This window comes from Strongylocentrotus purpuratus, unplaced genomic scaffold, assembly GCF_000002235.5.
Source record: "Strongylocentrotus purpuratus isolate Spur 01 unplaced genomic scaffold, Spur_5.0 spur5_scaffold_15, whole genome shotgun sequence".
Taxonomy (NCBI): Eukaryota; Metazoa; Echinodermata; class Echinoidea; order Camarodonta; family Strongylocentrotidae; genus Strongylocentrotus; species Strongylocentrotus purpuratus.
Window position 1 is genome coordinate 9,842,407 of NW_022145600.1, and position 144,179 is coordinate 9,986,585.

At 37.1% G+C, this 144,179-nt stretch overlaps 4 protein-coding genes across 5 annotated transcripts in view; 3 read left to right on the forward strand and 1 right to left on the reverse strand.

Moving 5' to 3' along the window:
• Window positions 1-3,616: 3,616 nt before the first annotated feature.
• On the reverse strand, window positions 3,617-6,183 carry LOC105440196 (BLOC-1-related complex subunit 7-like). The gene is made up of 5 exons (XM_011670069.2): window positions 5,972-6,183; window positions 5,191-5,253; window positions 4,805-4,848; window positions 4,371-4,391; window positions 3,617-3,939 (listed from the first exon to the last, which is right to left on the reverse strand). Exons 1-5 carry the CDS (start codon window positions 6,083-6,085, stop codon window positions 3,888-3,890), a joined length of 294 nt encoding a protein of 97 aa, XP_011668371.1. The 5' UTR covers window positions 6,086-6,183; the 3' UTR covers window positions 3,617-3,887.
• Window positions 6,184-7,393: 1,210 nt separating this feature from the next.
• On the forward strand, window positions 7,394-34,005 carry LOC578531 (coiled-coil domain-containing protein 149). 2 transcript variants are annotated; one of them, XM_011670074.2, is made up of 12 exons: window positions 7,394-7,515; window positions 12,358-12,522; window positions 13,224-13,277; window positions 15,090-15,194; window positions 15,635-15,751; window positions 16,451-16,623; window positions 22,546-22,618; window positions 23,495-23,573; window positions 23,685-23,711; window positions 24,673-24,817; window positions 29,382-29,476; window positions 32,888-34,005. In XM_011670074.2, exons 1-12 carry the CDS (start codon window positions 7,417-7,419, stop codon window positions 33,946-33,948), a joined length of 2,193 nt encoding a protein of 730 aa, XP_011668376.2. In that variant the 5' UTR covers window positions 7,394-7,416; the 3' UTR covers window positions 33,949-34,005. The 2 variants fall into 2 exon arrangements, with proteins under 2 accessions (XP_011668376.2, XP_011668377.2); XM_011670075.2 differs by lacking the exon at window positions 23,685-23,711.
• A 21,665-nt stretch (window positions 34,006-55,670) lies between these two features.
• On the forward strand, window positions 55,671-76,323 carry LOC115924013 (protein FAM53A-like). Its single transcript, XM_030985528.1, has 3 exons — window positions 55,671-55,917; window positions 62,909-62,981; window positions 74,567-76,323. Exons 1-3 carry the CDS (start codon window positions 55,843-55,845, stop codon window positions 75,493-75,495), a joined length of 1,077 nt encoding a protein of 358 aa, XP_030841388.1. The 5' UTR covers window positions 55,671-55,842; the 3' UTR covers window positions 75,496-76,323.
• Window positions 76,324-125,042: 48,719 nt separating this feature from the next.
• Window positions 125,043-144,179, forward strand: part of LOC100887882 — a 30,182-nt gene continuing 11,045 nt past the window's right edge. The window contains exon 1 of the mRNA XM_030985529.1: window positions 125,043-125,095. The gene's annotated coding sequence lies outside the window, so the exon portion shown is untranslated. The remainder of the gene's footprint in view (window positions 125,096-144,179) is intronic.

Here is a 144,179-nt window from a genome sequence, read left to right on the forward strand (position 1 = left end):
AGATGAAGACATTTGATTTGTAGAACAAAAAATAAAATTTAGTAAGTCAAATTCTCATTAGATTTTTTTTACCAGTGCGAAATTATCCTCATTTGTCCTCAGAATAAAAGAAATTAAATCTACATGAAGCAACAGCAGTGTAAAACAAAACGTATCTGATTAAACCATATTTATTTGTCAAAGTCTAATAGAAGTTCAGATTTCAGTGACTATGTGGTAGGGAACTATATACAGTAATGAATAACAGAGATATTGTTTTGTTTAGTTTTCAAATGATATTTGGTTCAAAATTTTGGGTTATAACTTTGGTTTACATGTAGTAAATTAGTGCGTTTGGTGTTTTTTAAACGTTTTGTGCGTTCTTTATGTTTATTTTGTATTTCTCATTCGTTTTCTTGATTTTTTTTTTACATCGCAAGTTGATATGCGTAGTATATGAATGCAGTACAATGTACAACAATCTGTCCTTTTGATTTGAGCAAAGATAGATGTATCAAATTTATTATGTTTTTGTTTTCTCTCTTTTGTTCAATATGCCTTGTAATACTTGCCTTAATAATCCTAGTGTGCATACTAAGTTAATTCTAACCTTTGATTTAAATTCATACATTGGGAAGTATAAAGTTTCAAGAGTTGAACATATGAAAAAAAAATTATTTTTCTTCTCTTTTACTATTAAGCATCAAAAGGCTAACTTACACGATACATGTTTACCTTAAATGTCGCCCATAAGATTTTGAACTCCTAATAAATGGTGGCATAGTGAAATGACGGTAAGGAACTGGTAATTACCGCTGATACTTTGATAAAGATTAAAATTGAGCAAACTATCTTTCAAATAAATCATAAAACACTTTTTTAGTTGCCGATAATGATATCACCAACAATTGTGCCTTTTGTTTTTGTGAGTTCATTTCGCTAAACTCTCTAAGTATTAAGCATCTATGAAGACTATATTTACATATATTGTATGTGAAAGGAACTTAAGGAAGTATACCCACATTATGCGTAATTCATATTAACGAGTGCATACATCGTACCCCAGTATTTAAAAAATGAAAAGAACTCGCAAGACTACATTTATTTCAATGTTTTATTGTAGCAACCTTTTGGTAAAAACTAACAGTTGACAAATAAATGTTTCGCTGTTTCACCTCTGTAGTAAACATTGACATAGAGTAAAGTACCCGGTTTTCGGCCACTTAAGACAAAATCCTATTTATTGGACTCTTTACTTCCTATTTATTATCATTTCTTGTTCAAATCATGAAGCAAATATTATTATTATTTAAACAAAAAAAGAATCCCAAAAAAAAATCACGAATTGCCATGACAATATTCATTTCAATTTTCACTGTTTTGGAGCCGGTTATCGGCCGAGCGTTTCAGTTTACGGCCGCATGTACAAAGTCAATAGGAAGCGCTCGCGCGCGCCGTGCGTTTCTGCGCTGATGTATAGCACAAGCGGGCGGAGCAGGTATCCCACGCCGGAGCTCCCGGGTGCTCGCCTGACCGAATACAGGCACAGCGGTGATCGGAAGTTGGAATCTGAATTAGACAGACATATCGTGTGTGCGTCGCGGTGTGCGGCTGCATTGATTTAATACATGCGATGAGATACTTTTGAGCTTGCGACCAGCACAAAATCGGGCTCTATATCTGAAAAATACTTGAAATAAAGCTCATTTTATGGTACCCATATTTCTTACATACACGCGTAAGAAACTCGATTTTTCAGATTTGGGTAGCGGGACCGCCGATTACATCGCTAAAATGTGATATTTTAGGATATATTTTTCATTGCAAATGTGGTTCTTCAGTGACACTGGCATGGTATGGTATGTGTGGGATATGTGTTATGCTATTATGCGATGTATTTTAAAGTGATTTTACCATGTATCCAACCAATTGGCCGAAAACCGGAGCTGACCGATTACCGGGTACTTTACTCTATATTGCACTTTTATCTAACGTAAATCTGAAATTAACATTCATATACACACTGTACATGTTCATTTTCATCAAGTTCATCCTTTTTATAAACAATTATTTGTACAAGTCTCAAGTATATTCTGTTTGAATGTAATAAATGCTAGCAGTCATTTTTTTATGCATATACAACTAAAATATATTTAAAATAAATAATACTTCATGTACTACAGATAAAATCAGTAATTATTTCAGGAATGGTTAGCAAAAATTCATGTTTTGTTGTTGTAACATGAAAAGTAATGAGGGAATTACTGGTAAGAACGTCAAATAAGCTTACATTTACATGTAACTGCGTTTGTATTTCATATTCTTTGTGTAACAAAAGTTGATTGAAACTCTCTATGATTTGTTCTTTTGTTCGATCAAAAAGGATAAATAATTAAAATAGATGTGGTTTATCTGTGTTTTTAAATACTTATGCACCCTGGAAATTTAATAAACAAATAACATTGTCACTTAGTTTATTTTCATGTAGACAGAGGTTGATTTCACAAGGTTTTTTATGAAAGCAGTACATGTAACATTACGCAAAATATATAAAATAAATGAAGGAATGTTCATTTTGTATATCCTTTATCTATGGTATGGAGACTTGATAAGAAATAAATGTATTTTGATCACTTAATTTAATTTGCACTGTGGTGTTATTTGTCTTTATAGGAGGGGAATGGTATGCTCAAATTGATTTTTTTTTTTAACGTTGCCAAAAACAACCTATCCAGAAAATAGTATGCATATAATTTAAATGTTATAACATGTGATCTACTTGGTAAAAGTGGATTCTACAACCCGTAGGAATGAAACACCTCATGGTTCATTTTTCATGGAAATACACAAGTTATTTACCAGGAACACCGGTAGAATATGTTGAACTTTTCTTTCACTCCACATACTGATATTTAGGAGACACAATCTGGGCCCAGTCTAATAAACAGTTGCAATTAATTGCAACTATATACATAAGAGATGGGAGACTGTAAACTTTCAATTGATTGGAGGATCCGATCGCAACTCTTTTTAACACTGTGCCCAGATCTAACCTAGGTTTTTTTAATAATCAACATCTAAGTACTGACAATCATTTGCATATGACATCTGTGAAGGAACAGATTTAAACAAAAAATTCTGGTGAATGGTCCATCATAAAGAAATTGGATGACATGCGAACCTCCATTTCTTAACAGCGCTAGCTCTCTGCGTTTGGTTCACTGCTTCGACTACTCCAAACACGACACAGATGAATGATCCTCTGTTATAATCCATTCATAATGTAAGTCTTTATAGTTTAAAACTGCGTACAAGCCACAAGCTTTGGACTCTTTTACACTAAACACGCAGCAATGTGTGTGGTGGTGGTGGTTATTTTACCAAACTACTAAGAAAGCATAAATGCTTGTTAGTAAGCAACCAGAGGACCAACTGCGTTAGGTCCTATCCGAGGGACTTGGTGATGAGGATTAATGCCTTACCAAAGGGCACTACAGATAGACTTGGTTTAGAACCCGGGTCACTGGAATATGAGACCACTGCTCTACCAACTGAGCTATCGCACCTCCCTGTGAAAGTCTTCAGATTTTGAATCGGTTCATATGTTGCAAGCTCACTTTTTTTGCCACATAATTCAAAATATCAAAGCTTGAACTGAAGTCCTCCTCTTGGGTGAAATAAAACTGAATGCTGGTATATTCAAAGACACCGTAACCAAAAGTTCTGCATCATGTCTAACTAAAATGTTGGCGATCGCAATTAAGTGCATGCAGAAACCTCCATGGCAGTTGACCCATGTATATTCAGAAATTTCATATGTAACTATCTCCACTATCGTATCATTTGTACTACAGAGGAGGTTTGTCCGAGATGGCCGGGGGGTCGAGTGCTTCCTGATTGGATGGTTGTCATCTCTGGAGCGTGCTCAGTTGATCTTGAAGGGTGTCCATTACTTCAACACTGTGAAAATGTAAAAGTAATTGTGTTTCTCATTTATAGAAAGATTGCCTGTTTATTTATTTGTAGACAGTTACAACACAAAAATCACACACAGTAATAAATAATGCACATGATTTATTTGCTCTACGTTACAATATCTTTTGCTTCATTTGGTGTGCTCCATACTCGAGAGATAGACAGATTGCTTCAGATTGCCAACAGCTTGCAAAAAATCTAAATTGAGCAATTGGTATGATTTTTATTTTTTAATGATTAAATATCAACAGCACCTGTTAGTGAATGCATGGTTTGAAATTATCAATTATAACTGAGAATGTTTTTATAAATGTTGCATATGAATCTTTATATAACTATATAACACCTAACAATTATGATCAAACATTTTCCAACTCCTATGATTTATGAAATGGGATCAAGAATTTTTCACTTACTTCCTTTCAATTGCCTCTGCCCTGGAAAGAGAAATAAAGAACAGTATAGTATTACATATTACAGGAATATGAAACCAAATTGTTAAGCCTTTTTTTGCTGTAAAGTTAACAGAATGATTTTTCTCTCCCACATAGATTTCCATGATTACCAGCAATCTCTCTGGGAGAGTTATAGAGTAATTTGTCTACAGTTTCCTTCTTCCACCACAAACATGAGAAATTTGCCCACAAATGTTCACATTGTTTCACTATGTTTCACTCTCAAAGTAAAATGCGAAATCGAACCTCGAGTCATGGTACTTCCCTGAAATTTGCCTCATATTCTTACTCTTCCCTGAATTTGAAGAAATAAAATAAAATAAAATAGCAATCTACATTCTGTAAAATCACATTTACTTTTCTTATTATAACTCTATATGAGAGTCAATACTCACTGAAACCTGAGATGAGATGCTAATATGTCCATTTTCTTGAGTGTCTGTAAAGTTGAATGAAATATAAGGAAAAATAGTTCTATAAAATATGCAATATTACAAGTCATGGACAGATTTCTTGCTTTTGGAAGGCACCCATGGACCTGTTTTGACAACCATTGGGCATGGGTGCATTTATATTAATAAGTCACTATAGAGTAATTAAACTGTAACAACTAATATCAATATCATGCAATTTTAAATATTTTAATAAAATCAATATAGGTCTAGATCTCAATCTAAACCTCTCAATAGACTTGCCCGATATTTCTTAATTTTCTTTTAATCACCAACATAAAATTAAAAATAAACAATGAAAAATGCAAGGCTGATTGATTGTCACAAACCTGCAATGAGCTCTCCACAGTTCCTTCTTGAGAAGCAAAATTCTTTGCTGCATGAAGCAACATCTATGAGTTTGAAAAAAGAGGTAGAAAGAAAAGATACATTATTTTCATTTTCAAAAAAGGACGAAAAACAAACAAACATGGCCAGCAAAAAATTCACCATGTAATGATGTTTCCATGTTTATGTAGATTGTAGGTCTATGTCTTTATAATTATGTATTTTTATGTTATGTAGGACCCCCAAGTATAACAGTATTTTAACTAGACTACTGATGGGGCTACCCTGTTGAAATAAAACAAAATAATTTTATTTAAAAAAAGCAAGAACATTGAACTTCGAAGAATAAATCAAAATAACAAATACTTAGTACTTGGTACATGGTTGGGTAATCCCTTTGGCAGCTCACTCAGGTAGGTGAGGCGAGTAACTAGTACAAGGAGTGTCATGAATTGCTGGAATGGTGTGTGGACAAAGCACACAAATCAATGACAAACAATCGCAAATTTAGATCCAATGATCACCATTAAATTAGTTTTACATTTAATAAAAACAAAGTTATAGTATACTTGCTCTTGGCAATGGATTATTGCTTTCTAAATGATGTGCCCCAAGTAGTAAGACTGTGTAACGCTGAGTCTAAGAGTATTGTAACATGAACTGATGAAATTGTGGGAATGCCCGACATCACCACAGCTCCGACAGCACCTGGATGCGCATTTACATGAAACACATACACCTTTATCACAGCTATTCGTATACATGACTGATCATTGTACTCACTTCATTGGACTTCGAGCTTCTCAACACTTGTCGAGTAAGAGATCCTAAATCCGTCACATTTTCTTGAATTTTCAAGGGTAGCCTAGGATCCATATTATGTGGCTGCATTGCCATAGTATTTTTAATTTAATGATAATGTGGTCAAAGTATTAAAAATTCTGATTTTTAGCCTTGACGACACGGCAAAGGATCGAGGGGAGTCAAGCGTGACGCACAAGTAAAGCTGAAATTCTCTATCTCTATTTTGGACATATTTAGTATTCGGTGGTGCAGCGGTATCTTTGAGAAGTAAAACAAAAAGAAAGAAGGAAAGGGGAAAGAGAGAAACATATATTTATAAACAAATAAATATAGAGAGAAATAAAGAAAGAAAGGAAAGAAAAAGACAGAAAGGCTTATCCAAGTTTTTTTTAAATAGAAGAGAGAAGAAGAAAAGGAAAGGGAGAAGGATGGAGAAAAAGTAGCTGAAAATCATTTCCCTTACCACATGAAAGTTCCCTCTTCACGCTGAAAAGAGTCAACAATGAGAGTTGTGACTTGTGTATCCTATCTTTCGATGAGATTACCTTTCTAAACAAAATTGGTCTCAGTGTTGTGTTAAGAGCAGGCACGTAGCCAGAGTTTGATGTTTGGGGGGTCAAAAAAAGGGGTCTAAAAAAATTCAACCGATCTTGGAATTTTGGAGGGCATATGCCCCCCGTGGCTACGTGCCTGGTTAAGAGCCGTGAATATTTAGTGTAAAGTAGAAAATTAAAGAAGATTTCATTTTAAGCTAACATTTATCCTCATTTTTACTATTTCATGCTAGACCTAGAAAAATATTGTTCTTTTGCCGCAAAATTGAATGAACAATGTTTTAACGTTGCCCTCCCCCGCTTATTAAGACATACAGGCTGTGCCGCTCTAATGGGTAACTTTTTCACAACAAATCCTAAAAATGGGTCCCATTCTAATTTTTAAACCAAATATACCTAAACATGGGTAAGTTTTTTTCAAAATTTCCAAAATTTTGGGGCATGCAAACACCTGCGAAAGTTGAAAAAAAAATTGGCTTTTCTATAAAAAAAATCCCCCTAAAGACCCTTTAAAATGGGTAGGGGTTTCGAGGCTTAAGCGGCACACCCCCCCCCCCCCCCGTCCAAACCATCTGAGATCGTCCCCCCCCCCCCTCCCCCCGGCGTTTGAGAAAAGAGGGTTGCTAGCAAGCTCAGATTTATGCTAAAAAGTCTAATATGCAAAGTTCCAAACCTCTACAAGCCACATGATGTTTTCTAGCTTCTAACAAAAAATAAAGGCAAATATTTACTTCCAAATATTCCTCGGGCATCAGTGGGAAATTGATGTTGTTGCAATTTGTCTTAGCTTTCTCAAGGGCACCGTCAGTCGATTGTGACTGAATTAGAAATAGCTCGCAATGTTCACTGATTGAGTGAAAAATCACCAAAATGGCAGGATTTCGTGAATCACAAAGTGGAAGACGGCGTAAAAATGGTCAAGAACCATTCACAAGAAGTCGTGAAGAGTGGCAACAGTTATGTGGAGAGGTAAGTTCAAGGACTTATTTGTAAAAATTCTCTTAACTATTATTATTAATGTTGTTGACAACTGAAAACAGCTGTGCGAGTTCATTTCAGTCCCACATATCATGGAATTTGTTGTGTTCAACAACCGCAGGATTGACACGAGTACGACTACAAGTCAATCAACCAATTTCCCCCAAAGTCCTAATTTATCAAACTTTAAGTTGTTGTGACTCACTTGGGTTGTGTTTTAGAAATACGTGATATTAAATATCTAAATGTAGAGTCATGTATTCGATATTAGTTTATTTAAATACGGAGTCGGTAAGCCTTTACTTTAGACCTCTTTAGTTTTAGTTACTGTTGGCCGATGTTAAAAAATCATGCAAATTCATAATTTGGAAGTCTTCCAAAATCAGTAAACTTCATACTTATTCAGCTTTTTGGTAAGCACCTAGCCTTGGGTTAAGTGATAATGTAAAATATGATATTTTATTTCAGTTAGCCTTAATTGGCATCCATACCCAGCAGGGGCGCTGGTGCAAGAATAAGGATCGTTTTCGTAAACGCGGACAGGGGGCCGTTTCTCGAAACCGTCATAACTACAAGATCAATGACATCTCGCCACTGTCGCGCAACTTGTCAGCTAAGTGTTTCATGAAGCCGTCTTTGCCAAGATGAGCGACAACTTCCGCGACAAGCGAGTTGTCACTGCTCCGAACCTGTCATATCTTTTTAATTGCTGTAAACAACGAAAAAAATAAACGGTGGCGACGGGCGATTCGCCCCCTAAACCTCTGAAATCGCCACAGTAAAAATCAAGACGAGGGCGAAAAAAAAATCAATATATCTTGAAAAATCGCCCCCGCCATAAATTGATATTCCCTATGAATTAATAAACCAATTTATTGATGTGTCTGAGTGAAATCTCCGTTCCAACTACCAACTCCAAAACTAGAAACTTCCATCAACATTTTAAAAGTTTTGTGAGTTGCAGCGGATCGGCGGTCGTACCTACTGTAGCTAGATCTACAGCGGTATCCGCCTGCCTGCGCCTAAGCTCCCGGCGGCCGGACAGGCCACCGGCCCCGATGTAGTTTCGTGCACAGCATGAATGCATACGCAGTTCGCACACGTTCACAATACACAGAAACGTACTAGCTCAGCTCCAGCGCGCGCCCGCACGCTCCTTGTATGAAGCAAATAAGTATTTGCGAGTGACGAGAGCTCAACTGCTAGCGACCAAATTGGTACGTAATATGTTTATTTAGTCTTTTTTCTGGCCCTAATTTTTATTATGGACAATGCAATCCCATTAAAAAAAATGTTATTCCGTCTAAAATTGTGTTATTTATAAGTTAAAACCACTAAATGCGAGTATATTTTTTACTGTTGTCCCACATACTGATATATTTGTAATAACGAAACGTGCAAAATCAATGCCGGATTTTTTCCTGTAAAATCGGTATAAAGCAAGTTTCGTACACAGAAATTGAATTTTGTTATAAAAAAACCGTAAATAAATATATAAAGGATGTTCCTACTCCTCAGAATCTTTCTTACAACTGTTTAATTAAATTAAATTATTTATATACGATCGATGCCAGGCCAATTGTCATGAGTGATGATGACATCAATTTCTGTCTACGAAATGAAACTAGCTTTGGCTTGGCCTTTAGAATTAGAGTCTATAAAAAAAAAAATAAGGCCATGATTTTGCATGTTTCGGCATAACAAATAGACCCTACATCGGTATGTGGGACAACAGTAAAAATATTTACTCACATTTAATGGTTATAAATGGTCTAAATAACACAATTTTAAAGGGAGTTGGTCTACTTTTTTTTTTAATGGGATTGCATTGTCCATGATAACAATTAAATTTGGGACAGAAAAAAAGACTAAATAACATATTACCTACCAATTTGGTTGCTAGTAGTATGATGGCTAAGGAAAAACACAACTTATTGTTACAGCTTACAATATGGCTTTAAAGAAGTAGCCCCTTGGTTTTTTTTAGGCAATGGGGAAAAGTAGCCCCCATAAAAAAATTAATTCCTAGCCCGCGTGTCAGTGATAATATTTTCTTAGGATATGAAAAACGAACAGTTAAACAAAACACTCCTTTTGACAAGTTTTAGTTACATGTATATATGTAAATCATAAAGCCACACGTTTAACACAAAGTGAATAAATCATGGGTATCTGAATGTCTGCAATACTCTACATGACATATGTACGCTACAATTGTATCTATATTTGCCTTTGCTTGGAATTTAATTAGGTAAAACCGCGTTTAAAAAAAATACAACCTTTAAAAAAAAAAAGCCCCCCTGAGCTCCAAAATAGCCACCGCAAAATAATTAAGGGGGGCTATTTTTTTAAGGGAAAATCTGAAAAGAGCCCTCATAAAAAAAAAAGTAATTTTTTGGTTGGCTGTAAAGCGCCATCACAAGTCAGTTTGTTGCCATTCCATGGGCCGCGAAATGGACGATTTGTTTCACTATCATTTTGAGAAAAATATAGACGAGTTCGGTACGTAATTCTCTGGGATGCGAAATGCAAATGTACAAAAGTGAGAATACAAATTATACAGAAACTTTAAAAAGCTTAATATAAACATTAAATCACAAATCATTAAACTATAACATATAAATAAGAGAGGTAAGAATGTTACACATCGTTTTCCATAGTCGATCCATAGTCTTTTCTTAGGATACCGTCATACCTTTGGGGCCTATGTGCATTATTTTTCCCTCTCTATTTACTTCTTCCAAATTATATTTTCAATATAAAATCAATTATGTAACGAGTATTTATGAGACTCTAGAATAAAAACTGGCTGAAAAAGGACATTTTGCCTAAAATTCCTCGTCACAATAAACAAAAAAGTATGTATTGATAAACTATCACATTACGGTATCCTTCAACTAACTTTTGATTCGACTGTCGAAAAAAAACACTCACCGGTTTTTCTTTAATTTAAGATTCTTTACAGAAATATGCAAATCGTTTGATGATGTAAATATGATAATGACACTATTTATTATTTATTTTAGGAGAATTTATATGTATATATTTCTTTTTGAACAATTTTAGCCCCAAAACTTGTTTTGGGTTATTCTTGATAAATCAAATGGATCGTGACAAAGACTATGTTCTTGAGCTGCTAGTATCGCGATATATCGATATCATGTCTGTCATGGCTTTGTGAAACGGTTTATCCGCTTCATGACATCTCCGTCGGTCGCCGACAAAGATATGACTGTCATGGAGTTGGTTTCGAGAAACGGCCCCCAGATGTGTCCGCAAAAATTAGGATCGTCCGCTTTTTCGCTCAGGATTCTGATTTCCGATCCGCGCATTGACGATGCGAAAAACGGATTCAGTGATGATTTTCTTGATGCATTTCACATTGACTTTGTACAGAGACTTTCACGTTATGAGCAATAAAACCTCGGGAAGACGGACAACCCATAAAAGTAGACATTGAACTGGGGGTATTTTATTATGTTTTTTGCAATGCCAGCAGGCGGATCAAGAACCTAAAACTCAATGAGTGCCGAAGGACAAAAGTTTTTAGGAAGCATTTTGTCAGCGTTTACGAGGATATTCTCGTTTATGCGGACGATCCTCATCCTCAGACACTTTGTTCTGACACCCCTGCGTAAAGAGGCAGGTAAACAAAACCTAAAATTGTCCAAATTCTTCCAGCACGCGACGAACATTGCACAGTTCAGTGGCTTTGGATTTAGCTATAGCACTTTTCTTTCTTCTCATAAAAAGCAATTTGAAATAGGTCATGAAATAAATATAGAATATGAAAAATTTAGCTACATTAGCTACATTTTAAGTTCTGTTCAGCTTACAAATCGACTCATCTAATGTAAAAGGTTGTAATAAAACCTCATACACCCTAACAAGTATGACCACGATGACAACTTTATATTTGCTGCCCTCTACTACTGTACTTCAGCATACAATAATAATTTTTTTAAAAGCAGTTTTGGTACTTCAGCAACAAGGCAGCGCATATCCAGAGTCTAGGTCTGTAACTGATCATCGGATCAGGGGCCGATCTTGAGTCGATCAGGTGAGATCGGATAATAATTTCCGATCACCGATCAATAAAAATGATCGGGAAAAGATTTTTTTTTTTTTTTTTAATGCCGAAAAGATTTGGGCTGTCAAATGCCTTTAAAATTTGCATAGCTGGGAATATTTTGTCATTTGGAGTTGATGCAGACCATGTTTGTTGATATTTAGTGCCTTTTCATGACTTTGAAATGAAGAATATTGGTCCAAGAAAAGAGGCAAAAGAGGCTGCCATCTTGGATTATAATGCACTTGATCATTTTCGGCATTAAAAAAAAAAAAGTCTGCTGACTTTTTGGGCCAATCATTTTTGCCAATACCGATCACAGGTGCGAGGGTGTATCGCTCCGATCTTCCGTTCCGATCAAAGCCCCAGCTTACAGGATTACCAGACTCATTATATTGTACCAGAACAAAATCACCCAAGGCAAAACTTTAAATTTTAAATGTCAAGTTTAACCATTTAATGAGTTAGCTGGTCATCAAAGAATAGGGGCTTCCCCAGACAAGGTGCTGGTAAGTCCTATCATACTTTTCATCCTTTAGATGTATCTGCTCAGTGATAGAGCAGTTGTCTCATACCCTGAAGGTCCTGGATTCAAAACCAAGTTGATGCAAATATACTAACAAATCAACCAACCCAACATTTCATGTTGTACTTCTTCAGGTTATTATTGTGTAGCTGTAGTCTATGTGTACTCATCCTATTTTTTACCCTTAATGACCTACGAATCCCTGCTTCTGCCTTTCCTACATGTATGTCCTGTTTAGTTCAACATTTGCAAGAGAAAGCACCAAGCCAAATCAGATGCTCTGCTGGTTCTTGCGAAGGAACTTGATAACGTAAGACAGGAGAAAGATGCTTACAAACTCATGGCTGAGCAACTCAGAGAAAAGTTCCATGAACAGAGGAAGAAATACGAGGAGAGAGAAAGGGTAAGGAGAAACACCAGATGTACATAAATTATTGATTTTAGAAGTTAAAAAAAGTTGTTACCCTGTATTTAAGATATTTCAGGTATTGAACACAAGAGTTTGATGCAAACCAAATTATTCAATCAGTTGTGAAATACTTTGCAATTATTAAATAACTTTCTTTACATAAAAATGGTAAAATGGCAAATTATCAAACAAAAAAGTGATAAGAATTCTTATTGTTGCTTTCAGTAAATTTTGATAAATTTCAAATAGCGCCTATGACCGTATAATGGTAGCTTTGACCCTGAAAATTGACTTTTGAGAAAAATTGAAAATAAAAATTTACCGGTGCTCTCAGTAAATTTTGATAAATTTCAAATAGCGCCTACGACCGTATAATGGTAGCTTTGACCCTGAAAATTTCAGAATATTTAGTTGTGATATATGATTACCAAACGGGAATAGCTTATCAGTCGATATTAGTCAAGAAACATTGTTTTATAGCTTAAGTAATATCTTAACCTTGAGAGGGAGCTATACAACATAAAGAGTTTATTATTTATAATCTCATAACTTCAGACTCGATTTCAACCGCGACAACGATCACTGAATATTGTAGGATCGCATATGTTTCCAATATGTTCATTTGAACCAAATTCATGACACCATACCAAAACTTTGTATTACCTTTAATGTTGCCAATTTGCTAATTCCTTTAGGCTCTTGGATTATCTCTACACGATGGTGACCCATTAGCAGAGAGAAGGAATCATGTGAGTGTTGATAAATGAAATTGATTAATTTTCTCTCCCAGTGATCTGTGGGAAAAATCTGAACACAAGCATATAGGATGTTTTCCCCTTAGTATACAGGAAGGTTCGACCCATTCAGGTCCTCCTTGCTTTGGTACAATTAATATTAATACACTTTATAGATTGATTCCTCTTTTATTAGAAATGCCTTGTTTCATTGATGCATTGGACATAAAATACCTTCCATTAATATAAAATTCCAGATTAAGGCAACCGTTTCTGTTTGGGGAAGAAAAGTGTAGGTCTTCTCAGCTCAAACATATTGTGCAACGCTAAAGTTGTAGGGTGGGATTTCCAATGGCAACAGGATCTCAGTGTTGAGATACTGGACATTAAATCATCAAGTTCCAATGGAAAAAAATCAACACACAGCTACAGCATATATACATTATGTAGATAGGAGAATTCAGATAATTTGAAACATGGGAAGGTATGTGCCGATAGATGAGTTCTTAAATAAATACATACAAACTTGAAATCAAATGCTTGAGGCACACTGTAATAATAACAATAATATTTGGTTCTTGTATAGGGCATATCACATTTAAACATCTTGATGCGCTTCCAAAAGAAGAAAAATCACATAAAAGAATGAGATACCGGTACACAAAAGTACAACGTGAGTAGGAAAAAACATAAAAAAGGAAGAAAACAAGTAATTACATTGAAATTTAACTACACTCACTTTTACATGTACTGGTATTTAAGTATTGCTCAACATAACCTTCATGTACACTGTACATGTACATAGAATATATTACATTTACTCTGTAAGTGCTTTATTTGTTTAGCTAGGCTTGACATTTGATATTGCTTGCTCACAGCTGTGTGTCATGTCAATAGCCTGTGCCTTAGGTACTTATGATTCATTGAATACAGGTGCATCTTCATGTGAAAGCCACATCGAGGGGTCAGTGACACAAAGATGTAACTCCATATTTTGCCAAAATGAGTATTTGACATCAAAATGTTCAGAAAAATGGGCTTTCCAGGAAACACAAACACGTAAACTCAAGTCAATGGCTAGTAAAACATAGACTGAACTCAAGGCTCAAGTGCTCAGTGACACATAAACCACTTTTTCTCAAAATGGCCTAAATGGAGTTACGTCTTTGTGTCACTGACCACCCGACATGTAATGACTTAAACATGCTTGTGTATAGCCATTGATAGGTTGTGTTTCATGCCCTATATGCTATACAGTACTTATACACTGTTACTTTTTGTATACAAAATGTTGAATGAAGACCATTACACTGCAGTATTGGTGATTAAATAGAGAATTAATATGAAACAATGAAATTTAAAAAAATGTTTGTGTAATTTTTACACTCAAAACAGGTAGCAATGATGAATAAAGAACGAAAAGACAAGACAATAATGAAAACTATAAATTACAAAAAAAGGAAAACACACACTTATCACATATATGTAATATAATGAAGAAACTCAGTCGATTTTTTATACAAATACTATTCAGACATACATGTAGGATTAAAAGAAAACACATGTCAACATGTTGTTTTAGTGGTAGTTGCTCTGGCTTCAGTCTACATGATCTACAGTGGTATCTTTTTGATAGACATATATATTTTTCATATCTTTATTTATTCAAATTTAAATTTTGAATGTCAAGAAGAGGTAAGTGTAAATATAATTTGTTTTTTACATTTCATTTGTGTATGAAGCATATTTCTTTACATTTTATTTGATTTCTAGGGTTTTTGCTGCTTCTGACTGTACACTAAGTTAACAATTTCCCTTTTTATACAGACCCTTGTGCAGATTCTATGTGAATCCAGAGCAAAGAATCGGAAAGCTGAGCTAGAGCTGGTAGATCTACACCAGAAGTTATCTGAAGCAGAAGGAGATATCAAGGTAATATCCGGGGATGCCAGTTTTCAGGCAATAGTCTGAATTCAGGCCCTGGCGAGTTATTTTCAGAGCATAGTTTAGGCTTTTTTTGTGTACTAAATAGCTCATTCTAGGTGATTTTCAGGCCCTCTGATCAATTCTAACTGGCATCCCTGAACATCATACATGTACAGCTTTCATTGCGTTATAATTCTTGTGCAAATTTGTTTACAAACCTCTTACACGTAGAGCTCGACAGAGTTTTGCGATCACGTAAAGAATATAAAAATTACATACCCTAGATTTGTTTTAAGAATTTGAAACAAATGTGAGAATATTGAGTGAAAATTGAATTTGTTTTTTTATGTATATTCATCTGCACTTGTACTAGAAAACAGTGAGTGAGAAATAAAATGAGAGAATTCACTTATCATCTTTATTTATTTATTTATATTTTTTTGTAGCTTCTGAGAGAGAGCATAGCTAGACAGCGGATCGGTGATGAAGGGATCGGAACTAGGCATTTTCCAGCTCATGAGAGAGAGGAGTTAATCAGACAGTTAGAGAAATCCAGAGAGCAGGTTTGTTAGCCATTATTATGAGACGGGTCAGCAATACTTTCTTACAATATAATCTAGATCTAGAGTATAGATAGATATTAGATCTAGATCTAAGTTAGATCTAACTATATCTAGGTATAGAATATTCTAGATCTAGATCTAGATATTGAAAATTATGCACAAATTAAATTTGGCCGAATTGCGCGAAAGTGATATTGGCAGGTATCGAGCGTGTGTTATCAATTTTTGATGGGAGATGTTAAGCACGAGGGGAATAACTAATCCACACCCACGTAATGTCAATTGACCAATCGGATTGCCTAGATTCTAGAACCTGTCTTATAATAATTACTATAGATACAGGTTTGTTAGTCCATTCTATCTGATAGAGCAGTATCAGTAGTCTTTTCTTTCAGTCCTTGTAGTTGTCCTGAAACAACCTTCTTTTAGAACCCCCCCCCCCTAAAAAAAAAAAACTTTTACAAAGTTAGTGGTCCAGATATTTGATTGTTTCACTCTGCAAAATAAGTTAATCATAACATGTATTATTCATGAAAGTTTATTTCCGTAAAAAATCTGGCCCCTATGAACAAAATTTTGGGATGTACATTATGAAATCAATGCTTTTCTACTATTGCAGTTTTTGTACAAATTCTGTTTGTGTATTTCTGACAGCCTCAAGAAATTAACAGATCTATTTTTCATTTCTTCCCACCATAGATTGAAAGCTTAGAGAGAGACATGGTGGCTAAGATCGATGATCAGCAAGAATTTGTGACGGAGAGAGACTACTACCGAACCAAGACTGAGAGGCTTAATCAGGAACTCAACTACGTCTTGGGAGGAGATGACAGAAGGATCATCGATGTCGACGCCCTCGTCATGGAAAACAAGTAAGTTACATTTAGTTGGAAGTTAGTACTAAATTCTCTCCTTCCAAAACCTTTAAAGGGACTCAAAAGGGACTGAAACAAAATCCTGGATTTAGGTCATGTTGCAATCATAATTATAAACCTCTAGGTCAGTAAGGAACCCCATGACTTTTACAAGCCGATCGCCTGTCTGATTATCAACATATTTATGATCGGAAATCAAAATCAAATTTTGCGTTTTCCTAACGGTTTACATAACACTGCAGTCTATTGGGAAAAACCGAGTACCGGTATGGTAAAACCGGTCACTCAAAGATGTTTACTTTTTTGAGGCACTTCTTGATCATTTAAGGACTGCAATATTACACCATGTCACAGACACTGATAACATGTAGGGCCATGCATCTCAGATTTGTAAAACTGGATCATTGTTAAAAAATGCCTTTAAAGTGAACCACCAATCATTAAAAAAAATTGTTTTGTATGTTAGTAGTTTTATGTGATTATACTATACTATTTTCGAAATATGAGTTCCAAATGTTATGTCTGTAACATTTTCGGGTTGTCTGTCCGTCCGTCCGTATGTCCCCTTCTCGTGATTGCGTTATCTCAAGAACCAATTGATGGATTCTTGCCAAACTTGGTTCATGTAGCATCTTGCAAAGCCAATGAACCGAGTAGATTTAGGGGTCACAAGATCAAAGGTCGCAGGGCTCATTTTGTATGCAAAAATAGCTTGTGACCACATTATCATTAGAACTGATTGACTGATGAGCATCAAACTCAAGACGTATCTTGCTTTGTCAAAGGTCAAAGGTCCTTTTTGGTTTGTAAAATCACTCTATGGCGGAGGCATCAGTTTCGACTACGCGCAGTCGAAGATCCATCTAGTTTAATATGTGGTCAATTATATCATTCAGTATCACACTGGTCACTGCAAAAAAATGTAGTTATATTTGACATAGGATAGTGAAAGAACCCCCTCTACTGACTTCCTGAACGTGTAAATGATTTTGTCAGTAATTGCTCTCGGACAACAAGTTATGTGTACACTTTAACTCTCAAGGAGTTATGACCTAGAAGGTGAATTGCCGGTTGGTCTACAACCAGTTCGTCTACTACCCAATTAGTCTATTCCCACTTGGTCTACACCCAGCCCGTGTAATATCCACATGGTCTCATAATTATTTATCATTTGGTCTAATGACTATTTAGGTTAATAGCCATTTAGTCAACAGCAATAAACTTATCTACATGTAGAATAGCAAACCCGGTACATGTCCTAAAGTTCATGCAATATAATTATGGTGATGATAATGTTCCATGTGCAGAGACATGTCTACTGTCTATCCCCACATGGTCTACACCCAGCCCGTCTAATATCCACATGCTCTAATAATCATTTGGCCTAATGACCATTTAGGCTAATAGCCGTGTAGTCTAACTTCATTTTGGTCTAATCTCCAATAAGTAGACAGCAATATACCGACCTAGAATAGCATACATGACTTGAAGTTCATGCAATATAATACTACGCAGACGACTACAATACTGATGACATTTTTATAATTGAATTGTAGAGATTGTCATTCTTTTGATGCTAACGATAACGCTAAGGTTAATTATAGTAATGACATTGTTTCATGTGCAGACAGTTTATTGAGCTTGTGGGAAGATGTTTGTCCATGAATTTGAGACTTTGTTGATCTTGTAAGCTGACACGTGTACCAGCATGCGCTGGCTAAAATAAGCAAAGAATTCATGCATTTTTATATTAAACGCAGCTGCACCAAAAGTTGTTGTGGAGTATCAAATAAAGGGACCTGGTCAAACTTTGTTCTATATTGTGTGCATGAGATAGAACTCATGCAACTAGATGTAGGGACTTGCTCAAGCTAGTTTATAAATGTGTTTTGGATGTAATTTAATGACCCATATTTAGGGACCTACTCAAACTAGTTCGTATGTCTGAAATGCAATTCAATCATACCTGTATCTATTATCTAGGGACCTACTTAAGATCAAATGTGTGCATATATTGCATAGAATTCTAGTCCAAATCTAGGGATCTACTTCAACTCTTTTGGTACGATTAAACAAAGAAGTGCATCAAAATCTAGGGACCCCCTCAAACTTGTATCTATTAAAGCGTAAAGAGACATTAATGTCATATGCGCTATATAAGAATTGAACATAATTATAATAGATTTCACCTTAAAAGATGATAGTTCATCTGACCTCACTTAGCTGTAATACGATCATTCATAACAAGAAATTTTATTTTATTACCTGTATGTGCTATAAATTTAATGTTGTGTATGCCCTTGATGACAGAGCAGTAATGTTTAAAGGTACGATTTAATCATCTGGTCAGGAAATTTGATTCTCTTATATAATCCCTTGTCACATTATCATAACAAATGGTTACGTCATAGAGATGGAAATAAAATTAATACATCAAATGAAATATGATCTGTTGTAGCTACGACATGCTTTGATCATTAAAAAAGCTGTAGCTCTTTATGTCTTTTATCAAAACATATAAATTACTGTCGACTATAGAGAATTTTAAGAATTAGGATTCCACGCGGGCAACTTCACTGGCCTAGAGCTTCACTTTGATGGTTCAGCGACACAAAGACGTAACTCCATATTTTGCCAAAATGAGTATTTGATATCAAAATGTTCAGAAAAATGTGGGCTTTCCAGGAAACACAAAGACTTAACTCCACCCAATACCCCATTAAAGTCAATGGCTAGTGAAACATAGTCTTAACTCCTAAAGGCTCAAGTGCTTTGTGACACATAATCCACTTTTTTTCTCAAAATGGAGTTACGTCTTTGTGTCACTGACTTGATGAAATGTGGCATCTTTACAATTTCCTGTTACGTAATCCTGTCATGTAATCCACACATCAATTCTGTAAGTGGATTTCTAAAGTGGATTTCTTAAAAGTCCTTCTAATCATATCTGTAACAAAAATAAATAGGGGAAGGAGAAACAAACTGAATACATAGGATTTGGGATTCCTTAAAGGAAACCAAAACCTTCATACTAAGTTACTTTTATTGTAAAGTTTAAGATATTTGAAAATATCAGTGACAATTTGAACAAAATCGGTCAAGGAATAAGGAAGTAAGAGCTTTTTGAAATGACTAGTCACTAGAGGGCGGTATTCAATTTGATGACATCATCTGTGGACAACTCTCCATGCCTTTTGTACATCAAATTTCATGTTTTTCCTTCTTTCTTGTGATTGAGATAATGTACTCCCCCCGAAAGCAAGATATAGAATGCAAAATGATATTCTACTTTACATGTTATGAAGTCGGATCAAGAACACAAATAAATACGTAGAAAACAAAAAAATTGTGAAATTTTATGTACAAAAGGCATGGAGAGTTGTTCACAGATGATGTCATCAAATTGAATACCGCCCTCTAGTGACTAGTCATTTCAAAAAGCTCTTACTTCCTTATTCCTTGCCCGATTTTGTTCAAATTTTCACTGATTTTATTCAAATCTTTTAAACTTTACAATAAAAGTAACTTAGTATGAAGGTTTTGGTTTCCTTTAATGAATAAGTTCAATGATGAGGGCAAGGCAAACAAATATATAAAGAAATAGTCACAGTACAAGTTTTTTTTCCTAAGAAATTAAACAAGTTTTTCATCAATTGTCAATGGTATCATATTCAAAACTAATACATGTATGTATGAATAAACTGAATTAAATTGAATTGAATGCAATATTTCATATTCAATATTCAAAATGTACTTAATTATTTCCAAATTACTGGTCCAGTTTTCCTTACAAGGTAAAGTCAGAACGACATGATTATCCCTCAATCAGTAAAATTATGTCAACAAGCAAACAAGACCTGGAAGGATATAATTAAATTTGATGATTAAAGGGTGATAATTTTAGGTATGGAAGAAAGGGTTGCAACAATGCTGGTAGATCATGGATAGCTGTTGTCGCCTGCCTTGCTTAGGTCCAGCTATTGAGGGAGCACCGTTAATCCGTTATGGGCTAGGGGAAGGGGGCATTTTAACTCCGTGAAAGAAATTTGAGAAAAAAGGTCCATCAAGCGGAAGAATGGTGTCTTTATTTTTTTAAACAACGTTATCTTCCCCATCTTCCTTTCTTCTGTATCTTTCTCTAGAGCGTATTTTTCTGTTTGTATTACCCAGTAGTTTGTTTTGTTTTGTTTTTTTGTTTTTTTTGGGGGGGGCACATTCCTCTCTCTCTCTATCTCTCTCTTCAGTTTCAAAATTATCTTGTTTTATCTGTCTAGACTCTGAAGTACTTTGCAATTCAAACACCACTTATGACATAACTAAATAATGCCTCATGAACTAAGCTTGTCAAGTTCTGGTTTGAATACTGTAGTTTTAGTTGTGAGAACAATGTTTTCTTGGTACTTTCAGATGTGATTAATTTTGTGTGTGCAGGATATCCTCTTGGACTATGAACCAATTTTCACACCAAAGATATTTTTCAATTTTGTTAAAAATGGAGCTTATAAATATACAAATAATTCATGTTTGCAAGTCCATCAGTGAATATGCATTGCACGCAAGTCAAAATCTGATAATGAACAAGATTTGTCAAGTTCATTGTCTGTCTCAATGTGACTCCGCCAAGTGCAGTGCATGTCACTAATGCACAAGCTCCAGAAGGGGTCTGCAATTATGAATATAATGTTGAGAAATAAGCAACAACTCTGATCGAAACGGCAACAGTCGCTCAGTCATTAAATTTACTGTATGCTTTATTAAACGACATCACAATAAGCGTGCAGTCAAACAGTATAATGTGCGTCTCAACGTGCTATTGCATGAAACAATGCACCTTGATTTTGTACGCCTAGAGATCTATACGCATACTTGCATCTCAGCCGTGCATTATCACCTTTAGCCATGCATTATCACTTTTAGCAGTGCGTTATCACTTTTAGCCGTGAGTTATCACTTTTAGCCATGCATTATCACTTTAGCAGTTTGTTATCACTTTTAGCAGTGCTTTATCACTTTAAGCTGTGGGTTATCACTTTTAGCCGTGCGTTATCACTTTTGGCTGTGTGTTATCACATCTAGCAGTGCATTATCACTTCTAGTTGTGCGCTATTACTTTTAGGCTCGGTTGGACACAATGATGCATGGTGGTCTCATCTCATTTGACCAATTAGATTGCCTAATTTCTTGAACGCATTTTATAAAACCTAATGCTATTATTCTGTAGATATATATCTTCATATATGTGGATGAATTAAATTAAAGCAAGACTTCCATTATGATCTAAAGTTCAATATTGTCATTATAGATTGATTGCAATAGGTTATGGTAATATATTTGTTGCTACCTGATCCATTTAGGTTCTTGTTTTCATGGTCAATTGTTCATCATAGTATAATTTTACTTTCAAACTCTTCATTAGTCTCATTTTTGACAGTTCATGGACTGTTTATGGGAGTAAATATTGATTACTACCAGTATAATGATGGCTTATCTGGGTAATCGAGGTTGTTTTAGAAGCACATGTGTGCCCATATGTTTTTTTTTTTTTTTTTATATGTCAGAATATGAATCTGTTAGGCAAGATGCTGTACATGTTGGTACTGGTTTAGATGTGCAAAAATTTCATGTCACAAAATGATGTAATCTCAACTGACACAACATTAAATTGTTGCCACTTCTCAAATTTCCTTGCCAACAAAATGAACATCTACATCACCATGCAAGCCAACACTTACAAGCAGCATCTAAAACGAACTTTATTTGCAAATAGTTATGTGTCATGAGAGTGAATTATGTAAGTGCAGTTAGAATATGCACAGATTTGAAATCCGCTCTGTTCTGCACTTTTTTGACCTTGTTTTTGTGTAGTTTGTTCTGATATTCTTTAAAAGGTTTTGTCTTGTTCACTATTACTTTTGATAGATATTTGAAGGAGCGGATGAATCAGAGTCTTGAAGAGAAAGCCACGCTGCAACAAACAATCAACAAATACAAGGTAGGAGGAGTTAATCACATGACAGTAGAACAGAGCACACCATCCAAAATGAGTCTATCAGCGTGTCCACACACAACAACAAATATCCTGAAACTCTATAAAGAAACGTATAAAGAATCCTCACTTTTGACTTTCTATTTAAGTGTATTGTTTTTTTTTTATATACCGGTAAGGCCTTTATTCCTGATGTACAGCTTTTCTTCAAATTCTCCTTTTTCCTTCTCTACTTTTCCCCTTCTTCTTCTTTTTTCTTTTTCCTTTTCTTCTTTTCCTCTTCTTATTGATTTTGATTTTCTTTTTTTCTTCTCCTTCTTCTTCTTTGTCTTTCTTGTCTTCTTGTTCTTTTTCTTTCTTCTTTTTCTTCCTCTTCTTCTTCTTCTCCTTTTCTTCCTCTTCTTCCTCTTCTTCTTCTTCTTCTCCTTTTCTTCCTCTTCTTCTTCTTTTCCTTTTCTTCCTCTTCTTCCTCTTCTTCTTCTTCTCCTTTTCTTCCTCTTCTTCCTCTTCTTCTTCTTCTCCTTTTCTTCCTCTTCTTCTTCTTTTCCTTTTCTTCCTCTTCTTCCTCTTCTTCTTCTTTTCCTTTTCTTCCTCTTCTCCTCCTCCTCCTCCTTCTTCTTCTTCTTCTTCTTCTTCTCCTTTTCTTCCTCTTCTTCTTCTTTTCCTTTTCTTCCTCTTCTTCCTCTTCTTCTTCTTTTCCTTTTCTTCCTCTTCTTCCTCTTCTTCTTCTTCTCCTTTTCTTCCTCTTCTTCTTCTTTCCTTTTTTTCCTCTTCTTCTTCCCCCTCTTCTTCTTAATCATATCAGTATATTCCATAATTGTTGTTAGTATACAACTAATCATGCATTTGTTAATGATTTTGAATGTATTTGATTCTTTACAGACTGCACTCGAGAGAAGGAGAGGAAAGGGGATAGGCAGACCAGGCAGTGGAACAGGCTCTGTTCTATCAACAAAAGATGGTATGTTCATATCATAGCAAAATGACAGTGCACCATTGTACTTCTTGCTTTAGCTTTCATTAAAAGAAGAGTGATTTTTGTATTTTTCTGTTCTATTTTATGTTAATTCAGCAATGCACTGTAATCCCTGTGACAGAGGTGAGTTGATTTCTTCCATTCTGTTTAATATATGCATATTTATGTACATATGACGTTAATTGGTGTTCATGAATATTGTGTAATATATTGTTACTCCAAACCATGTAGGGGAACAGGGCCTAGTATCAATTTTTTTTAGAGGTGGTGTGGTTTTAACTTGTAACATCCCAGACTATGGATCAAATGGTTCATGGTTCAAGCCCCAGCTGCGGGTGGCGCTTACAACGTCTGTGATTTGGAAACAAATTAATAATGTTCAGGTACATTTGCCACTCTCAACCCAGGGCTAATAAATGGCTATCTGGCAGGAATTTATTTGTTTAAAGCTTTGATGTCAGTATCCTATACTAACTGAATTCCTAACTTCAACCCTGGACCAAACACGGGACCATACCTACCCTAACCCTAACCCTAACCCTAAATCTAAACCATCATGAAACCCAGTTGCAACCTTAATCCTTTATCCATTATCTTTGATGAAATAAAGGCTAGAGCAATTGTCGCTGGACCAAATGCAAGGGCACCACTGTGTTTCTGTTTCGGTTGCGTCAGTCTACTCAGGATTTACTATACTTCACCAACGTTTGGTGTGAACAGCATCTCTAAAGTGGATACTGGCTCAAAATAAAGAATGACAATTGTAACAAAAACTTGTTATATAATGTCTGTTCAGAGCCAGAAGGGCATTAACTCTGTTTTGAACTATATGACCCCTTTCTGGTTCCAACCAGACAAATAGAAATTTCCTTGGTATGAACAGCATCTCTGAGTTGAATATGTGCTCAAAATAAATCATGACAAACGTAGCAAAAACTTGAATTATATGTTTTCTCTTCGGAGCCAGAAGGGCATTAACTCTGTGTTCGAAGTATATGACTTAACGCCTTCTGGCTCCAAACAGATAAACTATAATCTCAGTTTACTCTTTAAAAAAAATCCTTTTGTCCTCTCTTTATTTCAGTGGAAAATCTTCTTGCTCAGGGAAAGTCCGGTGGCATCTCGGCATCACCGTCATCCGTGGGCGATCTCCAGGCTCTAGCCACGTCTCTCCTGGAAACCGTTCACGATAAGAACATGGCTTTGTCTCATCAAAAGAATACCAACAAGTAAGTAGATCTGTGATAATATATGGATGATGGGTGGTGGGGGAGGGGTCAAAATGTACCTTGACTGTCATCTGCAGGTTGGATAATAGGATGGTTGGGAAGAGGAAGGGGAGGGGTCGAAATATAGCATCACCGTTATTTGTAGGTGATCTCCAGGCTCGCCCTACCTCTACCTTGGAAACCTGATAACAACATGGCCTTGTCCCAACGAAAGAATACCAACAAGTAAGTAAATCAGTGATTTAGATGTTGGCAGGGGGTAGAAACATGTAGGATCTATTTGGATGACAGCTCAAGTTCACTAGATCTTTCTATTTGATTATCTATCCAATATAAAGTTTGACCGTTACCGCAGGCTTAAACGAATGAGATCGGAAAGGATATTGCTTTAGGCTGTAGAGGTTATACTTCTCCACACAGAGAAGAAATTACCAGGGCAAGGGGATACCTCGCTGAAGAGTAAACAGATGCAGAAGAGGGAGGCGGGAGAGGGGGTGATGTTGATTTTAAAAAAGCATTATGCTATTTTTATCCCTAGTTGCTAATCTATAATTTGAAGGTCAAGATGTATATTCCCACTAATAACCCATTGATATCACACAGGTTTTTAGATAAGAAAAAGCACAATCAACTGACTCAGGCTTTCAGGATTGACTTGTTTGGTATTTGTTTTTAAGTGTTTGTCAGTCATTTGCAAACAGAAGAAGGGTTAGTGAATGAAATATGGTTAGTCCGGTACTTGGCTGCATGTGGTGCGATGGGCTGCCTAAACTTATGTGTGTACTTACGTGAACGAGTCTGTGTGTGTGTGTATTGGCGGGAGAAAGTTTGATGCCCATTCATTAATTCCTCTGTGTGCTATTCGCGAAAGCAACGACTCGTGAAAATATCTGTACGCGGAAATATCAGCTTATACAGTACTTGAAACTATAGTTAAATGGGAAAGAGAAAATAATACGGTGTGAGATAGATTAAATTAGACGTGAAAAAATCACCATTAGGATGAACGAGAGTTTAGTGTTCATATCATGTACTTGGATGCATGATACGTAAGAAAATCTCTATAAATGTGAACATAGTATTGGTATTATGTATAAAGTTAAAGATAAGTTTGAGTTCTGCTAATGATGGTAAATAAATTCTCATAGAATCCAACAAAACGTTAATACCTGTTACACTGAATGTTCAAGATTACAAATAAATGGTATGTGCCAAACGATTTTGGTAGAAAAGGAATAAGGGGCTGAGTAATGAGCTTAGAAAGATGAGGAAAATTGAAGGAAGTAGGCCCAATACCATGTGCTTATAAACACAGGTCACTAGTATGTGCAAATGAGAGTTGCGGTTTTTATTGAAGATGATTTTCAGCAAGTTTTTGTGAGGTTGTTTTTATTTTACTGGTTCAAACTTCAAACAATTCATCTACTGCAGGATAAACACTCCAGAATTAATTATAACATTGTTCTCTCAACGACGTACAATTCCCATACCAGAGCTCAAGATTAGCTTTAATTTAAGCAAACATGTATACGTGTGTTGGGGCATGTTTCTATGAATCAAACCTTGAAACTTTATCCCACATCTGGCGTCTATCTGTCTCATATGGCCTGTCTTCATCAGCTCGAGTTTGCCAAATAATCTGCTATTTTCAGACTCAGGATATTATCCCGAAGCTTGAAATTGCGTCTCTACTCTCCACCATACCCATACGCTCATTACAAACTACATGTAGCTCGAACGGGCGCAAAGTAGCCTGCTATTTCCCAAATAGCAGGATATTTTGGAAACAACACCAAGATTTCTTGGGATATTTTTTCGACCAAATATCCCGCTAATTGCAACTGCGGGCTGATAAAGACACAAATTAGCTGGATAATTTGCGATCGGGATAGTTAAAATAGCGGGTTATTTGGCAAACTCAAGCTGATGAAAACAGGCCTATATTCATTGGAGGACATCACTCAGTCAATAGAAGGAATACATTCCTCACGTATTGTATACTATCCGTAGGTTTCTTTTTCAAAGGTTTGGAGAAATCAACATCTTGTGTAAATAAATACCGGTATTTGTTGAACACCCGGTCTGCTTTGTTTATGTTTTTGAGACACTTGATTAGAATTTAGACCTTGCGTGCCAGTCTGGCGTAATTCCCACCGGAAAACTGTTATCGGTTATACCACTATGTCAATTGACAGAGAATATTCCTCTCCTATTACCGGTAGACAATATGAAGAGGTTGATTATAGAAGGGTACTTGTATAGTTATGTGAATTCTTGTATTTTATTCTTTTATTTGAAAGCGAATGCGGTCGTTTCGTTTCTTTTTCTTTTTTAAGTGTAGTCATTGTATTTTTGTAATTGCCCAACATATCTTGTGAAATACACATGGGTTACATGGCCCATTAATACACCTACATGTACCCTACATGTATGGTAATATTGTTATGATAATGATAATGATAATATGTCTTGTATAGCCCATGTCACACTACATCTCTGTGGGCTTATTAGCAAGTTCCTCTTGTAATACTGGTACATCAAAGTGCCTAGAGTATTCCCTCTTTGCCTTTCTGCAGATCATTGAGTGAGTCTTGCCTCAATAGGTATAAACACATCATAGTCAAGTGCTTCAACTTAATATTAATGATATGTCAAACTTATAAGCGCATGTCTCTATGCACTGTAATATAGAGAGGGAAAGAAAAGAATATAAAGAGTGAGATACGCTCAGTATTAAGTCATTTAAAAGGGAAGGTCATGGGTTCAAACACTGGATTGCCTCTGAGATACATGTACAAGGCATTTGATATTCATGATTTCTGTCCAGTCTCTACCCAGGTTTATAAATGGTCTACAAGTAGCATGCGTTAGTCATTGACATGTCAAATGGCACATGCTTCCCTGTGAAAGGCAACTGGCTGGAATACTTGCTCATAAATATCCCACAAGACAGTCAGAAGAATTTCATTTACCTTTTTTGAGAACATTTTTCGCACAAAAAACATTCATCTTTGAAGGCCCTAAATTTTGGAATACTTTGCGTGTTGATTTGAAAAACTCCCCTTCTCTCTCAGTCTTTAAAAGAAATCTAAAGAAATCTTTACTGGCCCCGTACAAAACCTAGCTCCTTGTTATATTGCCTGTGTATATTATATGCAGGAATTTTCATGATTATTACTATTGTCATTATTTTAATTATGATCATTATTGTTGAGATTGTATTATGTTCTCCAGAGAACTCGTCACCACTCGTTTACCAAGTACTTCCTCTCATTGAACTGTTCTTCTTTTTTTGAAAATTTGATCTTGCGCGCAACCTTCATTCTGTTTGTTATCACCTTTCATCTATTTCTGTAGTCCACATGCAAACCTTTTCTCTTTACTGTATCCCTTCTCCTCTCACACTCTCCTTGTTTTCTTTGTACATTGTTCGTGTTATGTGTATTGTTTTGTTTCTCCTTTTGTGTCCTCTCTGTTGGCAATTATCCTTATTTTACTCATGTAACTTACTATTATTGAATACTACCACCCGAGGGGTCCACGATTTACAAGCATCGCTTCACAGTGGACCTCTCCGTTTCCAGCTTAACATTAATAAATTATTTTAAGCAGCAATATTTCTTGATATTCAAATATGTAATTCTGTTAAATTCATATTTTGTATTGCATGGTTACTACTTTGATTGTTTATTGTAATGATATTTCTATGAATACTGTATTCTTTTGCTGGAAATGAGAAAAAATAAAATTAAATTGAATTGAAAGAGTAGAGAGTATTCAAAGCTTTTGTGAAGAATATCAATGAAATCCAATGATTATGGTAGAATTTATGTCATGTACATGTACAGTTAATAACTAAATTATTCATACCCCTTGTAAATTTGATGATTTGTTTGTGTTTTGTGTAATTCAAGAATGAAAGGTAGACTGGTTGAAATAGGGCATTGGTTGAATACTTTTTATTAAAATGTAATATGTTTCATTCTCAAAAACATAAATCGGGACAAATCAATAATTCAAAGACTTCAAAAATTAAAGAATTTGGTAAGGGTATGAATAATTGAGTTGTTAACAGTACCAGTATGTGAGGCACTGCAATAGTATAGAGATATCGACTGCTTTGAGAGCCAGACCTCGAATATTAAAGCAGTCGATATGTCTTTTATATGCCGAATTGAAACAAAAATCTACCAAGAATTCTTACATTATCCTTTTATTGAGTAAAGATTGGTTCAAACATCACAGAAAATCTTTGCTGGAAAAATGACTGAAAGTTTCAATCATTTGGGAATCGCAGACAAAAAGCACTGTATGGTGTCCACGCTCGCACAAAGACAATTTTAACACGTAAACCAATGGGGATCGCAGCATGAGGCATTTTTTAAAAGACTATTGACCGGTAGGCGGGTATGAGGGCACTTTTTAAAAGACTATTGACTGGTAGGGGGGCATGGCTAAAATCACGACTTCAATTTCGACCAATCAGATGGCTAGATTTTTAAAGTGAGGTATATAATAGCACTAATAATAATAAACACTCCAAATGTTGTATTGATATTTGCAGGATCCTTGGTAAGAGGGTTGCTGAGCTGGAGAAGAAGCTGAAGACCCTGGAGGTAGCCGGTCTCTGGACGCTACCGGTAGGAGCAGGATCGGGAGGTGAGTTGCTCGTGATTTTATTAATGTTCTAATGAATTAATGAGTGTAATGATAGTGATACAATGTATCATCATCCTCATCCTCATCATGTAAACTCCATTTTCGTCATTTCCACTACCATCATCACTTCCTTCACCACCATCATCTGTATTATTATCTGCATTATCTTCGTAATCATTATCATACATCATCTTCATCCTCATCACCACCACCGTCATCATCATCATCATTACCAATATCATTATTATGTTCATCATCATCATCTTTATTACATACAAAAGTTTCAGTAAGCACAAAATGCACCTTTCATCTACCGGTATTCATACTATATGATGAAAGGGCTCTCTAATGTAGACACTGTATCTTATAATAATCCACTTCCCATTAACCAATACTGCCATGTACAATTTACAGAACACCATTAGCGTACCGGTATGTATCATTGCCTTAGATTCTTGCATGAATGTGTGCATTATAATAGTGTACTTGAGATCATGATTTGTTTTGAATTTTTTAAATTTGTCTGAACAATAGCCAGGTTCACACGAGTCTGTAAACTTTAAGTTTTGCTTGTGGCTTAAAACTTCAAGGCCATCTTGAAGTTAAGGACCATGCAGATGCGCTCATGGTTTTGAGACTCTGAGTAAATTGAAATTTTTAAACCGTGAGAAATTGTATGGTTATCAAAAAAGCTATGGGAAATTGGTGTCTTCATTCAAAGTTATGTGCCTTGCAGATGCAATTAACTTGGTATGTAGTTCAAAATGTTGAAAACTTGTTTCCGACCCATATGAACTTGTATCATTGTTAAAGGAAATACAAAGTTTTGGGAAATTTTGAAAATTGGGTGGATAGCGAATCTCTACAATTTTGATATATTTGGATGCCCCTGTGGATGTATTATAAGCACTAAAAAAATTAGCCCCTAAAACACTTCTGTTTTCGAGAAAAATTTAATATAAAAATTTGCTCCCGGTAAATTTTGATAAATTTCAAATAGCGCCTATGGCCGTACAATGGTATCTGCGACCATGAAAATCTCAGAATATGTAGTTGGGATATATCATTTCCAAACGGGAATAGCTAAAAAGTCGATTTTAGTCAAGAAACATTGTTTCATAGCTAAATTAATATCTTGACCTTGAGAGGGAGCTATACAAATTAAAGAGTTTATTATTTATAATTTCATAACTGTAGACTCGATTTCAACCGCGACAACGATCAATGTATATTGTAGGAACGCATATGCTTCCAATATGTTAATTTGAACTAAATTCATGACCCCATACCAAAACTTTGTAATACCTTTAAGGCCAAATAAATTTAAAAAACATGTTTAGCGTCCTGAAAAAGGATGGAGGAGGCCCTTGGATGGCGGCGACGCTAAACAAGAAACATGCATCTTTTTATTTTGCCTACTTGGTCGTGGTTTTGAAACTTCAAAGTTTTGCAAACTTAAATTTAAAAACTACAGCGGTTGTCTTGTATGAACATAGCTAATGTTATTGCAGAGAGTGCCTTATATCTGAACAAAGGGCATGTTTTTGAATACATTTCTACTCTTCAAACTCCAATTAACAACTGATAAGTGCTGCAAATTGAGATGGATTATGAGGCTGATAAGCCATGCATGTAAATACATATTGACCTGTGGCTACTTCAGAGTTGAACAACCTTGTTTTCATTCGTTGCAGAAATTATTAATCATACTTTGGCTAGGTTGTCTAATGTATCTGAAAGCTCAACAGAAACCAATGTTCCTCTTGAACAAAAGTCAGAATCAGAAGATACATTTGATTTATTAAACTGAAGTACTGTTTAACATCAATAGTTCAAAGTCTTCTAATACAAATAGTTATTGAATGTTATAAGGAATTGTGACAATAGTTTAATGGATATGGAAAAATAAAAAAGTAGATAAAAATGGATTCTATTTGCAAGGCCATTTTCATTAATTTTCAAGTAAAGGTACCAGTATGTAATATATTCTATCAGTGCTCCAGGAAAGATGAACACAAAAATGTTATTTTCACATACATGTAAATGAACAGTATGTACTGGTGACAATAGTTTAATGGATATGGAAAAATAAAAAAGGTAGATAAAAATGGATTCTATTTGCAAGGCCATTTTCATTAATTTTCAAATAAAGGTACCGGTATGTACTATATTCTATCAGTGCTCCAGGAAAGATGAACACAAAATTTTTATTTTCACATACATGTAAATGAACAGTATGTACTGGTATATGTATATATATATATATATAAGTAGAATATTCATGTACAGTCAAACCTGCTTTAGTGACCACCTGTCTACAAAGACCACATTTTTGTTTCCCTTGAAAATGGTTTCTCATTGAAACATGTACTAAAGGAACCTGTACATAAAGACCACTTTTCTTGTCTCCCTTGGGTGTTCTTTATTGACAGGTTTCACTGTACATGTACCCGCATTCATTTAATAGATGCTACCTTGAAATCTCTCATATGTTTATGTTTATATTGTTGATGAGGGTTTCCCCCCTAATGCTGTCTGGAAGATAATGTTACATCATAAACAACAAATGACTGATATAAAATTATAATAGCAGCTATATGTCCTTCAGTTATCTGGGGCTGTAGAAAAACAATACAGGTAGATTAATGTGCTGTGTTTTAGTAGCTGCTTGATAGGGATAGTACTTGTGATATCATGTGAGGCATTACAGTAAAACAGACATGTTGATTTAAAAAGGCAGCGGGCACCCTTCAGCAGACTCTGTCAGTTTAGCTGAAAATGTAGCTGTATTGAGAGTTGTATAAATGTAGAAGAAGAAACATCGAGATTTATTTCATATTCTCTTACAAACAAAATATTTTGTATGATGGGGGGGGGGGGGGGGGTGTGTTTCTGGACACTTTACAATAAATAAGCCATCACTTTTGCCTTAGTATTGAATGAAAAGTAAGCATCAAATAGCACGATTCATTGTAAATATTTGTCTTCTTTAATATTGTCTATCATAAATCTTAACAGATTTATAAAATACTGCATGTAAACTTCCTTGAATCACCGATTTAAATCAACTGTTCAGACACACAACGTCTTGGTACCGGTATACGTTTGAGCAGCTGTGTAAGTACAACAAAGCTTATAAAGACTCATGTAAAGCCAAAGACTTTTGCATTCATGAAGCATTCATCAACTTTATGATTGGTTCAGATTAATGACAGTCGCCCTCATCTGCATTTATGCAATATATTTAACTTATAACTGACACAACTTTGAATTATTGGAATTTACTCAAATTTCTTTATGCAAAACAAATGTTTAAAAACCAAACTGACTTCTTCCACGAAAAATAAATTGTGTTGATCATATGATGGGTAATCATAATGTGTATTTGAAATCTTTGATTTACATTGACAGCTCGAAATGCAGTATATCTGGCCAAAGAGAAGCAGAATATGGCATCCGGTCTGAAGACACTTCTTCCACACCAAGTTTCAAGCAGTAGCGATGACAACAGCCCAAGAAGTCTTGATGGTGCTTCCAGTCAAGGCTCCTCTGCCCAATCAACCCCACACAGCACGCCCTCTCATGACGTTAGTCGTAAAGAGCTTACAAGAAAAGACACGGAAGACAGCTTGATCTGCCTGGAGGAGCATGATGGGAAGGCCGAGGCAGCGGAGCCAAGGTCAAGATCGCAAAGCTCTCCGTCCAAGGGTGAGGTCACTGGGAAGGACAGAGATGGGAGTTTGATTGCGTTGGAAGGTCAGGACGAGACATTGGTGAAGGTCAGATCGATTTCACAGGACTCTGTATCCCACCGCTGCCACCAGAAGAAGTTGGTCAGGACAGACACGCAGGACAGCTTCATCTCCTTGGAAGACCACAATGCCAGCCAGTGTGTGGAAGGAGAGAACACCTTCAGTGACAATGTGCCGCTTCCTCAAGGAATGGAAGGAACGCCTGGGGAAGATGACGATTGGTCAGAGATATCTGGCGAGATCAATGACGGGGACACTTCAGGTGGAGGAGACGCCCATGGTAATGTGAACACTGCAGCTGAGAGGGAGCTGCTCAAGAACGTCTTTGAAATTGAGCAAGGACAAGCGGATGGAAAAGATGGCAAGCTGGACAGTGCAGTGTGTGATGACAATAATCAGGAAGATGAGGAAGACCTGGAGGGTTCGGCTGATCCTGATGCAGCGTTGGAACTTGAGGATGGTGAGGCAGATTCGCAGGAGGAAGGAGACAAGCTCATGTCCTCTTGGCTGGAACAGGAGGGTGATCCTTCTACCAATGCTACCATCGGTACCACCTCGCTTGAGAACCTCTTTGACAGTGTGGCTGATAAGCTCTCACTGAAGAACAAGGAGAAGAGACAACCGGAAGGAAAGGAATCCACCCAGCAATCATCACCCCTGCTCAAAAGAGACAAACAAGCCAGTCTAGTGGTTGTAGACAATACTCCTCAATGTGTTTAAATTTGTATTTAATTCATGCTTCCATTTTGTCTGCACTCATTTGTGCACAGTGTTTGAATTGTTGGTGTAGACTTGTAATAGTCTGTATTCAGGAGGAGATGATTTTATTATGCTTACAGAAGATGTATAATTACTCAAAGAAGGCCAATCACCATTTTTTTCTCTTTATGTTTTGTGTTCCAGAACTTCTATGTTGGTATTCTGTATGCACGATACCAGTTTAGAATAGGACCGATATTTCTGGAAATAAATATTAAAAATTAAAAATACTGAAGTTGGACTGAATATAGAAGTGAAAAGGGTTTTTGGAGTAGACACGTCAGTAAAATTTGGCACTATTAGAAGTTATATACAAGTTAACTTCTGTATGGACTATGATATAAAATATTTGTTTGCCTTCATGCAGTGCTTTGTGAATTCATAGAATCCTCTTTATTGTTTGGTGGGTTGCATATAATGCTATACAAAGTGGTTTGTCTTTTAAATTAGAAAATTTTCAAGTTAAAAACAAACGCTAATCTTCATACAACCACAATGCATGAAAACACAAATTTGTTTTCCAGCTGATTTATACAGAAGCTTATAATTATCCAAGCTTTATAAGATAAAGATATTCATAATGTAAAAAATATCTACATATTTAATATTAAAAGAACAAACATTTTTTTTCAGTCTAATATTGTCCATTTCATGAGCAAATTTAACCATGTGCAATGTGTGCACCTTGCTTAGACAATGTATTGAAAGCACTGTATTGGAAGTACCACCGAGCGTGATTTTCTAGCATTTGTATTCCCATTTCAGTTCTGAAACTGCCCCTCTTAATTCCTACAATTTGTGTCAGCATTTTCACTGTTTTTTGTGCAATAGAATTTATTTAGTGTTTAACTGAAATGATTAATTCTGCATTCCATTAAAGATGAAGTTGAGTTCTGGTCATGCGATTGCATTGTGAAAGAAAAGGTGTGGAATCGACCAGAAAAGGTTGATCATCTAGCATATAAGAATTTGTGTGTATTGCAAGGTTCTGGAATCATCAAAATGATCAGAAATTTGGCCAAGTCTTGGTAAAGTTACAAACACTGTACACAGAAAGATGTATATGGGACTACACGAACACATGAACACGTAAAAATCCTACTCTGGATTTTACGATGTTACATGACATATTTACAATATGAAGGCATTTCAAGAGCCATGCTTTTCAGGGAACATGTTTAATCTGATGTTCTTCCACACTTGCATAATAAGAATGATAATACTCACAAATTATTTTTCACCTCTTCCCAGAACTCAACCTTCTCTTTAACTCCAGTACTTTATCTTACTAAGTTCATTTAGCATATTTTCAATGATATTCTTTGGTTCAGATTATCACCCTGTGCGGGAACATTTGAATACCCTTATTCACTAGGCAGTGCTAAAGCATGCCTAATATAACTACAGTTTGTTGTATATTCATAACGTTCATTATTCCATACAATGTTTCATTTATTCTCAAGGATTGTTTATGACGAGCCTTGAAACATACATACTAAAGCTGTCATCGTAAAGTATTCAACAAAGGCCCTAACTCAACCATTTTACCAATCAGTTTTGTGTTACAAAAAAAGACGTCATATTTACAAGGAGTGTAAATAATGCAGTTGTATCTGGGCAGGTCAAAGGTATTTTGTCCAATACGTTACTAAACACATCAAAGTTTTCAGTATTCCCAATGATTCTGTGAGGTGGTTAGACCTATTAAAGCTTTGAGCAGATCAAATAACAAGAAAAGAGTAATTATTCTATTTTCCCCATTCTTGGTAACGGATTGGACAGCAATTGACAAAATACTTTGGGCTCTATCTATGGAAAATTATAAATATATAGAAGAATTACATATTGTTCATTCGGTACTACATGGTGTATATTGGCATTATTCTACAGTACTGAAATATATTGGTGATGGTATCAAAGAGGTTAACCTATTAATGGTAAAACCAAACAAATTATTCTTATTATTGTAATCCAAATGTATTATGTAAATGATGACACTTGATTGTAATTATCTAATTTTCTTTATTGAACTTGACGAGGCAGACTTTATTTTCATTTTTTATTATTTGTAGGTGTAGATATTTTTTGTTTGGTGCCAGAGGGGTATCCACCTATTATTTTTTTGTACAGCGTTAGTGCCCTTCTGGTTCCAAACTATTTAAATAGTAGTCTGAGAATAATACACCTCTCATGAAAAGCAATCAGAAGATGCCATTTGTGTTTTACTACCATATTTCATTTATTTGTGCAATATCTTCTCAAAATTTATATACCATGACTGCCTGTATTATATGTGTAAATTGCACCTTCTAGTTTGTTTTTGTTTTGTTTTGTTTTTCATTTGAGGAATACAGTGCATTGGCTGTCTAGATAATGGTTTTTTTTCATTTTTTGAAACTGCTCAGAGTTATATATTATTTATAAGATAATATTATTTATTTCATGTTCTTGCATTTTGCTGCTTTGCACAAAATATAGGACTCATTTCTGTAATGGGATATTTGGTTTGATATATATATTAAAGAATTTTATGAATTCTCTTTATTTTTAGTATAGTGAAATATTCATTTTATTGCAAAGAGACAATGTATATTAGTTTAATTGTAAATAATGTTGATTTCATCTTCAGTAAGCAATAATGATTTTAATGAATACAGCTTCTGATCAATCTTTTCTATTAAAAAAAACTATGTTTTATGAAATGATGTAGAATACTCATTCTCGCTTTAGCATACAGTATAAATTACGTTTCATTTGTTTTTCTAACGGACATGGTAATATTTCTCTTTGCAGTTTAAACAATTTTGTTTAATGAAACATTGTAGAGCTTGGAGGTTATAAACATGTTTCTGGTTTATGTCCTAAAAAATGTCTTTATATATAGAACAAACTATTGAATGACCCTTTTGTAATATCCAGTAATATCACTGACATTTGTTGTAAAAGCAGAACTATCAACAGAATTCTTGTGCATATAGCAGGTCACACACTTTAATATTTGCCATTCGTCCATTTTTTGTGATTTTGGAAACGTTTGTTGTAAAAGGCATCATTTAACAATGTTAAATCTGAGATGCATGGCCCTACATGTTATCAGTGTCTGTGATATGTTGTAATATTGAAGCCCTAAAAAAAGTGCCTCAAAAAAGTAAACAAATCTTTGATTGACCGGTTTTACCATACTCGTTTTCCCCCACAGACTGTAGTGTTGAAAACAAATTTTGAAATTTTGAATTCCAATCATAAATAGCTTGATAATAAGACAGGCGATCGGCTTGTAAAAGTCATGGGGTTCCTGACTGACCTAAAGGTTTATAATTATCATTGTAGCATGAGCTAAATCCAGGATTTTGTTTTTGAATCTGAGACAAAGTTACTCGATACCTTTAAAATGTGTTGGAACACAAGCTTACTCAGCCCCTCTCAATAATTCACTTAAAAAGATATATGGACAGCTCTATCTACTCAGGTATTTTTATGTGTATAACCCCCCCCCCCCCCCCCCCCCCACGGAGCAAAATGTCAAATTTTCAAATTTCGAGACCAAAAAAGAAAAAAAGTGCCCTCTTACCACCCCCCCCCCCCGCCCACTTATTCAGCGGCTGGCTGAGTCATTGCGATTTTTTTGGTGACCAAAAAAAAAGGTGTCCTCTTACCCCCCCCCCCCCCCCCCCCTTATTAAGCGGCTGGCTGAGTCGATGCGAAATTTTCGGCCCGATTTAAAAATGTTAAAACCCCCCCCCCCTTAAAAAATCCTGCGTACGTGCCTGTATCTACTATATTCAATATTGCAGTACTGACTACTGATACATGTTTACAAAGTTTGTCATGATGTAACTCGTGTATGATGTAACTAATTTTTCAGATTCCATTGAAATAGAGTAGGTATTCAAGATTTGTAGGCGAGTCAGAAAATAAAAGGGTTGACGTATTCCGTCAGGAGCAGTTGCCCTCTTCCGTTCTGCTTTGCATTAATCAGAGAAGTACAATTTCAGCCGGTATACCTAATTGATAAATGACTCTGAGAAGGATATGGGATACGTTAGTTATGCAGACTTCAGCTCTCCACAGAGAAAGATCCATCTTTCTCAGCCATATGGAGAGACGTACCAGCAAGCAAAAAGATAAAATATTCAGTTTACCTCGAGTGGGTATTTCCTCGATTATATCCATTTGGAAGTCTAATTAGAGCAAGAGTTAACTATATTTTCTTTAAAACGTTAAAACCTATGTATGTCTTTGCTCAGTAATTCCAGGTTATTGTATTTTAACTGCCAATATGATGAACAAATTAGTTTATCAATCCAATCTAATTTACATAGTATTTTATTCAATAGTACCATTTCCATGCAGTTAGAAAGCACTTAAATTGTTTTTCTCTGTTTTCCATAATTCATGCCCATGCCTTGTAGCAAAATATTGGGATTATAATTTCACTGTGTATTCAATAATTACGGCCGATTGTGAATGTTCAAAAAATGGAATAGGTTCTTTCTGAAAACTGCATATGATATATCAAGTCATCATTCACGTTTGAAAATATGTCATTCTAACTTTTTTGTTTCTTGTAAGTTTATTGAATTTGTATCTTTTCCTGATAGGCAAAGGCATAATCTTGTCAAGAAAATGACATTTTAGATGAAAATTATGACAACCATCACCTATGATTTGCATCAATTAATTTGTCATGCCATAATTTATGCCATAGAATGTACAAAAAAAGGAAAACATTTTGCCTTTTGTTGCTCTATCTGGTTGTGAGATATTGCTTTGATTTATCACATGTACATATATAATTCTTTTCAAACTGACATGACATTTATGAGTATGCGAAATCGTCAGGAGGAGATCAAACTTGTGGCAAATAAAATGATTTGGTGCCTGATTATAGCATGTTGGAGATCATAATTTAAGAAGTAGTTAATTTTAAAAATTCTGTAGCTGATTTGTGGAAAATGTCCTCACCAAACTGCATAACATTTTACTTTAAGTGCTCTTCCATAAGTCAGTTACCATCATTTAAGATTACGTTCCTTGTATGTATTACAATTTTCAAAATGTCATGGGGTTACTCTAATTACTTAGATCTTTGATATAATTCTATCTAAATTGTTTCCATATTACTAATTCCATTTTTTTTTTCTGGTACCAATCAGATTATTATCACTGAAGTGTTTGTTTCAAGTGTTTCACCTTGATTGTGTTGTTTATCTTACACATGACTCTTTATTTTCGTGTGCAATAGTTTTAGTTTTGTGTCTGTCTTTCAAAATCTAATTTCTCCTCACTTCAATTCATCCGTATCTGTGCAAACGCTCTCAATATACTAGCTACCCCATACAAGTAATATGTATATCGGAAATTTATACTCACTCTTGTAATAAAGTGATACAATATTTGCTGATAAAAGTAACACTTGGTAATCTTGGTGTTGTTTAATTGTCTATTTGCCACATAACTCTCTTCAAAATTATTTCACCCAATTGTTATATCTTAGATTCCATCTTCATGGCTTCTTTATTTATTTTTTTTTATTTTTATTGTCTTTCATCCTGTTGTTTCCATTTGTTGCTTTTTCTTGTTTATTTCAATATGTCATGATTTTTGTAAGGGGCACTTTTTATGTTTTCATCCATTTTCAAGTTAAACTGTACTTCTTTAATCGATCATTGAGCCATAAATTACTTGTACAGAAGATTTACCTTGAAATGAATGTGCTACCATACAACTGAGCCAAGTGCTGGTAAGAGGGACAATGTTGGAAATGAACTTTGATTGAGAGAGAAAGAGAGAGAGAGAGAGAGAGAGAGAGAGAGGGAGAGGGAGAGTGATAGAGAGGGGGGAAGATATGCAGTTCCTGACTTATTTCACAGTTTTCAACACCCCCCCCCCCCCCCTTCCCTGCTTGGGGCTTCCAAAGGCGCCCTTTTAAAAATATCATTTTGCCTCTAACATAATAGCCTATGGGACCTCTGTCCACCAAGACCCTTAAGAGGGTGTGTAACCTGTATCTTTTTAGAAATGAATAATTCATATTTTCTACTTATAAAAGACGTGTTATTTGCCAGACTTTCATGCAAAATTAGTTTTATAAAATAATTATTTCAAAGAGTCCATTTGGAAAGAAGCAGAAAAGCTGGAATTTTTTTGCTTCTCCGTTTTTTTTCCCTTTTTCTGCCTATAATATGTTGGGTGGATTTGCGTCATGTCACAGAGGAGGGATACAGGGGGTGGGAGGCACACAACGAACACCCCAACACAATCCTAATGAGCAGAGCTTCACCATAATTATCTTTGCTGTTAAGGTTGTTGTCGTTGTCGGTGATGTTATTGCTGTTGTCGTTGGTGGTGGTGGTCAGGCCTGGTGGTGGTTGATGATGATGTTGCTGTTATGTCCTCCCGTATGTCCTATATGCACCCCCTCCCCCAACTGATCCACGAATGATATAAATCTGCCACTTTGTCATTTGAATTGTTAATGATACACTGAAACTCAAGATCGGTCATTGACAACATCCTGAAAATAATTACCACCCTCAAAAGTTTGCATTTGTTTTTGTTTAAGATTATCATTGCTTTGAAAGTATCTAATGTGAAAAATCAGACACCGGTCTGTTTTGTCAAGTGTATCTGAAGTAAAAAGATCAATATATCTTAATTAACATTGTAATGATAAGCAATAAAAATGATCTCATTTTGTCGAGTGTTCTTTCTTTTTAGAATAATCCAGGAATAATTAATCATCTGTCAGTCCGTTACATTTTTTTAAAACAGGAAATGAGAAATAGGCCTCTTAGAAGTTAGAACACATGTCTCTATTTTTGCTTTATATAAAGCCTGAAATAGCGTGCCAGATGATAAACATAACGAAGAGAAAATGCTAGATTGTGATTCAATATCATGTTGTTATTGTCTGCTATTCATGACAGTGAACTGACAGATGTTGTTTGCCATCGCACGCTTGTTTCCTTGTTATTTCAATGACTCATTGCGCAATAAGCCTTTTCTAGTTCTTTTCTCTACGATAGAGATATATCTTGCCCTCGCCAAGATAAATCAATCCCTGGATGCACATTGAAGTGGTATTGTTTTACATGCTTAAGCTAAAATATAATAGGCCTATGCATAGTTTATACAACTCAGGCAATATGGGAGATATTCTTGCGATTTCTTTTCTACATGGCCGCCGGTAGAGCAGTTTCATAACTGAAGTGGCTACCCCGGGTAGCGACTTTGCGTTTTACACCCTGGCCTGGACCTTTTCCCAATAAATTTCAAGGAACCGACTGGGAAAAGTCTATCCATGACAAGATATTGCGCGCGCACGTAGCTCTTCTGCAATGCTCAACGTAGGCCTACGTCCTATATGTCCAGTGTCGCGGTACGCGGTACATGTATACTTTTGTATCGAGACGTACGAGTGAGAGAAAAACAACGAATAACAACAGAAGGAAATAGAGAAAAACAATAAATAATTAAAGAACAGAGAGGAAACAAAGAATGTCATAAGCAGAGAGAGGAAACAAAAACTAACTTGAAAGAAAGAGAGAAATTAGAGAAGGAATTAATCAAAGTAAGGAAAGAGAGAAACCAAATAATATTATGGTTTTTGTGGTTTAATTCCGCCTTCTTCAGGGTTTCAATTTTTGACGTGTAGCCTACTTTCAAACCATTTGCTGATTCGGACCCCCCCCCCCCTAACACACGTGTACACATATCGACACATACACAGACTACACTCGACATAATATAATACATAAACTGTGATTTAAATATTGCACTCGTACCATTTTCTATTATTGTGGGATCACGTCTTTCATTTTTTAAATTCATGTCATTTGTTTCTAAGACCTAATTTCTCTAATTCTCTTGACCCCTCTCCCTTCATATTTGTTTTCTAAGACCTCCCCCCCCCCCCCTCATCTCTCTTCATATTTCTTTTCTAAGACCCATTTCTCCCCCGCCCGATCGAGGAGCGTAGACTAGACTCATTCAAGCAGTTTCATTGCTATTTACCGGGAAAATGTCCAGGCCAGGGTGTAAAACGCAAAGTCGCCCCCGGGTATATAAAACGTTATTTTATTATTATTATTTCTCCCACCCATTTTGTCCTCGCCATCAGGTTTGCATGTACAGGAGTTTCATAATTTATGAGAAAAGAAATTGCCGAGAGATGTGTTTGAGATATGATATCCAGTGAAATAATATTAAAGTATGATTATTTGGGGGTGTTTGGAGTGGGATGGTCGTGGCAGCTACGAGTTGTGCACAAAATCAACTGTAGAGGGCCAATGTCACATTTTGTTCGGTGGGATGCCCCTATACATTTGTTGTAACGTGAAGTATGTTTAAATCGAGAAAAGGGTTGGTGAAACTAATGAAACAAAGCAAAAAAAGACAAAAATGAAACAAGAAAATTGAACTTTACTATACTATAAAGACTATATTTATTATAAATGAATGATAATTATTTTGTATTTCATTATCCACAATACTTTTTTTTTTCTCTCATTTTATTATACTTTGCGTGCCGCATCTGCCAAAGATTTAAAAATTATTTGCCTAAAATTTCGGACTTCGGGAATTAAAGAAAAAGGATTTGCTGTCTCCCAGTAGTTTCTCATTTTGAAAATAAACGAACTTTATTTATTATTATTAATTATTCGGCAATTTTTTTCTTCAAGTCATACATGCAATGTGACAACGTAATTATAACAAATTAAAAGAATACAATGAATACTTTAATTCGCAAGGGTGTTCCCCCTAGCTGACTGGAAGAGAAAAGGCAATTCAAAATTACTATGCCCATATGTTGCAGTAGGTCTTCCCTCCCGAAACTTCGTCGAAAAATAACCTTTTAACTAAAAAGGATGGTGATAATTTCATATTCATATTCAAATTTATTGTCCAATGATTGGAAATTTGTTTCATTTGCATGTCAGTACAAGATTACACATTATTAACATCAATAAGATACATATGGGTACAGAGTAGAACTGATAATGATAAACATTCAAGCATGATAAAGAAACGCCCCGTTTGGGAAGATTTGTACGGAAGCGTTAAAGTGCCATTCTACTTGACGACATGACGAGATATTTCATCTTGTCAAGTCGACTTAATATCCATATCATGTCGACATGTAAAGATATTTAACCTACCATGTCGACTTATCAACTTTTATTAGTCGACATGGCGAAATAAATTATCTTGCCAAGTCGACTTCACAAAAAATTCATGTGGTCATGGCGACATATATTATCTTACCAAGTCGACTACCCAAAAAGTAATGTCGACATGGCGACATAAATTATCTTGCCAAGTCGACTTCACAACAAATTTCATCTCGTAATAGCGACATAAATTATCTCACCAAGTCGACTTCCCAAAAAGTATATGTCGTCATGGCGAGATATGTAGTGTGACGACTATTTCATGCAGCGCGCGTATATGGCAAGCCCTTTGTGTAAAAACCAGATGAACTCTGTTTTTCTCAGATAAACTCAGTTTTTCTCAGATAAACTCAATTTATCAGAAAAACTGTGTTTATCAATGATAAACTCAGTTAATCAACAGATAAACAGAGTTTATCAGTTGATAAACTGAGTTTATCAGAAAAACTCAGTTTATCAACTGAGAAACATTGTATTAAGCGCATTATAAATGTAATGTATTATTATTATTATTATTATTTTCTGATAAACTGTGTTTAACTGTTGATAAACTGAGTTTATCTGAGAAAAACAGAGTTTATCTGAGAAAAACAGAGTTTATCTGGTTTTTACACAAAGGGCTTGCCATATACGCGCGCTGCATGAAATAGTCGTCACACTATTATCTCGCAATGACGACATATACTTTTTGGGAAGTCGACTTGTACCCCATTCACAGTGGCCTCAAACACCGCGACAGCAGCGGGACTGTCCCGCTGCTGTCGCGGTGTTGTCTTCAGTGTGAAGGCTCGGACCCGTTATAAACTATCGCGGGATAACATCGCCTCGCGATAACGCCGCGACAAACTATCGCTAGGTTCGCCTAGCTACAGCAGCGGGACAGTCCCGCTGCTGTCGCGGTGTTTACTCAGTGTGAAGGCTCGCCGCTATAACACCGCGACAAACACGTGTGATTTGTTTACTTACCTATCACTGACCTCTGTTCTCCAGCAATGGGGAACATAAAGTGAAATAGAAATAAAGTAACCAGTGGATTCAAATTGATTTTATTATTATGTAGATATTATAATTATCCAAATAAAAATATTTCACACTTCAAAAAATTAAAACATTCTGACTGGAAGCAATAAAAATGCTAGTTTTTTAAAAAGTAATATGATCGAGGATACAAAAAGCAACTTGACATGTTTACGAAAACCCCGCGCTGAAGTATTTCCGGTCATATCGGGGTCACTCGCGGGTCATGAGCCATGCATACACGTGTTTGTTACGGAGGTAATAAAAATCACCCGCTGCAGCGTGAATGGGTACATGATATTTATCCCGCTGCTGCAGCGGGATAACTTTTCTACTGTGAATGCATTTGTAGCGGTGTTATGGCGGTGTCGCCGCTCCGCTACAACGCCGCTACAAATTTCAAAACCACTGTGAATGGGGTATTGGTGAGATAATTTATGTCGCTATTACGAGATGAACTTTTTTGTGAAGTCGACTTGGCAAGATAATACATGTTGCCATGACGACATGAACTTTTTGTGAAGTCGACTTTGCAAGATAATTTATTTCGCCATGTCGACATTACTCTTTGGGTAGTCGACTTGGTAAGATAATATATGTCGCCATGACGACATGTATTTTTTTAGAAGTCGACTTGGTAAGATAACTTATGTCGCCATGACGACATGAACTTTTTGTGAAGTCGACTTGGCAAGATAATTTATTTCGCCATGTCGACTAATAAAAGTTGATAAGTCGACATGGTAGGTTAAATATCTTTACATGTCGACATGATATGGATATTAAGTCGACTTGACAAGATGAAATATCTCGTCAAGTAGAATGGCACTTTAACGCTTCCGTAGATTTGTTTGATGATCACCTGCAAAAAATAGCCCTGCCCCCAGATCTCTTTACACTAAAGACGGCGGTCTAGCAACTCTTTCATAAAAATGGGTATAACTTTTGTATAGGCTCCAGAGGTTAGCGGTGACGGGACCGGCGGAGTGAGGCTCTTGGCCCCGGTCATTCATTTTTTTTCTTCTCAATTCAAATCAAAGTAACATTTATTTTCCGAATTAACAAAAGTTATACCTTTATACATACATAATGACATAATCAATTTAGCATAGCAACAGTTTAAATATAGGGAATACGGTGTACTTCCTAAAAGCATAATATACTTGTGTTGGATACGCCTTATAACGATATAAAATATAAATATTTAAGAACAAAATGAAGAATAGAAGAATAAAGGAAAATAATAGAAAGTTGAAAGGAAGTAAGAGTTACGAGGTTGAAAACGTATTGCAAAAAATTCCACGATAGCTAGTGTGTAATTCTTATAATAAGTTACTTTTATCAAAAATAAAGAAAATGTTTTGTGATAAAAGTGCCCTTTCAAGTGAATCAAATACATCTCATGCGACCATCCTAGCGTAAAACAGCCTCTTCTCCATCCGATATGCCCATATTTTATACACTTTCCTTTAATTAATAGACAGGTTTAAGTTGCAATGTTCAGTTGTAGATAATGATTGTAAGACTTTGAAATGAATTAAGCGCCCCAAAAATATTATTTTCATTTTTTATGAAACTTGTCCCCCGCCCCTAAAAAAAGAGGATGCGCATGCCCTTCGCCAGGCGCAGATCCAGGGGGGCTGAGCGGGCCTTGGCCCCCCTGCCCCCCCCCAAAAAATAATTGTGACCAGAAATTTACCCTTTTTATTGTTGCTCAAGGGGGGGGGGGGGGTTATAGGCCGGCGCGATTTCCAAATTTCCGAGGGCAAAACACCCGGAAGCACAGGGGCCCTTTTAGGTATTTAATTACGGGTAGGTGAGCATTATTTTTTTGCCTGAATGTAAATTTGGGAAATTCTAATTTTCCAACAAACGCATAAAAAAAAAAATTGTTCAAAAGAATCCCGGAAAATCATGTCATTTCACGTTTGAATTTTATTTGGGGAGCAACTGCCCCCCCCCCCCCATCAGTTCCCCAGTGTTCAGGGGCTCATGTCATCCCAACCCTATAATAAAAAACACACACGCTTTCCCATTCTCTCACAATATTTCCACGATATGCGCGTATCGGTAGCCTAGAAGAGCTTAAGTAATACTGAAGCGCCTTAAATACCTTGAGTTGTGGATATGTATTGGTGAATTTTATTAACATTATGTGATGGCATGTCCATCCTATCAATCTTTAAAAAAATGAATAGTCCATTATTTTACATCATGCATCTGCCTCTAATGGTGATACACCCCTCTCGATGTCCCTCTCGAGGGTGGATCAGTAAATACTAATTTTGTTTAACGAAAGTATCTTGAATATGAGTTTAATTCAATTCAATACTTTATTATCCACATATCATACATGGAACTTCGTTTTAATTACATGCGTGGTACCAAATAAATAAAGATTATGGGTATATTGATGACACGATGTAATCTTAATGTTATGTTAAGTATAGAACAGGGGGGAATAAAAAACACAAATAATTTAATATGATAATAATACAAAGCAATGCTAACTGATACAAAACAGGAAAAAACTAATGAAAAGAAATGCAATATGAGGAACATGAGTTGAAAAAAATACTGTCAATCATTCAATGAGAAATATGTCAAGCGGGGGGGGGGGGGGCACCCTCAGATTAAAAAAAGGGCAAGTGTCATGCCTGTTCTCCCTTGTTTTTATCGGCAGTGTGGGTACTTAATATAACCCTATTAAAACCATAACTATACGAATGGCTCCTGGAAGGAAGGCCTTCATGTCGGCCCTTGTAATGCATGTACATTTTTTGAAGATAAACGACTACAAACAAAATAATAAATAGTGATAAATACATTTTGAAACGTACAATGAAATCGAAATTCAAGCAACATTCTAAATACAATCCATGGGGGTATTTACTGTTGCCCATAACGTTGAAATATATTTTCTTACCTCTTTTTTTCATGAAATGATTGTGACAATATGATTTATTCTTAATAGATGAAGTTTATATCCCGGTTTTTATCTTCTCAGAACTTTATTGATCAGTCAAAAAGAGTCATATAGAGATTAATCAATAAAGTTCTGAGAGACGAAAAAAACTCTATCTATCTAGAATAAATCATCACAATCGTTTCATGAAGAGAGGTAATCACAAATTACTTTATGGGCAACAATGTAAATTATAAGATTTCATTTCATTTCATTTATTTTCATATTTCTCATGTTACACATACATTTCAAATAAAGTACAAATTGTTTTTTTCTTCAATAATACATAATAAATAACAAAGATAAGTGGTCAATATGGAGTACTGATTTAACTAAGAGAAATATGATGGGACCTACATGAAAGCAAGCTTGTAAAGCTGTAGGCCCCAGTGAGATAGTTTGTGGTAATAAATGGAGGACGGATATAAAAGTGACCAGTCTAAAAAATGAATCCCCCCCCCCCAAAAAAAAAAGGAAATAAAAAAGATTGACTCATTGTCTGAGAAAATAGTGCGCGAGCACTTATAATGACTTTGGAATTGTTCCTCCAAGTGAGCATATATATATTTATATATATATATATATATATAAGATCAGAAAAATAAGGAAAACGTGAATTTTTCTTCAAAATAAATGAAATGACAAATGTGTATACATTTTGAACCGAAATGCTTCTTTAGTTCATCGCATTACACACAGCCGCGACCGCATCGTTATGAATGAAATTCTTTCGGCCAAATTCTCCGCTGTGATTGGTTTAACCTTTCTGACGTTTTATTGATTAGATTCGGAGCGGTGCGTCCATTACGAAAGGGGGGTTTTGAAAATGCCTCTCATCTTGTGGAACTTTATAACGTTTCAAATGCTGTATAAGATATATCGAAGATTATTATTCCAACTTCATTGATATGTTTGTCTACACGCATATGTTATTTTATATTATTAACTTTGGGATAACAGATCGGCAAATCAGTATAGAATTGGAATTGCCCACGGTTGAATGCGACTAGAAGGTAACACAAATTTCGTGCTGTCGTGTGTGCACCTGTAATGTATGAGAAATTCCCGATATCTTTCCATAGGATGTTGGAGGGCGACATAGTCTCATGAATAGTTTATGCAGCCGATATGTATTAAAAATGTTGGCACAACGAGGAATATTGGCAGAAACCATTTAAGTTTATTGTTTAATGGGGAAGTAATTTATTAGCTGATGATAAAGCGCTTAGTCCACCATCACAATAGTGATTGGGGAGGAGGGGGGGGGGGAGGGTCTGAATTTGTATATAACATGGGGGGGGGGGGGGGCTCTATTTCTATTCCAAAAAAATCTAATGGTGGAGCAAACAAGTTGATGTTTTCGTTGTTAATGCTTACACTCCATTGTGCATTGCATTGATGAAATAACTCCTGTTGATGATTAAATTGAATGTTATCATGAAGTGTATGAGTAGACCCATTTTTTGTATCACCTTGCTGCCCAAAGATGTGCTGATGGTTGCACGAATGAGAGGTTCAAATAATTAATTTGGGGGCAGCACCCCATGCCTGTCATGTCATATATCTATGGGGGTCGTCCCCTGTTTTTTCGCAGGGGAAAATATGACATGTTTCTCAACTGTAGCCTAATCAACAAACTTTTTTGTTTTAGGCAAGTCAATATAAAAATTCAATCTTTAAGTCTAAAGTCTCAGGGCCAGTGGCGTAGCTAGGATGATTATTGCAGTGGGGAGGGCCTCCCACCTAAACTTTTTTTAATGCAAACAGTGGGGGCGTCACAAATCAGTGGGGGTACCCCATGCCACCCCATGGCTACGCCACCGACCATTGCCCTAGAAATAGGTACGGGTCTTATGAGGCTCTTGCTTTTATCGCCCGAAATTACTAAAAAATGTCTTTGAAGTAGAATATGTCATAAATTTTATGCGACAAGGCTATGAATTATACTATTTGACCTTATCCACCCTACTAAACGTAATATGGTTGCTGCTGCATAAACCAGTTTGCCATACTACGTACGCACAGCGCTGATCGATAAGCAGCTGGTAGATCGCCAACCTGCATGGCCTATGCATTGCTACGTTTACCGTGCAACTGCAGTGCAAGCCGCTCCAGCTCAACGTACAATCTGAATACGCTATAAATATTTACCCTGGGTGATGAACACTGGTACGGTTGCTCTGGAAAATGTAACCGTGAGGAACAAATTGTGTTCCGAGCGTTGGTGAGTTGAATTTTTTAATTATTCAAGGATGTGTGAATAGGTATATTATTTAACTCTCAGGTGATGAATTTTCATGGAATGTTTTGTTGTAGCTTTAGAGAAATTTGGCAATGAAACCCAAGCAAAAAGCGAGCCGGGTTGACGTTCGTTACCAGCGCCAGCAGTTTTATGACATTGTGTTGGTCGATATTGATCGGCTGTTACTGCACTGTTTGTTGGTATGGTCGGGTCGACAGCTTTAGCTCTGCTTCTGGCTTTTTCAAGATGATTTAAAAGTTGTTAAAAATGATGTAGTCCGTGACAGAGAAGCAGGAAATTATTTTGCTTCCTAATTCCTATCCTAGATCTAGACTACCTAAAAACTTAGAATGTGATTGATTAAAATTGAATGATATTGATGATGAATGACTAAATCTAAACAAATTTGAGAGTTTGAACAATTTAAAGTTTTTATTCGAAACGACTTGGCTTTTAAATCTGATGAACCTGGTATGGGGCATACTAATTCCTGATTTAATAGCTAGACTCATGCATGAGGGCTCTGTTGGATTTTGGTTGTATCCATGGCTCCCCATGGACCAGCCAACCTTTAATTTTTATGTTCCCATTTTTTTTCTCCATCTTTTTTCTTCATTTTCATTTTCACTTTCATTTCCATTTTTTAATTTTTTAATTTTTTATTTTTATTTTATTTATTAATTTTTTTTTTTTTGGGGGGGGGGGGGGGGGTGGGGGGGTTGGGGCATACAATCATTTTGATTAGTAAACCTATCATTTTAAGCAAACATAAATTAATTAGGTTTAATTTTGACCCCAATTTAACATTTGTATTTTTCTTTGTAAGGTCAATGTCCCAGGCCTGGCCCTTGGTATTTGTTAATGAATATGCAAATGCAGCTGTGGATGTAGGTCAGTGTTTTAATGTCACCTCACAAGTTGTGTGTAAAATCTCCATAGGCCTATTACTGTATTCAGGGCCTATTGACTGTATGTGTATAGTACCTGCACATATTTAGGCTAAAAATAGTGTACCGGAGCCAGGGGAATTCTTAATATTTCTTATTCAGGATTTCTCTGCTGCATTCAATGGTACAAAAAAAGTAAAATTACAGTGTATTTATGTTTCTGTATTTGTTTTTTGTTTTTTTTGTATTAAAAAAGAAAAAAAAAAGGCATAGATCTACATGTAGGTCTAGATACAAGACCATACATGTACGTGGCATGCATATAATCTACCTTACATCATACATGTATATTCTAGCCCTCACTGATGGGGTCTGAGCAACTAACAGTTCACTCATTGCAAATTATATATTAAAAGTGTAAAATGTAGTTTTCTGTAATCCCTTTATGAAGTTTATGTGGACATCTTATTGCACATTTCTGCAGGAAAAAAAACAAGGCTCTTTGGTGAAAATCATTTAACCTTGCCTATGTTCATACATGTACAGTACATGTGTATTTGACTAAGATTCATGCACATTGTAGGCGCCCATTGTAGTACGTGCACACAACACAGGTTGTAAGGATAGAGCCTTTATGGCATTGCAACATCTGCACATTCCAATCTGTTCAGAACTGGGTTTTTCCCATGACGACCACATTCATGAGGTCATGTACAATATTCCTAAATGCAGTACAGAAATCAGTAGCAGCTGTATTTTATTAGCTTCTTGAATCCTACATTTTTATTTTAGATCCGTAATTAAGTGCATTATTCCCTAGTACATAGTAATAGTATTCATTATCCAACACAGATCATGTTTAAAAGACCTACAAAATACAAATGTACATGCGTAGTTGCATACAATGAATATATAGGCCTACAAATGTGCACACCTATATGTAGCCATGTAGACATTTCATTACATGTACAAATAACAGTCACGTTGGGTACCATGTCCTGAACCATAAGACCACATGTGTTTATAAGTGTGTACATGTACATGTATGTAACTCTATGACTGTACATATATACATGTACATCTTGCTCATTTAGTGTATGGACTTTACACTGACTGCACACTGTACAGCAGTAGAGTGTAGCCTAATCTGTGCTACGGGCATGTAAATTCAATGGAACCCAAAGAGGAGCATTCTAGCATTTAAATATCCTTTTAATCACTCATACAATGCTGTAGGAATATACCTTCATAACACACAGAAAGTCATATTAGATATACATGTACTGTACACTGTATAGAGGCTGATGTTGAACTCTTATGCTGTACGTGATAGTAGAAAAGGCAAGTGACATAGCCTATCCTGTATTTAATTATGATGCTAGTGTAGTCTACAGTTGAAATCCTGAAATGTATCTACATGTACACTGTAGAGACATGTAGATCATTTAAAAAAAAAAAAAAATTCACTTGCAACTATCAATCATCTTGAAATGTAATATCTGATTTCGGGGGAAGAAAATTGATTACTGTCTAAGGTACCCCTAAAAGATGTTGGGAAAAAAACGCATTAATTTCCAATTATGGTAAAAGCTATGCCACCATGAAAGATGAAAAATATGCAAATAGACTACACATTCGTGGAACCGTCATCAAATTTATTGTGAAATGTGATCTGTAGCATTTTGAACAGCATGCCCAAGTGTGCTTGCATTGTACCCGTTAAGAACATACAGCCACAGTATGGAATGCAAATGAGGGCATCTACATAATTGCGGGATTTTTTTTGCACTCTGATTGCTGGAGGCAAGTTGGTTTGTCACACCCGCATGTGTGTGGCGATGCAGGATGCGTACTGTGTGCATTATGAGCAAACCAACCAACCAACCGACCAACCTGCCGGCAGCCGTGCTTCAGGCTGAAATGCTTGATAATGGCCTAGCTGACATGCTGGGAGTGCACTGGCATGACCATTGCCAAAGTACCCCTGTGACTGTGCTATTGGATGTCAGCTATTTGTATGCATGGGCCTATGGGATTGGGAATAGGGGAGCAAATCAGCGAGAGTGAGAGAGAGAAAGGAAATCTGGAAGATGTATAGAGAATATTTGAATGAGAGAGAGAGTGAGAGAGAGAGAGAGAGAGGGAGAGGGGGAGGGGGGGGGGGGGGGGGGGGGGGAGGGAGGAAGAAAGAAACGTGGGGGGGGGGGGGAGTTGAGATTGGATAGATTAATTAAAGGAGAAGTGAAATACAGGAGAGAACATGGAAAGAGCGAGGAAATTCAAATGAAGGAGAGTAATAGGAGTGAGACAGAAGAAGAAAGGAAAGGCTTGAGGGAGGGAGAGAGAGAGAGAGAGAGAGAGAGTGAGAGGAGAACAGAGAGGGATAGGAGGGAGTATTGGTTTACCTGCTGTGGGGAATGAAACTGATCCATGCGGTGGGTTGCCGTATTTTTATTTTTCAGCTCCTTTTGCCTCTTTGCTTTGACAGTATTGCTAAATTTGCAGGGTTAAACGAGAACATGGCTGAGGTTGCATACATTTAATTTGGAAAATTGTCTTTGGATGACTATCCAGTTTCAGAGCTAAAATCAATAAACCTTGAACACAATAGCCATGAGCCCCAGAGCAAACTATCACTTGAAAATGAAAGAAGAGCAGATGTGTGAAATAAATTTACAATCGAAGCCAAGGGTTTTAACAGCAGTCAAACAATGGAATTTATTAATTTAAAAACAGTTGAACATACATTGGTATTGCACACACTGGCCTACGTGTAAAGGTTCCCTGAACTCATGTATACATGTACAGTACATGCAATGTTGTAGACATACAAGAAGGCGGCTAGGAGTATCTGGTAGAGCTGTATAATTTTAAGCTGCTATCAACATTTTGGTGTTGTAGATTTGTGCAAAATCTATCCTAATGCGGTTTTAAACATATATTAAGGCAAAAACATTTAAATCATTATCATCATTATTATTATATTATTATTTTTATTTTTATTATTATAATAATTATTGTCATTATCATCATCATCATTATCATAATTATTAGAATTGTTAGTAATATTATTATTATTATGATTATTAAGCCTGATTATCATAATTACATTATTCCTTTTTTTTGTATGGGGGGGGGGGGGGGGGGGGGGGGGGAGAGGGTTATCTTGATATATGTCAAACATACAGCCTGTTAGATTGCTTATTCATCCCATCCATGTTATGGCTATTACTTGTATGCATTCTAATCTTCATTTGCAGTGTGTAATAGGAATATAGTCCTGCCTATTGCAAGTGCATTCAGTCTAGTCTCTAGAAGGTTACTAGGTAATGCATTTGAGATCAATACATCACTGCAGCCACGGAGAGAGAGTATAGCTATGTGGAACAAAGGCTCCAGCATTTGACACAACTTATGCATTGAGTCAGGAGCATGCTGGGGAGGAACTGTGTTTTTCTGTTTTTTTCTTCCCCTTCTTGAGTATGGTCAGTTTGCTCCAGCAGTTAGCTGTTGCTTTGTGTTCATGCTTGAATGGGAGAAATATAAAAGCTGGGCATTAGCTAGCAAGGCATGCTGAAACTACCATGCCAAAGTGGGTCACTTGTTGTAATGAATACAGTATGAGTGCTGGGAAGGAAATGAGGTAAAGGAGAAAGCATGAAGCTAGCTCAGCAGAAATGAAAAAATAAAAATTAAAGAGAGAGAGAGAGAAGACATGAAAAAAAGAAAAAAAATCTGCAAAATTAAGATCTATTTTGCAAGAACTTTCTCCAAGTGAAGTTTTAAAGACAGCAGCAAACATGCATACAGTAGTTCTGCAGTTTAATTCAAATACACTTTAATACTTTTGTGTACAGACCTACAATGTAATGTAACATGTTTATTTTTGTTTGTACCGTCGGAACACAAACACATTTTCTTAAATAGTTATCAGTGTAGTTATTATTATTACTTTATTAGGCCAAATAATAAAAAATGAAGTGTTTCTCATCCCCGCCTGCCTCCTCTTTGGCCCTCGCCTCCTTTTTTAAACTATTTACTATTCAGAAGAAAAAAGCAACAACAAAAAAAAGCCCCCCTCCCCCCCCCCCCCCAAAAAAAAAGCCTGTGATATACATTTTGTATAAATAGCTTCTAAAGTGATACAAATCATTTGTTTTGTCATACATTGCATCAGTATACTCACATGTAGCCCAATATATGTGAATAAATAGGCTTGGCCAGCTATATTTAGCATGGCAGCCATCTTTGAAAAAATTTGCAAAAAATTGTAAAATAGTAAATTGTAATGCCCTGCCTCCTCCTTTTTTCTTAAAAATCCGGAGGAGAAACATGTTATTTTTGTTATTTGGCCTTGCAGATGTATTTTTTCTTATGAATATAACCTTTGTATTTATGATCTTATTATTGTGCAACCACCTGCTTTAAAGAATATGACAGCATGCTGTATTTAGACTATACTCTTCATATGGTGTGACTTGATAATTCTTTGACAGGATTAGCCATGTGAGTAATATAGGATAGGGCTTTAAAGATAAAGTTGAGTAGTTGTCATATGATTAAGCCTATATTCTGGAAGGAACTGTCATGGAGCAATTGGGAAAGGTTGATTGTGTGGTAGCCTACATCTATACAACTGATGAATACTGTCATTACTGTGAGATTGTGGAATGATTAAAATGAAAAGAAATTCTTTAATTTTTAAAGAAAATCATATACACAGCACACAGAAATTGGTGTATGGGACGGCACACACATGTGGTGTGAAAGTTTGGTCTAAACTTTTGACCTATTTCTCATATTTGAAATGTAGTGCCTTTGAAGAGCAATCAACTTTCCAGGCACATTTCTGGAATGATATTCATCCAAACTGACATACATGTACCAAGCATGACAATTGACAAAGGTCACAAATTATTTTTAACCCTTCCCAGAACTCAACTTAATCTTTAATCTTATACAGGGAGCCCAACCTGGAAACATGCCAGATCTTAATTTACTCTTCACAAGATGGTCTTTATATGAGCTTGTAGACCTGGATTGGCTTGTATTGTTCAAAGTACGTTTTTCAAAATAGAGATCGCTATTTTTACCAAAATGACTAATCTCTTGTTCTCTCACTTTCTCTCTCCCTGTCTTTTCTTTACTACAGAGATTGTGTTCCCAGGTCATCATTCCTTTCAGCCTAGCCTTGTGGCTGCTGACAGGGTCGATCATGCAGAGCCAGAAACTCCAGCAAAAATAAATTGCCCCCTTGCCTTTTTACACATTCCCTCCTCTCGACTTCTTTCAAAAGACCAGGCTCCAATTACAATTTTTTTCAATATTTGGCAAAGAAGTTATAGAGAAAGATTAAAAGCAAACCAAATTGATACCATCAAGTGAAGTATTTTTGGCTACCATACCTTTTTGAAAGACCCCCCTTCGGCCTTCCCCCCTCCACTAGCTGTGTGGTTAGGCTACAGCTGAGGATGTGTGATTAAATACAAAGATCTGCGCAGCTCTGCATGCCGCTAAGCTACTCTCTATGTTCATCTTCAGCCCGGCCGGTGTGAGAGACAAACAGGAATTATGCTCAAACTCATCACAGAAAAGTTGCAGAATCAGTCGCTGGAAGATGTCAACTTTCCTGCTATTTTGCCAAAGGTGAGTTAGCTCCGTTCAGTTTGTTCAGTTCTGAATTATTGTTATTATTATAATTTTGTATTTTCTTGGGAGGGGGGGGGGGGGGAGAGCATGTTAAGTGAGATAAATCGTCAGTGGCATATTAGCATTTAGCTTCTTGTACAGCATCCCTTTGAATATATATATATATATATATACTTTTTTTTTAAAATCCTTGTAAATAAAGTGATCTGCTACTCTAATTGGAGCCTATATTTCTGATGTACCGGTACTTCAAATTGTGAAAATAAATGAAAAATATTCATGAGATAGGAGTTTGCCAGTGAGGCACTAGAGCCATTTTTCAGTTGCACTGTGCTGAATCACTGGGCCTGGGCAAGGAAAACGCCTTGTTTGTATGCCCTTTACCAATATAAGCACAGCTTTATTTGCATCGGTGCAACGCAATTGTAACAGGGAGCTGATCTTGAAAAGACAGCTGTGAAATAAGTAATTGAACAAGGGAGGATTTTTTTAGAGCCATTCTCCTGTGCTGACAAAGAGAGACTAGGGTCTTTGAAAGCATTGCCTTGGATAGTGTTACTCAGGCTTCAAGTGCTTCCTTTTTTGTCTACCAAAGTATTTTGGTTGTTACTTTGAGTCTCTTTTATCATATTGAAAGAATCTCATTTTAGAGGTGTCGCCCTGTTTATACACCTTGACATTATGATGGACAAGTCGTAAAAAAAGTGACCGAACAGTTAAAGAAATATTTGTGTTTTTAAGGTAGTTTTTATGGAGTTATTTATTTCATGTCTGTGTGGAAGTGAAAGGCTTTGTCTGCAAGCTGTAGAATAAACTAAAAATAGTTACACATGTCTAGTGTGCAATTTTGTGTACTTTTGGGGAGAGGCTATTAAAGAAAGATGTTATACAAATAGCCCCCTCAAAAGGAAGAAGATCAATGGATTGCACATCTTCGATTGAACAGTGTCACTGAATGCACAGCTGTGATTGACTTTTTTTCTGTAGGCACCTTGTTTTCCCTCGAAGGTGATTGTGCAGATTCATAGGGAGTGGTATTTACATTGTAGCCTTCTTGGAGAAGAAGGAAAGAAAGCAATGAGCCTGAATGAGGCACACATGTCTTTTATTGGCATGTTCTTTACAGGGTTTGACAGAGGAAAAATAATGGGAAAATTTATGGTACAAACCGAAACTCTTTACGTACATACATGTACATGTACCGTAGTTACAGGAAGAACATGTTTTATAAGAAGCTGTTATGTACATAAATGTAGTCCTTAAATTTAGGTTCACATTTGTCTGAGGACCAGTTTATCCATTAAGCCTACATTCATACTGTATACTAAAACTGATCACAAGTAACTTTGAACCTTGGGACCACTTTGTGATTTAACCTGAGAACATGATTTGCATGAAAATAAGCAAACACAATTACAATTATACACTTATTCATCTTCAAAAGCTTTTCTGAGGTTTCTCTGACCTAAAAATATCATTTTGAATAGTGTATTGCAGTAATTTGTAACATGTGAATGATATACATGTACATGTAGTTTGTCACTAGAAAGAAGCATCCCAAAATTTGAAAGTATTGCAATTTGCAAAAATCGTCTGTGTGTGTGTGTGTTCCTGGTTTGAAAAATGTAAACACATCCTATAAATACTGTACCATTGAGGCCAAAACCACATTAAAAAAAACGGAACTGTTCAGATGAGGAAAGTTGCAACTTATGCCCTCACAAATGGGCATTGTACTAGGTTCATGCTTGCTGCATTATCTGTGACCTTTTCAGCTATACAGTGTTTTTTCTAAACAGTGCACCCTGTCTTGACACTTCTTTATCGACTGTTTACATTCAGATAAGGCATGTGATAAGAGAGGTAGTCAACAAAAACAGGATTATATTTATTCATCACCTTTGTAACTGTTTGCTTTTCATTGATGGTCAACATTAAAACTTGTATTTGGACAATAAATTGTGCAGCAATGTTTACACAATGGCTACAGGTATGAACAAATTCCTGAAGAACACTTGTTTATAAGATAATATCACACACTTTGTACCTGCACTTTTTATACCACATACTTTGATTTTTAAATGTGTTTATTAAACAAAGTATTGCAAAAATAATATTTTGAAGTAAATAAAGGAGGAGCAGTAATCCTGTGTTGATCAATGGAGGAGGGGGACCCTGGTGGTGGAGAAAGTTTGTATGTTAGTATAGAAAGCAAAGGATGGTGAAGGAAAAGGGGGAGGGGGGGGGGGGGATGCAGTCTTGGGTATTACTGGAGGCAGCGGAGCCTATTGAGAGGCCCCTGGATACATATCAAGAAATATCATTTCATGGCTGTTATTTTGACACAAGGTGCCATCATCATGCCCAGCGACTATGGCATTCTTTCAAACCCATTAATCTAAATTGGCAAACTGAAGTGAAATAGGGCACTTCTCTCCCCCTCTTCAGACGAGAGGAAACCAATACGAAACTCGTCTAAAGAAATGTTGTATAAAGAAACTAGTTTTGAAGAGGTCAGGTGACATATGTTTAGTGTCGGTTTTGATGACAGCTTGCCAATCATCAGTCCCCCCTCCCCCCCCCCCCCCCCCCCCCCCCCCCCCCGCACGATACATGTTAATTTGATGGATGTCTCTTTCCTAACGACCTAGCGACGATTAGATTAACCTGTTGTTATTCATGAACGAAGTGCAATACTTGGAATCCAGTCTGCATTCATTTCATGTTGCTATGTAGGGCAAGCCTAGGGCAAGCTTTCAAGTTGTCAAGAACTATGTTTGTTTTAAAAAGTATGCATATAATTTGAATATGTTGGCAAACTGGTCTATTACTTAGTTTTTGTATGAAAATTTGTATAAGGAGTGGACGCTGCTCCTTTATAGGGGTTTTCATTTCAAATGATGCCCACACATTTGATAGCTTAAATACAAAGTTTTGTTATGCAACATTTCATTATGTATACGACATTCACACTAGAAGAACAAAAAACCGTTCTTATTCTAAAGAGTGCTGGAAAAACTACATGAACTTTGCTTGTCTGAACGAGGGGCTCGTCTCCAAACCCTTCTTGAGAGGATGCCCAGGTTGGCGTGAGTAATTCAATTTCCTGATGTTACTATTCAAATTATTTCTCATCCAGATGGAGTGTGATAAATCATGGTTGGTACCAGGGCAGTAGTCCCTCCAGCTCCTTTGTCCCTTTCCTCGATATATCTCTTGAACTCTCCTGCTATTAAAAAGAAAACTATATTTAAAATAACCTACAAGTAGCTCCCTGAGATTACATTTATTGTGTACATATATGACAAATGTACATTACGTGTACATGTACATGTAGCTCCTTGCTTGAGCTTATTTGCACTGTGTACATGTACATTATCATGAATGTACATGTACTGTACATGGGCCTACACAAACATGTACTGCAGGTCTACCTGTACTGGATGCTGTGCAATGTGTGTGTACATTATGCATATAAAAGCAAAATCTAGTTTCTCATCAGTGCTCAGCCTTGATGCTAGCTTGAATCGGTTGAACATTTGTAAATATTTGATTTGACAGCACATGTACTTCTAAATACAAGAAATATAGGCCTACAAATGTACACTGTAGCATCGGGGAAATGAAGAAATGCAAGGTATTGACATGTTGTCAGTCTTTGAGGGAGAATCGTTTTTTGCATTTGTTATATTGGGAATTTGGCTTGTACAGAAATTTCAAAAATGTTCTTGCTTCAATTATGAAATGCAAGAGATTATTTCATTGAGCACTACATACATGTACATGTAACTCAGTAGGTCCGCTTGTTAATTTCTGTCTTTGTAGCTCTGTTTAGGAGGCTGACACGTCTTGTCTTACTGTACACAAAAAAGGGAAGTAAAATTCCTTTCAAATTCGGTTTTAGCCTACAGTGTAGATACCATTTCATTTTCCTAGTAATGTGTACCAGTTTTTGTTGATTTTTCTAAATTCATTATTTTTTCGAAAGTGGCCTGTATCCAATATTAATTCTTCCTTCCTTCCTTCAATCTTTTGTGTGTACTGTACATCAGTATGCTACAATATGATATTAGTGTGTAGTAGCTACATGTACGCCAGTGGTCTGTACACTGTGTTTGTGTGTGTATCCGGCCAGCAATTTGCATCAATGCCATCGCTGGCGAGAGTCCAGAAATCAGTATTGATTGCTGCAAGGGGAGAAGGGTTACCTCTCCCACTAGTGTCTTAATCTCAACCATTGTTATAGCAACCAGAGTAACGCTTTATTCTTGATAATACTAGTAGATTTCATTTACGTACATGTAGGTGTGGTTCGACCTGATAAAATGATCTCTTGTGCTGTTAGATGTAAGATGAAAAACAAGAAGATTTTATCATATATACAGCCTGCAGGTCTACATGTATTTTATGTACAGTATTTGTATGGTTAGATCTACAAATTATTAAAATAATTTTGATATGTCATTGACAGGAATATTGGGCGTACATTGGGATGTAGGCTGGGGCCAAAGGGGTATCAATATAATGGTTTCAGAGAGGGGATGGGTGCAGTTGCTTTCCTTATGATATGTTCCTATGGACATGTTGTTCCGATTTTGTAAGTAAAATAATAATTAAACAAATAAAAATGAAATCGTGATGTAAACAATATAAACTATACATGTACATGTACTTGCCTTGTATTTAATTGCACTCTGTTATAACTAGAGAGAGGGGAGAAAGATGGGAGAGAGGAGAGAAAGACGAGAGAGGAGAGGAGAGGAGAGGAGAGAGGAAAGAGGAGAGAGGAGAGAGAGAAAAGCGAGAGAAAGAGCTCTAGAGAGAGAAAGAGAGAGAAGCGAGAGAAAGAGCTCTAGAAAGAGAGAGAGAGAGAGAGAGAGAGAGAGAGAGAGAAGAGAGAGATGGGGGGGGGGGGGTGTCGGTCACATTCTTTGTACATGTATACAGGCTGTGTGCCTCCACATATTTACAGGTGCAATGTACTGTGTAATCACGGGAGGTATCACATTGACATGAAATGAAACCTTTTACTTTTGGTAAATCAAATAAAGAAGATATCCGCCCCTCATTTCTCCCTCTGGCAAATAGCCAAGCGAGTTGTTTGTTTCTACCTATTTTTGACTTACTGTTCATTATGCCAACACAAATCAAAGCTCCCCTCTTCAAAATGAGGCAATAAATAACTAAGAGTTTGAAGCATGATGCTCGTTTTACAGAACAAAAAGATTTACAAGACTGTGTTCTTTATTATATAACTATTTGATGTGAAGAAAAATGTTTTATAGCAATTTTGATCCCATTGGCATTGTTTATTTAATACCCAGAAGCATGAATCTCACTTCTGTATATATTTTTGCTCTTCATAACACAGAAAGAAAGAATTCAAAAATTACACTCCCCATTATGCATGAAAAATTAGGCTGCACAGGTGACATGTTCATCTTGTACATGAAATTGGAATTTAAAAAAAAATCTACAATTATTTTTAAACAAAATCTTCCAGGACAATTATGCTTACCATGAGAGATTAAATTTCATGAAAATGTTTTTTTTAGTACGGTTATTTTTTTTTATTAAAAAAAAAAGAAAAGAAAAAAACGACTTCACCAGTATATCATTTATACATGTACATGTAGATGTTCTTTGTAGTCCATGGTATGCACACAACTATTGAGGAATTCCATCAACCTCTATGATTCTGGGAGGATCAGCAACCTCATCCCTCCCATCCCATTCTGTCTTCAATCTCCTCCCATCTCCCTCTTACTCCTCCTCCTCCTTATCCCTCCATCCCTCCTCCTTCTCCTCCTTGCAAGAAGGAGAAGGTAGAAGTATACAACCATCAGTTGTGATGAGATATGCCTGGCTAGAAATGTCATAATTACTGTTGTCACCAATAGGCATCCTGTTCCATTTGTCCAAACCCCATTCAGACCAGCAAGCAATTATCATTTAGTTATTAAAAAACTATATAGAAGATAATTGTCTTGTTTTGCACTACGGTTTCGATATAGGCCTACAATGTTATTAAACTGTTGACTAATAAAATAAAAGTGTAGATTTGAAAAAAAGTCAAATACAAGTAGGAGTCAGAGTCCTTCATCCAAGTGAACTTCTATCATACAAAAACTGAATAAAAGGCAGGGCTTATTCCGAAAGCACACTGATATAACCACTTTAAAAATTTCCATCGAGCAGTGCCCATGACCTAAACTGACACTAAATATATTACATAAAAACCTCTTCAATATTGTACAACTGTTTTTAATACAATACTCCTGTCCTCTGTCTCTGTGTATGCCTCTGTGATTCTTTCACTATACAACAATTATGTATACCATGCTTCTTTTTACAAATCTTGTATACCGGTACAATTTCTCTTGTGTGAATGTCCTGCGCATCTTGGACATGGAGCAAGCGCTGTGTTCTGCCGCTTTGATGATAACCAAGAGAGGAGGGTTATGGTCCTGTCACCACCGGACCCTCTGTCTTCTTTCATCCTACAGGGATGGATGAGGAAAGTGTTTATTTTTTCTGGGTCAGGGAAGCTGTTTGCAGATGAAATAGAATTCCTGCTGTGTTTTCCGATGTATATATCGGTTTGCATTCCGCAATCCGCATGAATTTTCTTGAAGAATTTCAACTTGCAGGAACTTGATACAAAAAATATGATTACCTAAATTACATGTAAGTTCATAAAAACTCTAAAACGTTTTCCTACAGTGTACTTGTAAGAACATTGAGTTTATTTTTTATTCACGTTTTACAGAATTACAGTATTAGATTATTTCCTCACACAGTAAATTCTGTAAGAAAAATTATTTCAAAGTGTTGTCATACATGTAATTTTACAATATTCTCATTAAATTCAATTTTTGTTTTGCCCCCCCCCCCCCTCTCCCTGACCTTTTCCTCTCTGCCTTCATACCATCACCCATCTCTATCTCTATCTCTCTCTTTTTATTCCCAATTTTTTTTTTATGTTTAGATCCCTTTTCAGTACCAGACCAGAAGTAAGACTAGGGCATTACAACAGACACTACAAGTTGCCTTAATACCAGGTAAGCAGTTACAATTAATGAATTAATGAAAACTCCATATATATTTTTGAAATGGGTAGTAGCATACAAAAGAGAATTGCATACATGTACATGTAAGTTAAACACACTGGATATGGTAAGGTTAGATGTACTTGTATTTTTGTTTTCTGATACAATTTTGCTTTCTGTTTCTCAAAATGCCATGGTAAGTTTATAGAATTCAAAGCTTTCTTCCTTGTTATTCACCTGTATTCTACAAACAAATATCTTTTTGATGGATATGTTTTTATATAGTTTTATTGGTGTTTGTGTGCAGTGAAATGAATTAATATGACGATATAAAACCACTTGTAAAGCGTTTTGCTAAGCTTATACAGGGCCTTTAAACATTTTTTTTTTTTTTTTTTTTTTTTGGGGGGGGCATGGATGGGAGTTGGTAAACTGGAAACAAGTAGAATTTGTAGGTCATTTTGGTCAGTTGTAAAACAAACAAGAAAAGTGTACATCCAGCTTGGTGGGCTGACAAGATAACTATTTACCTAACCCCGCCGCCGCCTGCCGCTGTCCCAAACTTCACGGCAAATGAGGAACCCTCTTGCCTGCAGAGGCAATTTGTTTTGAAAGATTTTTCCTGGATGGCTTTTGTGAGAGGAAATACGACTCCTGCAGGTGCACAGTGTTTCGCTTCTAAACTAGGGCGCATCACTAGCCCTGCTGCCGGACACGAGAAGGCTATATTTGTCATACCAACCCAAGGGGGGGAACTAGATATCTAGTTTGTAGCGCTATGCTTTCATTGTCCGTGCTACATCTACCACTGCTCATAAGCACGATTTTTCATAAAACCAGCCACGCATGTATGTAGATGCTTGTTTTCTGGCAGCAATTTCCAGATGAATACTTTCATTTTTACTCGATCCAAGGCAGGTGAAGTATGGAAGGGGTTAAATGCCAGACAAGTGCGAAGCATGTTTGGGTAGATTGTAAGTGATTTCCTGTCAAGAGTTGGGGCTAGATTTCCTTTGAACCACCCTGTCCTTTACTTTCATCAATTACACTCTCCTGACGCCCATTTCCTTTGGATTTAGAGGTTAATTCCCTGGAATAATATTCTATAAATTTATTCTAGAGAGAGCAACAGGAAGAGAAAGAAGAAAGGATAAATAAATACAGAGAGAGAGAAAAAAAAAGGGGGGGGGGGTGGGGTGAAAAGCTGACCCCAAAACTTGTAACCCGGTTTATTTGTAACAAAATGATTCATGATTCATCAATAATTTTTACTTTTTTTTTTGGTTAAGTCCAGAATTCAAAGAATTTTGCAAAAAATATGTTCTTCAAACTTCAAAAATCAGTTTTAATATACAGTATTGCATTATAAATTGCTTTAAAAGTCAGAATGAAATATGAGCATAGAATGTGCGAGGCACAAGTGAAGGGAATAGTACAATAGTACATGCATCTATTCATCATGCAGTTTGTCACAAATCTTACTTTTTGCATTTAGCAATGATAAATGACTAGAAGTCATGCGCAAATTCATTTTCATTTCAACAAATCTGTATGAGATATCGTTCAAGCTTGTCGCTCAAATAGAAGACTTATTCACATGTAGAGAATTGATGCAGCAGTATCTGTCCGATAAATCAAAATATGATTTAATGATATTTTATGAAGGCATACGATAGTTGAATTAAAGCTGATTTAAAATTGATGGAGCTTTTAGTTAATGCGACATGGGCTATGACAGTGACAGATACTAGGCCAAAGATACTAGAGCAAAAATGGAAATAAATGTTAAACGCCTCACAAAACTGGGTTACGTTCCCAACTCGGTCTGACGTTTTGAGACTCTTCTCATATCACACTCGCACAATATATTTTATAAAAATGACGCGAGAACTCAGCTTTTAAAAGTGCCATGGAAAAATAGAAAAAGATGAAGAAGAAGAAAAAATAATGATGAAAGACTAGATTATTGAGTCTGTCATGAATTAATTTTAAACTGAGTCTATTTTCAAAAAGGAGTTTATATAGAAGGTTTGGGTCTGAAATTTGATAATGATGTAATTTCCTGCAAAGTGTTTTTGGAATATAGATAATTGTAGGCTCTAAGGCATAGTTTCATAAATTTATCAAATCCAATTAGATAACAGCTCCCGTGAAGCCTGAAATAGCCCTGCTAAAACATTTATGGAATCAATTTCTTCCAGGGAACCGTCAGAAAAGGGCTTTCATGAAGAAGAAGAAAAAAAATGCAATTTCTACACCGTTCCCCACCCTTCCTGGCCTGCGCTCTCTCAAACAGACAGAATTTCTGGTTGGAAAATTACATTACAGATGCCAGAAAATGCAATGCTTGGCTGTGCTAGCTGGAGGCGAGTCTTTGCTTTGCGATTCAATTTGCGGCTGCAGAGGGAACACGTGAGCAGATTCACTCATGGCGGGCGGGCGATGCCACTCTGTCAGTGTCTCTGGCTCGGCGGCGAGGAATCATGATTGAACATGCACTCCTATCACGCAACAAAACCTGCTGCCTTGAATATCATTATTATTAATGAAGGAATATATACATCAGTGGGTTTATGCCTGCCTTGATATGACCAGATCATTTTAGAATTTCTAATGTTCACATCTGAACTAGCTGTCATATAGTGTTTGGTAAAGATATCATTCACGTTTTTATGATTATTTAGATCATATTTTCTGTTTTGATACTGTAAATGAATGCTATCATCAGATTCATCACACATAATGCCATTATAGAAAGCAACAAATTGAAATTCTATGGTAAACATAAAGTAGAAAAATACACACTCAAGGTTGGCAAAACGTAGTTAACAGGAGTGGTAGTAGTAGTGGTAGTAGTGGTAGTAGCGGAAGTAGTGGTAGTGGTTGTAGTAGTATGAGTGAAGAAGAGCGTATTTCAACTAAAAATTCACAGTACTACTAATAATATTCATACTGACGGTCACAATTTTCAACCTTTAATACAAGTGTGATGAAATTCTTGTTTTCAACATGGACAAGTTGATATATACATGTACTGTAGTTAAAGAGAAGGTTGAGTTCTGGGAAGAGGTGAAAAATAATTTGTGAGCATTACTCATTCTTATTATGCAAGTGTGGAAGAACATCAGTTAAGACGTGTTCCTGAAAAGCATGGCTCTTCAAATGCCTTCATATTCTAAATATGCATGTAACATCGTAAAAACTTTACCAAGACTTTGCCAAATTTCTTATCATTTTGATGATTCCAGAACCTTGCAATACACACAAATTCTTATATGCTAGATGATCAACCTTTTCTGGTCGGTTCTGCACCGTTTCTTTCACAATGCAATCGCATGACCAGAACTCAACTTCATCTTTAACAGGCACACCTTACAAAGCTAACTTTGGCTAGTATTATTGAACTGTCCACTTTTCAAGGATGCAATATTTACCCCAGAGAAAATGAAAAGGAAGAAGAAAAAAAAAAGAGAGGAAAGAGCAATATCCTGTAATGACCGTTGAGGTTAATTTGAAATTTTATCACCTTTAGGGTTTCGTTATGACTGCCTGCCTGCTCGTCCTGCATAGATGTTGTCGTTGCCGTGGTAATGCTATTCATTCATGGGTAGATGGATGTTGAAATATCAAACTTGAGGAGATTTAAATGTCAAGGTAATTGAGAAAGAAAGGGCAACACAGAATGGTTTTTCTCTTCTTTTTGTTTTAAATGCCTATAATGGGAATTTATTTCTTTCGGTTGAAAGTCTAATGCGAGAACGGCATTTTGTCTTTGATCAATCCAACCTGCTCGGATGGACATCACTGAATGCTCATTATTCGGCTCAAGGGATGATTTAAAAAAGTAATGAGTCCGAAAGAGTGGAAATAAAAGAGTGCGGCAAAACAAAAAAATACACAGGGAGCGGTGACCAACTGAGCTCTGGAAAACCCCAAAGGAGGACTACAAAAATAAGAAGTACACACATATTAAAATTTCTATTCCTTTGGAAATCAAAAATTCATTGCCATGGAAAAAAGATAAGCATTGTCTTTTATCCTCTTTTTCATTTCTATTTGCATTTTAAATGTTTAACAGTGGTTCGTACACTTCAAAATTGAATAAAACAATAGAATCTTAACATTGATCCAAGCTCAATCAGATAGAATTACACATTGATAAAAATGGATCCCAGTCCTTCATTATATTATTCTAATAAAAATGTGAATTCACAATGTTTCACAAAATGCATTTGCATATTCATTTGTAAACATAATTTAACCAGGACTGTTATTGGAAATATGTAGCTTAGATCTTATCTGCTTTATATCTACAAGTGACCCAATCCTTTGTGACAATACTTCATTATATTTTTTTAGCGGTACTTTGTTCAAAGGGTAGCACAAATAGGATTTCTTTGTCCTCTGATGATCCGGAAAGAAAGATAAATTACAACCAAAGTCCAAATCATCTTGCGCTGCGACTGATTTGGGGTTGCTATGAAGCAGCAACGACCATGCTCTTTCCCCTAACGATTGTCGAGCAGCGCATATTTGTAGTTATGATCCGTGGTGATCCCCTTGAAATGATGACCCATTACAGGCAAAGTCCATGGTCAGTATATCATCAGTACTATTCACCCTTGATTGCCGTGAAGCAGAAAGGGCAAGGACTATAATAAGGAATGCTCATATGAAATGCATTCAATAGGCCTGTCTTCATCAGCTCAAGATTGCCAAATAACCTGCTATTTTAACTATCCCGATCGCAAATTAGCCAGCTAATTTGCGTCTTCATCAGCCCGCAGTTGCAATTAGAGGGATATTGGATTGAGATAACCATCCCAAGATATCTTGGGCTAGTTTGCAAAATATCTCGCTATTTGGCAAAATATCTCGAGCTTGAGTTTCGAGGTCAAGTTTCGAGCTGATGAAGAAGTCGGGCTTATTTCCCAAATCAGAAATAGCGGGCTATGTGGCAATCTCGAGCTGATGAGGACATACCTATTGCTGGTGCCCACGCAACCAACCCCAGCTGGAACTAACTTGTCTAATTCACTCCCTCCCGTACACTCTGCAAATGAGCTGGAAATCCTTGTTCTAATGGCCATCTTATTTCTGTTTGTAAAATGTCGGCTATCTCCACTTGCTGACAAGTTTCCATTTCGGTTCTGGGGGTGTTTCACAAATATTTAAAGTCAAACTTAACTCTAACTTTGACTTTGACACTATGGAAAATTGGAAAGCCATTTGAAGCCTTAAAATAAAATAAATTAAAAAAAAACAAAAACTTCAGACTTTTCATAAATTCCGCATCAAGAACATGAAATTTCCTTGATAATATAAAATATGAATGATTTGAATCAACATTTTATGCCTTTTAAAATAGCCTATACAAAATATTTTCAAAGATGCTAACGGCTTTCCATAATTGTTTAGTCTAACTTAGAGATAAGTTCAACTTAGGATCTTTGTGAAACACCCCAAGGTCACATGTTTTAATAGAATTTTTACCTTGGAAATGAAAAGTGAGTGAAAAATAAAAACAAAATCACATCACCTTTTATTACATATGTCACGGCTTACATGTAGTTGCATGCTGAAGTTTATGAAACAAGATTGCTCAGTGCATTATCATGTTTCAGAAAGGATTATCCTCACATAAATGTGCATTTAGGAAGGAAGGTCCACTTCTTGTTCAGGGAAAAAGAAAAGAAAATGATATGAGTGGGGTTCCTAGAACTCGAGCTACGTGTACATGTTAAAAACATAGACATAATATATAGGCCAGTATTCTGGGATCTCAATCTTCTACAACTTCAATGCAGAATCATTGTATAATACACACGTACATGTACCCCCCTCCCCTTCTACATTTTAATTTCTTTGGATTGCATAATGAATGGACATGTATACTTGGCAGTAGGAAGAAAATGGTGGATATTCAACACTGGTACAGGGTGTACCAAAAATCATTTTCACTTGGCTAATTGCCCTACCAAATATAGTTGCTGGTAACATTGAACAGGAGATTTGTTATTGACAAATTAATATAATAAAAGTTAATGTTTTATGAAGACCTACATTATGATAAAGTAATTCACATTATGACAAAACACTGGCCTCTAATTGTTAGTCTACTTACAATGTTTACCCAACAAGTACTTTGTTTATACGCTCTTCAATGCTCACTCGATTTTCCAGGAAAAGAGAAAGAGGTTCATCCGCAAATAGTTGAAGAGAGAGAAAGTGGGTTAGGTATGCATACATTGCTATGGAAACTTGTGCATTACAATGTACGTATGCAATCCTGTTCTTTATTGTAAAGCTTATGCACAATGTGTACCTACGTACTTCCATTCTCATTCAAATTATCTAGTTAAAGAGAAAAAGGTCCCTCAGCAAAGAGTTGAAGAGAGTGAGATAGTAGGTTACATTGTAGGTATCATATATAGGAACATTGCTATGGAAACTTGTACATTACAATGTACATATGCCAGCCTATGTGTTGATTTCCTATTCATTAGTATATCACGCTGAGGATACATGTACATTACACGACCACAAACTGATTGACAAGTATTATGTGGGATATTGCATTCCTCTCACCACAAGAACCATCTAATCCATAATGTACACACGTCTTGAAGGAGATGAAAACCTGACTCAAAAGGCCTGTCCTCATCAGCTCGAGACTGCCAAATAGCCCCCTATTTCTGATTTAGGAAATAATCCTGAAGTTACAAATAGCGTCTTGATCAGACCTCAAAATTTGAAACACAAGCTCGAGAAATTAGCTCGAGATATTTTGCTCAGCGTTCACGCATACTGTAGTGCGAGTCTTCGGGCTGGTGAATACGCACCAGACAAATAGCGGGATATTTTGCAAACTAACCTAAGATATCTTGGGATGATTATCTGTCTTACCACCTTCAAAAGATCCCTCAAAACTCACCTTTTCCCCCAATGATCTATGTGATATACTTCCTGTACTGTACATTTTTGTCCTCTTTTCATATATTTGTATTGTAAGCGCTCCTAAATATTCGATATTATCCCGACCAAATATCCCGCTAATCACAACTTCGGGCTGATGAAGAGCGAATTAACTGGATAATTTGCGATCAGGATGGTTCAAATAGCAGGTTATTTGGCAGTCTCGAGCTAATGAGGACAGGCTTAAAATTAGCTCTAACGGTTAACCTACCCTTGGGATGTGATACAAGGTTTTTAAGGGTTTTTCTTCTGGAGCTAGAGGTTAAGGTGTGAACAAATATTACAAGAAAATGAATTTACAGATTGATTTGATATATTCATTCTTTACATGAATATAGTAAGATATTTATAAAATGTTGGATGGTGAAAATACAAGAAAAGAATAGTCATTCATTTTTATAATTTGACAACCATTGCCCCCCCCCCCCTCTGCATAATCATAATCATAATTTGGTCACATACAGCATAATTTTAGGCAGTACCGGTAAGCATCCAGATTTTCCATATATGCTGTAATTGTTGGGAAGTTTTTAGGCCTACAATTGATATTCTCCTGTCAGTAGGGCATGCTGTCTTTATTACATGTACATTTGACAATAAATGCACACAAACCTGCGCTTCCATTGTAATCCTTAGATTGTCTAATGCACATGTACAAACTGTACATGTTCAATATATTCCACAAATAATTACATGCATTATAATACTACATAATAAATACAACATGCATAGTCTACATGTACATGTACGTCAGTGAAATGCACAGTAAATAATGTTGCTATACAAAAAATAGGACTATTGAGTGAATGCTTCCATGACTAGCCTTTTGAATTCAATTCTCTCCTTTTAGCCCAATTAATTTCTAATCTCATAATGCTTCTATTCATGTGATATGTCATTGCCTGCTCTCCGAGGCTCTCCGCTGGTTTAGATGGATAGATATGACGTTAATAGGCAAATTACTATTCATACCTGTTATTTGGTGAAGAAGTAAAAGGCATCGTGAGAATGCAGGAAAGAGGGGCTTTGTGTAAAGCCTCTGTAAATGAGCTGCTTTAGAAAAGCAGATAGATAGAGGGGCAGAATATTGATTGGTTGTTTAGGGAATAGCCTTTTCGTGATGTCCGGAACGCACAAGATGTGCTGCTTTTGAAATCTGAATGTCCGTTTATCTCTAATCGCTAGGAGATGTGGAGGAGCGAGGTCGTCTTTAATGATCACGTTTTGGATGGATAGTGATTAAAGCACAAGAGTGATTTTTCTTGCTTATTGATGAAAGAAAGTATTTAAGGACTCTGCTTTGTATTTCTTTTTATTTGTCAAGACATTTGTTATACATGTAGCCTACGTTTATTTAAAAACGATAAATTTGTAATGCTCCCTGCAAATGTGCTTCCGTCTATTCAGGAAAAGAATGTTTAATCGAAACCAATTTTGTACCATACTATAGAAAATAATGGCAATTGGAGAAGATTATTGGTAATCTGACTTTATTGAAATGTAGTTAGCAATCAGAACTTTGAGGAGTCTTTGTTGAGGGGGGGGGGGGGGCTGAAAATTGGGAGTTTCCTATTGAAAAAAGGTAGTCAAAGACATAAAATGGATGATAGAAAACCAGGCATCTGCACTTTCATTTGTATGCCTGTACATGTGCCGTTTTTCTGCAGCTTGCACACTTTTGGGACCCCCCCCCCCCTTCGCACCTCTATAAGTCCGGTGACATCATTGAAAGTACATAAATGCCATTTGATGGCATTGCTCCTCGTTTATCATCGATTGTTCAGGGGGGTAAAAACGTTGATGCAAATCTCGCTCCAGCGCATGCAGCAGCAGCAGCAGCAAGCAAGCAGAGGCACCGACAAGCCTCTGTGGCGGCTCTTGTGATGCCTCGTCACGGATGGGATAAACTGCAACTTAGAGGACCTAATTACTCCGGTCAATTATCTGCCATGTTTATTGAGTCATAGTACTTTTGGACAGGGTATCGAGGTTAACGACTTAACCAATGTGGATATAATCAGATTGGCTAGTTCGTTAAGAGACCTGGGAACCAACCATAGGCTATGCGTTTGTTTCTAATGTCAAAGTGTACACTTGCTATAAAACGAGTATCATGTATCGCTCAATATTGCTCGGTGGACATGAAAATAAATATTGCACATGTAGTTAATTAGGTGTTATATGCGTAACTAAATTGATTTGCAAGTAGAAGTGCAGCGGGAACCAATTATTGTAAAGTGATCTAGAATTGCATATGAACAACCCCTTAATGAGCAGGAACATGATTGATGGGCTGAAGTTAATAGCTTTGTATTTATAAGTACTGAAAGTACATGCGTGTTTATGAAATGTTCAGTATTGCACCATATTGACAATCAAATTGAAAGAGCGAACTTGTAAAATATTGATTAATTTTGTTCATAGTGGAATATAATTTTCTACTTCATTCGTTCTATCAATAGTCTAATAATTGGGTTAAAAGAAGTTACCAGAATTGTATGCATTCTGTCATGTTGTTAAAGTGAATAGAGGAGATAGTGAATTCTACCCTAGCTTCAATATTGATGGACTGCTTTTAAATCGTAATTTCATAATCAAACTGTATTAGTCATTTTCCCATTTCTCCCACAACCAATGTTACAATGTAACCTTTTGTCTACCGGTATATGAGAATCAGGTGGTTCCCCCCTCCCCCCCCCCCTGATTTAAGCCTATGGTAATGAGAGAATTTGACTGTCAATGGGTTAATATTATATACCAACAAATAACAAGTCTTTCTCTGAATTTTTAAGGGTTAAACAATCTGCCCCGAAATTTTCCTGTCATCTGTTCACATGTTCTTAAACCTAGACTGTACAGGAGCCATTTCATGTAGATTTTATCCCAAATTATGCGCCAGGCAAGTTTAATTTGGGTCAGACCCACACTCCGATCTAAAGCCCTCTCCCACCGGACCATGTGCAGTAAAGCAAGCCAATCTGTCTTATCATCATGATCGAGCACTTAACAGCCATGTCAGTTCCATAATTATAGAAAAGGTCTCCGCCATGTTCAATGCCTGGCCTGGTGCGCATCTACACAGCCGAAAGCAAGCTTCGCCTGTAATTGGAGTAAAGCGAACAGGATGTCAGTCCCAAGTGAATTTATTCGCTTTTTTTCTTCTTCCCTGGAATATTTTTGCTGCTCATGGACTGGTTTTATCTGTTTGATTATAATATGAATTTATAAGAGTTTTATTTTTGTAGGGTAGTTCCATTTAAGCCAAGAATGGGAAAATTTGGTTGCCTGCTTTTTCAAGATAACCCTTCATAATTGACATAGAATAGTAGAGTTTTTGTTGAAAATAAATCAATACAGACCTACACAATAGTGAAATGGTTGAAAGATATCCTAACCAAGCACAATGAAACCAAGGCCAATAGCCTATTTATATGGATTTATGTTTTTTTTAAAAATCTAACGTGAAACCAATCAATTCTAGATAATAGATAAGAATAAAAAGGTCCAAGCATTATATTTTTCTAGGATATGAAAATGATTTATCTTTATCACTATCTAGAATTTCTTATTACTGCGGAGCGTGGAAGAATTTTCATATAAGTCCTAATTCCCCTATTGATACATTGATTTATTGTTGTGTATTTGTTGTTGTTGAGGGGGGGGGGGGGACTTTTTAAAAATTTTGTTTAATTTTATGATTCTTCTCTACCACCCAAAGTAAAATACAGCACATTGTACGATTGTATACAGTACATACACTGTATGCAGGAGTGCTACACGGTTTACCAGTACTTGTACACTGTAATTATCTAGTGTTTTAAAATATTATAAGAGTACATGTAAGCCTCGCTTTAAGTTCCTTTTTCAGTCTCTTTTTTCCAGTTAGCCTTGTACTCTCCTCTTAAGAGACATCTTCACAACCTACCTTTCTCTGCTATTAATGTCTTGCCATTTTCTTTTACCGCCACTCTTCAAATTGGCACAGATTGCAATCTCCGTCAAACCACATCAGTAAAATGTATTAAACGAGCATGCAGGCTTCTGCAGGCTGGATACATGCACATTTGCGCTCGGCATAATGAGGTGTACTTTTTGTGTGCGATCCACATTTCATGTCACAAGAGTATATTGACATAAATCTCTCCTCTCTCTACTTTTTTGTACACTCTGCATCAAGGGGATAGCCTACATTTCTCTAGAGGTTAATTATTTTGCATGAAAACCTAAAATAGTTCCCACAAATATTTGCTTGATCGATCAAGCAGATAGTCTATAACTGAAAGTGTAATGAAGCAAGATAATATATTATGATTAGGGTTCCGGAAAAAGGAAAATTTGTAAAATTCCCAGAATGAGCGATAGTTGTGCTAAATTTCCATTTGGAACCTGTACATGTAATGTATGTCAGGTATCAAATGAAAATGGTTAGCATTTGTAGTAAACTAATTATATGATTTTAACCATGTATCTTAATCTTGCATGCAACACATTTTTATTAAAATCATGTGATTCCATATATGAAATATTGTCTTCAGAGGTGCAAGCACATGTTTATGTTGCCACTTGCGAATCGATGTGTAAAATTTAAATTTTTCCATGTTTATTGTTTTATTTTTGTACAGATCATGTTGGAGGAACGCTATTGCAAGGCCTGTCCACATCCAAGCAGTCATCATTTTTCTCCAGTCTATTTGTTCATTCAGCATCAACAACAGTAACAACTACAACAACAGTATCCAGCACAATATCCTCACCGTCATCATCCTCAACATGTAGCATTCCAGTTACTACAGTGGAACAATTTCACAATGCCGTGAACGAGAGCATCTCGACCACACCCCCGGCCCCGCCCAAAAAGCGGCACTGTAGATCGTTGTCGGCCGGGGAGGTGACGGAAGGCAGGTCGAGATGGAAGCCCAACGCATCAAAGATCTGGCGCCCGTTCCGTCACTGCCGCGCCAAGCTAGACGCTTACCAAGGCCACTCGCCCATGCTAAATGTGAGTAGCTTAGACTTTTCGGCCATCCCAAGCACGACGCTGAACCTGGCAGGGGACAGCGCAGACCCCATGAATCAGTATTCCACGCCCCCGGAGTCGCCGATACCGCGACCCGCATCGGCGACCTCCTGGGAGAACACCGCCAATCCACCGGTGTGGCTAGAACAGACTTCTTTCAAACCGCTTACATCACCGCGGCTCTGGCACAGGCTACGATCCTTGGAGGACGCCGAGAAGGAGGGCCTGTCGGTCAGCTCAGGGTCTGTCGCGTCCCTCACAAGCAGTGTGGACTCTGCTCCGGAGGTAGACTTGACCAGCAGTGGAGGATTCGCGAGAGGAACTTTTAAGAAAGCAGTAGTAATGCCAAGATGCAGGTCGCAGCCTTGTGTCTCGAGTAGGAAAAAGTGCGGCAAGAAGAGGCGGAGAGAGGAGGAACCGAGACCAAAGTTAGATCTGTTCAAGATGAGAGAGGTATGTTTGCAAATTTTTGTCATTGGTTATCGATACCCACAGCTAAGCAGAGGATCTATCAGATACTTCATCAAAATGTAAATGTCCAATTTGAATCGTTTTGAAAGCAACAAAATTTATGGACATTTCCATTGAAATTTTAAAATCGTGATTGAAGCGGCAAATGAACATGTATTCTGAATAATTCCAAAAAATTCAACTGGAGGCTCAAAAAGCTTGGTTGCTCCATGGTTTTGACTGAAATAGGCGGTTGATTTGATTTTGAATTGGACCGTATCATAATGAAATCAGCTTTGCAATTTCTGCATCGCTGATTCTTGCTATGTTTCCTCTCATCTTGCTGAAAGTTCATTGTGCTGTTGAGCCGTACCACTTTGTTCAAAGTGGGTTACAGAACAAAGAAATGGACTAAGTACGCATTACTTGACTCTCATCCAGCCAAGCATGCATACGAAACATGAAGATGCACACTAGCACATTTCCAAAAAGCTCGCTAGAGGCATGGAGTTAAACTTAAAGAGGAAGCTAAAAGCAACGGTATTCCTTGAAGAAAATGGGACAGGATTATATTTGTTTGGTGGGAAGAGGGATTTGCATTTGGATAAATCAGGCTGTGAATGAAATGGCCTTTATGGAGAAGTAACAAGTGTGGGTCTGTTCTGACAGCCCTTGAAAACTGAAATGATCATGCTGTATGTGTACATTCTGCTCAGCTGAGCTAATCTGTTTTTGCTTATTTACTTCAGTCTCATGTTTCCCGGTCAGCATCAGAATGACCTATGGACAATATGAATTTTCCTTCTTTAATCTCCTTTCCAGTTTGAAAGTTTAGATGAACCTGGGGGTGTTTCACAAAGACTAAGATTGACTTTATGTTGGACTTAACTATGGCAGGCCATTAAGGCCACAATTTTCTCTCACCATTTACTGGCATTGGTCTCTCAAGGGACGTACAAATAATGGTCACAAATCTACAGAACTTACATTTTTTGATAATTCAATATAGAAGGAAAAAAGATCATAATTGAGAGACCAATAGTGAGAGCAACCAGTGGCATGAACGGCCTGCCATAGTTAAGTCCAACTTAAAGTCGATCTTAGTCTTTGTGAAACACCCCCCAGATGAAGTTAAGGTGTATGACCCACTTTCCTGGAGATGCATTCATAGTATATGTACCTACAGATGTGTCAGGAGATAGTTTACTACATGTATGAAACCTGATATCTCATAAACACCAGATGACATTTATTTATTATTCATGGGCCTGTGACACTCGCGCTGAACGTCCACGGTTCAGCGATGGCACCACCTCCAAGATGGACCCAATGAATGTTTCAAACAAGCTTTGACGTTTATTTTAATTAGGCCGACAGAGCATATATATCAATCAATTTATAGGATGGCACCAGTACATGTATGTGTGTCCAGTTTATAAGCCTACTTATGATGCCCTGAAAAATCCATGAGCACGGTACATATAAATTAATGCCAAGATTCAATTTTCACAAACATGTTAAAAGATGCAAATTTTCCTTCGATTTGAGTAATGTTCAGGAGAAGAGATTATGGAATCACCCTTTTCTTTGAAAACTTTCATTAAGTTATAATATTAAGTTCCGGTGTTAAAATCTTTACCCAATTCTGCCAAAGAAATGTGAAAACGGACCCATGAAAAAATTATATGGGTGGGGGGGGGGGGGGGTTTCTCAGTACTCGGTAGTTAGTATTAAATGGGCCTGCTCTACATCTTGACTTTGTTTCCACACTGCCGCATATAAAAGCTCTTTCAATTTATTCTTCCCCCGATGAAATATGATGTGGATTTTCAATTTTTCACGTCATCGTCCCTTGTTTTGGATGCATGCACCAGATACATAGGACGTATCAATTATAGTGACTGTCCTTTTCTTCTGTGCAAACTTTGTAGCCTATTGCTATCAAGTTATGTGATCTGATCCTCGTACAAACACACCAGTGGCTAGAGGCCCGAGTCGATGTCACGTAAGATGACAGGGTCTGCACTTACCCCTTATACTTTCTCATGGAATTTATACCCCGTCCGGATGTGCCAGATAAGAGTAAAATTGATGTCGCCTCCGAGTTGCCAGCAGCGACTAACTTCCTTAATTGCGTTTCGGAAAAACTCAATGTATTCATGATCAGGTCGGGGGATCTGTGGGAGAACTGGTCTTTCTCATCTTCTTTTAATTTTTTGGCCGACAAAATCAGGCTTTTTTTTTGGTGAAACGCATCAAGAATGTTTTCACTGCCTCTTGGATGTTTGGAGAATGGAGATTAAAACCTGGAGCACTGTTCTACATGCACATGATGAATTCTCAGAAGAAGGGGTTTAAGAAAAGACCCCATTTTTGTTCTGAGCGTCAAGCAGAGGATAATTCCTGCCGTTGTAATTCTCATGAAAAAACATTGCATGAATATTTTAGTAGAAAATGAATTCATTCTCAAGCTACATTGTGATTTGCAATGATGTGAATTTGGAGATCAGCATCACTGCTTTTGATATGTACGGCAGTGCATGTACATGTACATGTACAGCTTCAGTACCTGCAAAGGAAATTTTAAAAAGAATTTAACAAAAAAGGAGAGAAGAAGTGTTTGAACTAGAGCAATAATGCAATTTCACTTTAATTTCAGAATTATGTTAGTTTGCTGGTAATCACATCTGTTTGATGCAAGATAAAGAGGATTTCTTGGACCTTGTCATGGATTTTACATTCAATTTCTTGACGTCCACTTACAAGTGCTGTCAAGAAAAACATTGTACAATTGGTTTCGGTTTATAAGACTCGATAGTTACCATGCAAGACTTTTTAAAACTACTCTATGTGCAAATTGCTCAACGTTGTCTTTTTGATCATGGGAGATAGAATAAAGAAATAAAGAAAGAAAGAAAGAAAGAAAAAAAAAAAAAGAAAGAAAGAAAAAAGACAATATGTACACTCTGATCCATAAAACTATAAATCAGGTGTGAATACACGGTAGGCTAAATTTAGCAGCAAAAAACAAACCCCTTTGTCAGGAAAGATCAAACCGACACACCTTTTGTAAGTAGTCCAACTGCTGATCATGTTTTTCACTCTGAAAACCAGACATCCTTGTACCCTGGTCTCCCATCAAGGGGCTTGTTATATCAGCAGAAAAGATTTAATAGCTCAAGCTAAAAGAAAATACAGGTTTGCTCTTTACTTTTGTTTGGCAACCGATTGATCGATAAGCAGCAGAGTGATAAATTGGGTAGTCTGATGTCCATACTGGCTATGATGTCATTTGTAAATAGGGCTTTTAATATAGTGAAGCTACTTGAACTTATGATATTGTAGGTACAATTCTGGTTGAGGAGTGGTTGGATGGTGGAAAATGTCTACTACATTTTCTTAAAGTGCATTGAAAAAGCTTGGGATTGTTTCAAGTGAAATTATTAGTGTTTTGTGTCTTGAAATGCACATACATGTACAAACTTGTGTCTTGAAATGCACATACTGTACATGTACATGTAGACAAAAAGAGGAAAGGAAAAATGTCTTACATTGTCCATCTTTTTCATTTTGATGATGAACAAAACCCCTATGCGTGTTCCTATATGGTAATAATGTTTTATAAAACACTGCAAATGATTCTACATGAATGCATCATTATCAAGATTCTTAATACTCCATTCTTGTAATAATGTCTAAATATCTTTAAGGCATGAGGAATGAGAGTATTGAGAAGTCAACAGGTTTAGACTTTCTGAGAGTGAAAGAATCCCTTTAGTAAATATCTGCTCATTAAACATGGCAACAACAAAATCGAGTACGTAATAGTATTTCAGTAGCAAGTATACCATAGAGCTTGTAATGCACTTCATGTTGCAGTATTAACATGAAAGGAGAAGATGGTAAAGTCTCACTGGAAAGATAATACCCGTTTGTCTCGAGTTGAGGTTTTGTAAAGATGTAGTGAGATGAAAGATGGAACATGGCGATGTTTTGTAAAGAAGCAATAGGCTCGAGTAGAGACTGAAGGACCTGACATTTGCTCATCAATAACAAACTAAATCACGCAGCGTACTCATGGTTGCTAACAACTGATCATAAGCTAGGAGAGGGATTGAGGAGGGAGGGAGGGAGGGAGGCAAAGAGAGAGAGAGAATATGGAGATCAAGTTCATACCCACTGTTACTGCTCACGTTTCATCGACAGTTGACAATGCTTGAATATATGTAACCATGGTAAGGCTATGGCTAGGGTCATATAGTTCTTCAAGGGTAGAAATATGTAGTGCTCTGTCTGCCTTAATAGGATTGGTGGGGGACAGGGGTTGATGGAGAACTCCCCCCCCCCCCCCAAAAAAAAAAGAAAGAAAAAAGAGGCGAACTAGATAATCAGCCACCCTTTGAAAATGAAAAATACACCAAGATTTACAGTCTAATTCCTCTTGGGTAAGGTACAAAGACCTTTAAAAGAATTCATGTACACTGTATTCTGTTTATTTATTCATGAGAGGCAAACATGGCACATGCAGTGACAAACATAGGAAGGATGAGATTGCAGTGCCATTGTGACGCTGTACTATCTAGACAGGGTTCCAATGTTTATGAAAGCAGCGACAGCGTTCTGTTTTCTCTTATCACTGGCATAACAAGCCTGTCGACAACCTTTGAATTAATTTTTTAATCTCTTGGGCCTCTTTTGGGGATTCCCTAGAAGAAAATTTAAGTAAAAGGGAGTTAAGTACGTACATGTATATCTCAGGGTGGGAAGGGTTGGGGGGGGGGGGGGGGGGATAGGGGGTATAATTTTCCCATCTCTCAATTTTAAGCATCGATACTCATCCTAGATCTGCAAATACAATGTACTAGGGGTACATACATGTACGAACTAGAGATGGGAAAACCATATATATTAAACATGAAGAACCTTCATTAGATTTCAGATTTTAAAAAAAGACTCTAGAGCATGCAGTGTATTAATGTTAACGTTCTACATGTACCTGTACATGTACAGTGTATGTCTATTTACTGTTTCCTTTGTTTGTTCTCATCTGTCTGATATGAAAATTGCATACAAAATATTTCGTCTGTGTGAAAATGTGAACACACTATAAAGCACGCACTCACACCCAAAAACAAGCCAATGGCAATACCAAGCAGTTAGACAAATTATTCTTATTCTTATTCTGTTTTCCTGTCAACCAGTAAAAGCAAACATAGATTGATTTGTGACCATGAAACTGCTCAATTTTCGTTGATATTCATTTTGATGAATTACTCTAGCTTCCTGTGGCTTTAGGGCTGCAAAATTATGGGCAGTGATTGCAAGTCGGGGGCTAAAATTTCCTCAGTTTTATTTCATTAGCGTCCATACATCACGGGATAGTTCCAGGCAGTTTTCTTTTTTGATGAATTGGAAATTATAATGGCCGTAATTTGCATTCTATGGAATGTTTTTTCCCATTTCCACCCATTCTGAATGAAATTAATTCACCGCTGACGTGTGATATAACGATCCCCCCCCCCCCATTAATTTCAGTCGTCGTGTTTTTAGCCTGACCATTGAATTTCACACCTGAAGTTGTTCCAAGGCATCCAAGCTACAAGTTAAATGTACATCACCTTTTTTCTTGTTGTGGGGGTGCCAGGTGTATTTCAAGAGTATAGGCCTTGGAGATGGTTCATAGCTTTGTTACTACAATACTAGTAGCATGTATCTGTATCACTCCCTGCCTGCCCCCACCTTGTGGTGAAGCACGTTCACTTCATACTTTCATAATCCCAGTGAGACAAGTTCATGACCTGCTATTAAATACCAGTATCTGTCATGTTGATCCTGTTTACAAGTGCACACTCTATTATATTACCGGTACTTTTTTCCCATTTTGTTCCTGGGGGGTAAATTCTATTCATTATAGATCCATATGATGTACAACGATGAACAAAACGCATTGATCAGATAATCATCATCCACACCACTTCTTACATGTATTTATTTAAGCTAGCTTGACAGATTTGAAATAAACATGTTTAATAAAGAAGTCTAAACTGAAAGATTTATTGTACTCCATCTACCGGTTCGTGCGATATACTTTGTATTCTTTTGACATTTACCGTAGATGAATGCTATATGTGTTTGTAACTAGGCTGCAACCCAGATCAATAGATTATTCAGTAATTCCCTGCGATGCATGTCAGCCTATTCATCTAGCCTCCCCTTCAGCCTGGGCTGCTTTACTTTTAAAAGACATTACTGGTGATGTTACAGCATTTTGAAAGGAGCTATTTAAGAATTATTTTGGATTTTTTTTCAATAATTATGTAACAATTATGTGAGGTCTTTGAAAACAAAATGCAATGACAGATGCAGTATATGCAACATGACTGAATATAAGCAAATAAATTACAAGACTGTACTGTATGTAGTACAAGTCTTTGCTATTGGAAAAAAGAATGTTTGGCCCAAGATATATCTATGAAAAAATAAATCATATTTTAGAAATTAGAACATTCTAATTCTAAATTGCAAATGTGGTATTCCTTCATAATTCAATAGAAGATGAGATACAGGTATTTTGTGTGCCGCACACAAAGCCGTTACTCAACAAAGAAACTATGACTTTAAAAAATTCATTGCAAGAACCCAGCAATGGTTTAAAATAATGATTTTCTCTTCTCTCTCAGCGAGAGGGGTCTTACTTTTGCTAGAACTAGAATAAAAGCTGTTGAGATCATGTCCATCGGTCGTATTCTGCTAACAGATTTCTTACATCTATTAGGCAGAGTCAGTCCCCTGGCATTCCATTTTTGTTCTAGAATGACATGCCCTGGGAGATTCACTTCTCTACTCTCTTTTGTCATCGGATGAAATCCATTTTTCGTATGACCAGGTCATTTCCAGAATGGATGGAGGAGCCAGATCGAGTATTGAATTTCTAATCTTTGCTTCTCTGTCCATCTCTATCTCTCTCCTCTCTCTCTCCCCTCTCTCTCTCTGTATATCTCTTTCTCTCTCTCCTCTCTCTTGCTGCATCTTGCTCCCCTTGTCTCCTTCTCTTGAGTCTTTGCATCTCAACTTTGCATCGTAATCTCTCTTTGCATCTCTTTTTCTGCATTTCTTGTTCTACATTTCTTTTTCTCCTCTCTCTCTCTCTCTCTGTCTCTCCATCTCTCTCTCTGTCTCTCCATCTCTTTCTCTCTCTCTCTCTCTCTCTGCATCTCGCTCCCCTTGTCCCCATCTCTTGAGTCTTTGCATCTCAATTTTGCATCTCAATCTCTCTCTGCATCTCTTTTTCTACATTTCTTTTTCTCTCTCTGTCTCTGTCTCTTCTTTCTGCATGTCTTTTCAATCTCTCTGTCTGACTGTTTTCTTTATATCATTATTGATTTCTCCCCTGTCTCTTTCTCATGGGTATTCCTATATTCTTACAATGAATATTTCTGCACAAAAAAAATGATATTATGTAAGGCAGAAATATGGATATGATACACAAGATAATGTATTCTTTATAGCCATTGCTCCTTTCCAAAATTCAAAGGCAGAATATAAGCATTGAAGTTGTAGTAGCAGATATAAAGTCATTTTATTCGTTTTCATTGATGAAAATGAATGATTTAGAGACAAAATTGTCGCAATAGTGTTATGGAAGATTAAAGAACCAATGTCATTTCTAATACATTCAATGTTCTGATATTTCTCCACTTTTTTGGTTTTCTTCAAATTTGTAAAATATTTTTTATTTCTATTCTCCTGTGACACCGAACGTTTTTTCATAGATTATTATTGATTTTTCAAGGTTCTACTTCTAGAATAGTGATACGAAAATGCATTAGTACATGTATTAGTGCATGCTTTCTTTCCATTTGATAACAGGTTGATTTCTGTGTCGGCTCATCTCCTCTTGGGCTAATCAGTCAGTTCAGCCGAGTTGATTGCATTATTTATGAGGACGCTCGCACTTCCATTATGGAATCCTGTGCCCATTAGTAAACAAGCCAAATTAGATTGCAGGGGTCAATCACGTTCTTGTCCTTTCCTCTGAACCTGAACGGATCAAACCTGACGGCTTGGTGATCCTCCCCACCAGGCTTGGGTCCTGATTGGTCGGCCAACTACGTTTCTGGGTCATGTGATGTGCAAACATCCCCCACTTGGTCGTGTCAGGTGACATCCATCCCCATGGTGAGGGGATAATGAATTTGTTGGTGCGCCCCTCCCATGGGCGAGGGTCTAACCCCTCAATGCCCAGGGTAGTCCTTTTCTTTCTAGGAACCTGGCACCGTGCCAGCCCACCTGTAGCCCCAAGGCTTCTTCTTATCCATACAGAAACGCCACTCTATGGAGATTTCTGATATATGGCTCGGGAGTATACAAAAATATGGAATATGAGATGAGCCCAATGTCCCTTGTGCAGTTTAATTTATGCTTGATTGCCTAAGTAAGGCTCAAATAGATGCAAGGAAAGTATTGATTGCAATAGGCAGTTAATAACTATGGAAGTAAAGGTACCTAGATACCTATAGGTCATGAACAAAGGGATGCATAGAGGCATGGGCGGTGAGAGTACTACTACCCCAATAGCTTGCTTTAAAGTGGTAATCATTAGTCTCTCTGCTTTCATATGAGAAATATTTCCCACACCTCTCTTCAATCGTTGGCATATCTACATTTATAAGTTTTTTCCCCAAAGAAGTTAATTTGGATGTAGATTTCATGGTTTTTATGGTTTCCACATTACACTTGATCTTTCTAAAAAGATTATGCATAGTTCCACCCATTCATTTGCGTGTCTTTAGCTGGAGTTTGATCAAAGAGCGATTCTTCATTATTGTAATAAAGAAGACTGTTCTTAAAAAGTGGACAATTTCATAGAGATGATTAGAATTCATGGTGTGAAATAACATGATTTAAATGAAAACCTTGATAAGATTGTTTATTCAAAGGTGCATTTTCCCATGCTTATGATGTCAAAATCTGTAACTTCTCTTTAAAAGTGTCATTTATTACTCCAGTATTGCAACCCTGCAAAATGTACCATGGTTCATTAATTGACAAAGCAAGATATGAAAGAGCTCGGTTCTGCCCGCATATAATGATGTTCATTAATTGAAACTATTGTCGAGTTGATTAGGAGAGAATCAATCGGGCGTGTTTGAGTGCAAGGTTGAATGCATTTATATTTGAAGTTATTTTTTGTTCTCTCTTTGGAATACAAGGCCTTTCAAGAAAGCTAATGTTAACTCATTAAACAGGGCATCACCATCAGCAATTAATTTCATGGTCTTAGCTTCATAAGGTTATTGACATAGCTTGCTGTACATGTAGTTGTATAATTCTACAAACATGAAATGTAAATAGAAAGCCAACATGAATAACATTTAATGATGCCTGCAGTATCATGGCTACTATGCTTTAAGATATACACCTGTAATATACTGTACATGAATTGTCTGTTAGGAGCCATAATGGCTTTACTTATAAACTTTAAAGGTATTACAAAGTTTTGGTATGGGGTCATGAATTTGGTTCAAATGAATTTATTGGAAGCATATGCGTTCCTACAATATTCAGTGATCGTTGTTGCGGTTGAAATCGAGTCTGGAGTTATGAAATTATAAATAATAAACTCTTTATGTTGTATAGCTCCCTCTCAAGGTCAAGATATTAATTTAGCTATGAAACAATGTTTCTTGACTAAAATCGACCGATTAGCTATTCCCGTTTGGAAATTATATATCACAACTACATATTCTGAGATTTTCGTGGTCGCAGCTACCATTGTACGGTCATAGGCGCTATTTGAAATTTATCAAAATTTTACCGGGAGCACCGGTAAATTTTTATATTCAATTTTTCTCGAAAACAGAAGTGTTTTAGGGGCTAATTTTATTAGTGCTTATAATACATCCACAGGAGTATCCAAATACATGTATATCAAAATTGTAAGGATTCACTATCCACCCAATTTTAAAAATTCCCAAAACTTTGTATCACCTTTAACACAGAGTTAACACCCTTCATGCAAACAGACTACCATACATGTAATGTGTGTTGAAATAGTTGTGATTTTCACAAAATATGATATATCCCATACATTTCTGAGAGAAACGATCAATTATTTAACCCATCATCTGCAGTGCATCGTACTCATAGAGCTAGAAGGGCATTAACTCCTCATTTCACACAGAGCTAGGTCAGCTAACACCCTTCTGGCTCCCAACAGACAATGTTACATGTCCCTAATCTATTCATTCATTTAAAAATGTGATCTGTATGTTGCACTGGGAACTATATAACTTCTTGGAGGTACAGTATATCGGGCGTAGAGTTTCACGGAGCATTGTCCTTTTTTGATAGAGAAGACAAAAGCATCCCTTGACAGGCCTTTGCATTCTCACATATCCAGTAACCCAGTTTTCCATCATGACATTTTTCTTTCCTCCCGCATAAAGTGGTGAATGTATGATGGAGGAGATGGATTGAGAGTGAGAGAAAGAGAGAGAGAGAGAGAGAGAGAGAGAGAGAGCTAGATAGAGAGAGAGAGAGAGAGAGAGAGAGAGAGAGAGCTAGAGAGAGAGAGAGGTACCGTATGTTCAAATATCACATATTTTTCAGAGTTTGTTCAAATTGCTTGGGATCATTTGTTTGAAGCTTGGTGTCGAATGCTCGATATTATTTAAGTCAGAATGTTCACAATTGATGTCGTAGGTATTGCTTACTCTGAGAGATCAGATTTCTTAGTAAATTGGAGCGAATGAAAGGATTTTTGACCCCGTAACATTTGCGTTACCGTAATGTAATTCCAGATAGGCAGAAATGTTTTTAATCTCACATCAACTTGATGTCTGAAGAAGATTGAGAAAGTACTCAAAATTTATTTTCAAACTGGAAATTTCCTTAGAAAGAATTACTCAGGAAATGAAAGAAGGAAATACATTTTCCTCACACATTGATTGATTCTTGTTTTACATTTATGATAATGTTAATTGGTAATAATGATTGATTGATATATAATTTCTGCAAGACTAATTGCATGTACATGTATGTATCAGCCAGGCAACTGCAGCGTAATTATGTATTGTTGCCACATTTAATGTACATGGAGTCCCAGGGGTCTTTGCCTTGACTTGGTGTTAAATACATAATGGCACATATTATAAGTTGGACAGATGGTCTTCCCATTATTTGTTTCAGAAGTTGCACTCTAAAATATACTGTTTCAGTGTACTGTACATAAAAATGTCATACATTTTTTACTTTTTTAAAATACTTTTTTGAATATTTATTTAATTTATTATATTTATTTATCTTTACCAGAGATCTTTGTAATATTCCATAGCTCTATTAGAGTATTTCAGACTCTTTTTGAGCTTCCTAGGGCTAAATAACTATTTCCCCCAAGTATTACAAAATAAACGCTACTACTAGTACACTCAGCTGATGACATGCAAATTGGTGTGTATCTTGTTCAGCCCCACCTGAACAATACAGGTTGAGGAGAGAGAATATATACAGTATATATAGGGCTCTTGCTTGTTCTCTGACCATTTCATGGCAACCATATGGATTATGCAGGATTTAGCAAGATGGAGAGATGCGAGTGATACTTGAAGAGCTCCAGGTCATATCGTCAATTCACATCTAAAAGGCTTCAAATCCCTTTAAATATAGAATGAGAGGTTCCCCCGCATGTATCTGTCCGTCTCCTTTCTATCATGATTGCTTTTTGCTATGGTATGGTATGGTATATTTTATTTATTCACGGTTAAAAACAAAAAATACAATTGTGCCCGCATTCAGCAAAAGCTGTTTTTCAGTGAGGCTATACATGTATCTGTTGCATGATTCTACTAAGATCGTAAACCTACATTGAGGTTTTAACCCTATTACGAGTCGGAATTGATACAAAAGAAAATTTACAGCATATCTCCATATTTTTTCTGCCTTAACTTAAAAAACAACCCTAGACTATTTACCAGGAGGCGTTAGGTTCAGCTGATGTTTTGTTTGCAAGATTAAAGATAATATTTTCTTGTTAGGAAATGTGTCCAGAGAGTTAGAGCCAGATATAAAAGAAGAAGAAATATATTTCAGCCTTCAAAGCCAAAGGATTTCTTCCAAAAAGAAATTTATGGTCATTTTTATCTATGAACCTACATGTATGTGTAACTGGCAAAAGAAAATGATTTAGAATTAAATAAATTCAGTAGTGAATAAAACCAAACCAAATGTATTATCTGTAATGCTAAGAAGTTCTCATGTTGGTTGAACTTTTCTTTGCAATATGTTTTTGTCAGGTATTTCAAGATTGATTTATGGATACTTCAACCATGCTTTGATCCATCTTTATTTCATTTTTGTAGATGGCGCCTTTAAATCATTTTCCAATTGTTTGAGTGTAACGCATACAACACAGAGTGTGCAAAATGAAATAAGTACTTCATGATTCATCAGCATGTAGTGATTTAAAAGGGTAGATCTGAAACGCTAGCTCCTGAGGTTATCGGCTTTCAAGGGCACCCATGAAAATAGAATGGTAGATTTCCTGTTGAGCTTGAGCGAGATGAGGTTGCAAAAGTGAATTTGAGGCAGTAGCTTTTAGTTTCAAATGGTGCATTTCTTGATTAATTGAACTATAAACTGTGGGTGATGACGTTGTGTAAACGTGGCACGTAAATAAGGCATGGTATGGTACTTTCCAAATCAGTCACAATTTCTGGTGTATCATGAGTCGTGAACATCCATACTAATGAGATGATGATTTAATTTTAATTGTCAATCAACTCTAAGGGGAAAGAATTGTCCATTGCCATTGTTTTAATGTGGTTCCATATTCAGTCAAACCTGTCTATAGCGACTGCCAAAGGGAAACACAAAAAGTGGTCTTTGTAGACAGGTTCTTTTAGTATATTCAATGAGAAACCATTTCCACAGGAAACGAAAAAGGTGGGTCTTTGTAGACAGATGGTCACTAAAACAGGTTTGACTGTATATGTTTCATACATAGTTTATTAAAGGGCTGTCTTTAGTATGTGCATCCTACTTTTACAGCGTGTAGGACATACCACCTTCTTGCACGCCACCCTTCAAATGAGAGGGAATACCTTCTCTATCACACACGAGATAGGCATCAAGAACCTAGAGATTGCTGTCCGATAAAATTCAGGAATACATTGTGTGCTGTCATCGCCACCGAGAGGCCAAGTTGTCCCGGTTTGAGCTCGGAGAGTTGATATCCGAACAGTCGAAAGTAATGTCAGATGCGATAAAGAAATTGAGCCTTTGCATTCTGCTTTGTATTTGTAGTATTTTTTCAGAGAGAAAAGGGCACGGAGTCCATGGAGAGAGATACAGGCCAGTGTTTACCAACTGAGGGTTTTAACTTTATATACATAAATTTGTCAGTATATCTGTCAAGCATCAAATCTGTACCCTTTCTTTGTTTGATGTGATACTCAGTAGGCAGTTGTACTGTAAGCAGAACTTTCTTTTTGTCACTTTGCCAATGTGGATCAATTTATTAGCCAACATGATGAAAATATTGTTTATTTTTTACTCTTTTCCATGTATTTGCCACTCAGTCAGCAATTTTGGTGCAATAAAGGCAACAATTGTCAGTTGGGAGCCAGAATAGCATTAACTTGTGTACTTTTAATACACAGTTAATGTCTTCACTCCAAACAGATAAATATGCTGTATACACTGAAGGCGTATACTAGGCTCAAGTTCAAGTTCAAGTTCAAGTTCAAGTTCAAGTTCATTTTATTCAAAACCACCCACAACATGATATAATCTTTAACATAAAAAAGAGACTGTAGGCTCTATCTCTTCAAGTGAGAGAATAGTATGCCTTCATTTATTAGAGCATGAATACTATTAAAAAAAAAATTGATTTAGAGTAAAGATTTACTCCCAACTTCTTCACTCCAACGTATTCTCTTTAACACAAATATTGAGTTAATCAATACAGTCTGATTTATACCATGTTGTTTTGATGAGGTACGGAAAAAGGTTGCTACATACAGCTAGATCCATGGAACCGTGTACTCGTCCACATCGTAGTAGCGTATTTAAGCATGCTGTGACCGAGGTCACCACTGAATATGACACATGTATGGCAGGTTGCCAAACTGCTTTCACTTCACCACTCAGGTTCATCACTGTCACTGCATGAATTATTGCCATCTCAAAAGGTCCCTTGCTTGTTTTTAAGGCAATTTCTAAACTCTGCATCTCAGATTCTCAAAAGTTTCACAAATTTATGACTGTTGTCAGATCTTTGAAAGGATAAGATACAAGAGATCAAGGTGTAGCTTGTCTCAATTCAGAGTACATATGATTTTTAATATTTTTTAAAGCTAGGATTAACTTCAAAGTCATGTCAACAGTGATATTAGGATTTGTGTCGAATTCAAATCATTTAGGTTGTCAAATTTGTTTAAAAGTTACTTGCACAAATTATTTTTTAATGAACCATTCAAACAAGGCAGAATTGTATGGAGTTGCTATAGCCATAATTTCATATTTTTGTTCTAAAATGGGTTCAATTGAACCACAAAAGTTGACTCACAAGAGTGAGGTTGTTGAAAGTTTCACATGTGTCAGAAATTACCTTTAGTTTGTTATGCAGGAAGGCAAACTATATACATGAATTCCTCCTGTAAAGAATATTTGTAACACCTTTCCTGTTCAAGGAAATGATCAGCGTTAAATTTAAGCTTGCATAAATTATACCATTGCAATGAAAGCATGACACATTTGTTGCGAATTAAGGTCAAAGAAAGATTGATTATGTATGGCTGACTTTTCTACAGCGTTACATTATTAAGCTTCCATTGACATTGTACCAGGCTATCGATATTAAAAATGTGATTGACAATAGCACATTCTGTTATACCTTTAATTTGCAAAAACCAGTATTCTCCCTTTTAATAGGCTGTTTTTTTTTCTTCTCCTTCTCTTGGCTACACATCAACATCCCAACGGTGCGTGACTCTTTTCCTAATCTGCAGTTCAAAGTGTGTTCCCAGTTTATAAACATGTTGAAAACAAGCTTTAGATTAGGACGGGTGCTGAGCACGTTTTCTTGAGCTTTTTGTTGCTCTGAAAGTTACTGGTAAACCCTATCAAGATGGTGCTCAGCAGCTCAGTCATGATAAGTTATTGTTGAGAAGAAATATATGGTCTGTTTGAAGCAAGAAGGTTGTTAAAGGTATAGACCAGTTTTGGAAATGCCCCCTCTCAAAAAATGAAATGGAAGCTCTTATTACCGATCATGTGAAAGAATATGTTTTGACTAATATGTGATGATATAAATTCTGCCGGAAACCGCCTACTACTTGATATATTTAGTAAATTATTATATCTATCCGGACTGGATAGATATTGCGTAGTCCGATATACATCTTTCTGTGTACAGTGCTTGTAACTTTACCAAGTATGGGCCAAATTTCTTATCATTTTGATGATTCCAGAACCTTGCAGTACACAGTACACACCAATACTTACATGTATATGCTACTGTAGATGATCAACCTTTTCTGATCGATTCCACAACGTTTCTTTAACTCTTCTACTTAATTCTGAGTAGATTACCTTCTGGCTCTAAACAAATGATTGGAAATTTTTTTGTTGAAGTGTTTGGATCACCACTGACAGGACGTGACCTTACCTTCTACACAAGCTCACGCCAAAATATGAAAACAGACAAATAAATGGGCATAAATGTCACTGTCCTTGTAGGGCATGCATGTTTGGATTATTCAATTTGGGTGTGAGGAAGAGAGAGCCGTTCTTCCTCCCTATTCTTTCCACGTCGTTCTGCAATTCCAATTTGTATGATCAGCTGCAGGGGGTTTAAAGGTGGGAGATAGATGCTGTCCCTTGATTCTTCCTTAAAGAGAAGAAGAAGAAAGTGATTTGATAGTGCTATCTGTGGAATGAAAGAAGAAGAGGAGAGAATAGAGAGAAAGCAGAGATCAAAGGAAGTAGGATAAGTTATTCAACTAGAACACAGATACTAGGCTCAACTCAAGCACTGGGTAGGATAAACCGTATTGCAAGGCCACTTTCTCACTTTTTGTCCTGAAAAATAAGAGAAGACCTAGGTCTTTTGGTAACCTGGTATTTCCGCAGAGCAGCCTATGCACGAATACGCATTAGTTTGTAATCAAATTTGGAATCATCTGGCTTTGGAGAGGAGAGCCCAGATCGGATCGTGTTTGTCTTTCCGACCGCGTACCACTGCACGGCCATGCTGTCGATCCCTACATGTCAAAATCAATAGGCTCCATTTGAAGCCGGCACTGCTGCAAGCAGGCAGAAAAGGGGGTGAAGCCTAAAGTAGAGTGAACCTTTTGATTAACATCAGAGGCGGGCGGTGGGAGAGGGCCGGCCGTGGCTCCGTCTCCTCTAGTGACACACTGCTTGCTTGCGTCAAGGCCCAGCCTGCCTTTGTGGTACACCACCAGGTCTTCCTTCCATCCTGCTTGTTTGAACAGAGTTCTAAGATGTTTGCACTCCAGTTTTCATTACACATCCCCATGCAGTCCTCTCACCCCAAATCTCATTTTCCTCTTTTTACGTCATGATCTGTTTCCTGCTATAGCGCATCCTCACAATTTATATTTTAGATTTCTTTCCTGCCCTCTCTACCTTTACAAGAAGTAAACCTGTATATATAACCAGGGAGATGAGAGTCACTCCCATCTTTCTGATATACATAATTACTCTCAAACATACCGTTACACAGCCTAGCAATTTTTTTGTTATTCTCATTCTATCCTTATAGTCCTCCTAAAGAATGTAATAATTTTTTCTTACAAATACCAGGTTACAAAACTATTTGAAACATTTATTTTAAATTGTATATTTTCAGTAGTCAACATTTCCTAAATAGTAATTTCGGTTGTGTTCTCCTGCTCTTCACAAAGTTTAAACGATTTTCTCATTTCTGTCCTCGAGATACCTTTTCCGTCTTGGAATGGGCATTCTTCCTTCCTGTCTCTCAGTTTCTATTCATTAATTCCTTATTTTTCCTATCAACTTTCTACCCGAGGGACTCTCGGTTCTGTTTTTGCTGCTGTAATACCACGGTCAAGTTTTTTTTGTTATGATCAATATCAAAGCTTTGGTTTCCCTCCCTTTGGTACAGCCCTCAATTGTGTTTCTAAAATCAACAGACCAGGGTAGTGCACTGGGATATGATCGAGGGACAAAAACATCTCTCTGACTCACGTAATGCCCTGGTATGAAAACACTGAGAGCCCTCCAAAACAGCAAAAATCAGAGAGATGCAGTGTGATGTACTGCAGTCCTAGCATAATTTATTAGATTACTGCAGAAATACAGATCTCCATTTCACTCATTTTAGCCACGGCAGCGCTGCATGTGATACAATGTTGGGCATTAGGTTGCACATAATTCTACAACCTCCCCTTGGGCACTGTCATATCATTTCAGCATTATTATAATAACCGCCAGCTCTGCTCATCAGTGTACCCGTGTGCAGGATTTTAACCCCTTGTAGTTCAGGCTGCACGGGCAATCTAGGAGCTCCAACTCCAAGCGGCTTTGTTTGTTTCCCTTATGTTGCGATAGAGCGGTGAAGAGCAATATATACAATTGGCTCTCATCATTCTGTGCCTGTTTGTACTACTATTCAGCTATTGTCCTGCCTTTTATCTCTGCTCATGTTTACATTTCTAAGGCTCCGCCTGCCCCGGCAAGCTTTCCCCCTCGCTCATTCCTTCTCCATTTCTCTCTATCTCCTATCCATCCTCCTCCTCACCCATCCTATTCATGAAAGCTTGATAGAAGGCTTTGAAAACGAGCCATCTCTCTGTTTGGAATCCCGTTCTTGAAGTGCTCTTCAATCCCATTGTTGCATCTCAAGTGAGGTCATTGCTTTTTAGACTGTGTGTGCATGAGTTCAGGTAATGCACTATCAAATTATGAACAGAGAGAGTGCTTGAGGCAATCTAGCTTGCTGATATTCGATAATTCATGCAATATCTTGTCACTAGAAATCACAGCATCAATGTGATGGAGCTGACAAGGGGACGTCAGCCTTGGACCTGTTCTCAAGATGGCGTTTCCTCTCCATTTGATGAAAAGAGATTTAAATTGCTGTTGCTGATTGAATTTATGTCCATTCAATGAAAAGAGATTTAAATTGCCATTGCTGATTGAATTTTTATTAGAAAGTTTTATCATTATCTGCTGGAAGGCATAAGGGCATAAATGCATAATACTTTTAACAAATAGTAGATGCGCTTCTGGCTGTCAGCAGATGATACAAATAATATTAAGTGTCATTGAGACCCCAACAGAAAGTATAATGTAATAATTGTATGTGGGTAATTGCTAGACCTACAGTTCAATGCAAAAACACCAAATTTACGATAATTATACAACATACATACATGTGAAGTATCAAGTGACAATTGCTCTACAGTTGATCTCTATTCTCTAAAACTAAATGAATTCCTAATTTCAGTTGTGGACCCAAGACTAGGATAAACCCTAAACCAAAAAACTTTGTACATGCACATACTGTACATGTATATGTCTTTTAGTTTGACAAAAATCAAAGTTAATGTCAAAAGCAAATCCCCAAGCAATTGTAGGTTTGGCTAATAAAATGATGTACATGTACAACTATATCTTTTGTTTTCACCATACAATGTACATTGAAGAAATAGGAGGGTGAGATTTTCCTGTACTTTTCAGCAGTCGGTCAAATTCAAACATTGCGTTGACTCTGTCTTCTGTCTTCTATTTCTAAGCGCAATGGTGGGCAATTTCAGTAACTGGTAGCCTAAGTTTAATACCGACTTGTTCTTGGGCAAATGGATTGGTGTTAATATTGGACATTGGACATTTGATTGAAATGGAGCCCGATGTCCAGCAGTCCAGTCCGTTGACCAACAGTCCGTTGACAAGCTGTTCCTCTGGAGATCAATACTCGCTGCCAGAAAGTCCAGTTTATGAGGACTGTGCACAGGGGAAGAGCTGATGCACTGCAGTGTGATCAATATTTACAAAGGGAAGACTCGGCAAGGGAGAGTTTGTACAACAGGGAACGAAAGTAGGGCTTCAAATCCTTGGATATGGTCTCGAGGATATATATTAGGGTGGTGTGGATTAAAAGGGGGGGTAATGTGATATAGGGGCATGCAGGCCGAGATTAAGATTAAGTGAATTTGGTGGATTGTTAAAGTATGAAATGATGTTTGGAAATTACTAGGATACAAGACAACATAATACCTCCCAAGAAAAACACATCAACAAACAAACAAACAAACAAACAAAAAAACAAGAAAAAGAAGAGAGAGATGTAACTCTCTTTTACTACCATTTATGATTCACCCATAGAAAAAGGGAAAAAAGGAAGAAGGTTTGGTTACATAAGGGGAATCAAGTTGATAAAAGTTTTTAAATTGTTTTGTGATATAATAATACTAGTTCGGAATACTTTAACAATGATGGAGAATGAGTCATGTTTTACGCAATTGTTCATCTTTGCCAATTATTCTCAGTGGTAAGCTTTTAAATCCTATATTTCTGCAAGCATCTTGAAACTGCTCCTCATGGCATTGAATTTTAATCCAGTTGTGAAGGAGATTCATTACGTATTTTAAAGTTCTTGTTGACCAACACAGTTTAAAGCTGTACAAAGCATGTCTTCTTCTAAGTATACAAGCTGATATTGTAAATAAATGGCCATGAGATTCAGTAGAATAGCCAGCCCGGATTCGGAGGCAAAATAAATTTGGTTTGAAAGAAGGATTTAGAGACCATAATCAATTGTGAATGAATAATTGGAGAAAACACATGTCGAAGATACACATAATTTGAATGTCATTGATTGGTTTGCCCTTCTCTATACTCCAAGATGTCACTCTCACACGTACACAGTTTGTAGACCTACATGCAGCAATTGTTCTTTAAAGGGCTACATATATGCTCGTCCACAGAATCTACGTTCAGGTGAAGTGCCACGCTTGCATGGCCATGTGTGCGCTTCCAGGAGTTCCTCTCGACTCTATTCATGGCACGTGTGGTAATAGTTGTGGTTTGGCCTTTTCAACAGAGCCAAGGAAATTGATTTTTTTCTTTTTACTCCAATAATAAGAGATGCATGCATCTTGTCCCTGCAAAATGGTCCAGCTATGAAGTAATCAATGCTGTTGTGAACAATTCAATCTTGCAGGGGGGTCAGCTTGGTTACTTGGTCGTAAAATTATGTTTAAAGGGGAAATTGCATAAAAATGTTAATCAGAATATGCTTTTTTCACTAGGTCAATATAGGGGAGAAATGAAATACACAACTGAATGCCCATTGTTGGACCCCCATGATCCCCTTTTTCTTAATTAAGAACTGATTTGATGAGATAACCACCTGTCAGTGACCATGCAGGGAGGTCTAATCCCTCCTGGCCAAACTAGTGCAGACAGGCTTTAAACCAGTGAAGACTATGTGTCTTGCTTGAAAGGACCTTTAAGACACCTCTTTATACCATTGAAGGCAATATGTCTTTGTGGAAAGTACCTTATAAAAAGAAACCCTTTTAAACCAGGAACGCAATATGTCTTGGTAGAATACCTTTAAGACACCTCTTTAAACCGTTGAAGATGCTGTATCTTATCTATCTTCTTGGAGGAGGTGATGAATCAATTCCTTGTGGGTTGCATCTATTTATCTCTGCAGTATTATTCCATCAAGCCATAAGTTCACCAATGCTCAAGGTTACGAACTATTGATATGTGATCGATGTAATGAATAGATGTCTAACCGTTGTTTATACCAATGGCGACAAGGCTCTGTGTTCTTTAATGACTGTGCATTTATCAAAGGCACTCTTTTTATTTTTGTTTATAATGTAAACATGCGATTGTCAATGACTCTTGTCTTGTTTGATGTAAACATGCGATTATCAATAACTGTTGTTTGACCCAAACGCGAGATTTTTGAGTAAGTCTTTTTTGATGAAATGATGCTTCTGATGTGTACCGGAATAGCCAACCTTCAGAAGCACATTATAGTTTCTTGATGAGGTTTGAAAGCTAATTGTTATTAATGTTATTGTGAAGGTTTTTATGTCTGCTCTTCAATTTTCCTCGACTTCTCCAGTCCAATCTTTCATTGATTAATAGACTTTTTAAAAGGTGAAACCCTCACAAATGTGTCTGTCTATGTGTTATTCTGGCAGTGCCACTTGTGCAGTACATGGAAAGTTTTGGCATGTCTTGGAGAAGTGTTTACGAACCCAGAGTCGCACTGTGTGTACATTTTACATTGTACATGTGTAAATCAACTCTTGAGATTATGTCATGCAGCTTTATTTATAGTCATCATGAAGTCGTATTGACACAAGAAGTACTTTTATTTCACCCCCATAGAATACCCTTCCATTGAAATCTATAGGGAAAAAAACCCCTAAAAAAATAAAATTAAAACTGGTTACAATGGAGGCATGAAGGTACAAGAGTTACATTTAGCCCTCCCATGTTCCCATTTTGATGCATATGTTTGTGTTCATTAATGACTCTGACATTTAGGTTTCCTTTGAGTCTGACCAAAAAAAAAAGGGGGGGGGGGGAGAGAAGATCAACCATGCTTTTATGCTTTAATATGCGCTTGGGAATTACTCAATGTGCATTAGCAATTCTTATTCTCTTAAAAGCATTCTACAATAGAATTTGAGACCCTCATTTTTCACCATGATCAGTGAGTAAAATATTTTTAAGGGTCTGGTTTAAGTTTTATCTAGATGTAATAGCATTGAAATCTCAAATAATGACTTCAAATATTTGCTCATGAGAATGCTTAAAAAAAATATAAGATGCTACCTTTAATTGGGAATGAGATCTGGGTACATTGTAAATGCCGTGCTTGAGACCTAATTAGAATCGACAACATATTTGCATTTAGAGGCACTTAACCACTCCAGTATCTTTCCCAATCAGCAACTCTATGTAGGTTGTATGTTAATCATTATGTAAAAGTCAGTTCTAATTCCCATTCAACCGTTTCTTGAAAGTGAAGTTCCTTTTAGAATCAAGTTGTATGGGCTGTAATCAGTATAAAAGCCTGGTATGAATAGCTTTTACATTCAGGTTTACCAGGAATTGTTGGGGCTTTGTAATGGTAGGATGCATGAAGAATTAGGTTATCAGAATATCAGTCTCTCGACATCGATACCTTGGCATCAAAACTTTATAAAAAAATAATAATCTCACACCGGACGTAAACTGGTATCTTATCAAGCTATCTCTGTTCTGAACCGCACGCCTTTGCAAGGAAAGAAAGACAAATCGATGGATAATTCCTTTTAATGAAAAATCCATTTGATACTTTGCTGATATTTCTCCTTTTTTGAGGAGAGATCCCCAGGCATGCCTGCCTTCTGCAATGTTGTGACGTCTGAGACATACTGTCAACAGCCATGACTTGTGGAATACCTGGAGTAGGGCAGGTCACAGGTACATGGATGACTGTGTGTAAACAAGATCAGGAAAAAAATGTCTCCTTTCCCAAGAGTGACTATCCTTAAAGGTATCCTTGAATTTGGGAATAAAAGAAAATCACTTCATCAGAAATTCCAACAAGATTTATTAAGAGTGATTAAAGCTACGAATGTATGATATCTCTTTTCCATGTTTATAATCTAGCAATTAGCACAGAAATTTATGAAAATGGGTTTGATCAGGCTTTAGACCACCAATCGATGTAGTTTAAGTTTCTTTCTCCTAAAAGGTGTAGTACTGAAATGTGGTTAGGCTTTTCAGTCTAGGCAATGTTCAGTGAGGTGTTTTTTGTTTAATTTTTTCCAAGTTTGTTCACATTTTGCATGTTCAAAGACCAATCTAAATATTGCATGATTAACAATCCAGAATGACTTTAAGTTGGTCACTCAGAAAGTGAAAGTGTCTTCCATTTAAAGATGAAGTTGAGTTCTGGTCATGTGATTGCATTGTGAAAGAAACGGTGTGGAACCGACCAGAAAAGGTTGATCATCTAGCATATAAGAATTTGTGTGTATTGCAAGGTTCTGGAATCATCAAAATGATAAGAAATTTGGCCAAGTCTTGGTAAAGTTACAAACACTTGCACAGAAAGATGTATATGGGACTACACGAACACGTGGCGTAAAAAGCCGGCCCCCGATTTTTACGATGTTACATGCATATTTAGAATATGAAGGCATTTGAAGAGCCATGCTTTTCAGGGAACATGTCTTAACTGGTGTTCTTCCACACTTGCACAATAAGAATGAGTAATGCTCACAAATTATTTTTCACCTCTTCCCAGAACTCACCCTTCTCTTTAATACTACGTTCAAGACTCAGCCTGCCACTAAAGACCCCAAAATATGAGAGGTAGAAAAAGTGTTTGACCTAAATGTTGAGAAAAAAAATGAACATGCTGTGTTTGTTAGGAAGATTGTCCCATGGCACTCTCAAGGTTACTGGGGTATTTGATGAGTGGGAGGGTACCAGCCACACATGTTCAATCAAATGGTTGACGGGAGAAGAAGAGAGGAGAAGAAGAGATGAGAAGAAGAGATGAACGGGAGAGACTGACTGAATGAACGAATGAACGAACAATGTGGCCATGTGAAAACATTTGGCTTTGCGATCAGGTGTGCAGTCAACATGATAATGTGGGAGACGTCAAGGAGAACCATTAGGAGGTGGTGTCATCCGTTTACTGGCTATTTAAAAAGGGTGAGAGATGAAGGAGAGAAATGAGACGCACTAGAAAATACAATGAGATCAGGACATACTGCTACCGTAGGCTTACATAATGTAATGCTATCTCTACATTGAGAAAGTCAATTTGTTCCCATTCCTATTAAAATAGACTTTGTAGGCATCTAAAAAACTTTCTAATAGTCCACAATTTGTTTTCCTTCATATTTTGGTCAATTTTTTGTTGAAAAGCAAAGAGCCTGTATGGTGTAAAAACTCACATTTTGGTTGCTAACAAATGAAGAATAATTGTTTTAATGTTTGCCCTCTAAATATTTATTTTAATTAAATGCATTTTTCCACAGAGAATAGGATCACTAAGCACCACATTTTCTTTTCTGTTCAAGACAATACGCGACCAGACCTTGACTGAGCAATGACGACATTGATTTGTATTCCGTTTGATTGCTCCTTTTGTGTGCGGAAGAGTTCTTGGTCTAAATTCAAAAACAATTGTTTGCTCTGTGAAAACAAAGGAGCTCCTCACTCCCTGGATTGTAAACTCAGAAACCTATTTTCACCCAGTAGCGCATTCCATTCTACCCCATCAGACAACCATAACTACCCCATAGGAATCCTTCAATTCAAGCCATTGACTCAAGTTCTATTATAAGAAAGCTATAGAAATTGGGTCATTAGCCTGGGGGGGGGGGGGGATACTTAATTACCGTATATCAGTATATGTACAATTCATTTGTAAGCTTGTCGGTGTATAAAACATGTTGGTACTTGTTGGTACTTGTTAGTATTCCGTGTGTGTTTTTCTTGTTTGTTTGTTGTTGTTGTTGTTTTTTTTTTTGGGGGGGGGGGGTAAAGTTTGCCCAAGCAGCCCCCCCCCCCTTCCAACTCTCTAGAAATTGAAACAAGTCAGCGACTCTGGCCTGGTGGTAGAGTCACTGCCCGGCAAGCAGTAGATGGTAGGTTCAAGTCCCGCTGGTTCCAAGATTTTTTTCTGACTTGTTTTTCAATACAGATCGATCAATCAATCTTATTTACTGGGTGTAAGCCACAGATATGTTTAAATAAAAGTTTACTTTTATAATTACTATTCAAGTTATCTTACCCTATCTTCACGGTATTCATATGCACACACAAGTGTGTACATCTATGCTTTTGAAAAATATTTTGTTAAAACGATTTTGCAAAATTATCCATATCAGTCTTTAGAAATAAAATTGCTGTCACATTTTTCTTGATGAATGGGCAAATGGAATACATGTATTTCCATCGTGCCTGCATATATCCAGGGCAGCGACCAGGGTAATTTGTACATTTTTTTTCTTCTCAAAAATCGAAAACAAAAAAGATGGAAGGCCCAGGAATGAAAGATCATGCTGAAGGTGAATGAATCATCATTTTTGTGAACAGCTTATCTTGCCATTTTTCAGGGCAAATTTTTTTTGGAGAGCTAATATTGTCCTTCATGAATGACAGACAGACAGAAAGAAAGAAAAAAAAAACAGAAGCAGAAAGATTTTCTTGATTGTTCTGAAGTGCAGACAGCAAGTAGACTGTGAACACCCCACCCATGTTTTGTTGTTTGTATGTTTAACCCTTTGAGACTACTCAAGATATATCTTGGGCTGGTGTCTATGGATGATGTGTGTTAATTCTACAATGAATTCCAGTCATATTCAAAGGGTTAACTAGGTAATATGTACAAGTGGTGGGTTGGGGGGACTTTTCCATTCAGCTCTTGCTTTTTTCTCTGTTGAATCAAATTTCTGTTGAATTTCATTAAAAACAACGTTAGGATTACCTACGCCATGCTTACATTGTATGAAATAAACCTACTAAAATTATTCTGATAATAGACTGCATTTCGATTACCGGTACTTATATCTTGATGATGAGAATTTGTTGATGTCAGGTGCTGTTGTACTTTCATCCCTTCCTACATGTAAGTCTAAGAAAACCCTCTTGAACGCCATATATTTTTAAATAATTTAGATAAAGCTAGCCCCATCTCTGTTCTGCTTCAGATATTGATACGTCTTTGCATTTGATGACGTATCACTATTCCCTTGAAGGGATTAGAAGAAGGAGATAGAACCCTGTGCGGTGTGAAATATTGATCAAATAACACATTTTAATTGTACTGTGCCTACATGTACACTTGCAGCAAGCTTTCCATTTACTTCAAGAGGAGATACACCCTGGCAGCTTCTTTGTACCAGCGTTATTATGTACCACTTATTGATTGGCGACCTTTACATCGAAGATCCCCACAAAAGAAATCGTTTTTGAATGTGCTCCATAAAATGGCTCTCCCCGCAACAATGAAGAGTACTGCTCATTACGGCTTGACTCACTTAGAAATTGTAACCTGCATTGGTAGATTTGGCTTCATGAGGCCTGTCTTCAGCAGCTCGAGTTTGCCAAATAACCCGCTATTTTAACTATCCCAATCGCAAATTAGCCAGTTAATTTGCAATTAGTGGGATATTTCCGAGAAATCTTGGTCTTGTTTCCAAAATATCCAGTTATTTGGGGAATAGCGGGCTAATTTGCACCCGTTCGAGCTAGTCTGTGATGAGCGTATCGGTCTGGTGAAGACGCAATTTCGAGCTTCGGGATAATATCCCGAGTCTGAAAATAGCAGGTTATTTGGCAAACTCGAGCTGATGAAGACAGGCTTTACAGTGAACGCTTTAGCCCTTCAGCATGGGTTCGGATTAGAGGATGTAGGAATTCCATATTTCAGTTTTGCTCTTTTGATTGACATGTTCAATTAAAAGTGGGGTTTGCCAGGGGGCAGAGAGTAAAAACCATGTTCAGCTTGTATTTAGGTCATTCATCACAATTTTTGTCCTCCCAAAATATTATTTCATTACAGGCATGTATACATTAAGAAATACATTCAAGGATATTGTAGATGGAATATTACAATTTGTAATTATAGGAGAAATTGTCAGCTAAAACAACTGCAGTTATTTTGTAGATTTTCATGAATATGTGAATTAATACAATTTATAAATTAGTACAAGGACCCTGCTTCGACATGTAGTGAATGAGAAACCTAATGGAATCTTTGGGAGAATGAAGAAAAAAGAGATTTTCACCTAGTCTCTGCTACCTGAAGTCTAACTCGCCCTCTCCTAGTGTGATTAAAAGCAGAGAAATGACCATTCATTCTTTTCCTAATATATTGGTGATAAGTTTGCGATCAAGTGACACCAATCTGCGAGCCCATTGAATGGTTTAACTATCATCAAACAGTCAGAGTGGGTGTGAATGAAAGGACTCACTCTGGGGGTACATTCTTCACATAAATATGTATACTCCTCACTTCAGGCTCTGCTTTATGGTAGCCTATATCATTATTTGGGTTTCATTCATCATGAAGAAGAAAAAGAAACTGAATGGCGGATGTGGAACTGCTGAGGAGAAACCGCTCATTTTATAAAGTATCAATCATTAGAGACTTGGTATATGTAAGTTTCTGTTTACACCCGTCTCTATTATGTTGGCCTCTCTGTGGGGTCTTGGTAGTAATGAACATAGACCATTGATTACGAGGAATGTCTGAGGTTTTATTCTCTATACATTGATGTTACAGTAAGAGCTACTGTACAGGAGATGTGTGTACAACTGTACATCAAGAAGTACTTGGATTATTGTTCTTAAATATGTATAGATTTTTCTGGGTTATGGCAATTTTTGTGTTTATTTTTATCACACTTTGATGCTTCTTGTAATTTCTACCCATTGAATAAAATAATAATTGCGCTTTACCATAAGAGAAAATCATGCTCTTCAAAAGAAGAAAGACAGAGAAAATGCAAATTCTGAATGTAAATTTGTTTGAAATTCAATAAAATGATTAAACAACAAAATGAGAAAGGACTTGACCATATATGGCATATAATGGTTGTGAACATTTAATTATTACCGGCATACAAAATACGTATCGATTGAAAGAGGTAGTTCAGAGGGCCATCTCCGTATTTTTAGACATTCCTTGCCCCGGATCCCTTTGCACCTGAACGTTGCCTGGCAACAGAGCGACCGTTACCCCATGTCCAGTTGCTATGAACTGACCACTTGAACGGTGACGCCAGTCTGCTTCTTTAAGGTCTCATCTTCACAGTTGGCGCCGTGATGCCGTCGGAGTGGAACTTGTTGAACAATCTGACCTGAATTCATGTGGGAGAGAGGCAAGTGCTCCGGAGTCCGGACGCTCGGCCACCCCCCCCCTCTCTCTCTCTCTCTCTCTCTTTAGTCCCACATGTAGGAATCCCTGCACGCAAGTGATGTGACTTTTCTCCCGTTCCCCTCGTTAGTCACTCTAGGCCTGTTTTCACTAGCCCGAGATTGCCAAATATCCCGCTATTTCAACTATCCCGATCGCAAATTATCCAGTTAGTTTGCGTTGTCATCAGCCCAAAGTTGCAATTAGCGGGATATTTGGTCAGGATAATCATCCCAAGATGTCTTGGGATAGTTTGCAAAATATCCCACTATTTGTCCGGTGCGTCTTCGAACGCTTATCAAAATATCTCGAGCTAATTTCTCAAGGTCAAGTTTCAAGTTTCGAGGTCGAATCTCGAGCTGATGAAGACGCGATTTGTAAAATCCTGGATTATTTCCCGAATCAGAAATAGCGGGCTATTTGGCAATCTCGAGCTGATGAGGACATGCCTACTCTGCCTGCCTGACTGTGTGTGGGTGGAAGGTTCTAATCCCATGTGCATGGTGATTCTTCTGATGAATGCCAGGAATCATTTAAGGGCATGCAAAGAAAACAGACAGTCCCAAGGCTCTTTTCGTGCATGAATTTTCTGAATCGTTTTAATCAAAGTGTTGGTATTTTTGTCTCATACATACAGGCTGGAAGAAGAAAACCCTCAAAACTCTTCCTATTGATTTAATATTTCCTGTCATTTTGCAGATGCAAACTTGGTAATAAATATACAGGTAAAGGTTTCAGTACTACTACTATACTACTCATTAAGATGGAATAATGAATTATGATGAGGGATTTACAAGGAATGTAGCTATTAAAAAGCCCTCTCCTTGATTTTGGGGGTATAATATGCTGATGTTCAAAACCACTACTTACCTATATACTAAAAGTGAGATTACGAAGCACTTTGGTGCTGTAAAATATATTCAGGAAGGGAAGAAGATACAAACGGATCTTTCTAAGAATTCACACATCTACAGTAGATTGTAACTAACTAAACCGAAAGGAAATTCATTACTCGTCACTAGCATGAAGCGTATTCTCTAAGGTCAGTTTCACAGAAAAACAAATTCTGCACAATACGTCAAATGTCACGGTATCACAATTTTACTTGGTATTACTAACCATTGTAATGACGATGTTAAAGGTATAGACCAGTTTTGGTCATGCGATTGCATTGTAAAATAAACGTGGTGGAATCGATCAGAAAAGGTTGATCATATAAGTATTGGGGTGTACTGCTAGATTCTGGAATCAGTAAAATGACATGAAATTTGGTCCAGTCTTGGTAAAGTTACAAGCACTGTACACAGAAAGATGTATATGGGACTACACGAACATGTGGCATAAAAATCTGTCCTGATTTTTATGATGTTACATGCCATATTTAGAAAATGAAGGTATTTGAAGAGCCATATTTTTCAGGGAAAATTTTGTATTTGATGTTCTACCACACTTGCATAAAACTATGATAAGCTCACAAATTATTTTTCACCTCTTCCCAGAACTCAACCTTCTCTTTAATCTACCTACAGGTTTAAAAATAGCTAGTTTCATTAAACCGAAAAGACCCTGTTTGTTAGGGCTGATGGAATATCCCTTTCATATGTTAAGCAGGATGCAGTTAGACTGTAAAAAAGCTGTGTTATTACTGGCCAGGTAGAACGATAACAGGAAGGGCCAGGCAAGATATATTATACACAAGCGATAAACAGTAATTCACTGACGTGGAACATGTCATCTTCATTCCGCTGGGGCCCCGTCATCAGATGGGTTTACACTTGAGCATTTCAATGCAATATTTCCAAAGTTATTATGATTCCACGTTATTTGATTGTGTGAACTGTCTTCATTAATGATACTCTGTAGACTGTTTGACTTTGTTCAAGATACACCCCTATTGATGGAACTGGTTCAGGCGTTTCATTAACATTTAGTCCTCTTTCTATGTGGTTGTAGAATTCTTCTGAAAAAATGCAAATGGGATAGGAAATGCTTATCTTTGCCTTCTAGTGCAGAGAATACTGATTGAAATATCGCTATTAGTTCTTCTATCTTTCTATGTGGATGTCAAATTTCTATAAAAAAAATGCAAATGGGATAGGAAATGCTTATCTTTGCTTTTGAGTGCAGAGAATACTGATTGAAATATCGCCATTAGTTCTACCCTCTTTCTATGTGGATGTCAAATTTATAAAAAAAAATGCAAATGGGATAGGAAATGCTTATCTTCGCTTCCAAGTGCAGAGAATACTGATTGAAATATTGCCATCAGTTCTACCCTGGAATGCGTGATTGTTTTTTAAGTGCTACTATTTTGTTGGAACAGTTGCCTATCATCCTGCACTTGAACTATGCTTTTAGCATGCCAGTCAGCAGCAAATTAGGCACATGCAACCGGGTATGTAGGCTATGTGCAGTATGTAATACTAACAGGAGGGGTAATGACAAACAGGAGATAATTCCACAGCTGACTAATGATTAACTCTGTAGTGTAGACACACCATGTACCCATCTCCAGCAATGAAACGATATTGCATGGCTGGTAGGCCATAAACAACATCAATATTTTTGCAACACCCCCATGCCATGCCTTCCCTGTAGGGCTATAAATCACCCTCACTGGGATACCCACCAATGATAATGACCTAGTCTCTGTAGACAGCCTGCAGCATCGCCCAACCTGTCAAGTTCAATGCCATGTACCATGCATAGCCACTGGTACCGGTCATTCATATATCCAAATGTCCTGTACGGTGAGACTAGTCATTGGGGATGGTAGATAGACATGTTTCATCTCTGCACTTGAGTGTCACATCGAATTCCCTGGTTTTGCAGGAGAATAGAGACACTCAAAGACACCCCCTGATACATTGCAACCTCACACCCTATGGTGGTGGTGGTGGTAGGAGCCAGGGTCGCTGGTTGTCTTTGTTCAAACCGAATCCACAAAGATGATGTACTAGTACTACTACACGTCAGTTTAATGCAAACAGACAAAATCAAACCTGGCACATTTCATGTGTACACTGAGGATGTTATTGATATTGGGATGAAAATATTTGGAAGAATTGTATCTCAACAAAGAAGTATTTGGTTATTATGACAAGTGCATATTGTACTTGATCAAAGGACACGATGTTGTTGTAGTGGCTGTGGTTGAATTTAGTGCTACCATGGATCATTCGTAGCAGGCACTCGAGAAAATAATTCATCACCGATGAAAACTTGATGGATTGGCCGTGTGGAGCCAGAAGGGCGTTAAGTCATATACTTTAAAGCCCAACTGTCCTACTTGTAGCTACTTGCTTTCTCTATATAGAAAAATTCCCCAATCGGTGCCTGTTGGTCCCCCATGATCCTCTTTTTCTTATGTTAGTTGAGAGCTGAGTTAATGAGATAGCCACCTGTCAGTGACCTCGCTGTGTGGTCTAATCCCTTCTGGCCCAGTAGTATTGACGGTCTTTAACACAGAGTTAATGCCCTTCTGGATCTGAACAGGCAGCATGATCGATGTGAACCCAGTTTCTGTTCTGTGTGCTACAATCTCAGGTGTAAATTAAAACCAGGCTTTGTTATTCAAACCAGTGGGTGTTCGTTAGAGCTTTCCTGATGAATTATGATCATGTTGAGATAACGCAACCCTCCGGTGGGTGACATCAATATATAATGCTATTAATGTTCTTCATATTATCCCACATGACCCTATTACAAACATATGGATGCATGACAAGCAGAGAAATTGATAGACAAATTGAAAAAGAGGAAAAGAAGGGGGGGGGGGGGAGAGGGAAGGTTTCGATGTATTTTGATGACGTCAGTATAATGCTATTAATGGTCTTCATAATATCCCACACGAATCAAAGATACTGTACAATAGGGGTGTATCTCAAGGAAAGAAAGTGATGAATGAATAAACATTTAAAGCCTATCTGGACTAGTTTGGCTAGGAGGGATTAGACCTCCCTGCATGGTCACTGGCAGGGGGTTATCTCATCAAATCAGCTCTCAATTAACATTAAAAAAAGGTGAACATGGGGGATCAACGGTACCACTTAGGCATTGTTGGCTGTATAGAGGGCGCAAGTAGCTACAAGTAGTGCAGTCCCGCTTTAAAAAAGTTGACAGGAAGAAGGTAGAGAGAATGGTTGAGGTACTATTTTCGACAGTTTAGTTCTATTCTTCATGATCTTCCACATGGTCCAAACATATAGATGCGTCACAAGCAGAGAAATTGATGGACAAATTAAAAGAAGAACGGAAGGAAAGAGAGAGAGAGAGAGAGAGAGAGAGAGAGAGAGATAGGGAAGAATTGAGATACTATTTTAGTTCTATTCTTCATGATATCCCTCATCTACACATAGGAATGCTTTTCGTTTGTCAAGAGAGCAGGATAGAAAGAGAAAAGAAAAGAGGAAGAGAGAATGGGTGCTTCCAATCGTCTATCACCAAACTGAAATTATATTCTTCATCATCCGTTCACTTTACACTTCATTTAACACTACACTTCTTTCATATTTTGATTGTTATGTTTTTTTGAATTTAACAACACAATCAAGTGAATCAACATACATTTAAATTCTTTTGAATTTTAAATATATATATAGGCCCGACACACCTTTATGCAATTACCAGTTCTCAATTTGTGCCTAGAGTGTGAAAATTTATATTAAAGTGACCTTTTTTAATCACCCATCCATCTGGAGATTAACTTGTTTGTTAAACTTTCTTCTGAAATTATACTATTATCAGGAAACTAGCTGTGTATATTTTTACAACCTCAGTTGAAGAAACCCACAAAACCATTTACAGCAATATTCCTTCTCCAGGGTCATGTTTAATACATTTTATTGCATCGAGATATAATACCTTTCTTGAAGGTAAACAAAATATCATTTTTCCAAGTATTCTTATTTGTTTATTGTGCATTCACTCATTGTGTATATAAAGAGGGTCTCTTAGGTATTGTTACACTGCATTCTCCTCACATTACTGCGTTCAAACAAAACTTGTTTGTCAGGGAACCAGCACAAAAGCTTGACAAATTTTGCATCCATAAGTTATTTCTGACACATCTTGGTTAGGGGGGGGGGGGGGGGGGAGGGACGGGACGACTGATAGCCTGTTCAGACTTTTGGAAAATTTATACAAAACTCATCTAAAGAAACATTGAAAGTAGCGTTCAAAATAGAAAACAGACCTTATAAAAAAACGTTGAAAGTAGCGACGAACTAGAAAACAGACCTTTTAAAGAAACATTGAAAGTAGCGTACAAACTAGAAAACAGAACTCAAAAAGAAACGTTATATATAAAAGGATATAGTTTTGAAGAGGTCTGTCAACATGAAAGCAGGCCAAACATGATACCGTGTTCAGACTAGAGAGAAACCCTGATTCTTTATCAAGTTTTTCATTTAAAACATTGCTCAATATGTTATTTTGCTATACGACGTTTCATATACAACGTTTCTTAAATTGTTTTTCAGAGTAGAAAAATTCAATCGCTTATTGATTGCTATACAATTTGTGTATAGCTATTCAACGATTTCCGCTAGTCTGAACACGGGGTAGTCCTTTTGATATTCCTAATAGACAGACAGTTGATATTATCTGTGATGACAGGGGCCTTTTCGTTCGCAAAAATAGTCTCGAGCTGTCTATTCCTAATGGATGGAGCCCCCAACCAGGCCGCATATCAGATTATCTAGATGCTGTGTCATGATAAGGGACGTTTTTGAAGATAGGAATTGATTTTATGATCCAAAGCTGAATTGCTAGTTTATCAGCGTATGTATTTTTGTGAATTGTAAATTGTGTATGTTACCTTGAAAGTCAAACTTGTACACATCGACACCACAATATATATTTATTTAAATTTGAAGAAAAAAAATCATTTTCAAAGGGAACATCGTATTCTGTAGCTGATGATAACTTTATATTACACATTTTGAGAATTCTACACACACCGAATCCGTAAACCTTTTTACACCATAATGAAACCTTTGTAAATATATGCTTTGATACATGAGCAGGTTGGCCTAGAGGAAAGTCTGTCCTCCGTTATATCACCCAGATGATTATGTTCTGTTTAGCTACGTGACATACAAAATGTACAAGCATAATTGCATATGTAAATATACAAACAAAATGCTGATTTTTTGACCGCAGTACGTGACCACTTAATGGATCCCGTTATATATTACCCTTCCAGTGTGTGACCCTCAAAGTTGCCAATTTGCTGTTGATTGCCCCTGAAAGCTGTAAATCAATTGCCATCTTTCAATTAGTGTGTTATCGTATGAAGATTGCTTCCCTCAATATTGGCATTCAGGTGTCACGCTGAACATTAATGGAAGGTTAACGCGGTACACCCTGCCTAGTCCTTGCAAGTATTTATCATGTTTGTGAGAGTTGGAAGGACTTAAATCCCCACTGTCCTACTTGTAGCTACTTGCCCCCTCTATATAGAAAACTTTCCAATCGGTGCCTGTTGATCCCCCATGATCCTCTTTTTCTTATGTTAGTTGAGAGCTGAGTTAATGAGATAGCCATCTGTCAGTGACCTCGCTGTGTGGTCTAATCCCTTCTGGCCCAGTAGTATTGACGGTCTTTATTAATAATGATAATGATAATAATATGTCTTGTAGCCTCATCAGTATTCATACTGTTCTCCCTAATAAGGCCCTGCAATCATATCATTACTACGTCTTAAGCCGAGCTACCATGAAAAGGTGCTCAAACTTTCAAGGAACGTTTTCCTCTCAGGTACCCGTTTACCTTCCCTGGGTGGAGCGCGGCAAATGTAGATAAGTGCCATGGCGGGACTCAAACCACCAATCTTGTGAACCACAATCTGGTGACATATCCACTAGACCACGCTGTTTTCACGAAGTGACGGTAGTGAAAAAAAATTGCATTCACTTTGCATTACGATTTTCCTCACCACCGTCACTTCGTGAAAACATGGACGATATATGGAGTTCGATATACAGACCTACATGCTATTCCAACTCCCTATGATTTTGCTTTGCTCGAAACATTGACATTTAATCATTTCTTTATCACTGTAAATATACAGACTACAGAAATATGACGGCAGGCTTGTTTGCACATGATATGCTTCAGGGTTTTAAATGTCTTTTTATGCATAAGCTATAACATTTAATGGATAAAAGTCTGTCAGAAATATGTCAGCTAATGAAAGCTGTATTCATGAATAAATTGTTGTGGCATGTGCCTACAGTGCTTATAACATGTGCATGTTTCTTAAACTTTGCAGGATTTATTTATGCCTTAAAAATCTCTGTGTTCACACATGTTCCCACAACATGTAGCGACATTTCATTTCCCACTGCAGAAACCACATTCTTTAGAAGAAAAATGATAAAAGGTCACTTTTATATCATGTTTTCCATCTACACTAATGCCTCTGTTGAACATGGGAATTTGGGTTCAAATGCAAATCTTATCTTAATCTAGGATTAAACTACATATTTCTTTTAGGCAGGCAAGCAAACAGGCTAAGTCTTGTTGGCCCCAGAGCAATCAGGAGTTTTGATCTGATCAGACCAAAGAATTGCTCCTTGATCAAACCCAATATCTGCATTCATTTTGCAAACATTTCTTCGCCGTTTCCTGAAGTAGTTGACCTGAAGATAAATTACCCCTGCAATCAAACTCCCTATTGGACTTTGAAGTGCTTCCAAACTCCAGCGACCATTGCTTATGAAAGTAATTTAGATGTGAGCTAGGATTATTCTTCAGAACAGCTCTCTGGCAGCCTGCCAAAATTATTTGATATAATACTTAATTTTAATGGGTCGCCACTAGCAACAGAGAGTTTTCTTTTTATCTCGTTTCATGATCGAGAGCCCCTGGAGGAAAGCTTACATCTCTGAATTCCATCTGTTCAACTTCTTGCCTTTTCTCCCTTCCTTCTTTCTTATACTCTCTTCCTTCGTTCTCTTTCTCCCCCTCTCCCTGGAATACACACCGTACATATTCTGCAGGATTTTTTTCCTTTTTGTCTTCCTTCATCCGCAGACTTGTTATTCCTCCTGAGGCAAGGGATACCGACCAGTAAATCTTTGCTATTATTGGTACAATAGCGGAGTGTATTTCCTTTGCCATTTGCTGAGTATTCATGGATTTTAGCCCGCTTATAAAGGCGCAGAGAACCACAACGCTCACTCTCTAAGCCAGGCTTCCGTGAGATGACGCAAATGAGTTCTGTAGCAGCTGCGGCTCAATCACGCCTAAACTCTTTCTCAATTAACCATATTTGTGCCTAGAAAATCCCTCCCTATCTCATGAAGTTCACCTTTCCCCCTCTTTTTTCTTCTTCTTCTTCTTACATAAGCGCTCTCTTCCCAGTATTGGGTGTCCAACATGTAGTTTATTGATGGTTCAATAACACTTTAAATGTCATTGCATTCTCCTCTTTGTTTGCAATTTCAGAGCAGGAATGAAAACACTTTTGATTGAAGGGACTAAATTCTTAAAGTGGAAGTTTTTCAACATCCCCCGTCACTCGTGATGCGTTTTATTAACAAATGAATAAATACATTTAATGAAATGAAATAATGTATGACCAGCCACTTGAGAAAAGAAATGATGCATCAAATTGTCGTTTCTTTTCAACTAGACATATATACAGCTGTATTATTGAAACAGATGATTTTGTTCTCCCCTGTTCATGGTGAATATTATGTCTTGGTCAATTCTTCATGCTTTGCTAAAAGATTTTAGAGTGAGGTATTAAAATAGGACTGTTGTTGTGACCTTTTTAATCCTTCCTTCTCTTATCCTGTATCTAGTTTTCATATCAGGATTCGATCTTTTGTGACTCTTAAATGCCTTTTTACTATTTTTTACCTTGTGAGGGTGCAAGGCAGGAAATAACAACCCTCAAAGTACTGTGAGCTTTAAAGCGAAGATTTGGTGAATATCCAAGTCTTAGAAGCCTTCCCTTTTCTTCATAAAGTAAATCCGTTTTTAGGTTGAAATAAAGCTGTCGTATATTTCCTCTTGTCTCCTTCTGTTTCTTTGTTTTGGATCCTCTTCTAACTAATAGCTGGGGGGTGTTTCACAAAGATTTGAAGTCGAACTTAACTCTAAGTTGGACTTAAATATTATGGAGAGCCATTTGTAGCCTTATTTTCAAATATATTCAAATGCAAAAATTCCAGTATTTTAGACTTTTCATAAATTCCACACCAAGAACATGAAATCTCCCATTATTATAGAAAATATGAATGATTTGAATCAACATTTTATGCCTTTTGAAATTACTTTTACAAAATATTTTCAAGGATACTAATGGCTTTCCATAATTGTAGAGATAAGTTCAACTTAGGATCTTTGTGAAACACCCCCCCCCCCTGGTATCCTGCAAACTTTCATCAAGCGGATTCTGCATCTAAAGTGTCTGCTTTTCCCCCGATCTGAATGATGGCAGGTCAAGTACTGACAGCTGCATTTGCTCTTCTCTAGCTTCTTGCTTTGCTCTGCGCACAAATTAAAAAGGAGACGCGTTCACATGTGTGCTTTCAAGAGTCTTTGGAAATTTGTAATAGGATTGAGTGATATACGCTCTTCATTTAATTTTTGTAAATGTGTTTCTTGCTTTGCGCACAAATTAAAAAGGAGACACGTTCACATGTGTGCTTTCAAGAGTCTTTGGAAAATTGTAATAGGATTGAGTGATATATGCTCTTCATTTAATTTTTTTCAAACATGTTTTGACCACAGAATAGAGATGATACTGAAAAAAGGTTAATTAGGTTAGTTTACAGAAGGGATTTATGGGTTGCTTAGGGAATTAAATTACATCTATTTGGGAGTGATATATGGTATGTCCAAGGATACATTGTAAACAGAATATTACAAGGTCAGGAATTTACACGCTTGCAATTTGCAATAGGAATTTCAGAAGTTTATTTTATGTATTTCATTCATTTCCTTTCAAAGGATGAAAAGCTTGGGCAGCCACATTATTCAAATAAGTATTATAAAGCAAAAATACAATTACTAGCAATATGCATTTTCAATAGTACCGGCTTTTCATTTGTATGTGAGGATGAAAAATAACCAATTTTAAAAGCCCTCGGAGTCAAGGTCTGCTTTTAGAAGAGAGTGCAGACTTTGTTCATCGATGAGCCTGCGTTCTATGTTCAAAGGCACATTCATTTGCATTTGTATTATGTAGATTTGTGTATATCTGCCATTACTGAAGCTGTTTTGGAGGCCAAGCATTGTATTAGAGGCCCTCCATAGTATAGCATGCATAGCTGTAATAATGAATAGGGCATTTAAAATGTCCCACCAGGGAATTCCGTTTCCACCTCGCTTAGTTATAATGTCCCATGGACTTGCTCTTGAATGGGTGAAAATGAACCGTTTAAACTGTGCGGCCCTCCAGGCAGAACAAAGCGTCCAGGATCGAATGACCACTTGATTCCAGCCTCCAATGAAACGCGACCACTCCTGGCCATGCTTGCATTTCATCGGTCAGCTCCTGCAAAGCCCCCACTCGCTCCAATAATTCATTTATTACGTGACTTTGCCGTTGAAATCGTAATTTATTAAACACAGTTGGTCATCCATTTGTGTTTGCTCTCTTGCCAATAATGAGTACTTACCCACGTTGCTTGGTCGGCACTCCCTTGTCAATAGGCCTGTCTTCATCAGCTCAAGATTGCCAAATTTGCCCGCTAATTTTAATTTGGAAATAATCCTGAGGTTACAAATCGCGTCATCATCAGCTCGAGATTTGATTTTGCTCAGCGGTTGCGCATAGTGCGAGTCTTCGGGCTGGTGAAGACGCCCCGGACAAATAGCGTGATATTTTGCAAAATAGCCCAAGATATCTTGGGATGATTATCTCGACCAAATATCCCGCTAATTGTAACTTCGGGCTGATGAGGACGTAAATTAACTGGATTACTTGCGATCGGGATAGTTCAAATAGCGGGATATTTGGCAATCTCGAGCTGATGAGGACAGGCCTTCTGACAGGTATTGATTGTGCCTGGAATAGATGAAAATGACCTAGCTTGGACATGATGGATGAATGATCAAATGATCGCCAATTCGGCATTAGGTTTCAGTCCCTGAGTCGTGAGCAACAGGAAATGAGATTGTAATTCCTCAAGTTTCTTATCAAGCCTCAAGAAAGATATCGACGGAGGAAATTATTTTTAAGAACCGACACAGGGTCGTTGACCTCCATGAAAATAGCATATCATATCTCGATAATCAATGCATACATCCATGCATGTACATTTATATGCAAATGGATGTTTTGTTCTCTGTATTACATCCTTGATTTTCACATTTGAAACCTCAAGATGATCAGAATTCAGAATGTTTTTGTTAGTAGTGAGATGTTCCCCTTTCAATTTAGCTGAAAGAGAACTGTTGAAATGGACATTAGTACTGTCATTTGTATGCATTGATTTGTTTTCTCTTTACACGTATTGCAAGTGTATTTTGAGGGATAAACACGGGGTGATGTTCATTCCTCAAAATACACTTGCAATACGTGTATAGATATAGAATTGATAAGTGATTACCAGTCTTTTGCTGTCTCACAAGCTAAGCTATGGTTCCAGTCTTTACCCTAGTTTTAACATGGTTTGATGAACTGGCGCGAACCCATGTCCAGTATGTATTGGCATTATAATCCTCCCCACTCTGTTAGTTCAAATAGGCAGCATACATCTGGCGCTCCCATCATCAAGCTTTGTACACACGATCCTGTCAATTAGAAAGTAGTGTGATGTATCACATGCATTGACTTTGAACATTGCTCTATTCTTGGATACTTCATCATGATTATGCTCCGACTATCCCTCTCTATGCGCTTTCTTTGCCTGTTGTTGAAATCATTTCTCTCTTCAACAAACAACATTGACGAGCATATCAATTATTTACCTTTTAACATGCCTACATGTACAAGGGTTCATAGTTTTATACAAAGGGCAGTTTATTTTCTACTTGGAAATTCAATAAACGAAATGATGTTGGATAAAGGAAAAATAATGAAACGAATACTAAATTTGTCATTAGCATGACTAGCTTTTCCATCCACAATGCATGTTTTCATCTGTGTATTGGAAGTTGGAGAATGTGTACACGTTTTTTGGAGCACGGGAACTCGTATGTATTCATGTGCTTAATCTTGCCCTAAGGAGAGGTTCGTTAATGGGAATGGCATGAATGTTGTATCATGTGTTCCTAAATCACTTGCCTGTGCTCCTTGAACGTGCGATTGAATTGCAGCTCAAGTTGCTCAATCATTTGCATAATGTCAATCTTCATGCAGCCATCTTTTCCCCTCTCATAGACTGTAATTTGTGAAAAAGTTAACACTCCATAATTCTGCCATATGCTTTTGTTCCAAGTACTGTTCCTTCATCTGTGAAGTATGTAGCTTATATTTGTTTTCACTTTGTGTCAACACTGCAGATATAGGTCCAATGTATTCTGTCATTTGTTGTCCCATACCTTGCCAACTATTGTGGAGTTCCACACACAAGCTAACATCAAATGTGTCATTTTATTTCATAATTGGTTTTGCCCAAGCTCTAGTGGAGTTATTACTGTTAATTCCGTAATCAGATACTCAAAATCTTACTTGTGGTTGGTGATGTATGGAACAAAATGGCCTTTTCTTGCTCTCTATACGGCTTTGCAAACCTTATGTTTTAGTCTATATGCACATCTCAGCCTTCAGTTATCATTCTCTGCTGCTTCAAGTGCATTATGTCTCCACTACTGTTATTTTAATGACTATGTGGATGCAGCATCAACATCATATTTGTCTACATTTAAAGGCACACTGCCATACTTGTAGCTACTTGCTCCCTCTATATAGAAAACTTCCCCAATCGGTGCCTGTTGGTCCCCCATGATCCTCTTTTTCTTATGTTAAATGAGAGCTGAGTTAATGAGATAGCCACCTGTCACAGTGACCTCGATGGCTCTTTGTGTGGTCTAATCCCTTCTGGCCTAGTAGTGGTGACGGTCTTTAAAAAAAATCTCAATGCACCTCTCAGCCTCTAATTATCGTCTCTACTCCTTCAAGTACACACATGTCTCTTCCAGAGGCATTGCATGTACTTCTAATCGTAATAAAACATGTGGGCGCAATGTCTACATCTACCGTAGATAGACGAATCTTTCCAGGGACCTGTTTCACAAAGCCCTTTTTCAATGACAAACAACAAAAATCAGTGACAAATCTGCTGATAACCAATCAGAAGCAAGGATTTCAGTAGCTTATAACAAAAAACTGTCATTTGTCACTGATGCCAAGTTTTGTGAAACGCCCCCCAGGAGATAACGTCAAGGTATCCTTTCGTTCCCCGAGACTTATCGGAGGCCTCATGTTGATGAATGTGATAAAGTATGTCATATATCAGAAAGAAGTAATCATAGATGGGACCTTTGGTTGTGAGTCATCTGCCTAAATGGCAATTATTTCCAGAGCGCCCCTCCCTCTCAGCCTACATATCATGATCAGGAACAAAGCGAGAGTTGGGTCATCAGCATTCCTGTTTTTGCATGGATATTTTCTATTGCTTTTTCAAACTACATGCCTTTCTAAAAAACTGTATCTTGGCAGTCATATTTGTATCTCTTTTCTTCTTCATCTCTTTCTTTTGTATAGTTATTTCCCTCATGGCCCTTTTCTGACCCTTTTCTTTCTGTTCTTTATTTGTTTTTGCGGTCTTTACTTCTTTTTGTTTTGTTCGACTGGTTTAACAGAGATGAAGTTAACACCCATTTCTTACCTCGTGGTAAATGGAGTGTATAATGAACTGACATGCATGAAACAACTGACCGAAGCCAAGTTGTGAAATGCGCAGGACACTCTCCGAAAGATGAGCAGCTTTGCGCCTGTCCATTTCGCACTTTGCCTATCCCGGGGTGTGAGAACCATGACATTTAATCCTACGTTTTCTTTATGATAGGGGCTCTGCCTTTAATTTGTTTACTACCCGCACGTTGCTGCAATAATGTTGTCTTATAGGTCAGGCTACGCTTCTGTCACACCCCGCCCCGTACTTCTTACAAATTGGGGCACCCGCTTTATTAATGGACCCGATAGCTCTTATGGGAAGCCATCGGAAAGGAAGGGGCTCAACAGGAGATTATGTATGTATTTAGGGCACGCAGATGGTTTGTGAAAATTAGAACAAATGTGACAGGTATAGAGAGAGAGAGATTCGTAATGCCCAGTGCTAATTGTTCGGTTAGTCTCCTGATGGGTGAGAACGAAGAGATGAAACGGGTCAACTGTTGGCTTTAGAGCGGGCGGGGGCATGTGTGACGTCTAATTGTCAAGGTCTGGCAAGCCAACATGTCAGGGCATGTTGTGATGAAATCTAGGACGAAGGGGGCCACTTACGGGGCAACCAGAAAAGCCAGCTGTCATTCCTACCTGACCAAAGTCAAGCCAAGCAATTACTGTTGCAATCACTCCAATGAAATATTTAAATATATTCCGATATAGTTCTTGAGATTTACTGTTTTAAAAGTGATGTGTTTTTTAGTCACCAACATCTATTTGGACATGCTATGCAATTATAGTCATTGTCCTCTTGAGACTATTCTTGAAGAAAAAGTCAAACGATGAATCTATGCATCAATAACTGAGAATATATAGAGCAATTATGGATTTTTGTTGTTTAATGTGTGGGGTTAAAGCCTGGCCTATATCAACCAATCATTCTTTCACTTACTTTCCATGATTGAGGTGTGGAGTGAAACTGGTTCAAGGGAAGCTATTCAGTAATTGCTTCTGCTTTTTATAGAAAGCCACAAGTCATAATAATTGATTTACCCGCGGAGACAGCATAATAACTTCTCACTGTCCCTTTGAATCTCCTGGTTGCATTTCCAGTAAAACGTGCCAAATATTACTACGGCAGGTGCTCGGCTTCCTCAAGTAGCCCCACTGCCGTACCACTGTCTTGAAACACTGTCAGCCATTTTATTTCATGTTTGATATGACTTGCAAGCAGCTTTGAAAGTAGGGTGAGGCTATAAAACGATGCAACGTTTCACTACTCTTTACAGCCCATGCAGCTGGACATTTTTTACTGCCTATCTGGATGTTAAAGGTAATACAAAGTTTTGGTATGGGGTCATGAATTTGGTTTAAATGAACATATTGGAAGCATATGCGATCCTACAACATTCAGTGATCGTTGTCGCGGTCGAAATCGAGTCTAAAGTTATGTAAAAACACTTTATGTTGTATAGCTCCCTCTCAAGGTCAAGAAATTAATTAATAAAAAAATAATGTTTATTGACTAAAATCGACCAATTAGCTATTCCCGTTCGGATATGATATACCACAACTACATATTCTGAGATTTTCATGGTCGCAGCTACCATTGTACGGCCGTAGGGGCTAATTGAAATTTATCAACATTTACCGGGAGCACCGGTAAATCTTTATATTCGAATTTTCTCGAAAGCAGAAGTGTTTTAGGGGCTAAAATTTCTAGTGCTTTCAATACATCCACAGGGGTATCCAAATATATTACAATTGTAAAGAATCACTATCCACTCACTTTTCAAAATTTCCCAAAACTTTGTAATACCTTTAATGGGTACTCTTCTGTTGAGGGCCAGAAAGGTGCAACAGCTCTGTGTGAAATGATACGAGTTTAATGGCCTTATAGCTCTTAGGAGATGGTTTATCAGGCTTCACTGTGCAGGAAACTTTGTAAAGTGTATATGAATCAAGTGTTGTTTTAAACCTATATATGTATCCATAACATCATACATAAACACTTCAGAGAGAAACAAAAGATTGATTTCATGAAACAAGAAGAGAAGTGTGTTGGCAAAGATGATTGCAATCCCAGAAAAGCCTCAGGCTTTGAAAAAAATACTTCATGTTCTCTATTTTTCTTAATATCATTCAATAGAAAGCATCTATTTCTGAGATTCATGACCATGCACGTTGATCATATCCTGAAACCTCTAAAACAGCCACCTCATCTATGCACCGGCACTTTAGGGTTTTGGGCGCAACGCGCATTTGGCTTAACCGTGAAGTTGTGAAAATCACGGGGAGTTAAAATAAATTACCATGCCAAGCAAACACGCTAATCTGTTTGGAAGGCATTAGAATCGAGTCTATTTTTAAAGGTCAGATCCAATGTCGCATTTGATGATGCTGCCGTTTGGTGGGATCGTAGGCCGGGTAAGGTAGGCTTCTGGTGTTTTGGCGTCAGCAGCACCGTGCCAGGGACTCACCACATTTAGAAGTCGTACAGGAAATTTAATCCCTGCATAATGCACGCCTAATTCCAATTCCTGATGCTCCATGCCCTTGAAGCGGAATATCATGCCAGCAACCCCTAGCGCACGATCGTCATGTTGGGACTCTAGCGCTGTTCTGGGAAATTTATTTCTGGATGATATGCAGTGCAAACAAATTTCCCTGATAATGTTGCATGAACATTCTGTTTTGGAGAAGGTTTTTTTCCCCACTTTGTGTAATGATTGTCATACGGGTGCTTACAGGACCGTTCCTATAGCAAAAATACGCCTTTTCTGAAAACAAACTCACACTTAAGACCTGATATACGGGTACATAGGACCTTTTAGTCAGAATCGATTTACCGAAATAGTCTTTGGATTTGGGGGAAGATTTTCTGGCATATTAACTAATTGATTTGAAGGATGCAGTTATTTACTGGAAATGGACTGAAACGATTACACACTTCCATTTCTTTTTGTTCTGACTGCTGTGGTGAACAGAGATGATAGGTATACTCTTTTGAGATGGTCCATTAGTTAAATGCGCTTAATGTCAGAGATGGTGTGCTATAGTGCTCATTTATTATCCCACAAAGGCACTGAGCACTAAGCTGCGCTCAGTGCACACCTGCATGACACGATTCCTTGTTGCGGCTCTTAAACGGCATCACAGGTAAACGGTGAAAGGGGGAGGAAATGCACCCCTCGTTAACGGGGTAACCTCAAACTGCTGTTTTTACAAATTGGCAAATTTACCTTTAAGGCAAAACTGGGAATTTGAGGCGAAGCGAGGCGATGTCACGACATGGCCATGTTCCCACAGGTCACACACTCAAGCCAACAAGGGGTGATAATGGTAGGGTTGTGATGGATGCAGCTTAGAGGAGTGTTTTCATAAATGCAGAACTGAGAAAAGAGGGAGAGAGATGGAGAGGGAGGGAGGGAAGGGAGGGGCAGAGAGGAAAGATTGAATGACTGAATGATGGAAGATGAAGGAGAGAGAGATGAGAGAGATGAGAGAAAAAGTGGGGGGGGGGGGGGGGAGCATGAGAAAAATAAAGAAACAGAAAAGAGATGGAGAAAGGGGGATGGAGAGACGAAAAAGAAATAGAGAAAGAGAGATGGAGGAATAGAGAGATTTGTGTGTGCAAGATTGATTGCACCCCTGCCTATCTCTTCATTTAAACTCTAAATAATTCTGTCTTTCATGCCTTACGCCAACGGGAAGTTGGCCTGTAGGTGAAAAATGTTCAGGAATCTGACACGTGGTGCATGGGCTTCACTATTGAGCGAGAAGCAATGACACAAGGCATTTGTGAGGCAGGCAGGCGCAATGTTGTATTTAAGCCAGGGGCATGCATGCATCGCTTCTCGCTCTCTCTCAATTATCCTCAGCGTTTGGCACGTAGCCTGCCTGCCAGAACCACAAGCAACTTTGCCAGCCCATAATGTAATATTTCAGCGATTCTCCCCATCTTCTGCTTGCTTTCTGCTGCTAGCTAGCAAGCAATCTCAGCCTGCATTAGGCCGTTTCCTCCCTTGACTCGCTAATCCTGCAGTCCCATGTGTGCGTGTGTGTGTCCCCTTTTCAAAAGATCCTAAGGATTCTGCAAGAGGGAAGGTGGTAATTCTGAGCCGAGGCAAAAAAGGGGGTCTCTATCTCCTTTCCCACAATCATGATCCACTTTCTTACTCTAAATATTTCCTTTTGAATGAAGGGTTGTAAATTATAATTTGGAACATTCTTTTGTCTTAAATCTGTCATACTCTGTAGAATCATTGCTCGTACATGTCTGTGCCACAATGAGTGTTTCAGACCTACAGGCAGGGAATAATTTTCCTCAAATTTTTTGATTAGCAATGTCAGCCGATGGATAAATATTTCAAATGAAATTCTGTACATTTCTATGGAAGAAAACTGCTACACAAAAGATATTTTGTATAGCAGTCATGCAAAAATGCATAGCAAATTGCGATGCGATACCAGGAAAATTATTCCCTGCCTACAGGTCTTGTCACTCAAATTATGAAATGTTATTCCCTCCTGTACTTTGTGTACAATACTAATAGTGTTAGTTACTGAATAATCTAATCTGAGTGCCCAACTAGCAAGTAGCATCCCTACATTTAGAACATAATCATTCTTTGAATGTACTTTCTATGATTAAGTCTTTCATGTTTATGATATGAAACCAGGCTTGGATCACAAGTCATTGTATGATCAACAGATAGCCTCATACTGTCATTGCAGTAAACATCCATGATCGATGACAACTCTCACACATTTATCAGGCGTCTAGAGGCCTATGCGACAGGTTTCCAGTTCTACATGGAAGGAATCATAACATAAGTCACAGGTCTTGAACCTCATCTATATGAAACTGATAAAGCCACAATAGGTCCAAATCAAATACCATCCAAAAGATCAATCCTGTATAGAGCCTTATCCACATACCCAACCCACACACGTGCATGTGCTTCACCCTTTTTCATGACGCAAACAGGAAAGAGACACATACAGTTGTATGATTTTTGGAAATGTTTTTCTACCAGGTTTGAAATTCCATCACATTCTCAAGGCCGGTAATCCCTGGTATAGACGTGGCATGAAAACGTTTTTATTTTCCTTCTCTATTCTTAAATTTCTGAGTTATTGAATACTTGATGGATCAAATAGATTCTTCATGTCTCCTATACCGGTATTCAATTCAAATCATGCCAGATTGGTGTTTTTAACTTTAAGTTTTTAGAGCAATGATGTTAATAACTGATACTCGTTTAGTGTATTATTCTGCACATTACCCCAACTGAGCACCACCCCCTCTCGCTGACTCTACCCCAACAATGCCAGAACATAATTTTGAACTGAACACCTCTAGATATGACTTGGCAGCCACATTCTGTATGTAATAGCCGTAGATTTGTCTAATTTCCTGTTTATTGCCATCTGAGCAAGAAAGTGCGAGTAGAAGAATGCAGAAATAGATGAGAAAAAGAGAGAAATGGAGAGAGAAAAAGAAAGTGAGGAAAAGAGAGAGAGAGCGAGAGAGAGAGATAGAGAGAGGATGAGAGATAGAGAGAGGGAGAGAGAGAGAGAGTATGGGAGAATGAGAGAGACCTGTAGTGAATTAAACAGACGAACCTGGACTAGTCAAAAGGCAGGATAGAAATAAAATTTGTGGTTTCGCATTTGCTCATCTTAAGCCAAGTGATGATTGATATGTCTAAAACAATAGGAGTGGGGATTTGTGCCTTGAAAAAATACACGCTGTTCTGAAATCTATACCTAATCTTTATGTATGATATCTTCACCAAGAGGAATAGCTTTGTGGATAAAATACAGATGTCAGTTTCAATCCCATTTATTCACTTGAAAATATGATTATTTATTAAAAGGAGACTTTCACGGACAGTTTAGAAAGTAACTGCCATCATTAATATGCAATATCTGTGTGCGCATTCAACTTCTGTTATATTATTGTCTTGAGGTTTGGTTAGTAGCAAACAGGAGAGAAATGAGAGCATCCCATTTTAAGAGCATTGTTGGGTTATTATTAGCAGTCATTGATGATTAGATATTTACAAATTTGTTTAAAGCAAAGAGTAAAGAACATTTGTGCTTTTCATTAAAATGAAACCAGGATATTCCTTTTAAACTCAACTCATGTGCACGTGGACACAACATGAGCTCATTTTCCACCGAGCTAATACTCATTCATCATCGTCTACATTAGGTCCCCGCTCCCTCCTATCTTGTTTGGCAAAGGTGCATGACCTGCTAGTGTTAATGTTGGAAACACATGGACAACATTGGCTGTTGAACATCACAAGTAAACAGGAGGGGGAGGGAGGGAGGGGTAGAAGAATAGGAGAGTGATGGAGAGTATGCTCTAGATATCCTTGCAGAGAGACAACATCACAGTAAAGAGGAAAACTAATGAGCCTTTCTCTCTCCCATTAGAAGCCCCCCATTCACACTAGACTAGCAAAGCTGTACATAAACGGTATTTCTATGAGTATTTAATTGTCTCCTGTCTGAAAGTTGTCTTATAATACATTGCATAGAGAAACAGAACTTTCAGCATCATTTCAAGTGATATATCAATAAAGAAACGGGGCTATATCTATTGAAAATTCCTCACCCTTATAAAAACTGTACAACCAGGCGGGTCTAACGTTCGATTGCAGGCTGATATATTTTCCAGGCTGATATATTTTCCAGCCAGCAAAATTAATGCTCACAACATAAGCTAACACTGGTACTAGATGTATGGTGTTAGCTGAGCTCCTCATACCCTGTTTTCTTTATACAATATCTGCTTGGGGTGTGTACCTCATTTCACCACGTGATGTTTGTAGATATGATGTTCTACACTGTTTCTTAATGGTCTTCACTGTTTCTTGATGGTGTACGCCGTTTCTTGATGGTGTACGCCGTTTCTTGATGGTGTACGCTGTTTCTTGATGGTATACAACGTTTTTTGATGGTCTACAATGTTTCTTGATGGGCGTCTCCTATACATTTCTTCTGGTGTGAATGCTCCATAGGCCATGAAATGTTGGGTGATAGATGTGGTCTGTCGATGCACTGACTGGCCAAGTGTGATACATTACCCCCAAACTGAACTGTCCTCTTAATTTCAGGCCCATTAGTTCATTAGCGTTGAGCCGGGCCAAATGTTTAGTGTTCCCTCACGCTACGGGTTAATTTGCTTCCTCCTCAATCATTGGAGGAAGTATGTAGAGTTTGAATGGGCCATTCTAAATCATCCATCTAATTTTCTGTTTCCATACGCGTGCCCGCTCGTAGGGGGTTCCATGTCTTGTTGTGTTTTTTGTGTGTAGAAGGTTAATAGCTAATCATAAATTATTTATGTATGCTCTCCTAATTGAAGTATAAAAGGGGGATCCATGTTCCCCCCTGAGATGATATTGTCTTTTGAGAGCCAGAAGTGCATTAACTCTGTGTAAAAGGATGAGCTAATGCCCTTTTAGCTATCAGCAAAATATTACTTTAATAGAGTAATTTAAATCTTTATGAGGGTTAATGAGTGTCACATTTTCTTAATGCACACATACACTTAAAACACATTTTGTGTAATGTTGCATTATTACACTCTCTCTTTCAACCACAATATTGAATTGGAGAACTTGAAAAACAAGACTTTCAATTCAGAAAAGGAAATCCTTGAATACATGTAGCTTGAACTTTGATTTCTATGATCGAAAACGGATATAAATTAAATGAAGTACATTAGACTTGACTTCAATTATATTTAAAGTATAACATGTATCAACAAAATTGAAATATTTACTGTACAATTTATTGTTTTTCTTGATTATTTTTTGTGTTCTAAGCGATTATGCTAATCACTTTTCTATCTTTTCTTTCTTATTTTTTGTGTGCAGGAAAGTCTGGAATGCCTCAGTCATCCAGCCAGTGAGCAGACAAAGCCAGAATCTAAGGTAAACTTAAACCCTTTTCATATTGTGGTAGCAGAGAAGTTAATGTGGATTAAGTCCGGACTTGAATAGTCTGGACTCGGTCCTTTGAATGCTATCAGCATCCCTTGATCTGAACTTGGTGTAGACTTTTTTGATCATCTTTGAGAGTAGGATTGAATCCTTATTTAGTCTGGATCAGAAGTGGATTATTCATAATATGAACATGATCCGCACTACTCGATGCGGATCAAGATATCTCTTCATGGGTTCTCTGTATTTTTTTACGAGAAGATAGTGGGGGGGGGGGGGGAAACAGTGTGCGATTATTAGGCATGCCATGTGCACAACCATGGAAACAAATGCACTTGCAGACAACTTTGCACTTAAAGGCCCACTGCACTACTTATAGCTACTTGCACCCTCTATAATTATAGCAAACCATGCCTAATCGGTGACCACTGGTCCCCCATGATCCTCTTTTTCTTATGTTAATTGAGAGCCAAATTGATGAGATAACCACCTGTCATGTGACCTTGCAGTGTGATCTAATCCCTCCTGTACACTAGTACAGATGGGCTTTAAGCTGCTGTAAATATGAAAGGTAGCATGATGTTGAGGTATGGATCAAAATGGTAGCTTTAATTTCAGACTAAGTCCGGACTCGATCCACCTCAGCGGTGAATATTGTAATGGTATTATACATTCTACTTCAACCACCACCAGGGAATTCAACGCAATCAAAGCGATTGGTATCATTTAGTTGATATTATTCACTTAATTCCCTGATTTTTACCTTGCACCCAATCTCAGAGATTAGTTTCTTGAATAGAGGGTATAGGCATTACAGCAATTATGATATGAGGACACAATAGATTTTGAAGAGGGCAGAAAAAGGGCTCCGTGCCGGAGAGCTTTGGCATGAGAGAGCAATCATACAAATGTGGCACTCAATCAAGCCGGCAGCCTTAAATTGCCGCAGTATGAAATATTAGCTATCTTAGTATCTACCTTTTATGCTAATAATGATGCAGAGCCTATAGAGGGATAGAAAGAGACAGATACATACATAAATACATATATACATATTGATATTTATACTTCTACTTCTACTTCTATTCTGCTACTTGTCAAAGCCTGTTCAGCATCTAGACAAGGGTAATATAGCACCTTTACATAAACATGCTCAAAGCGCTTTACATTAGTAAATAAAACAGAATATTTTTTTTTGCTCTCCAGCCTTTCATAGCCTTTCACACTATAGCAAAAGGTACATAAAGATATGTCACTATATTATGACGAGCTTTTAGTAAAAGGGGCTTGTACATTAGAATGATGTATAAATAAATTTTGTGTAAAGAGTCAAAGGACCCATTTTGGAGGGAAGAGGTTGTGCATGCACAGTTCTCAAAACATACAATTTTTATGGAATGAGTCAACCCTGACAAAATGCCACATCATTAAAAAAAGTCATGAAGGTACAGTATGCTCATCCCTGTTTTGCTATACCGGTACGATGTTTTGTTACATGGCAGTTTATTCTTTATTCAAAAGTTTGTTTATTGTACAAAACGTTATTAGTTTTATCGGTATGAATGGGGGGGGGGGGCGACAGTTATATGAGCTGTTGAATTTGCCACTGGTTTTTGCCATTTGGCCGTTAAACAGTGGAAAAAATTATCGTCAGTCCTGATGCTTGGCATTTTACCAGCGTATCGTTTCATTTGTAGGCAAGAGCCAGTGACATCAATATGCTACATTTACCAAATCCCCGTGGGTATAGCCTGACATTTCCCACTAACTCGCCATATCAACGAGATAACCGTGGAGGGAGGGAGGAAGGGAGATGGAGAGAGAGAGAGAGAGAGGGAGAGAAGAAGGGAGATGGAGAGAAAGATAGAGAGAGAGAGAGAGGAAGAGAGAGAGAGAGAGAGAGAGGAAGAGAGATGGAGAGATAGAGGGAGGAAGGGAGAGAGAGAGGAAGAGAGATGGAGAGAGAGATAGAAGGAGGAAGGGAGAGAGAGAGGGGGAAGGGAGAGAGAGAGAGAGACAGGAAGAGAGATGGAGATAGAAAGAGGGAAGAAGAGGGAGATACGAGAAAGAGAGAGAGAGAGAAGGAAAAAAAAAAGCCACCAGAATAACAGAGAGAGAGGGAGAGGGGGAGAGGGAGAGGAAGAGGGAGATGGGAGGGAGAGGATTTGGAGGGAGAGAATAAGAGTGAGTTATTAGTAGCTAATGATCTAACGAGATACGGTTCAAACTGCTTCAGTGCGTTCATCAAATGTCCCTTGCATCGATTGTTAGTTTGGCGGAAGAGAGCGGACACTGGACTCTTTTCTCCACACCTAAAAGCCAGTGCATGATTTATTAAAAGCCTCTTCCATGGCGCTTGCCCATCAATTCTCTCAGAGCAAAATTCAATAATTCAATAATTACTCTTCTTGTTATTAATTTACCTCTAGATGTGCATTTTCAAATATTTTTCCCCCCATTCAAGTGTAGAACCGAAATGTGCAATATTCCATACTTAACAAGGCAGCTAAAGGTATCTTATATATGTGTGCATCAACAGTCGTTTTAAAGATTATTCTTTCAAATTTATTTCGATACCAATGACTTTTTATTTGGTTTTCATTTTCAATATGAACAATATAAATAAATGGTCATCTAGTCTAAATTTATGGAGGATTGATAATGTCTTGAATTGGGATACCGTCATACACTGCATCTGATTGGACCAGAAGTGCATTATTAAACTCATAAACTTAAAATTTAAAATACATACAATTTCTTGCTTTAGTTCACGGAAGAAGCTTCCATCACAAATTTAAGAGTATCCATGTGTTTGTTCAGCCAAATGAAATACCTACATGTTCGCTCCAATGTTTACTCCAAGAGTCAACTTGCCATGTTTTTTGCAATATTTTCTTGACCTTCTGATCTGACACGCAACATCTATATGCATGTGAAAGAAGAGAAACGATTGCCAGAGACAACTTCAACTGCAGCTAAATAATGTGTGTGTGTTAATACATACAATCTCTTCTGATTCAGTGTCTCCCAAGTCCCTGAGTAAACCAAGAATTTGCCCTCAGACTCCAGCAGTAATTCACTCTTTCATTCCTTCCCTTTGATGGGCTCGTACTTTTGCTCTTCCTCTCTCCTGTTGCTCGCACAATCTCTTTCTTTCTTTCTCTCTTTCTCTGTTTCTCTCTATCTGTCTCTTCTCTCATTCTCTCTCCTCTCTCTCTCTCTTCTCTCCTCTCTTTTTCTTTTTTTCTCTTTCTCTCTCTTTCTCTGTCCCCTTCTCTTTTTCTCCCATAAATACTGAAGTAATTCATTCTCTCATTTCTTCTTCTTGTCAATAGTCTGCCCCACTTTCACTTTTTCTGTCTCTCTAACATTCTTCCCCTTCTTCCTCTTTCTCTCTCTCAATCTTTCTCTCTCTCTCTCTCTCTCTCTCTCTCTCTCTCTCTTTCTCTCTTTCTCTCTTTCTCTCTTTCTTTCTTTCTTTCTTTCTCCAACCTTTCCTCTTTACTTTCTCTCCTTTTCTGTCTCCCTGCCTCTCCTTAATACTCTAAGTTCTAAGCTCTGGAGAAGGAAGAAAAAGGAAGGTGTTTGGGGATGGATCAATAGTGCGCTGAATGTGCAAATTGATCGCCCTGAGAAAATGTTTTCACACGCTGATGTTACCCAAGAATTGATTGAAGTGTAGGACTCCCCAGTAGTCTCCACGGATGTGCCGTGCCGTGCCGGGCTCAGCGATGGATGCTTAACCCTTTGTTGACGGAAAACGCCCGAAAAGTACTGATTTCAGACAGGATACGTCAGCCTGTAGTAATGACATTGCATTCTCTTGTTGCACCATGCCTAAATGTAATGACATTTTACACGGCACCAGAGCATCGAATGTTGCCTTGTGAGACTTGCATCAAACCCATTTCTTCCCAGACAGTATGCTAACTTTCTGTAATGAAAACATGCAGAAAGAATAACCCTTTGCAGACACTACTAAACACTTGTTTCTAAGAATTCTGATGAATTGTTTAATTCAGTATCTTATGGGTAAAACAATCCAACTCATCCTGCATTAAGATAGATCACAACAGGTTATAGCACTGTCAAATTAGTTGTTCTAATTAATAGACAAGGTTACAATGGCAGGTCAGGGGCAAATTATTTAACAGCTATTTCTCTTAATTAATTAAGTATATAGACCAGTAGATTTAATTACGTAGAAAACTTTATCCATTCCACAGAAGTAAGTACAATTAAGTAATGATTTTTTTAAATATCTTGTTTCTCGTGCTACCCTTTTTTTTTGCAGGGAATTGAGATGTAAATCCTAGCCATGATTTGACATGCCTCCCAGTCCCTCTTTGTCGATGTGACATATCGCTACATAATCTCGGTATGAGTGGAATAATCTTACGCTATTCTCGGCCGAAACCAACCCCTCGTCCTATTCTCTCTCTCTCGCCCAGTGTTCTGGTTCACATGTTATCGGATACCTACACTTTATGAAGACTTCCTGTCCGGCTCTCCTTCCCTTTCTATAGGCCTGTTTTCATCAGCTCGAGATTGCCAAATATCCTGCTATTTCTGATTTGGGAAATAATCCCGAAGTTACAAACCACGTCTTCATCCGCTCGAGATATTTTGCTCAACGTTCGCGCATAGTGTGAGTCTTCGGGCTGGTGAAAACGCACCGGACAAATAGCGGGATATTGTGCCAAATAGCATGATTTTTTGAAAACTAACCCAAGATATCTTGGGATTATTATCTCAACCAAATATCCCGCTCATTGCAACTTCGGCTAATGAAGACACAAATTAACTGGATAATTTGCGATCAGAATAGTTCAAATGGCGGGCTATTTGGCAATCTCTAGCTGATGAAAACAGGCCCCATCATGCCTTGTGATTAGAGATCCTGTTCCAGGAACGAGAGACGCGGCGATGGGGGTTCCGCCTATCCTCTAACAGAAATCAATAGCTTGTTGCAATATGGGGAACACCACATGCTTAGCTATATGAGGGTAGTTTTAATTATAACGATATATGGAAGAAGTCTTCTCTTTATGTGTTTTTTAGTCGAAGAAGAACAAAGTTAAATCAGAAAAGATTGGGGTGAAAAAGTGTTTTCATATCTTCATTAGAGAGTATTCCTGTCATATGATTCTTTTTCTGAAAGGCATCCAGAAACCCTTTTTCTGATCTCTTAAAATGATTTCAGATTTCGTGATTTCTTTTCATGATGAATATTGTTGACTAAAGCCAGTGTCTTGCTTTTGTAAGTAATGAAGATGGGGTTTTATGAGTTAGCTACATGTATGTATATTTTGCTGCATTTTCAAACACATGAATACGGTATGGATGGTATTTCCAATACATTGCAGGGATGTGTTTGGGTATCGCGAAACAAAAGCATTAAAATCTATAGGAGAAAATAAAAGCATATTGCTGTCATGGCTATTTTTGCACCATATGTCAATGTGCTTGATTTATTACACTTTAACTTGACTTCAGCCTTATAATCTACTTTTCCTGTTTCTGTGCCAGGCCATTACATAAACTTTGATCAAAGTGAAACAGTGTTTAGTTTGCTAACTACTTCCGATTGTGGATAGGACATTAGATATCCCTCTTAATATATTTCCTTTTCAATTTGATAAGAATTAATAAAACATTTCAAAGATGAGTCAACATTGTGTTAAGGGGCTATTGAAATGCTCATGAGTGATAGCTGAAGGGCCTAATGCACTCACAACATACATACATGACCTTACTTTAATAGAAATATAAGGAAGTTTTTAATTTTTATGAAAATGAATTGACAAGTATGGGTCATGCTAAAAAGAATGAAAGAGAATCTTAGCTTGTAGCTTCAAATTTTTAAACAACCAATTTGCTCAATTGACTATTTATTTATTTTGTATTGTTTGATACCATAAACAAAATCAGAAAAAAGGACTGTAATGATCTTTCAAGAGTCAACCTTAGTATTGATTATTAATCTTTGGTTGTTGAATTGGGCATAAAATATCTTTCTCTTGAATACACTTCTATTAAAAAACAAACAAACAAACCCCAAAGTCATAATTGCAAATGAAATCAATATTTATCGCCTATGGCATGAAAAGGGTAAATTATTCCAGTCATATCACAGGAAAATTTGCTCACATGATAACATTGGGAAAACCAGCCCTTGTTTTGGCTATTTATCTCCACATTTTTCGGCCATTCCGTCATTTCCTTTTGACTTCTAACGACAAACTATCCCTGTATAGGAACGAAAACAAAATGAGGGTGTAGAATTGACTTGACCTATTTGTGCGAGTGTTTTTAGATCATGTTGTAGAAGAGGAGAAGACGCACCTTTGCTGGGTCGATATAAACCTGATAGATGTATACTGGTGGGTCACTTCCTGGCTGGGGGCGAGGGAAGATTCGGTGTCAGTCGGTGGATGTAGGACAGGAATGCCGGCCACCATGACCCCCTTTCTCCAATGGATGTACCCCTCCCTGCTCATAGCATCTATCTAACCATCTTTCTTTCTTCTTTCATGTTCTCCCTCTTTTTTTTCTTGTTCTTGCTCTTTTTTTGTTCTTCGTCTGTGTCTGTGTCTCAAGTGCGATTTGTTTCTCCAGTTTTTTGTCTGTCCCATTTCCAATTTCCCGCTCTCTGCTCTTGTTCTTGACCCCCTTTCTCCGATTTACCCCTGCTCATCATTTCTATCGAACCATCTTTCTTTCTTCTCCCATGTTCTCTCTCATTTTTCGCTCTTGCTCTCTCATTTGTTCTCTCCGTGTGTCTGTGTCTCAAGTGCGATCTGTTTCTCCAGTTTTTCGTCTGTCCCATTTCCAATTTCCCGCTCTCTGCTCTTGTTTTTGACCCCCTTTCTCTGATTTACCCCTGCTCATCATTTCTATCGAACCATCTTTCTTTCTTCTCCCATGTTCTCTCTCTTTTTTCCGTTCTTGCTCTCTGTTTTGTTCTCTCTCTCTCTGTCTGTGTCTCAAGTGTGATCTGTTTCTCCAGTTTTTGTTGGTCTGTCCCATTTTCAATATCTCACTCCCTGCTCTTGCTGGACATGTTTTACATATTTATATGTAGGCCATTCCAGTTGGATGGTGTAAATACTTTTCAAGGGGTTAAATCTTATGGTCTTGAGGGGATGGTTTTATTAATAGGACAAGCTCTTAGACCATAGGCAGGGCTCCACACCAACTGTTTTGGAAGAGGGTTCGGAACTAACTTTTTACAGTCTATATGCATGAGCCCTATGAAAAATTACATAATTATGGGGGCCTAGAGACTCCAGACTTAGATTTTGAGTGTCCATGTTTCCCAGGTGCCTATTAGTGTTTATGAACCTTGCCATAGGCCTTCACATATCATCTACTGAGAGTAAGAAAAGACTTTTATCTGGAATCATTCTCCCTTCTTCCCTACCTCTCCCTCCCCCTTTTCTTCTGTCTCTCTGGCTCTCTCACACTTTAACTCTTGATATTTGTAAATGTTTGTAAAGTTGCCATTCCTTTTTCAAGTTATGCCCTTTATTGTACGAAAAGTTATCATCTTTTCCTTGTCCGCAGCCCACACCCTCCTTCCCTTCGTCTGTAATTTTATACGACAATTTAATATAGGCCTGCACATCTTTCATTCTTCACTGCTCATTCTTTCATGGTTTCCTTCACAATCATCCCCTTTTTTCTCTCTCTCTCCCTCTTTGTATTTGAGAGCAGTCAGTATGTCTCAAAGAGATATTGATCCTTGTTATTCTTGCGGGTAAGTCGAGAAAGGAATACTTCAGCCGGAAGGGAGACCAGATCTTGTAGGAATTGGTCAACCTTTTTTTCCTTCCATTTTAAGATGATTATATAGCATTGGTTAAAAAAAACATTGCTTGTGGTTTTAGTGTGTTACAATGTAAGATTACTAAAACCCCATGGATATTAAACCCCCATGGATATTAAAAACGTAATGCACCATAGCTTTTTTGCTACTAATGCATGTCCATGGTTTAGCATTGCTTATGATATTTTCTATTTGTAGGTTTGTAGTTTTTGTTGCCAATTTGATGGTTTGTTAAGTGTTAGTGATCTCAAGAATTTTGATGCTTGAGCATGTGATCATTGCAAATACCAGGAAGATAAAAGTTATTAAATAACTTATTGGTGTGATAAATATTTATGGGTATGGAGATACTGCCTAAAGGATTTAACAAGAGGGGAAGTGTAACAAAACCTTTTTTATTTTCAAGACCAATTTAATTAAAGAAGGGGGGGGGGGGTTCTCTTTTTTACTTTACTGTCGCTTTTTCATAGTTGGGGCAGATCGTCCCTTGCATTTTCTCTTTCCCATTGTCTAAGAGTGTGGGCTTGTCGGAACTATTCTAAAATATACATGTGCATACTCATGTAGAACCATTTGTGTAATACATTACCTTCCATAATTCATAGCAATTACAAATTATGTATGTCATCATTACCATGGTTATTTTTGCAATTTATCCCTCTATGTGCATCTGATTGCATAGTACATACACTGAAATATAAATGGTACCTTGGGATAAATAGGCGGGCGATGGTAATGAATTATGAAAGGTGCGATCGTGTCTCGGTAAGCATGTACAATCGGCTGTCAGGGAAATAGGCCTCTGTAAAAGTATGAATTATGAATACAAATTGTATGATATTCAATACCTTTTTATGGAATATATATATATATATATATATATATATAGCTTCTATAGAATAAAATACTCCCTGTACCCGATGTGTATTATATGTAAAACCTGAGCTGTTATATGGAGCATAACAAATTCATATTGCTATATCATAGATGACTAGTTTCTGACTATGTATATTCAGAAAGAATTGCACACAATGTTAAATGAAATTGAGGCAATCTCTAAGGGGTAAAAGGTAAAAAGAAAATCTATTAAAGCGAGGCAATTTCAAACGAACTCAAGCTAATAAACAAAGTCCTGATATTATCTGGATAATGTTGAATTAAAACCAGCAAGCAGAACTATGCTCACAGGCATTAATCCTCCTATAAATATGCGTGGGTGCTAGCTCATTTGTCGTTCCGTTTGCCTTTCACAAGTGTTTTTCAGGGACCATTGTCGATGAAGATAAAGGTGTAAATAGCCCGCCCTTCATTCGACAATGCCTGTATAATGTTCACAGGTTGATATTATTTGCAGTTGCAAATCCAATTTTGGATCTGCATGGAGCTTATTTCAAGTTCAAGTTTGTTTTGGAGACCACTTTTGTTTATTTAAGTTTTAATATGAAGACATCTCATTTTAATAGGAAGGTGTGTTGAACAAATCGTCCATTGAGAGCCTGAAGGGTGTTAACTCTGTGTTAGTGTTTGAGTTAACACCCTTCTGGCTCTGACTGTCTCAGTATGTCTTAGCAGATTTATATCTCAGTTTAAAAAAATTACAGATTGTTTTTTCTGAAATCACTCTCTCCCTCTCTCTCCCTTCTTCCGCCTCCCTCTCCCATGAAGAAATGACAAATAAAGCATTATAGAGGATCGACTATAGTGCACTGGTCAGCAACTACAAGTCTACAACAGTGTTGTATCAGAGGCCTGGGTCCAGAAACCTGGGTCCAGAAACCTAGACCAGGGACCTGTTTCACAAAGTCTTTTTTCAATGACGAACAACAAAAATCGGTGACAAATCTACTGATAACCAATCAGAAGCTAGGATTTCAGTAGCTTATAACTGAAACTGCCATTTGTCACTGCTGACAAGTTTTGTGAAATGGGGTCTGGGAGAGAAACCTTTGATTAGCTTTTGGTCTCCAGATCAAGACCAAAACTGAAACCAATATAAACCCGAGGCCAAGATTGTCTCTGTACGTCACTGGTAGACACTGATACTACCAGTAGAACTATAATATACTTGGCCTGAAAACATAGATAGATTCCTTCTGTTCAGCCTTGTTCATATCCAATGTGATAAACCACCTACAAGAAAGAAAATAGCGTGTTACAATTTAATTCAGAAGTGTAGTGCAATTCTCTTTTGTATATTTAATAATCAAAATATAGACCTGCTTCATGAGACCGAAGTTGCAAAATAACCTGCTATTTTCCTGAAGCTCGAAATTACATCTTCACCAGACCGATACGCTCATCACAAACTAGCTTGGACGGCACAAATTAGCCCGCTATTTTGAAAATATTTTGGAAACAAGACCAAGATTTCTCAGGATATTTTTTCGACCAAATAGCCTGCTAATTGCGACTGCGGGCTGATGATGACGCAAATTTGCTGGCTAATTTGAGATCGGGTTATTTTGAAACTTCTGTCTGATGAAAACAGGCCTTTTGTCAGTATGCTTTAATAACACTATGAACATGACTGACAATGAAAGCGGACAAAATATACAGTTCCTCAGGTAGACAAAGGAACATCCCTTCACTGCTATTATGTAAAAATGTGTAGAACAGGTGTCACATGCATATTCATCTTTTTACATAATAGCAGTGAAGGGATGTTCTTTTGTCTACCTGAGGAACTGTATATTTTGTCCGCTCTCTTTGTCCGTAATGTTCATAGTGTAAGGGCCTTTTCTGCAGGCAGCTACTTTTTTCAACCCCAAATTTCAATTCAAGTTAGCAATTTTATTTTGCTACACTCTTTTTCTTTTTGTGGAGACGGTATGTCTGAACATGCCCTTTTTATGCTAAGGCAACTTGTTAGAGGGTAGGGCAGGTACATCTTGAACCTGAACTATAATATTTACATACCATCATCTTGATATTAATTTACATGTAATTGAATGACTCCTTTAAGTCAAATATGTAATTTACACTTCCCACCTTTTTTGTACTATAAACAAGGGTACCATATCATATATCCATCCACTGCATGTAATTATTTGAGAGGATTACGGTAAGAACAAAAATGGGCTTGGTTTGTGAAAAGCTGTTCTTCCAAACCACTTATCAATATCAGCATGTCACCGGGTGTCTGTGTAAGCCGACAGATAAGTGAATGGACCAGTGCCCTTTTGTCTGTTACTCAATGGTTAAATCTTGTCTAGATGGGGAAAAGAAATTGAGATAAAAAGACAGTGTGTATGGAGAGTGCTCCAATCAATTTTTGGACCACTGTGATGGTAATAAAAGGTCCACCCACATGTAACTGATTACATTGTCTGTTGAGCGCCAGAAGGGCAGTGTTAATTCGATGTTTGAATAGTCGGCTGCCTGCAAGAAAGCCGTTGTAACTGTCACTGACGATACTTAGCTCTTGTGGCCTCCTTGCGGGCATCCAATGATATATACATCCTTCGGCGATACTTGCTCTCCAATCAATATCCTACACTCACTAAATGCTTAACTTTTACTCTGAATCAAACAATATGCCTAACTTTAACCCTGAATAAAAAATATACCTAACTTCAAACCTGAATCAAACCATATGCCTAACTCTAGCTCAAGCCATAAACCTATACTAAGACCTAGTAGGAACCTATTAGGAATCTAAAACCTAGATTAGATCTTCTACACCACTGTATCTGCACACTTTTAAAGTACGAAGATACACAGACAACATGGTGGCCTGTACTTCTACCAAACAAGAAGAAGGAACCCTAACCCTAACCATATATTTATCAGTGATGAAATGAAGCCTGGAGCAAATGTCCCTGGAACACATATGAGGGCACCTTCAGTGACCTTTTTGCTCTCAGCCTATGATACATGGTGGTAGAGAAAGTCAGGGTTCTCTAACATACTCTTGTACTGTTCTGTGAGCCCCCCCCCCCCCTCAATTAATCTTGCAGGAAGAAGGATATTCTTATTGAATACATTGTCCTCTTGCCTTTAAATGCCCTTATTGTTATTCATAATGGTTTGTGTTTACAAAGGTTTTTTAGTTACAGGGAGCCCATGATATCATTGTGTGATATTGACCACCTTAGTAGTGCATGACAATGCGTCTGAGGCTTGCTTTCCCATATACAGAAGTATATTCATTCCCGATTCAAAATCTGACAGAAAAATAACTCAAAATAGACATGAACACGTGTCCTTTTTATGCTATTTGCCAATCATATTTAGAACTGTTCCTGTGTTTGTAAGCCTTGTGTTTAAACATTCTGTATTTTAATATGAGCGTGGGTAGTTATTGGCAAACAATACAAGGATAGCAGTGCAACGTGATGTTTGAAGGACATATTTATCCTCTTTCGTTCAGCCCCTCCCCCTTTATTATCCAGCCCCTCCCCCTTTCTCCTGGAAATCATTTTGTTTTCCATGTTCTATTACAAGGGTAAATTCATTGCATTTGTGATACAATCACTAGCCCAAAGATATGCCATGCGATTTTGTATAAAAGATATTTGAATTGCCCCCCCCCCCCCCCCCGTTTATAGAATACAGTATGTACTGTTCTAACTATTAACGATACCATTCCTTTCTCACAATACTCTCAATGATATGCGCTAAACAATAGGCTTTCAAAAGGAGTTAAAGGGAATAGCTAAAGCTTCTCAGATCATTGGCTATGTATGCACGAAAATGCACCGCATCGAAAAAAATCAATGATGATTTTAGTGATTGGAAGCATGCAGGGGTGGCATGACAAGGTCTAAAGTTCATACAATGATAAATACCCCTGTTTTGTCTCTTTTGTGTGAGAGTGATCGTTTAAATCCTCTGACCTCTGTCTCCATACCTCCCGCCGCTTATAATCATAGAAACTTGCCCTAGGTTTGTTGGCCAGCAACACAGCTCGATAAAAATCCTTTTATATGAGAGCGTCCATAGGATCATGCAAAACAAGCCTGCTGAGAGGCAGAACGGTATTAGCTAGTTTTCAAACTGTGTGTTATCTTCCTTCTTGCTCTCAACGGGCGAGAATCCTCAGATGATTCATGTAAAATGAATCATCTGTAAGAGGCAGAAGGGTATTAACTCATTTCTTGCATACATAGCCCACTGTCCATAGCCAAACACAGAGTTACAGTCCTTATGACACTCACCGATGATATATAGATGCAGGTCCACAGGTTTCTGTTAAAAACACTTTGTAAAAGAAGATCGTATAAAGTGGTGTGAATTACAAGCACTTACAATTGATACGGAAATAATAATAATACAAATATTACATCGCTTAGTAAACTCATAATACCAACCGGGTCTCTAGATGCATGTTAGAACATAACCGTATTAATGTCACATAAACTTTGATTACACATTCAAGAACAATAGTGTTTTTCAGCCTGGATTTAAATCGATCCAACCGAGTGATATTCCATACATTTTGTGGGAGTTTATTTTCAAGGGAAAGTGGTACAGAGTTTAAAATAAATCATTTGCACGGAGGCGTAAAGGCATTAACTATTAAACCCTTCTAACCCTAATAGCAGGCTTGATCTTTGGATATTATTGTATATTTTCTGGTTTTGAAAATATTGATATTATATAAAGGAGTTAATGTAATACTCAGTGCATTGTGCTGTCATCAATAATTCAAACTGATTTATGAAGTGCAGTTTATTTTTGGAAAATCGCTTAGAGCTAGAGAGTATTAAAGGTAAAGCAAAGTTTTGGGAAATTGTGAAAATTGGATGGATAGTCATTCTGTAAAATGTTGATATATTTGGATGCCTCTGTGGATGTATTATAAGCACTACATTTAGCCCCTAAACACTTCTGCTTTCGAGAAATTAAATAATATAAAATTTACCAGTGCTAAAGGTGATTCCATGGTAGCTGCGACCATAAAAATCTCAGAATATGCAGTATTGATATATAATTTCCAAACAGGAATAACCAATCAGTCGATTGTAGTCAAGAAACATTATTTTAAAGCTAAATTAATATCAGTCTTGAGAGGGAGCTATACACCATAAAGAGTTTATTATTAACAATTTCATCACTTTAGACTTGATTTCAACCTCAAAATGTAAAATCGCATGCTTCTAATTGTATGTTCATTTGAACCAAATTCATGACCCCATACCAGAACTTTGTATTACCTTTAACTGTATGTAAAGCTATAAGCACTGCTGGCTCTAAACAGACCAAATGGTACTCAAGGTCTACATGTATATAAATAGTCATTTATACACCAACCATATGCTGATGATTGATATTATTTATTAGATGAGTATATATATGCTCCAGTGACTGACCATGCTGGTAACTGTTATTATTACTCTGTAAATATTCATAGTAAACCATTTGTGTTCAAAAAGTAGATGGCTGAAATTATTATAAAGCCCTTTATAACTTTTGTAGAGAGCTCCAAGGTTGTCACCTGCTATTATCTTTCTACAAAGCGATAATGCCTTTCTAACTCTCAGCAGTGAAGAACTGTATGTTATAAGGAATACAAGATGTAGGCCTGCTAGGCTATGGCTTATACACTTTGGAAACTCACAACCTCTAGCATATTATTCAGGCATTGTTTGTATGTTAAGTGATGTGAATTAACATCCTTTTGGCACTTATACTGCACGCTCATGAAACTTTGAGCTTGCAAAGACTTAACCAGCTACCTGTATGAATATTGATTATTCTTGCTGTATCAGTTGAGCTTGAACACAAAATGTTTTGTGCCCCCATTTTTATATATTTCCACAATATCAGACTTAACATCCTTTTGGCACTTATACTTCACGTTCATTGTACTGTGAGCTTGCAAAAACTTACCAGCCAGCTACTTGTATGAATATTGATTAATATTCCTGCTGTATCAGTTGAGCTTGAACAAAAAGTGTTTTGTGCCCCCATTTTTTTATATTTCCCCATAATAATATCTGACTTGACTCTACCACACCGGGGAATGATTGATCAATATTAGGATTGCTGTAATGATATTGATTATAGAGTGGGAGGTAGGTTGGTTTGAATCAAGCGTACAATTGGAGCCTCCTGTTATGTAACTACAAGGTTTCTTAGAAATACATTTATAGCCATATTGTGTGTCTGCATTACCCTTTCAATTTTTCATGAATTTTAATATACCGTTGCATTATCGTTTCAAGCTCGCTAGTGATATTTTCAAATTAGATATTGTGCTCAAGGCATATTGCCCATTATTGTTTGCAATGACTTATGATGCATAGGTAAATTGACTTTTTAAAGGCACCTTTCGTGGAAATACAGTAGAAATGCAGAATTTAATTTAAACTAAGCAATAGGAAAGAGTAAATATATATTTTATTCACGTAATATCAGGGAGACTGAAATGTATTTTTGTGATTGCTATTTGTTTTTCATGCCTTTAACAATACAATGGTTTTGATTAGATAGAGCCTAGTCATGAAGCCTTCATGTATGGTATTTATAAAGTGCTTCTATCAAATGTTTCATAGTGTTGCACAATAGTGAAAACAATACTTACAGAAGAAATATAATACAATGAAACACACAACTATTACCATTTACATTTCATTTATATCTATAGTTATTATATTTCTTACTGGCTATCTGCCACGTAGGGCCCATTCCGGGAAGTTTTGTTGACATTGGCGGAAACCACATCATCATTTGCACTATTAAAATACTGAATAATCAGAATTTTGAGAATTCTATCGTGATCCAAAATCTGTCACATGATTTTTGTTTTGCTGGCACATGTGAGCCATTATTATTTCAATTGTTTATGCCATTAAAAACATGTTATTACTTCACTTCTATAAGGGTATACAAAGAGCATTAAGATGGTTACATTTGGCTGCCCCTCCCCCTTCACCAATTTAACTCTGGACTATTTTATTATTTTTTTCATTTACAGAGGTTTTATGATAGCTTAAGGGGGCAAATCACCCTTGACCCCTATGCTTCTACTTTATTTTTCTCATTCCTGAAAGGCCTACTCATTTAAGATGTCTGTTGTTGCGTGATTATAAACTACTTTAAACAATGAAATGGAAACTCTTAAGTAGATTCACTTGCCCAGTATCATTCTCAATGAGTGGTTGTGTTGATAATTGCTGGTTGTCAAAACTAGGTTCTTCCACGCTGAGACCTAGTATAACATCCGCTGAGAGCCAGAAGGATGTTTAATAACTAACAGCACTTTACATAGACTTAACACCCTTCTGGCTCTGAGCCTTGCATGCTGCTCTCAGCCTAATCAAAGTAATTCAATCAAAAATAACAACTGGAGTGTGTCCTGAAGACTGTAAATAATTGAAACAAAAGCCAAGGCTAATTGGATACAGTTGCAATATGAGATAGCTTGTTTCTCTATTTTTTTCCCCGTTTTCCTTTGTTTTATTGTTTTGCTCAGCTTGAACTCTCCCAGGGAATATGCATATCCTGCAAGTGCAACAACAAAAAGATGAAATAAAATAGAAAGAGGTCATCTGCATCTATAATTTTTCGGTCATTTTGATTTTAAAGGTGAAATTCAAAGAAGATCACAAATATGTCAACTAATGTATCACTAGAAACTGGTAAGTTAACAGATGGCCATCGTACAAGTTTTAGGTCAACTACATATCAGGTGATTTATAAAATACAAATACAACCACCTCCATAGCAGCCGGGAGATACGAGAGATTCGCCGGAAAAATAACGATGTTTTAATGACGTCACTATATGAACCAACACTGCCCAAGAAGACGACATCCTATAGAGAATGAACATAATTGCAAAGCTATTATTTCTCATATTATAATGAGTTTAGTGTATATAAATGTAATGGCATGTCAAACCATTCAAAAGGGGATATGACCCAATTCTGATAACTAAAATCTTTTGCTAGTAAATACACAGGATAGGGGTTAATTAACAATCAAAGAAACCAGACTTTCAAATTGAAAAACCCCCGGAATGATATTAACGACGGCATTTGTTCCCTCTTGAAACGCCGAACATACCCCGGTGTGGGCAGCTGAATATACAATGGCGTCTTATTTTGTTTACAAGCGAAAGATTCCTTTATTTTTGTATCGCTGCATTTGTCATAAAAATAAAAACATGCGCGGGTTTAGAGTGAGGCAATAGATTATACATTTAGCCTGACGGTAGTGAAGTAAGAGAAAGAACTCAAGAGAAGATGAAAACACAGGCACTGAAAATTTGTGAGATGTCATGGGACATCGTCTGCTTGGTGCAAGTCATGTCCATACTGTGATCTCACACATCTCAGCAGCGTTCAGAAAGCTCTTCAGGTGCTATGCCGGGGCTGTATTTAAGCGTTTTGTAATTAATAATTATCATTTATTCGAATTTTTCCAAGCATTTAATTTTGTTAACCTTGTCTATTCATAGTTTCAACTTTGCAATAATGAAAATAAAGTTAGTTTTTAAAATCAATGAATATCTACTTTAACTGTCTGACCTGTGTTAGTTGTTCAGGCACAGGAGGAAAGAATAACAGATTATACAATTTTGAGAAGCACAACAACACATGTTTTGACAACTGTAAAGTGAACTTCTTAGCACGATTCTGGCAAGTAAGTATGAAAATGTAGAAATGTAGAAAAGTCCCACACCCACCCCCCCCCCCCCCACAAAAAAAAAAAAGATGGGGTAGTTGCAAGGATACTGTTTGAATAACATGTTCGAAGATATAAACACGGAAGTACATTTCTTGGAAGGATTCCAGCAATGAAATATGATAATAATATACCCCCCCCCCCACCCTCACCCAAAGAGGAGATGAAATTGTAATGGTTCTCTCCAAATTATTTAAAGATTTGTATTGAAAAAAAGAAGGTAAAAGAAAAAGAAGAGAAAATGGTGTTAGCTGAAAGGTGGGAATCCAAGCAGATGCTGATAGGAATTTGAGCCTGTAATGGACCTGTTTGCTAATGCGTGCAAGCACACGTGGGGTCAGCGCTGACAGCAGGGATATGTGCTTGGCATTGCCATGCATACCCAGCCAGCCTCACCAAAGCAAAGCAAAACAAGCCAAGCAGGCCATTCCCAATCTCCTATCCCGGGGAGCGTTCCCCCATTAACCAGTTCCCACACGAGGGAGCTTTACACCTCGATATCTGCATAGGCAGTGCTGCGTGATTGCCGTTTTCAGAGAGAGGGCACCACAAAGGCAGCACAAAGCATCGAGGAGCCGTTATTAATGGCCATGTGGACACCCCCTAACCTTAATGCTGTGAAATTCAAGTCATCGCTATCAGAAATGGTTTGTCAGTGATGGATGATGTTCCTCATTTGTGGCCAATTTGTTTTACTTTTTTCTGCCAAACGCAGATGCTCCATCAGAATTCCCCTGCGACTTCCTCCAAAAAGATATATATCTGCCCGGATATAAACTTTTTTTGATATCACAAAGATCTTTGTGAATTCTTCAAGGACCATTAGAGAGGATTGATGTATTTTCTCAATTACAGTTGTCTTTAAACCATCAGAGAAGGAAATTCTAGACACTGAAAACATTTAAAATAGATAATAATCTGACTGGACTACTAATTGATGCACAGAAAATTACTCTAGGGCATGATCCATAGATTTTAGTATTACATGCAACACTTCTGTAACAAGCAATATTAAAAAAAAAAAAATGAATTTCAAGAGTAATTTGAAAATGGTTTGTTTTCTATTGCTTTTATAAGCAGCCACTGTGCAAAATTGATGGTTTTCTTTTTTTGTTGTTGAAATGACTTATCTTGGTAACTTAAACCTTACCAAAATAACTGTTTGCCTATTTTATGCTTCATGTGAGGCTTTGAGTTCTCAAATTTAGACAAATCAATTTTTGAAATGGTCCGATCACATGTGGTATGTTTTAAACAATATATTTTGTAATTTTAGATTGTAAACATAAAGCAGTTCTATGTTGGTATGTGCAGTTGGCCTCCTTGTTTCTTCGCTAATTTCTTTTTATTGTTTTATCATTATCCCATCATCATGTCATTATTATCTCATGATCTCAATCATCCTCAAACAGTGTGAGGCTGACAACTTGAGTATGCATCAGTGATAATGTCCAAAACCCTGAATTCACTGCAACACGGGAGGACTTGCCGGGCAACCGCCTCTAATAAGGGGTGCCCCTTTCCAATCTCGTAGAGAGCATGTGTTTATGAGCTCTAATACTGCTAAGTGAGGACATTTATTTGGATAGAAGGGTGGGAAAATAATCAGACGCAAGGT

What these genes read in the sequence shown, in the direction of transcription:
- LOC105440196 (XM_011670069.2), bottom strand. Translation starts at nt 6,085, where the DNA reads ATGGCAATGCAGCCACATAATATGGATCCTAGGCTACCCTTGAAAATT. An exon ending in GCATCTCATCTCAGGTTTCA is followed by an intron (nt 4,392 to 4,804) that starts GTGAGTATTGAC and finishes TTCTCTTTCCAG; the next exon opens with GGCAGAGGCAATTGAAAGGA. An exon ending in GCAGAGGCAATTGAAAGGAA is followed by an intron (nt 3,940 to 4,370) that starts GTAAGTGAAAAA and finishes ACATTTTCACAG; the next exon opens with TGTTGAAGTAATGGACACCC.
- LOC578531 (XM_011670074.2), top strand. Translation starts at nt 7,417, where the DNA reads ATGGCAGGATTTCGTGAATCACAAAGTGGAAGACGGCGTAAAAATGGT. An exon ending in AATACGAGGAGAGAGAAAGG is followed by an intron (nt 12,523 to 13,223) that starts GTAAGGAGAAAC and finishes TAATTCCTTTAG; the next exon opens with GCTCTTGGATTATCTCTACA. An exon ending in AAACAATCAACAAATACAAG is followed by an intron (nt 22,619 to 23,494) that starts GTAGGAGGAGTT and finishes GATTCTTTACAG; the next exon opens with ACTGCACTCGAGAGAAGGAG.
- LOC115924013 (XM_030985528.1), top strand. Translation starts at nt 55,843, where the DNA reads ATGCTCAAACTCATCACAGAAAAGTTGCAGAATCAGTCGCTGGAAGAT. An exon ending in TTCCTGCTATTTTGCCAAAG is followed by an intron (nt 55,918 to 62,908) that starts GTGAGTTAGCTC and finishes TTTTATGTTTAG; the next exon opens with ATCCCTTTTCAGTACCAGAC. An exon ending in ACAAGTTGCCTTAATACCAG is followed by an intron (nt 62,982 to 74,566) that starts GTAAGCAGTTAC and finishes ATTTTTGTACAG; the next exon opens with ATCATGTTGGAGGAACGCTA.